The sequence below is a fragment of the Macrobrachium rosenbergii genome, chromosome 48 (genome assembly GCF_040412425.1).
Source record: "Macrobrachium rosenbergii isolate ZJJX-2024 chromosome 48, ASM4041242v1, whole genome shotgun sequence".
NCBI classification, from domain to species: domain Eukaryota; kingdom Metazoa; phylum Arthropoda; class Malacostraca; order Decapoda; family Palaemonidae; genus Macrobrachium; species Macrobrachium rosenbergii.
Genome location: NC_089788.1, coordinates 6,523,002 through 6,658,001, shown reverse-complemented (window position 1 = coordinate 6,658,001; position 135,000 = coordinate 6,523,002). Strand labels below are relative to the sequence as shown.

General features: G+C 38.6%; 3 protein-coding genes across 6 annotated transcripts in view; 2 read left to right on the top strand and 1 right to left on the bottom strand.

The window, feature by feature from the left end:
- The first annotated feature begins 14,447 nt into the window (after positions 1-14,447).
- On the top strand, positions 14,448-15,989 carry LOC136831669 (trichohyalin-like). The gene has a single exon (XM_067092298.1). It carries the CDS (start codon positions 14,448-14,450, stop codon positions 15,987-15,989), a length of 1,542 nt encoding a protein of 513 aa, XP_066948399.1.
- A 37,949-nt stretch (positions 15,990-53,938) lies between these two features.
- On the top strand, positions 53,939-102,691 carry LOC136831214 (ataxin-2 homolog). Of its 2 annotated transcripts, none has more exons than XM_067091229.1 (11): positions 53,939-53,988; positions 80,979-81,084; positions 83,496-83,700; positions 86,920-87,041; positions 88,396-88,619; positions 88,803-89,263; positions 90,376-91,355; positions 91,456-91,651; positions 96,370-96,536; positions 97,438-98,113; positions 98,405-102,691. In XM_067091229.1, exons 2-11 carry the CDS (start codon positions 81,046-81,048, stop codon positions 98,455-98,457), a joined length of 3,123 nt encoding a protein of 1,040 aa, XP_066947330.1. In that variant the 5' UTR covers positions 53,939-53,988; positions 80,979-81,045; the 3' UTR covers positions 98,458-102,691. The 2 variants fall into 2 exon arrangements, with proteins under 2 accessions (XP_066947330.1, XP_066947329.1); XM_067091228.1 differs by lacking the exon at positions 53,939-53,988 and adding an exon at positions 73,371-73,684.
- Positions 102,692-107,423: 4,732 nt separating this feature from the next.
- LOC136831213 (apolipoprotein D-like) overlaps positions 107,424-135,000 on the bottom strand; it is a 51,946-nt gene continuing 24,369 nt past the window's right edge. For 2 of the 3 annotated variants that reach the window (XM_067091226.1, XM_067091225.1), the window contains exons 2-7: positions 119,021-119,154; positions 118,131-118,219; positions 116,806-116,898; positions 116,245-116,453; positions 115,673-115,878; positions 107,424-110,713 (exon numbers count right to left, since the gene is read on the bottom strand). In XM_067091226.1, coding sequence (XP_066947327.1) covers positions 110,599-110,713; positions 115,673-115,878; positions 116,245-116,453; positions 116,806-116,898; positions 118,131-118,219; positions 119,021-119,151 — 843 coding nt within the window. In that variant the 5' untranslated portion in view covers positions 119,152-119,154 and the 3' untranslated portion in view covers positions 107,424-110,598. The remainder of the gene's footprint in view (positions 110,714-115,672; positions 115,879-116,244; positions 116,454-116,805; positions 116,899-118,130; positions 118,220-119,020; positions 119,155-135,000) is intronic. The other variant, XM_067091227.1, reaches the window with a different exon arrangement.

The window sequence follows — 135,000 nt, the reverse complement described above, 5'->3', positions numbered from 1 at the left end:
AAGTGAGATATGAATGGGTTGCAAACGATCAGATTTGGCGTGGTTGGTGTTGGGCATAGTCTAGCTTCAACCCCTTTCGTTCCTTTTACTGTACCTCCTTTCGTATTCTCTTTCTTCCATCTTACTTTCCACTGTCTCCTAACAATTGATTCATAGTTCAACTGCGATGTTTTCCTCCTGTTAAAGCTTTTAAACTTTTACTGTCAACTTCCTTTCCAGCGCTGAATGACCTCCTGGGTCTCAGTGCTTGGCCTTTGGCCTAAACTCTACATTCCGTTCCGTTCAATGCTATAATTATTTGAAGAACTTTATAAAACAGAGTAAAGTGACTTCGTGTTCTCCCAGCTACCGGATCTGAGGAACAGAATAATGTTAGAGTCGTGTTATTTTTTTTATTGTGTTATTATTATACTCCACCTGCAGCTGTTGACTTAAGTAGCCTACCGTACAGCGTGCGTGTATGACTGCAGAGGTATCTGGCTTATGAACGTCTTATCCTGATAATTGTGGTAACCTCTCCCTCCTTCCTACGGAAAGCAAGAAGGGAAAATAAGAATAATATAGAGTATGGGGGAAGAAAACCCTATGCTTCTGACCTTATGGTGACTTCCACACTATACAGTGGCGAGAATGAACACCCAATGCTTCAGACCATATGGTGACTTCCACACTATACAGTGGGGAGAATGAACACCTAATGCTTCAGACCATATGGTGACTTCCACACTGTACAGTGGGGAGAATGAACACCCAATGCTTCAGACCACATGGTGACTTCCACACTATACAGTGGGGAGAATGAACACCTAATGCTTCAGACCATATGGTGACTTCCACAATATTCAGTGGCGAGAATGAACACCCAATGCTTCAGACCATATGGTGACTTCCACACTATACAGTGGCGAGAATGAACACCCAATGCTTCAGACCATATGGTGACTTCCACACTATACAGTGGCGAGAATGAAAACCCAATGCTTCAGACCATATGGTGACTTCCACACTATACAGTGGCGAGAATGAACACCCAATGCTTCAGACCATATGGTGACTTCCACCATACAGTGGCGAGAATGAAACCCAATGCTTCAGACCATATGGTGACTTCCACAGTGGCAGATTGAAATTATTTCATTCTCGCCACTGTATAGTGGCAGAATTGAAGTCACTTCATATGGTCTGAAGCATTGAACACCCCTTCAGACCTTGGTGACTTCCACCCCATACTTTGTATTGTTCTTATCATTATTATTCAGAAGACGAACCTTATTCATATGGAACAAGCCCACAGGGGCCACTGACTTGAAATTCAAGCTTCCAAAGAATATTAAGGTGCTCATTAGGAAGTGAGAGAAAGTAAAGGGAATACAGAAAGAAAAGATCTCACTTATTAAAGTAAAGAATAAATTAATAAATAGAAAAAAATGTATTAAAATGCAAGGCGAATAGCAGTAGGGTAGCAATGCATTGCATCTACTGATATAAAAAAAATAGGAGAAAAATGAAAATACAAATACTAATTCTTGGGGTTTGAATGTACAGAAGAAAGAAAGCCGATTTTTTTCGGCGCCTATCAAGACAAAGGAGAAAGTGCTGTGTCAGAAGGAAAAGATGATTGTCTCTGAGGTAACTAGAAGTATGGAGGTAGCGAAAGGGGAACATTTGTGGTTTACAGGAAGAGTACAAATATGTTAGTTCAGGAATTTGAGTACATATGGGTCAGGATTGGATAAGAATAGGATTGAGACTGTATTGTTGGGAGCCTGAATCTGTGCCCGGCAGCAAATTCCTGAGATGTATGCTAGTATTGCACCAGCCCTGTTTTTTTTTTTTTTTTTTTGCCATGCCCCTAGGTTAGGTTGGGTTAGGCAAGGGTAAATTAGGTCATTAATTCCTGAGTAATTTTGGTGTAAGAAACATAATGAGGTTATTTTCAAGAAAATTCTATGGTTAATTTTTAAGATATGGCATCCCGCTTTTTTCAGGGAAAGGTCCCGTTGCTCGGTTACATCTCGGTAAAATGCTGCCCGGCAAGGTCTGGAGATTATTAAAGGGTGGTTTTGCTAGGTGATTTAAATGAAGATGTAGGCGACTGAGAAAGAGATCACATTGTTTGTAGGTATGGTATTCTTGAGGTAAATAAGAGTGGAGAGTCAATTGCAAATGTGTTTAGAAAAGAGTTTTCATAAGCATCAGTCAAAAAAATGGTGAAGAAACTTTTATTATGCCATGTGTTAGTAAAGTTAATAGAGGAACCTGTTGATGAAGCTAATTGTAACAGGAGTCGCTGAACGCTCATTTGATCATTATTTAGTTGAATGAAGAGTTGATATTAACAAAAGTTCAAATTGAAAAGGAACACGCATAGATGCGGCTGTAATGTAATTAAGACAAATGAATGTGATAAGAAGGAAATGACACGAATATATAAGTAGGAAATGGAAAGAGGAAGTGGACGAAGAATGGGCTAAGGTTAAAGCCACAAAAGTGGAAGAAGTATATGATGGGTGCATAAAATTCTAGAATGGGTCTCAAACTCAGCAGGAAACATTTGTGGTTATAAGAGCGTAGGAAGAGGAAACAAAAGTTGTATGAGGTGTGATGAGGGAATGAGAGGTTTAGTGTAGGAAAAAAAAAAAGATTATTTATGGTGCAATTGCGCAACAAAAACAAGTAAAAAATGCGCCGAAGTTTCTTCGGCGCCAATCGAGTTTTCCGTACAGCCGCTACAGCGTATAATCAGACACCGAAAATAGATCTATCTTTCGGTGGTCTAGGTATAATGCTGTATGAGCCGCGGCACATGAGTCTTTAACCACGGCCCGGTGGTAGCCTATCCTATATCGTTGCCAGAAGGACGATTATGGCTAACTTAAACCTTAAATAAAATAAGAACTACTGAGGCTAGAGGGCTGCAATTTGGTATGTTTGATGATTGGAGGGTTGATGATCAACATACCAATTTGCTGCCCTCTAGCCTCAGTAGTTTTTAGATCTGAGGGCAGATAGAAAAAGTGCGGACGGACAGACAAAGCCGGCACAATAGTTTTCTTTTACAGAAAACTAAAATAAGATCATGTATAGAGAAGGATGGTTAGGATAGTCGAGAAGGAAACAAGGAAGGAAAAGAAGGAGGTAATGAAAATCAAAGGAGAAGATAAGTGAGAAGTTTGGGAAGACTAAAAAGTAGTTTAACAAGGAAAGTTGAAAAGCAAAGATCTCAGAATAAAACATGCGAATGGCGAAATGCTTCTCAAAGTTAATGCAAGAGTAGAAGAATTGATATGAATTAGAGAACGCTGGTGGAAGTGAATGTTGAAGATGTAAGTAGAGAAACCAAGAGGTTGAAGAATGTAAACGAATTTATACACACCAAAAGTTAATGGGATCGCAAGTGAGACGCTGCTGTGTAGAACTGAAAGTGCAATTGTGTTAGCCAGGATGCGTAAGGTATATGTGGGTGAGGGAAAGGCTCCAGGGGAATAGGTAAGAGAAAATATTGTTCTTTTGAATAAGGATGGATAGAGGAGACTGCAAGAATTATAAGGGCATAACATTACTTCGTATGCCAGGGAATGTATATGGTAAAACATGAACTGAGAAAGTAAAACTGAAGATAGGAGAATAAATAGGGAAAGAACGGCGTCGGCTTAGACAAGGAAGAGGGAATGTGAATCAAACGCTTGCTATAAAACAATAATGTGAGAAGTTTGAAAGTAAAGGAATAACAATATACATGATGTACGTTTAATTGATCAGCATTGTGGAGCGTGTGTAGACGTTTGGTACAGAAGTGGAGCTGATGGGACAAAAAAGTATTCATGATGGATGCAGTGTCTGTGTGTGCACGTTAAGTTATGTAGATGGGGAAGCGACTGGTTTGGTGTAAAAAGGGGGATGAGATGAGGTGATAACGTCTCCTCGGCACTTTAATATCTTTATGGGAAGAAAGGCGGAAAAGTAAGAGAAAGGACAGTAAGTGCAGGTGCTTAATTGTGGGATAGGAAAGAAGATATCAGTGCTATAATTCCCCCCTTTGAGGCCTTTTTACTGCTAGTGCCATCACACCCTCTCAACGATTAAGTATACCTTAGTTTAACCTGACCACTGAGCTGATTAACAGCTCTCCTAGGGCTGGCCCCAAGGAATAGGCTTATTTTACGTGGCTAAGAACTAACTGGTTACCTAGCAACGGGACCTACAGCTTATTGTGGAATCCGAACCACATTATACCGAGAAATGAATTTCTATCACCAGAAATAAATTCCTCTAATTCTTCACTGAAAAGGAAGGCCGGAGAATCGAACGCAGGCCTAAAGCAAAGTGCTAGCCGAGAACGATATCGACCCATCCAACAAGGAACTACCTCACGGGGTACACTGTAGGCATTACTAAAGGTTCTTTGCAGCGTCCTTTTGGCCCCCTAGCTGCAACCCCTTTCGTTCCTTTTACTGTACCTCCATTCATATTATCTCCTCCATCTTGCTATCCATCCTCTTTAACGATTATTTCATAGTGCAACTGCTTTGAGGTTTTCCTCCTGTTACACCTTTCAAACCTTTTACTCTCAATTTTCCGTTCAGCGCTGAATGACCTCATAGGTCCCAGCGCTTGGCCCTTGACCTAAACTCTACATTCTATTCCATTCCAATGAAAAGGATTCTTCTTGTAATTTGTGTATTCCTGTTCCTATTCATTTGTTTGTTGTTTTTTCTTTTCTTTCTAGTGCATATTTTATCTTTCATTACGCGTAAGGTTGAATGAATGGAATATAAAATTTAGGCCAGAGGCCAAGGTCTGGGACCTAAGAGATCATTCAAGCGCTGAAAAGGAAATTGAGAGTAGAAAGGCTTGAAAGGTGTAACAGGAGGAAAACCTCAATTGTTAGGAGAGGGTGGAAAGTAAGATGGCAGAAAGAGAATATGAACGGAGGTACAGCAAAAGGAACGAAAGCGGTTGCAGTCAGCGGCTGAGAGACGCCGTAAAGAACCTTAAGTGATGCTTACAGTGCACCGCGTGAGGTGCACTGACGGCACTATCCTCCTACGGGGTACTCCGAAGCTTGAAAACTAGCTAAGGGGCCGTTTAGGCTTATCTATCATAGATGTGATATCAGTTAGAAAAATAACAATAATATAGGCATTATTTAAGGTTCTTTGCAGCGTGTCTTCGGCTCGTAGCTGCAACCCCTTTCGTTCTTTTTACTGTACCCCCTTCCATATTCTCTTTCTTCCATCTAACTTTCCAGCCTCTCCTAACAATTGATTCAAAGTGCAACTGCTTTGAGGTTTTCTTCCTGTTACACCTTTCAAACCTTTTACTGAATATTTCCGTTTCTACGCTGAATGACCCCTTAGGTCCCAGTGCTTGGCCTTTGGCCTAAATTCTATATTCAGTTCAGTTCATTTCAACAATAATATTTACTTTCTTAATTGCGTGATTTGTGACATGGCAGGTATTTCAGTTACATTGCTAGTAGCCTTTACAACTACTAGTGACAATATTCCGCTTCTTTATTTTTGATGATACCACTTGGATGTTAGGAGTGAAGTTGCTAGCCCCATCTCCTATTCCAAACTTATTCCATTTCGCTAAGTACCAGTTACCTAATTATTATTGTGAATGTTAAGAATGTCATCGATGAATATTTTAATGACGAATTGCATTCAGATATATTTGAAATTAGCTTTATTTTGTAGTTTTTAAAAATTTCTTGATATATTAATGACTGCATCTAGGGGTTTTATGATGGTTTGAAATATAAAATCTTAAGTGGTTTTTTAGTTTTCTAAAAAGAAAACTATTGTGCCGGCTTCACTATTACCAGAGTATCTTTTGTCTATCCATCCGCACTTTATTGTGTCCAAACTTTTTCTGTCCACACTTTTTCTGTCCGCCTTCAGATCTTAAAAACTACTTGGGCTAGAGGGCTGCAAATTAGTATGTTGATCACCCACCCTCCAATCATCAAACATACCAGATTGCGGCCCTCTAGCCTCAGTAATTTTTATTTGATTTAAGGTTAAAGTCAGCCATAATCGGGCTTCTGGCAACGATATAGGATAGGCTACCACCGGGCGGTGGTTAAAGTTTCATTCTAAACTAAATTCCTCCCTTACCCACAGACCATTCCTTAAGGCCTCATTATTATCAATATAATGAATGATTTTTAAATCCTCATAACCGCTGTCATCTGTGAACTGCAATTTCAGTATTATTCAGAAAAAATAAAGTATTATGAAATAAGTACCTTGGGAAAGAATAATTTGCAATGTCACATTAGTATCACGTCAGTTTTGCCTTCTTTCCAGAGAGGTATCTTACGGATGAATGCTCCTTCTCTCCTTTTGTTGCTCTAAGCTCTGCGTTAGATGCTGCCTCTCTTTTTAAAAACATCAGTGCCGTGTCACTCTTCTCTCAGTGGCAGCATCTCTGTTACAGGGGAAAACTTCGTACGTCTTTCTTTAATCAGTACCCTTTTACCCTCTTCTGGACAAACGGTGTGCAGTTGCAGTTTTTGGCTAATAAACAGAACGACGAGACTACCTTGTATTGTTTGTACCTCCAGGTCACCCTGGGTCAGTGGCGTACCATCTGTAAGCCACTTGCTAGGGTGCAACTCCTCTGCCTTGTGGGAGACTATTAAGTCAAAGGCCAAGAGGCCTCCCTGTGTTGTGGGTCAATCTGTGCAGATGATCATTTTGTTTACCTTTCTTCAATACCAATTATCCACTTTCAGGAACATCATTGTAAATTCACTTGTTTCTTTCACTGAAGGCATTTCTGTTACGGTTGAATATTTCTCCCCGTTTTGCCCGCCAGAACGAGCAAGACTGGAAGAAAACCAGTGGAAAAGGCAACAAAACATCAGTAATATTTTCTTTCTTTGATTAGAGGCACATCCGTTGTACATGAATGCATGGCCTCTTTCTTCATTGGGTGTTCCTCCACTCTTGTTGCCCTGAGCTCTGCAACAGAGTCTGCCTTACTATTGCTATTGAAGGCATCGGATACAATGTAACATCTGCCATCTTCTGGTGTAGACAGCACTGTTAGAGATGATTATTTTTCTGATTTTTTGAGTACCCTTTCTCCCCTTTGTGGCTCATCTCTGTAGCAGAGGTTGTCTCGCTTCCAAAGGAATCAGTGCCATTATGTTGTTTTACTTTTGCCATATTTTGATGGATACAACTGTGCTGAAGATGGGGGTTTTGTCTTAAGTTTTGAACTATAGAAACATCATATTTTGCATACTACATACACTCTACTAAAGAACCCCGTTCAGATTACACCAAAGTTAATGACCTTGTGACCTTGTGACCATGACTTTCATTCATGAAATACCTGCCACCTAGGACATTCTGTGCTCCACAAACTCATCTGTTGGAAAAATTGTCGTCTTATCTACCATGCAAGAACCATAACGGTTTCTTGTTAACATTTATCAGTCTGAATGCGCCTAGGGAGGAGAAATTGGTCAGAGGTTGGTATATAACACATATCACTTTGCCAATGTGCTCAGAATGCTAGTTTCATCAGTTAAGTAAATGCAAGTTTTGGAATTCTCGTCCTTCTTCCAAATCATCTTTCTTGTTATCATCGTGTCCAAGCTATACTGCCCTAAAGTGGAAAACTGCAGTATCTGCAAAATTTTCGAAATTGAGACATGCCACCTATTGGGTTCGTGAAACACTAATACATAAGTTACTGCAGTTTCAGAATGATTCTTCAATGCTTTATATAGGGGGTCCCATTTGCAGTATCTGCAAAATCAGTAGTAAGGCAAGGGAGTATCTAACATTTTTCTCAGCTTTGTATTTTTGCAGATACTGCAGTCTTCCATTTTAGGGCAGTATAGGAGGTCCATAGGTATTTCTGGTTGCTCCATAAATGTGTTCACGTTATGAATGATTTTGGAAGAAAACTCTTGTCAGTAGAGATCTTGATACTCATGTTTATAGTTGCAGTTGATTTTATTTTAGTTAACATTTTGGCCATGAAACTCATACATTGTTGGCACATTAGCTCCTGTGGCAATTATACAGTCATTGGTTTCGGGCCAGCCACCTCATCAAAAATCAGTAATCAGAAACTTGGAGAGATAATATTAGGATTAGGGGTATTTTTGCATGTTTGTTGGTCGTTAGTATGCTAACGCAAAAATTATGTATTGAATTTTGTTCAAATTTCTCCAAAGGTCGACCTTGCGACTGGCAATGACTGACAACAGTCCCCTAGATTTTGAGAGAGAGAGAGAGAGAGAGAGAGAGAGAGAGAGAGAGAGAGAGAGAGAGAGAGAGAGAGAGAGAGAGAGAGAGAGTTTTGCAGATTTCCGGACGCTCCTGTTGTTAATCTTTTTTATGTAATAATATCTCATTATCCTCAACGATCAGACTTCAGTATATTTCTGCTTTTGTTTTTCCACAGTTCGTATAACCCTCCATATTTTAAGCTATGGAATTGAAGATGTGTAATCAGGAAGCTTTCGCTTGAAAAAGCAAAAATTTGGTTTACACTTACTGTTAAAATCAACTTAGATGTATGAAGAAAATTTTTTAGGCTTCTTTGCGAGCCAGAGCTTAAATGAGTCCAGTATGCCATTTGTCCTAATTAATATGTAAAGTTATTTCTTGAAGAGTAGAATTTTCTAGCATATTAAAATGTGATTTTTCTGAATATTGAATCCCAGAAATAAACATTGACCTTTTAACTTCATGCACTTTAATATTAAATGATTACATATTGACCCAAAGATCAATATATTAATTATAATACTGACGAATGAAATAAAATTTTAAGAAATTAACAGCTCCATACAGACCCAAAGATAAATATATTAATTTTAATAGTGACGACTAAAAGGAAATAAAAAACTAACAGACTCCGTACAGACCCAAAGATCAATATATCAATTTTAATATTTACGACTAAAATAAAACAAAAATTAACAGACTCCGTACAGACCCAAAGATCAATATATTAATTTTAATATTTACGACTAAAATAAAAAAAAAAAATTAACAGACTCCGTACAGACCCAAAGACCAATATATTAACTTTAATATTTACGACTAAAATTAAAAAAAAATTAACAGACTCCGTATACAGACCCAAAGACCAATATATTAATTTCTATATCTACGACTAAAATAAAATAAAAATAACAGACTCCGTACAGACCCAAAGATCAGTATATTAATTTTAATAGTTGCGAATGAAAGATAAAAAAAAAAAACTTAACAGACCCAATACTCATCATCATCGCTTGACATTTTGCCATAGAAAAAAACATCGTTATAAGCACTTGGATCAAGGATTAGCAGTAATCCTCTCAACTTGTATCTTATGCCTTTTATGTTATTTAAATCATTCAGCTCATGATGGGAGACGTCAAGTATTTTATCTCCCGTTGATTTCCGTTGATTTATGGTGCTCGGTAGACAGAAGTTTGTTTCGTGTGTTCACGTTTGTTTCTTGTTTGTTCAGATGTTTGTGATGTTGTTCTGCCGTGGTTTTGGGTCGTTTGACTGGTTGGAATGAAATTAATTTGGTAAATAGCATAATAACAATAATTGTGGTTATTATGGTCATGTGATTATTCCCTTGTACTTTACTGTGGTACGTTGACGATTATATTTGGAATTATAAACCAGGAAAGAGGTTTATTGTTTTCCTCTGAAAGTTATGATGGAATTCGTTAAGTCTTGGTAAATGAAGAATGCAATATTGTGAGGAATTTCTACTTGAACTAAACTATTACGTCAACTAGTTTCAATCTTTCGTGATAATCAAAATTCAATGTGATTTTCCTTTTTTCATTGTCACCATTACCCCTCCCAGTCGCCCCCCCCACCACCACCGGAAATTCCAAGCCATGCAAATCTTGTCAGCCTTCACAAAGATATTCTTTTCATTGCATAGTTACTTAGAGTCTTCTAAAGTACCCCTTAGATATGAATAATACTTTACTGAGCGAACACCAGATGTCGTTTGCACGCAAGCTCCTGCGGCCATCTGCCTGGGCATGGGGCTAGCAACCTCATCCCAGGAAACAGTGCTTACAAAACATGCAATAAACCATAGGCGTCTGATGTGAGAGGCCACTGGTCGCAGTGAAGACTAAGAAACCAACAAACTGAGTGAATATTGAGCCGGTCCGCTGGTATAGTGGTTAGTGTCGTGGCGCGCCACTCAGATGTGGCGGGTTCGCGTCTCCCCCAGGGCGATGAAAAATCAATGGCTCTGCATCATGATCAGTCACTGATGCAGTGTGGGGCCTGCGGTGGGAGGCTGAAACCGACATTCTTTGGAAGTTTGAATTTTAAGTCGATGGCCCCTGTAGTGGGCTTGTTCCATGTGAATAGGTTTCATCTACTGAAATAATAATAATAATAATAATAATAATAATAATAATAATAATAATAATAATAATAATAATAATAATAATAATAATGATAATAGATTCACAATTTCGTGAAAAACAATCTGTGTACTAAAAATCCACAATTATATAGTAATTATATTACATATTACATAAATATATTTACATATTTTACATAGTAATATATTTACTATATAATTGTGGATTTTTATTACACAAATAATAATAATAATAATAATAATAATAATAATAATAATAATAATAATAATAATAATAATAATAATAACAATAACAACACATCCTGGCTTAACCTTATCAGCAATCAATGAAATTTAAATTTTTTGCTTTGTTTTGTGAAGATTGAGGAATGATAAGGTATAGTGATTGATTCAGTCATTCGGTTTCCTGACATTTAAGTGTCCAGATGAACCTCTTTCCTCAGAGGAGAAAAGCATACTCTTTAACAGATGACCCAATTTTCTTGCTCAGTAAATTAGGTTTATCAAGTTGTATAGGCATAGAGGTTGTAAATATATATTAAGAGATTATTTTTAGTCATTAATGACTACAAATTAATGACTGCTTAGTTCGAGCATTGCGTCATACCTGGGTCTGTGTCTCTTCTTCGTAATATACTGATATATATATATATATATATATATATATATATATATATATATATATATATATATATATATATATATATATATATATATATATATATATATATATACTCTCAGCGACTTTCAGTCAATTCGTCCCTATGCCGAGAGGTTCCTCCATGAATTTCGCCCAAGACATGTGATGAAAATATGGATACGAACTTCCCAGAATACACACTGTGTGTGTGTGTGAGAGAGAGAGAGAGAGAGAGAGAGAGAGAGAGAGAGGGGGGAGGGGAATCTAAAATATCATTTCATTCTGCCTGATGTTCTGCATAGTATTATATTTAACACTATATATATATATATATATATATATATATATATATATATATATATATATATATATATATATATATATATATATATATAATAGCAATAGTTGGTTACTTCTATATTCCAAATTCAATCGCACCTTTAAATCCATCAAACATTACTTAGGGGGCGATTTCTTTATATATTCTAGCCTCTCTTTCTCTCGTGATTCATCTTTTTCTTGTATGAATGTTGTGTATATACACATGCAAACACATGTTTATATATACATATATATATATATATGTGTGTGTGTGTGTGTGTGTGTGTAGGTTTACATGTTCTCATATTCGTATACTGTATATTTGCTTTCAAGTCAAGCATGAATTCATGAGGTATTTTTAGACATACAAATAGAGACTCACAGTATAAAACAAGTTTTCCCGTGATATATATGAATTTTAATATATCTGGCAATTGAATGAACGAATAAAGTAAAAAATGCGCAGGAGTTTCTTCGGCGCAATCGAGTTTTCTGTACAGCCGCTACAACGGATAATCAAGGCCACCGAAAATATGTCTATCTCTCGGTGCTCTCGGTATAATGCTGTATGAGCCGAGGCCCATGAAGCTTTAACTACAGCCCGGTGGTGGCCTATCCTATATCGTTGCCAGAAACGATTATGGCTAAATTTAACCTTAAATGAATTAAAAACTACTGAGGCTAGAGGGCTGCAATTTGGCATATTTGATGAGTGGAGGGTGGATGCCCTCCTGTGTTCTTGGATTCTAGTCCTTATTCCCCTACCTGTTTCACCCACATATTTGTCTCCACAATTGTTGCAATTAATTATGTATACTCCCCCTATATCATCTGCATTACTGTCTTCTCCTTCAATTTATTTTTACATACTTTGTTTTTTACGGTGCTGTCAAAGGTATACACAAATTACATAAAAAATGAAAGAAATTAAATAAAAATTTGTGTATACCTTTGACAACACCGTAAAAAACAAAGTATGTAAAAATAAATTGGAAGGAGAAGACAGTAATGCAGATGATATAGGGGGAGTATACATAATTAATTGCAACAATTGTGGAGACAAATATGTGGGTGAAACAGGTAGGGGAATAAGGACTAGAATGCAAGAACACAGGAGGGCAGTACAGCCCAACTCACGGGGGAGTGCTATAGCCAGGCATTGTTGGGAAAAGGACCATAGGATGGATTTTAAAAACAGTAGGCATATATACAAAAGCAATAACATCAGTCATAGGAGGGTAGTGGAAGGGGCACTCATCAGACAGATTAAAGTGATTGAAGGAAACAAAGGATTTACCTCAGAAGATCCCATAAGCCGATCTTTAAGATCGACCCTTCTGACCTGGAGGTTAGGTCTCCTGCCCAACAGACCGATGGTGACTACTCACATACCACAAGGGTTAATACCACTGACCATCAGATCAGGATATCAGACCGACAGGAGGAGATTAACAACTCTCAAGAGAATGGAAACCAGGACAGCCATCATATAAATAACAGCACAGGGAGAATAAGTTCCAGAAGATTGCTGGGCCTTGAACCAGTCTGACTACCTCATCTCTTGAAAAAGGGTCACAGTTAGGACCTGAAAGTACTCGAGTTTAAAAGTAACGTAAATATTTACAAGTAAACAAGTTATACACAGGAATCTTGTGGGTTTCTCTTTACATCTTCAGAAGAAAACTGAAAGAAGTTTTTGTTTGGTTAATAATAATAATAATATGTTTTGTTGAATATTCGTTCAACTCTTCTAATTATTCTTTTTTCTTCTTCAGTACCAGAACTGAGTAAAATGCCAAAGTTCATTGTAGGGGTTTTTTATTTATAAAAATGTCAAAAGTCGCAGGTAATGGAAATTCCGAAGGCGGGGTCCAGGACCTACGATCCCAGAAGCACTGACGACCCCTGCACTCGTTTTTAGACCCCGCCCTCGGAATTTCCATTACCTGCGACTTTTGATATTTGTATAAATAAAAAAACCCTACGTGTTACTGCAGAAGAAAAAGGGATTATGGAAGAGTTGAACGAATAATCTACTAGATTAATGCTACCAAGGCTGCCATCATATTCAACAAAACATGTTTGAAAGAGGGCCTATACCCGAAATAATAATAATAATAATAATAATAATAATAATAATAATAATTATTATTATTATAATAATAATAATAATAATAATAATAATAATAATAATAATAATAATAATAATAATAATAATAATAATAATAATAATAATAATAATAGCAAATGGAAAAGACGAATATCTAGGCATCCTTTCATGAAAGATAAAACAGAACCAACAAAGCGAAATATGGCATCAGTAAACTTGAGAAATATGAAAAAAAGAGAAACAGAGAAACTGACGTCAGTAGACAGATAGAGGAGAATATTAGACAGGGAAAATTAGTCTTATGATTTCAGCTGAGGTGAGGGTTGGGGATTACGATTTCTGAGGATTCCTTGGGATTCCTTGGACGAGGCTTGGATTCTTCGAGGAACTTCTTTAGAAGCGGCGCCTCCAGGAGCACCTGGAGACTGACTGTCTTCAGAACTCCTCAACGAAGGAGGCGAAGAAGAAAAAAAGAAGGAGGAAGACGGAGAAAGCCAGGGAGAAGAAGAATTCTCTGGAGACGAGCCAAGAATGATGAGGAGTCCTCATCATTCTTCTGGAAGCAAAGAAGAAGAAGAAAAATCCGTTCCGAGGAAGACTCCAGCGCCCAGCGGGATTCCTTAGGAGTCCTCATTGAGGACTCTGAAGGAATCCCGCTCGCTCCTTCGGACACGTATCAAGGCCGTGGCAGATTCTAAAACTAGCCTTAGTGACAGCCAGAGTAAACGGTTAACATTTTGCATAATGTTTGCCTTTCAAGTATTTGCATGGAATGTGCTCGTACTCGTACTCATTGCTTGTGAATTATACGTTTCAATCGAGGAAGACTTATTCAACCTACTTCGCGCTCGAGGAATTACTGGACGCTTACGGGAAAGTCTTCATCATGCCGTCGTCGCCGAGTCTTGTAGCCCAGAGGTCGTGGAAACTCGACCAAACAGCGGAGCCATTGAGACGTCAGCCTTTGCCGGTGCCGTCCCTTGGATGGCCTTGATGGCAGGGGCCTTGGCGGTGGTCTTGGCTGTTTACTGGAAGTTTAAACTCACTGGATGCGACGACCTTGATCATGAAGAAGACGACCTGGAGGTGCCCACTTTGGACGCAATTCTGGAAACCGAAGATATGGAAAACTCGGATGAGGAGGAGGAGGAGGAGGAGGAAATTTTCGGAACTGAAGAACTCTACAGCGTTGAGGAAGAGGAGGAGGAGGAGGAGGAAGAAATTTTTGAATCTGAAATACTCGACAGCTCTGATGAGGAGGAAGAAATAGAACTGGAAGACAACAACCAAGAACCCCAGTTGCTGAGACAACATCCAGAACAACTGGATGAGGAAAAACAGATGTCAGCGAAGGAACTGGAAATCAGTCAAGTTCACAGAGGACTACAACTGGAACACCTGTTGGACGAGGCTAAGAAAGAAATTGTGTGGCTTCAAAACCAAATTTTGGACAAGGATCTTCTGCTAGAAAAGAAAGGAGCTGAGGGAACAGAACTGAGAAGAGAAATCGAACATCTGAACATTGAAAAGGAACAATTGCAAGCTGAAAAACGAAAGTTGGAAGATGATTATGAACTGGCTGTAGTCCGAGGTGATGGCATGGAAACCTTACAAAAGGAACTTATGAATAACATAGCATCTCTAGAGAACCAACTGAAGGAGAAAGATCACTTGTTAAGGAAGAGAGACGATGACGAAAGAAAATTACAAAGTGTCTTCCAGCAAACGATGGTTGAGAAAGATAGAGAACTGGAGAGCGCTTTTGAGAAGGCCAATGAACTGAACCTCAGACTGAATGAAATCGCAGCAAACAATCAAGCGCTTGCTACAGAGAGGGACTCTTTTAAGAGGACAAATGAAGAGAAGGAGAGGAAAGTAAACCATCAGCAGGAATTACTGGTACGTAGAGCTATAGAAGCTGAGAAGGACCAATTGCACCTGGGAGTACTAGAAAATCAGATTTTGGACATGAAAGAGGACCACATGGCTCTCCAACGACAACTGGAGCTCACTGAAGGAGAAAACTCGAGGCTTGAAGACAGAAATTGTGAGCTCAAGAAAAACCTCGCCAATGAGACCCAGAGGAACATCAGCCTTCAGAAAGAATGCGAAAGATTGAGAGAAAAGTGTAGAATGGAGGAGGAGAAAACAATTAAAGAACAAAACCGTGTCAGGGACCACCTAAGGATGCAGGAAGAAGAACTGAGGAACCATGATAAGTATATGTTAATGGCACTCCTCCATGGGACTGCTCAGAGAAACTTCCTTCTGGAACACATCGCACTGGACTGTAGAAACAAAAGCCTGGACAACAACAGCAAAGAAGAGAAGCCACACAATTGTGTTGAAACAGCTGAGGGAAAAGACCAAGGCCAGGAAGAGGACCGATATGAACAAGTGCGAAAGGTAGAAGAGGAACAGTACAGAATGTACCACAATGCCCAGCAAGAGAAGGATGACTACGGGAAGCAGTGGGAGGACCTGACTCAGATGGTGGAGGATGTAATTCAGGGAGACGAACGAAAGGATTGCTGAGGAAGTCCAATCTGAGGCAGCAATCCAGGAGGGACAGACAGCAGAGGTGATCACAATGCCAGCCACCAGTAGCTGATGGAGGAATTCTGGCTGGCAGTGCAGCAAGAAGGACACAAGATTTGAGAAATCCGAGGGGCAATATGGATGAGTCACGGGTTGACTTGATGACTGCAGGGTCGAAGACGCACCTCTGGCGGCATGGGAGGAACTCCAAGATCCTTCCTAGGTTCCTTTGAAGGCGTGCCCCCACGCCTTCCCAGGTTCCTCTGAAGGAGTTTCCCCCAACAACTTCCGAGGTTCCTCTGAAGGTGTTCCCCCACACCCTCCGAGGTTCCTCTGAAGGTGTTCCCCCACATCTTCTGGGATTCCTCTGAGGGTGTTCCCCCACACCCTCTGAGGTTCCTCGGAAGGTGTGTCTGGGGTTCCTCCCTAGAAGCCTTTGGTGTGCGTTCGACAACACAGTCATCAGGCCAGTCTGTGACCCATTCATTTGTCTCATAGAGTTCTCTGGATGTCATTGGTCAAGCTCATTAAGCTCATCTGCTAAAAGAAATCAGTAGCTGTCAGGCCCACTTAAGTTAGGGTATACCAGTTCGAGACATATCCTCTGTCATTGAAACTGGATTTCTGCCCACCTTTTGGATGGTTGCCTGTCTCCTTAAGGAAATCAGTGGCTGTCAGGGCCTATTAAGGTTAGGTATACAAGTTCGAGACATAGGCAACTTTACCTCTGCCATCGAAACTGGATTTCTGCCCACCTTTTGGATGGTGGCCTGTCTCCTTAAGAAAATCAGTGGCTATCAGGTCCACTTAAGGTTGGGTATACCAGTTCGAGACATAGGCAACTTAGCCTCCATCATCGAAACTGGATTTCTGCCCACCTGTTGAATCGTGGCCTGTCTCCTTAAGAAAATCAGTGGCTATCACTACCAATTCAGGTTGGGTATACCAGTTTGAGACAAATGCAACTTAGTCTCTGTCATCAAAACTGGATTTCTGCCCACCTTTTGGATGGTGGCCTGTCTCCTTAAGGAAATAAATGGCTGTCAGGTCCACTTCAGGTTGGGTATACCAGTTCGAGACAGAGGCAACTTTGCCTCTGTCATCGAGACTGGATTTCTACCCATTGTTTGGATGGTGGCCTGTCTTCTTAAGGAAATAAATGGCTGTCAGGTCCACTTGAGGTTGGGTATACCAGTTCGAGACATAGGCAACTTTGCCTCTGTCATTGAAACTGGATTTCTGCCCATCTTTTGGATGGTGGCCTGTCTCCTTAAGGAAATCAGTGGCTATCAGGTCCACTAAGGTTGGGTATACCAGTTCAAGACATAGGCAATTTTGCCTCTGTCATCAAAACTGGATTTCTGCCTACCTTATGGATGGTGGCCTGTCTCCTTAAGGAAATAAATGGCTGTCAGGTCCACTTAATGTTGGGTATACCAGTTCGAGACATAGGCAACTTTGCCTCTGTCATCAAAACTGGATTTCTGCCCACCTTTTGGATGGTGGCCTGTCTCCTTAAGGAAATCAGTGGATGTCAGGTCCACTTAAGTTTGGGTATACCAGTTTGAGACATAGGCAACTTAGTCTCTGTCATCGAAACTGGATTTCTGCCCACCTTTTGGATGGTGGCCTGTCTCCTTAAGGAAATCAGTGGCTATCAGGTCCACTTAAGGTTGGGTATACCAGTTCGAGACATAGGCAATTTTGCCTCTGTCATCAAAACTGGTTTCTGCCCACCTTTTGGATGGTGGCCTGTCTCCTTAAGGAAATCAGTGGCTATCAGGTCCACTTAAGGTTGGGTATACCAGTTCGAGACATAGGCAACTTTGCCTCTGTCATCAAAACTGGATTTCTGCCCACCTTTGGATGGTGGCCTGTCTCCTTAAGGAAATAAATGGCTGTCAGGTCCACTTCAGGTTGGGTATACCAGTTCGAGACATAGGCAATTTTGCCTCTGTCATCAAAACTGGATTTCTGCCCACCTTTTGGATGGTGGCCTGTCTCCTTAAGGAAATCAGTGGCTATCAGGTCCACTTAAGGTTGGGTATACCAGTTCGAGACATAGGCAACTTTGCCTCTGTCATCAAAACTGGATTTCTGCCCATCTTTGGATGGTGGCCTGTCTCCTTAAGGAAATAAATGGCTGTCAGGTCCACTTCAGGTTGGGTATACCAGTTTGAGACAGAGGCAACTTTGCCTCTGTCATCAAAACTGGATTTCTACCCAATGTTTGGATGGTGGCCTGTCTTCTTAAGGAAATAAATGGCTGTCAGGTCCACTTGAGGTTGGGTATACCAGTTCGAGACATAGGCAACTTTGCCTCTGTCATCAAAACTGGATTTCTGCCCATCTTTTGGATGGTGGCCTGTCTCCTTAAGGAAATCAGTGGCTATCAGGTCCACTTAAGGTTGGGTATACCAGTTCGAGACATAGGCAACTTTGCCTCTGTCATCAAAACTGGATTTCTGCCCACCCTTTGGATGGTGGCCTGTCTCCTTAAGGAAATCAGAAGGCTGTCAGGTCCACTTAAGGTTGGGTATACCAGTTCGAGACATAGGCAACTTTGCCTCTGTCATCAAAAACTGGATTTCTGCCCACCTTTTGGATGGTGGCCTGTCTCCTTAAGGAAATCAGTGGATGTCAGGTCCACTTAAGGTTGGGTATACCAGTTTGAGACATAGGCAACTTTGCCTCTGTCATCAAACTGGATTTCTGCCCACCTTTTGGATGGTGGCCTGTTTCCTTAAGGAAATCAATGGCTATGAGGCCCACTTAAGGTAGGGTATACCAGTTCGAGACATAGGCAACTTTGCCTCTGTCATCAAAACTGGATTTCTGCCCACCTTTTGGATGGTGGCCTGTCTCCTTAAGGAAATCAGTGGTAGCTATCAGGTCCACTTAAGGTTGGGTATACCAGTTCGAGACATAGGCAACTTTGCCTCTGTCATCAAACTGGATTTCTGCCCACCTTTTGGATGGTGGCCTGTCTCCTTAAGGAAATCAGTGGCTATCAGGTCCACTTAAGGTTGGGTATACCAGTTCGAGACATAGGCAACTTAGCCTCTGTCATCAAAACTGGATTTCTGCCCATCTTTTGGAAGGTGGCCTGTCTCCATAAGGAAGTCACTGGCTGTCAGGCCCACTTAAGGTTGGGTATACCAGTTCGAGACATAGGCAACTTTGCCTCTGTCATCAAAACTGGATTTCTGCCCATCTTTTGGATGGTGGCCTGTCTCCTTAAGGAAATCAGTGGCTATCAGGTCCACTTAAGGTTGGGTATACCAGTTCGAGACATAGGCAACTTAGCCTCTGTCATCAAAACTGGATTTCTGCCCACCTTTTGGATGGTGGCCTGTCTCCTTAAGGAAATCAGTGGCTATCAGGTCCACTTAAGGTTGGGTATACCAGTTCGAGACATAGGCAACTTTGCCTCTGTCATCAAAACTGGATTTCTGCCCACCTTTTGGATGGTGGCCTGTCTCCTTAAGGAAATCAGTGGCTATCAGGTCCACTTAAGGTTGGGTATACCAGTTCGAGACATAGGCAACTTTGGGTATGTTTGGATGGTGCCTCTGTCATCAAAACTGGATTTCTGCCCACCTTTTGGATGGTGGTCTGTCTCCTTAAGGAAGTCAGTGGCTGTCAGGTCCACTTAAGGTTGGGTATACCAATTCGAGACATAGGCGACTTTGCCTCTGTCATCGAAACTGGATTTTTGCCCATCTTTTGGATGGTGGCCTGTCTCCTTAAGGAAATCAATGGCTATCAGGTCCACTTGGTTGGGTATACCAGTTTGAGACATAGGCAACTTTGCCTCTGTCATCAAAACTGGATTTCTGCCCACCTTTTGGATGGTGGCCTGTCTCCTTAAGGAAATCAGTGGCAGCTGTCAGGTCCACTTAAGGTTGGGTATACCAGTTTGAGACATAGGCAACTTAGCCTCTGTCATCAAAACTGGATTTCTGCCCATCTTTTGGAAGGTGGCCTGTCTCCTTAAAGAAATCAGTGGCTATCAGGTCCACTTAAGGTTGGGTATACCAGTTCGAGACATAGGCAACTTTGCCTCTGTCATCAAAACTGGATTTCTGCCCATTTTTGGATGGTGGCCTGTCTCCTAAGAAATCAGCAGCTGTCAAAGGCCACTTAAGGTTGGGTATACCAGTTCGAGACATAGGCAACTTTGCCTCTGTCATCAAAACTGGATTTCTGCCCACCTTTTGGATGGTGGCCTGTCTCCTTAAGGAAATCAGTGGCTGTCAGGTCCACTTAAGGTTGGGTATACCAGTTCGAGACATAGGCAACTTTGCCTCTGTCATCAAAACTGGATTTCTGCCCACCTTTTGGATGGTGGCCTGTCTCCTTAAGGAAATCAGTTGGCTGTCAGGCCACTTAAGGTTGGGTATACCAGTTCGAGACATAGCAACTTTGCCTCTGTCATCAAAACTGGATTTCTGCCCACCTTTTGGATGGTGGCCTGTCTCCTTAAAAAATCAGCAGCTGTCAGGTCCACTTAAGGTTGGGTATACCAGTTTGAGACATAGGCAACTTTGCCTCTGTCATCAAAACTGGATTTCTGCCCATCTTTTGGATGGTGGCCTGTCTCCTTAAGGAAATCAGTGGCTGTCAGGCCCACTTAAGGTTGGGTATACCAGTTCGAGACAGGCAACTTTGCCTCTGTCATCGAAACTGGATTTCTGCCCACCTTTTGGATGGTGGCCTGTCTCCTTAAGGAAATCAGTGGCTGTCAGGTCCACTTAAGGTTGGGTATACCAGTTCGAGACATAGGCAACTTTGCCTCTGTCATCAAAACTGGATTTCCCACCTTTTGGATGGTGGCAACTCCTTAAGCCTCTGTCATCAAAACTGGATTTAGGCAACTGCCCACCTTTTGGGATGGTGGCCTGTCTCCTTAAGGAAATCAGCAATGGCTATCAGGGCCACTTAAGGTTGGGTATACCAGTTCGAGACATAGGCAACTTTGCCTCTGTCATCAAAACTGGATTTCTGCCCATCTTTTGGATGGTGGCCTGTCTCCTTAAGGAAATCAGCAGCTGTCAGGGCCACTTAAGGTTGGGTATACCAGTTCGAGACATAGGCAACTTTGCCTCTGTCATCAAAACTGGATTTCTGCCCACCTTTTGGATGGTGGCCTGTCTCCTTAAGGAAATCAGAAGCTATCAGGTCCACTTAAGGGTGGGTATACCAGTTCGAGACTTAGGCAACTTTGCCTCTGTCATCAAAACTGGATTTCTGCCCACCTTTTGGATGGTGGCCTGTCTCCTTAAGGAAATCAGAAGCTATCAGGTCCACTTAAGGGTGGGTATACCAGTTCGAGACTTAGGCAACTTTGCCTCTGTCATCAAAACTGGATTTCTGCCCACCTTTTGGATGGTGGCCTGTCTCCTTAAGGAAATCAGTGGCTATCAGGTCCACTTAAGGTTGGGTATACCAGTTCGAGACATAGGCAACTTTGCCTCTGTCATCGAAACTGGATTTCTGCCCACCTTTTGCATGGTGGCCTGTCTCCTTAAGGAAATCAGTGGCTGTCAGGTCCACTTAAGGTTGGGTATACCAGTTCGAGACATAGGCAACTTTGCCTCTGTCATCGAAACTGGATTTCTGCCCACCTTTTGCATGGTGGCCTGTCTCCTTAAGGAAATGAGTGGCTGTCAGGTCCACTTAAGGTTGGGTATACCAGTTCGAGACATAGGCAACTTTGCCTCTGTCATCGAAACTGGATTTCTTCCCACCTTTTGCATGGTGGCCTGTCTCCTTAAGGAAATTAGTGGCTGTCAGGTCCACTTAAGGTTGGGTATACCAGTTCGAGACATAGGCAACTTTGCCTCTGTCATCGAAACTGGATTTCTGCCCACCTTTTGGATGGTGGCCTGTCTCCTTAAGGAAATCAGTGGCTGTCAGGTCCACTTAAGGTTGGGTATACCAGTTCGAGACATAGGCAACTTTGCCTCTGTCATCAAAACTGGATTTCTGCCCACCTTTTGGATGGTGGCCTGTCTCCTTAAGGAAATCAGCAGCTGTCAGGTCCACTTAAGGTTGGGTATACCAGTTCATCAAACTGAGACATCAGTGGCTATCAGGTCCACTTGGCAACTTTGCATAGGCTCTGTCATCAAAACTGGATTTCTGCCCACCTTTGGATGGTGGCCTGTCTCCTTAAGGAAATCAGCAAGCTGTCAGGTCCACTTAAGGTTGGGTATACCAGTTCGAGACATAGGCAACTTTGCCTCTGTCATGGAAACTGGATTTCTGCCCACCTTTTGGATGGTGGCCTGTCTCCTTAAGGAAATCAGCAGCTGTCAGGGCCACTTGAGGTTGGGTATACCAGTTCGAGACATAGGCAACTTTGCCTCTGTCATCAAAACTGGATTTCTGCCCACCTTTTGGATGGTGGCCTGTCTCCTTAAGGAAATCAGTGGCTGTCAGGTCCACTTAAGGTTGGGTATACCAGTTCGAGACATAGGCAACTTTGCCTCTGTCATCGAAACTGGATTTCTGCCCACCTTTTGGATGGTGGCCTGTCTCCTTAAGGAAATCAGCAGCTGTCAGGTCCACTTAAGGTTGGGTATACCAGTTTGAGACATAGGCAACTTTGCCTCTGTCATCGAAACTGGATTTCTGCCCACCTTTTTGATGGTGGTGGCCTGTCTCCTTAAGGAAATCAGCAGCTGTGGGGCCCACTTAAGGTTGGGTATACCAGTTCCAGACATAGGCAACTTTGCCTCTGTCATCAAAACTGGATTTCTGCCCACCTTTTCGATGTTGGCCTGTTTCCTTAAGCAAATCAGCAGCTGTCAGGGCCACATGAGGTTGGGTATACCAGTTCGAGACATAGGCAACTTTGCCTCTCTCATCGAAACTGGATTCCTGCACCTTTTGGATGGTGGCCTGTCTCCTTAAGGAAATCAGCAGCTGTCAGGGCCACTTGAGGTTGGGTATACCAGTTCGAGACATAGGCAACTTTGCCTCTGTCATCAAAACTGGATTTCTGCCCACCTTTTGGATGGTGGCCTGTCTCCTTAAGGAAATCAGCAGTTGCTGTCAGGTCCACTTAAGGTTGGGTATACCAGTTCGAGACATAGGCAACTTTGCCTCTGTCATCAAAACTGGATTTCTGCCCACCTTTTGGATGGTGGCCTGTTTCTCCTTAAGGAAATCAGCAGCTGTCAGGTCCACTTAAGGTTGGGTATACCAGTTCGAGACATAGGCAACTTTGCCTCTGTCATCGAAAACTGGATTTCTGCCCACCTTTTGGATGGTGGCCTGTCTCCTTAAGAAATCAGCAGCTGTCAGGGCCACTTAAGGTTGGGTATACCAGTTCGAGACATAGGCAACTTTGCCTCTGTCATCAAAACTGGATTTCTGCCCACCTTTGGATGGTGGCCTGTCTCCTTAAGGAAATCAGCAGCTTGTCAGGGCCACTTAAGGTTGGGTATACCAGTTCGAGACATAGGCAACTTTGCCTCTGTCATCAAAACTGGATTTCTGCCCACCTTTTGGATGGTGGCCTGTCTCCTTAAGGAAATCAGCAGCTGTCAGGGCCACTTAAGGTTGGGTATACCAGTTCGAGACATAGGCAACTTTGCCTCTGTCATCAAAACTGGATTTCTGCCCACCTTTTGGATGGTGGCCTGTCTCCTTAAGGAAATCAGTGGCTGTCAGGTCCACTTAAGGTTGGGTATACCAGTTCGAGACATAGGCAACTTTGCCTCTGTCATCAAACTGGATTTCTGCCCACCTTTTGTATGGTGGCCTGTCTCCTTAAGGAAATCAGCAGCTGTCAGGGCCACTTAAGGTTGGGTATACCAGTTCGAGACATAGGCAACTTTGCCTCTGTCATCAAAACTGGATTTCTGCCCACCTTTTGGATGGTGGCCTATCTCCTTAAGGAAATCAGCAGCTGTCAGGTCCACTTAAGGTTGGGTATACCAGTTCGAGACATAGGCAACTTTGCCTCTGTCATCAAAACTGGATTTCTGCCCACCTTTTGGATGGTGGCCTGTCTCCTTAAGGAAATCAGTGCTGTCAGGGCCACTTAAGGTTGGGTATACCAGTTCGAGACATAGGCAACTTTGCCTCTGTCATCGAAACTGGATTTCTGCCCACCTTTTGGATGGTGGCCTGTCTCCTTAAGGAAATCAGTGGCTGTCAGGTCCACTTAAGGTTGGGTATACCAGTTCGAGACATAGGCAACTTTGCCTCTGTCATCGAAACTGGATTTCTGCCCACCTTTTGGATGGTGGCCTGTCTCCATAAGGAAATCAGCAGCTTTTAGGGCCACGTAGGGTTGGGTATACCAGGTCGAGACATAGCAACTTTGCCTCTGTCATCAAAACTGGGTTTCTGCCCACCTTTTGTATGGTGGCCTGTCTCCATAATGAAATCAGCAGCTGTCAGGGCCACGTAATGTTGGGTATACCAGGTCGAGACATAGGCAACTTTACATCTGTCTTTGAAACTGGATTTCTGCCCACCTTTTGGATGGTGGCCTGTCTCCTTAAGGAAATCAGTGGCTGTCAGGTCCACTTAAGGTTGGGTATACCAGTTCGAGACATAGGTAACTTTGCCTCTGTCATCAAAACTGGATTTTTGCCCACCTTTTGGATGGTGGCCTGTCTCCTTAAGGAAATCAGTAGCTGTCAGGTCCACTTAAGGTTGGGTATACCAGTTCGAGACATAGGCAACTTTGCCTCTGTCATCAAAACTGGATTTCTGCCCACCTTTTGGATGGTGGCCTGTCTCCTTAAGGAAATCAGTGGCTATCAGGTCCACTTAAGGTTGGGTATACCAGTTCGAGACATAGGCAACTTGCCTCTGTCATCAAAACTGGATTTCTGCCCACCTTTTGGATGGTGGCCTGTCTCCTTAAGGAAATCAGCAGCTGTCAGGTCCACTTAAGGTTGGGTATACCAGTTCGAGACATAGGCAACTTTGCCTCTGTCATCAAAACTGGATTTCTGCCCACCTTTTGGATGGTGGCCTGTCTCCTTAAGGAAATCAGCAGCTGTCAGGTCCACTTAAGGTTGGGTATACCAGTTCGAGACATAGGCAACTTTGCCTCTGTCATCGAAACTGGATTTCTGCCCACCTTTTTGGATGGTGGCCTGTCTCCTTAAGGAAATCAGCAGGCTGTCAGGTCCACTTAAGGTTGGGTATACCAGTTCGAGACATAGGCAACTTTGCCTCTGTCATCAAAACTGGATTTCTGCCCACCTTTTGGATGGTGGCCTGTCTCCTTAAGGAAATCAGTGGCTATCAGGTCCACTTGAGGTTGGGTATACCAGTATGAGACATAGGCAACTTTGCCTCTGTCATCAAAACCGGATTTCTGCCCACCTTTTGGATGGTGGCCTGTCTCCTTAAGGAAATCAGTGGCTGTCAGGTCCACTTAAGGTTGGGTATACCAGTTCGAGACATAGGCAACTTTGCCTCTGTCATCAAAACTGGATTTCTGCCCACCTTTTGGATGGTGGCCTGTCTCCTTAAGGAAATCAGTGGCTATCAGGTCCACTTAAGGTTGGGTATACCAGTTCGAGACATAGGCAACTTTAAAATCTGTCATCAAAACTGGATTTCTGCCCACCTTTTGGATGGTGGCCTGTCTCCTTAAGGAAATCAGCAGCTATCAGGTCCACTTAAGGTTGGGTATACCAGTTCGAGACATAGGCAACTTTGCCTCTGTCATCGAAACTGGATTTCTGCCCACCTTTTGGATGGTGGCCTGTCTCCTTAAGGAAATCAGTGGCTGTCAGGTCCACTTAAGGTTGGGTATACCAGTTCGAGACATAGGCAACTTTGCCTCTGTCATCAAAACTGGATTTCTGCCCACCTTTTGGATGGTGGCCTGTCTCCTTAAAGGAAATCAGCAGCTGTCAGGGCCACTTAAGGTTGGGTATACCAGTTCGAGACATAGGCAACTTTGCCTCTGTCATCAAAACTGGATTTCTGCCCACCTTTTGGATGGTGGCCTGTCTCCTTAAGGAAATCAGCAGCTGTCAGGTCCACTTAAGGTTGGGTATACCAGTTCGAGACATAGGCAACTTTGCCTCTGTCATCAAAACTGGATTTCTGCCCACCTTTTGGATGGTGGCCTGTCTCCTTCAATTGAAATCAGCAGCTATCAGGTCCACTTAAGGTTGGGTATACCAGTTCGAGACATAGGCAACTTTGCCTCTGTCATCAAAACTGGATTTCTGCCCACCTTTTGGATGGTGGCCTGTCTCCTTAAGGAAATCAGAAGCTATCAGGTCCACTTAAGGGTGGGTATACCAGTTCGAGACATAGGCAACTTTGCCTCTGTCATCAAAACTGGATTTCTGCCCACCTTTTGGATGGTGGCCTGTCTCCTTAAGGAAAAGCAGCTGTCAGGTCCACTTAAGGTTGGGTATACCAGTTCGAGAACATCTGTTAAAAACTGATTTCTAACTTTGCCTCTGTCATCAAAACTGGAACTTTCTGCCCACCTTTTGGATGGTGGCCTGTCTCCTTAAGGAAATCAGCAGCTGTCAGGTCCACTTAAGGTTGGGTATACCAGTTCGAGACATAGTTTAACTTTGCCTCTGTCATCAAAAACTGGATTTCTGCCCACCTTTTGGATGGTGGCCTGTCTCCTTAAGGAAATCAGTGGCTATCAGGTCCACTTAAGGTTGGGTATACCATTTCGAGACATAGGCAACTTTGCCTCTGTCATCGAAACTGGATTTCTGCCCACCTTTTGGATGGTGGCCTGTCTCCTTAAGGAAATCAGTGGCTATCAGGTCCACTTAAGGTTGGGTATACCAGTTCGAGACATAGGCAACTTAGCCTCTGTCATCAAAACTGGATTTCTGCCCACCTTTTGGGTGGTGGCCCGTCTCCTTAAGGAAATCAGAAGCTTTCAGGTCCACTTAAGGTTGGGTATACCAGTTCGAGACATAGGCAACTTAGCCTCTGTCATCAAAACTGGATTTCTGCCCATCTTTTGGATGGTGGCCTGTCTCCTTAAGGAAATCAGCAGCTGCTCATCAGGCCACTTTAAGGTTGGGTATACCAGTTCGAGACATAGGCCTCTGTCACAAAACTGGATTGCCTCTGTCATCAAAACTGGATTTCTGCCCATCTTTTGGATGGTGGCCTGTCTCCTTAAGGAAATCAGCTGCTTATCAGGTCCACTTAAGGTTGGGTATACCAGTTTTCGAGACATAGGCAACTTTGCCTCTGTCATCAAAACTGGATTTCTGCCCACCTTTTGGATGGTGGCCTGTCTCCTTAAGGAAATCAGTGGCTGTCAGGTCCACTTAAGGTTGGGTATACCAGTTCGAGACATAGGCAACTTTGCCTCTGTCATCAAAACTGGATTTCTGCCCACCTTTTGGATGGTGGCCTGTCTCCTTAAGGAAATCAGTGGCTGTCAGGTCCACTTAAGGTTGGGTATACCAGTTCGAGACATAGGCAACTTTGCCTCTGTCATCAAAACTGGATTTCTGCCCACCTTTTGGATGGTGGCCTGTCTCCTAAGGAAATCAGTGGCTGTCAGGTCCACTTAAGGTTGGGTATACCAGTTCGAGACATAGGCAACTTTGCCTCTGTCATCAAAACTGGATTTCTGCCCACCTTTTGGATGGTGGCCTGTCTCCAGTTAAGGAAATCAGTGGCTGTCAGGGGTCCACTTAAGGTTGGGTATACCAGTTCGAGACATAGGCAACTTTGCCTCTGTCATCAAAACTGGATTTCTGCCCATCTTTTGGATGGTGGCCTGTCTCCTTAAGGAAATCAGTGGCTATCAGGTCCACTTTTGGAAGGTTGGGTATACCAGTTCGAGACATAGGCAACTTTACCTCTGTCATCAAAACTGGATTTCTGCCCATCTTTTGGATGGTGGCCTGTCTCCTTAAGGAAATCAGCAGGCTGTCAGGTCCACTTAAGGTTGGGTATACCAGTTCGAGACATAGGCAACTTTGCCTCTGTCATCAAAACTGGATTTCTGCCCACCTTTTGGATGGTGGCCTGTCTCCTTAAGGAAATCAGCAGCTATCAGGTCCACTTAAGGTTGGGTTCGATACCAGTTGTCGATTTCTGACATAGGCAAAATCTTTGCCTCTGTCATCAAAACTGGATTTCTGCCCACCTTTTGGATGGTGGCCTGTCTCCTTAAGGAAATCAGTGGCTATCAGGTCCACTTAAGGTTGGGTATAGAGACATTGGCAACTTAGCCTCTGTCATCACCAGTTTTAGCCCACATGGCCTGCAACTTCAGCCTCTGTCATTAAAAACTGGATTTCTGCCCACCTTTTGGATGGTGGCCTGTCTCCTTAAGGAAATCAGTTCATATCAGGTCCACTTAAGGTTGGGTATACCAGTTCGAGACATAGGCAACTTTGCCTCTGTCATCAAAACTGGATTTCTGCCCACCTTTTGGATGGTGGCCTGTCTCCTTAAGGAAATCAGTGGCTATCAGGTCCACTTAAGGTTGGGTATACCAGTTCGAGACATAGGCAACTTTGCCTCTGTCATCAAAACTGGATTTCTGCCCACCTTTTGGATGGTGGCCTGTCTCCTTAAGGAAATCAGTGGCTATCAGGTCCACTTAAGGTTGGGTATACCAGTTCGAGACATAGGCAACTTTGCCTCTGTCATCAAAACTGGATTTCTGCCCACCTTTGGATGGTGGCCTGTCTCCTTAAGAAATCAGAAGGCTATCAGGTCCACTTAAGGTTGGGTATACCAGTTCGAGACATAGGCAACTTTGCCTCTGTCATCAAAACTGGATTTCTGCCCACCTTTTGGATGGTGGCCTGTCTCCTTAAGGAAATCAGTGGCTATCAGGTCCACTTAAGGTTGGGTATACCAGTTCGAGACATAGGCAACCTCTGTTGCTGGATTTCTGCCCACCTTTTGCTCCTCTGTCATCAAAAGTTCGAGACATAGGCAACTTTGCCTGGATTTGGATTTCTGCCCATCTTTTGGATGGTGGCCTGTCTCCTTAAGGAAATCAGTGGCTATCAGGTCCACTTAAGGTTGGGTATACCAGTTCGAGACATAGGCAACTTTGCCTCTGTCATCAAAACTGGATTTCTGCCCACCTTTTGGATGGTGGCCTGTCTCCTTAAGGAAATCAGTGGCTATCAGGTCCACTTAAGGTTGGGTATACCAGTTCGAGACATAGGCAACTTTGCCTCTGTCATCAAAACTGGATTTCTGCCCACCTTTTGGATGGTGGCCTGTCTCCAGGTCCACTTAAGAAATCAGTGGCTATCAGGTCCACTTAAGGTTGGGTATACCAGTTCGAGACATAGACTGTGCAACTTTGCCTCTGTCATCAAAACTGGATTTCTGCCCACCTTTTGGATGGTGGCCTGTCTCCTTAAGGAAATCAGTGGCTATCAGGTCCACTTAAGGTTGGGTATACCAGTTCGAGACATAGGCAACTTTGCCTCTGTCATCAAAACTGGATTTCTGCCCACCTTTTGGATGGTGGCCTGTCTCCTTAAGGAAATCAGTGGCTATCAGGTCCACTTAAGGTTGGGTATACCAGTTCGAGACATAGGCAACTTAGCCTCTGTCATCAAAACTGGATTTCTGCCCACCTTTTGGATGGTGGCCTGTCTCCTTAAGGAAATCAGTGGCTATCAGGTCCATTTAAGGTTGGGTATACCAGTTCGAGACATAGGCAACTTGGCCTCTGTCATCAAAACTGGATTTCTGCCCACCTTTTGGATGGTGGCCTGTCTCCTTAAGGAAATCAGAAGCTATCAGGACCACTTAAGGTTGGGTATACCAGTTCGAGACATAGGCAACTTTGCCTCTGTCATCAAAACTGGATTTCTGCCCACCCTTTGGATGGTGGCCTGTCTCCTTAAGGAAATCAGAAGCTATCAGGTCCACTTAAGGTTGGGTATACCAGTTCGAGACATAGGCAACTTTGCCTCTGTCATCGAAACTGGATTTCTGCCCACCTTTTGGATGGTGGCCTGTCTCCTTAGGGAAATCAGTGGCTGTCAGGTCCACTTAAGGTTGGGTATACCAGTTCGAGACATAGGCAACTTTGCCTCTGTCATCGAAACTGGATTTCTGCCCACCTTTTGGATGGTGGCCTGTCTCCTTAAGGAAATCAGTGGCTGTCAGGTCCACTTAAGGTTGGGTATACCAGTTCGAGACATAGGCAACTTAGCCTCTGTCATCGAAACTGGATTTCTGCCCACCTTTTGGATGGTGGCCTGTCTCCTTAAGGAAATCAGTGGCTATCAGGTCCACTTAAGGTTGGGTATACCAGTTCGAGACATAGGCAACTTTGCCTCTGTCATCAAAACCGGATTTCTGCCCACCTTTTGGATGGTGGCCTGTCTCCTTAAGGAAATCAGTGGCTGTCAGGTCCACTTAAGGTTGGGTATACCAGTTCGAGACATAGGCAACTTTGCCTCTGTCATCAAAACTGGATTTCTGCCCACCTTTTGGATGGTGGCCTGTCTCCTTAAGGAAATCAGTGGCTATCAGGTCCACTTAAGGTTGGGTATACCAGTTCGAGACATAGGCAACTTTGCCTCTGTCATCAAAACTGGATTTCTGCCCACCTTTTGGATGGTGGCCTGTCTCCTTAAGGAAATCAGTGGCTGTCAGGTCCACTTAAGGTTGGGTATACCAGTTCGAGACATAGGCAACTTAGCCTCTGTCATCAAAACTGGATTTCTGCCCACCTTTTGGATGGTGGCCTGTCTCCTTAAGGAAATCAGTGGCTATCAGGTCCACTTAAGGTTGGGTATACCAGTTCGAGACATAGGCAACTTTGCCTCTGTCATCAAAACTGGATTTCTGCCCACCTTTTGGATGGTGGCCTGTCTCCTTAAGGAAATCAGTGGCTATCAGGTCCACTTAAGGTTGGGTATACCAGTTCGAGACATAGGCAACTTTGCCTCTGTCATCAAAACTGGATTTCTGCCCACCTTTTGGATGGTGGCCTGTCTCCTTAAGGAAATCAGTGGCTTTCAGGTCCACTTAAGGTTGGGTATACCAGTTCGAGACATAGGCAACTTAGCCTCTGTCATCAAAACTGGATTTCTGCCCACCTTTTGGATGATGGCCTGTCTCCTTAAGGAAATGAGTGGCAGTCAGGTCCACTTAAGGTTGGGTATACCAGTTCGAGACATAGGCAACTTTAGCCTCTGTCATCAAAACTGGATTTCTGCCCACCTTTTGGATGGTGGCCTGTCTCCTTAAGGAAATCAGTGGCTTCAGGTCCACTTAAGGTTGGGTATACCAGTTCGAGACATAGGCAACTTTGCCTCTGTCATCAAAACTGGATTTCTGCCCACCTTTTGGATGGTGGCCTGTCTCCTTAAGGAAATCAGTGGCTATCAGGTCCACTTAAGGTTGGGTATACCAGTTCGAGACATAGGCAACTTAGCCTCTGTCATCAAAACTGGATTTCTGCCCACCTTTTGGATGGTGGCCTGTCTCCTTAAGGAAATCAGTGGCTATCAGGTCCACTTAAGGTTGGGTATACCAGTTCGAGACATAGGCAACTTAGCCTCTGTCATCAAAACTGGATTTCTGCCCACCTTTTGGATGGTGGCCTGTCTCCTTAAGGAAATCAGTGGCTATCAGGTCCACTTAAGGTTGGGTATACCAGTTCGAGACATAGGCAACTTTGCCTGTCATCATCAAAACTGGATTTCTGCCCACCTTTTGGATGGTGGCCTGTCTCCTTAAGGAAATCAGCAGGCTATCAGGTCCACTTAAGGTTGGGTATACCAGTTCGAGACATAGGCAACTTTGCCTCTGTCATCAAAACTGGATTTCTGCCCACCTTTTGGATGGTGGCCTGTCTCCTTAAGGAAATCAGTGGCTATCAGGTCCACTTAAGTTGGGTATACCACTTAATCAAAACTGGTTGGGTATACCAGTTCGAGACATAGGCATCTTTTGGAACTTTGCCTCTGTCATCATCAAAACTGGATTTCTGCCCACCTTTTGGATGGTGGCCTGTCTCCTTAAGGAAATCAGTGGCTATCAGGTCCACTTAAGGTTGGGTATACCAGTTCGAGACATAGGCAACTTAGCCTCTGTCATCGAAACTGGATTTCTGCCCATCTTTTGGATGGTGGCCTGTCTCCGTAAGGAAGTCACTGGCTGTCAGGCCCACTTAAGGTTGGGTATACCAGTTCGAGACATAGGCAACTTAGCCTCTGTCATCAAAACTGGATTTCTGCCCACCTTTTGGATGGTGGCCTGTCTCCCTTAAGGAAATCAGCAATGGCTGTCAGGTCCACTTAAGGTTGGGTATACCAGTTCGAGACATAGGCAACTTTGCCTCTGTCATCAAAACTGGATTTCTGCCCACCTTTTGGATGGTGGCCTGTCTCCTTAAGGAAATCAGCAGGCTGTCAGGTCCACTTAAGGTTGGGTATACCAGTTCGAGACATAGGCAACTTTGCCTCTGTCATCAAACTGGATTTCTGCCCACCTTTTGGATGGTGGCCTGTCTCCTTAAGGAAATCAGCAGGCTGTCAGGTCCACTTAAGGTTGGGTATACCAGTTCGAGACATAGGCAACTTAGCCTCTGTCATCAAAACTGGATTTCTGCCCACCTTTTGGATGGTGGCCTGTCTCCTTGCCTGTTATCAGGTCCACTAAGGTTGGGTATACCAGTTCGAGACAGACATAGGCAACTTAGCCTCTGTCATCAAAACTGGATTTCTGCCCACCTTTTGGATGGTGGCCTGTCTCCTTAAGGAAATCAGAACAGGTCCACTTAAGGTTGGGTATACCAGTTCGAGACATAGGCAGCCTCTGTCATCGAAACTGGATTTCTGCCCACCTTTTGGATGGTGGCCTGTCTCCTTAAGGAAATCAGTGGCTATCAGGTCCACTTAAGGTTGGGTAACCAGTTCGAGACATAGGCAACTTTGCCTCTGTCATCAAAACTGGATTTCTGCCCACCTTTTGGATGGTGGCCTGTCTCCTTAAGGAAATCAGTGGCTATCAGGTCCACTTAAGGTTGGGTATACCAGTTCGAGACATAGGCAACTTTGCCTCTGTCATCAAAACTGGATTTCTGCCCACCTTTTGGATGGTGGCCTGTTTCCTTAAGGAAATCAGTGGCTATCAGGCCCACTTAAGGTTGGGTATACCAGTTCGAGACATAGGCAACTTTGCCTCTGTCATCAAAACTGGATTTCTGCCCACCTTTTGGATGGTGGCCTGTCTCCTTAAGAAATCAGATCCATTCGAGACATAGGCAACTTAGCCTCTGTCATCAAAACTGGATTTCTCAGTTTTGAAGCCTGTCAGGTCCACTTAAGGTTGGGTATACCAGTTCGAGAGACATAGGCAACTTTTCTGCCTCTGTCATCGAAACTGGATTTCTGCCCACCTTTTGGATGGTGGCCTGTCTCCTTAAGGAAATCAGCAGCTGTCAGGTCCACTTAAGGTTGGGTATACCAGTTCGAGACATAGGCAACTTTGCCTCTGTCATCAAAACTGGATTTCTGCCCACCTTTTGGATGGTGGCCTGTCTCCTTTAGAAAATAAATCAGCTGCTGTCAGGTCCACTTAAGGTTGGGTATACCAGTTCGAGACATAGGCAACTTTGCCTCTGTCATCAAAACTGGATTTCTGCCCACCTTTTGGATGGTGGCCTGTCTCCTTTAGGAAATCAAATGGCTGTCAGGTCCACTTAAGGTTGGGTATACCAGTTCGAGACATAGGCAACTTAGCCTCTGTCATCAAAACTGGATTTCTGCCCACCTTTTGGATGGTGGCCTGTCTCCTTTAGAAAATCTGAAGCTATCAGGTCCACTTAAGGTTGGGTATACCAGTTCGAGACATAGGCAACTTAGCCTCTGTCATCAAAACTGGATTTCTGCCCACCTTTTGGATGGTGGCCTGTCTCCTTTAGAAAATAAACCAGTGGCTCATCAAAACTGGTCAGAATGGTGGCACTTCTCCTTAAGGAAATCAAGGTTGGGTATACCAGTTTGAGACATAGGCAACTTAGCCTCTGTCATCAAAACTGGATTTCTGCCCACCTTTTGGATGGTGGCCTGTCTCCTTAAGAAAATCAAAGGCTGTCAGGTCCACTTAAGGTTGGGTATACCAGTTCGAGACATAGGCAACTTAGCCTCTGTCATCAAAACTGGATTTCTGCCCACCTTTTGGATGGTGGCCTGGCCTGTCTCCTTTAGAAAATAAAACTTAGCTCTGTCAGGTTCCACTTTTGAATGGTTGGGTGGCTGTCAGGTCCACTTAGTTCCAGTTCGAGACATAGGCAACTTTGCCTCTGTCATCGAAACTGGATTTCTGCCCACCTTTTGGATGGTGGCCTGTCTCCTTAAGGAAATCAGTGGCTGTCAGGTCCACTTAAGGTTGGGTATACCAGTTCGAGACATAGGCAACTTTGCCTCTGTCATCAAAACTGGATTTCTGCCCACCTTTTGGATGGTGGCCTGTCTCCTTAAGAAAATCAGCAGGCTGTCAGGTCCACTTAAGGTTGGGTATACCAGTTCGAGACATAGGCAACTTTGCCTCTGTCATCAAAACTGGATTTCTGCCCACCTTTTGATGGTGGCCTGTCTCCTTAAGGAAATCAGTGGCTGTCAGGTCCACTTAAGGTTGGGTATACCAGTTCGAGACATAGGCAACTTTGCCTCTGTCATCAAAACTGGATTTCTGCCCACCTTTTGGATGGTGGCCTGTCTCCGTAAGGAAGTCACTGGCTGTCAGGTCCACTTAAGGTTGGGTATACCAGTTCGAGACATAGGCAACTTAGCCTCTGTCATCAAAACTGGATTTCTGCCCACCTTTTGAATGGTGGCCTGTCTCCTTTAGAAAATAAATGGCTGTCAGGTCCACTTAAGGTTGGGTATACCAGTTCGAGACATAGCAACTTTGCCTCTGTCATCAAAACTGGATTTCTGCCCACCTTTTGGATGGTGGCCTGTCTCCTTTAGAAATCAGTGGCTATCAGGTCCACTTGGTTGGGTAAATAGGCAACTTTGCCTCTGTCATCGAAACTGGATTTCTGCCCACCTTTTGTGGTGGCCTGTCTCCTTAAGGAAATCAGTGGCTATCAGGTCCACTTAAGGTTGGGTATACCATTTCGAGACTTAGGCAACTTTGCCTCTGTCATCGAAACTGGATTTCTGCCCACCTTTTGGATGGTGGCCTGTCTCCTTAAGGAGATCAGTGGCTACTTAAGGTTGGGTATACCATTTCGAGACTTAGGCAACTTTGCCTCTGTCATCGAAACTGGATTTCTGCCCACCTTTTGGATGGTGGCCTGTCTCCTTAAAGGAAATCAGTTGTCAGGTCCACTTAAGGTTGGGTATACCAGTTCGAGACATAGGCAACTTTGCCTCTGTCATCAAACTGGATTTCTGCCCACCTTTTGGATGGTGGCCTGTCTCCTTTAAGGAAAATAAATGGCTGTCAGGTCCACTTAAGGTTGGGTATACCAGTTCGAGACATAGGCAACTTTGCCTCTGTCATCAAAACTGGATTTCTGCCCACCTTTTGGATGGTGGCCTGTCTCCTTTAGAAAAATAAATGGCTGTCAGGTCCACTTAAGGTTGGGTATACCAGTTCGAGACATAGGCAACTTTGCCTCTGTCATCAAAACTGGATTTCTAACCACCTTTTGGATGGTGGCCTGTCTCACCTTCAGTGGCTGTCAGGTCCACTTAAGGTTGGGTATACCAGTTCTAGGTAATCTTGGCCTCTGTCATCGAAACTGGATTTTTTTTGGATGGTGGCCTGTCTCCTTTAAAAATCAATGGCTGTCAGGTCCACTTAATACCAGTTCGAGACATAGGCAACTTGCTCTGTCATCAAAACTGGATTTCTGCCCACCTTTGAATGGTGGCCTGTCTCCTTTAGAAAATAAATGCTGTCAGGTCCACTTGGTTGGGTATACCAGTTCGAGACATAGGCAACTTAGCCTCTGTCATCAAAACTGGATTTCTGCCCACCTTTTGAATGGTGGCCTGTCTCCTTTAGAAAATAAATGGCTGTCAGGTCCACTTAAGGTTGGGTATACCAGTTCGAGACATAGGCAACTTAGCCTCTGTCATCAAAACTGGATTTTTGCCCACCTTTTGGATGGTGGCCTGTCTCCTTTAGAAAATAAATGGCTGTCAGGTCCACTTAAGGTTGGGTATACCAGTTCGAGACATAGGCAACTTAGCCTCTGTCATCAAAACTGGATTTCTGCCCATCTTTTGGATGGTGGCCTGTCTCCTTAAGGAAGTCACTGGCTGTCAGGCCCACTTAAGGTTAGGTATACCAGTTCGAGACAGAGGCAACTTTGCCTCTGTCATGGAAACTGGATTTCTGCCCACCTTTTGATGGTGGCCTGTCTCCTTAAGGAAATCAGTGGCTATCAGGTCCACTTAAGGTTGGGTATACCAGTTCGAGACATAGGTAACTTGGCCTCTGTCATCGAAACTGGATTTCTGCCCACCTTTTGGATGGTGGCCTGTCTCCTTAAGGAAATCACTAATTGTCAGTCCCACTTAAGGGTGGGTATACCAGTTCGAGACATAGGTAACTTGGCCTCTGTCATCGAAACTGGATTTCTGCCCACCTTTTGATGGTGGCCTGTCTCCTTAAGGAAATCAGTGGCTATCAGGTCCATTTAAGGTTGGGTATACCAGTTCGAGACATAGGCAACTTAGCCTCTGTCATCGAAACTGGATTTCTGCCCACCTTTTGGATGGTGGCCTGTCTCCTTAAGGAAATCACTAATTGTCAGTCCCACTTAAGGGTGGGTATACCAGTTCGAGACATAGGCAACTTAGCCTCTGTCATCGAAACTGGATTTCTGCCCACCTTTTGGATGGTGGCCTGTCTCCTTAAGGAAATCAGTTGCTGTCAGTCCTACTTTAGGGTGGGTATACCAGTTTGAGACATAGGCAACTTTGCCTCTGTCATCGAAACCGGATTTCTGCCCACCTTTTGGATGGTGGCCTGTCTCCTTAAGGAAAGATTTCTTAAATGTAATCGAATGGACTTGTTCACACCAACACGTCACTTCACCACCAAGCACAAGGCATCCACCGTCATCACATCACGACACGTTTTCTTAGAAAGAATATTTTGACGTGACGTGACGTGACGATGCTTATGCAAGTTTGGCACGAACTGAACGGAATTGTGATGTATAGTGTGAATACAAGGCACGGCTGATGGGACGGTGATGTGACGTGGTGTGTCGATTACGTGATGGTATAAATCGAAAGGAAGACTAGAATCGTGTTTCAGATTTAATAAAACGTTGTAATGAAGAACAGAAACTGGTGTATCTCAGTTTTCTGTTAATTTGTACAAATTTTTACTTTAATTCACAGTATAAATTTGGTCTATTTCTGTGCTTTTCAGCAATTCTTTTTACTTTTGCAGCATTAACTATTGTATATCTGTATTTTTGTGCATTTTTTTAAATTTTACAGTACTTCTTCTCCTTCTTCTTCTTTTAACGTGCTTTTCCCATTTTTTGTATGGGGTAAGCACGATGCCTCAGTAGTGTATTGTTGTGTTTTTATGCATATCTGTTACTTTTACAGCATCAACATGTGTATTTATGTGTGTTTATGCTTTTTTGTTACTTATACAGTAAGAAATAGTGTACTTGTGTGTCTGTGTGAACAATTTGTTACTTTTACGGTACAATCTAGTGTATTTTATTGACTATTTGCATTTTTGTTACTTTTACACTAAAAGCTAGTGCATTTCTGTGCTTTTAAGCAATTGCTGTTGTTGCTTTTGCAGTACAAGTGAACAAATCAAAATTTCTTGGCACAACAGGGTACCGCTAAAGACATTTCCCCTGAAAAGTGTCATGGTAATCTGAGATTTGACGCCAGCAGGTCCTCTAGTGACTTGAAAATTAAATTACTGTATGGTTTGGACAGTGCGTTATACCACGAAAAATAATTTGGTCAGAGGATGTCGTGGTGGACCGGGCTTCGAGGAAGTAATGCCTCCTGGTGGCCGAAAACGGAATTACTGATTTAAATCCACAAATTGATCGAAGCCTCAAGATGAAGGATTGTATAAATATTCTTGTTTAAGATCGAAATGGAATTGTCTGTTCCGAATAAAATCGTGGAATTGAACGTCTAACATTTGGCCTTTTAGAGTTATAATAATAATAATAATAATAATAATAATAATAATAATAATAATAATAATAATAATAATAATAATAATAATAATATTCTTTGGAAGCTGGAATTTCAAGTCATTGGCCCCTGTGGTCGGTTTGTTCCATATGAATAGGGTTCATCTTCTGAATAATAATAATAATAATAATAATAATAATAATAATAATAATAATAATAATAATAATAATAATAATACTCTTTGGAAGCTTGAATTTCAAGTCAATGGCCCCAGTGGTGGGCTTGTTCCATATGAATAGGGTTCATCTTCTGGATAATAATAATAATAATAAAAATAATAATAATAATAATAATATCATCATCATCATCATCATCATTCATCATCTTCATCATAATAATAATAAATAATAATAATAAATAATAATAATAATAATGTTTTTTAAAAGGATGTTCAAACAGTGGAGGATATTAAGTTGATCCAAAAATTATTATTATTATTATATTATTATTATTATTATTATTATTATTATTATTATTATTATTATTATTATTATTATTATATTATTATTATTATTAAATTGGCTGTAAGATCTACTTACGATTAGTCTTCAGGACTCCAGTACGTTCTGATTAATGCAAATGTGGACAAGTATTGCGAAATGTTAAAAGATTTTAGCACGAACCTCGTAAAAGGCCTCAGAACATGACGATGTTCGCTGCAATAACTATAAGTCATATTGGTCACTTATGTTATTTGCAGTTGTTTAGATTAAGCCAGCCTTCTGCTGGCACGGGCTCTTGCTCCTAGAACGGCTCCCAGAGTTATTTGTAAGGCGAAGAAAGTAGCATAAAGCGAATAACATGAAATTTTTTATAAGGAAACAAACAGAATGTAATATCGACAAAATTAAAAGCATGTGCAAGAATAGGCCTCTATCCCGTATTTATTTGTAGATATAATTTTTATTTGCTTATTTGACTATTAACTGGAAAATATATTTTTTAAATATTATGTATTGACGAATTTTTTAGCACCAGGGTATTTTCTTCTTCCCTCCAATCCATCCCCTATCAAAGGACATAAATCTATTCTAATATAACGTCGAGTTACGAAGAGGTTCATTTACCATTGTCACCCATTAAATATTTTACGATTTTCTATGATTCTTATCCGTTTTCTTTAGATTCTAGAAATGCCCGGTCCATTCAAAAGAATGCTTTTAAAACTATAATCAATGCATGCCTGGTAGATTATGTTCCCTTTTCAAAGATTTTTTTAATGTTTGTGTAACAAATGAAGATTAATTAAGTACTGAAGCCGTCAGTTGTACTCTTGTCACAGTTGGTCTGGTTAGACTCAGCCGGCTGCCATATTTCAGAATTGAACACTTACCCGAAGGTAAGTGCGGTGAGTTGTTAAAAAGGAATAAAATAAATAAAGCTTTAATGTACCTTCCAAACCATTGCGTAAACGACCAGAATTCCTCATACAAAAACAAAAATTACTCATAAAAATAAAGCAAAACAAAATCAATTCTGGATATATTTCGAACATTGTAACTGTCTATTCCTTTCCAACCAATAAAACATTGAAATTTTATTTATGCAGAAAGGTCATTCTAAAAGATACGAGGTACATTAAGTTACTTCTAATGCTCCCAGGGTAAGAAATGTTAGTCTTCTTGAAAATAAGATCCAGAACTTTATCGTCAGTCTAAATCTGGCCTCCAAAACCCTTGGGATAGATTGATTTCATTATTAAAATTAACTAAGAGTAGGTTTCTCAGTGTAGAGGTGAGATAGTGGAGTCTCATAGGCCTACGGTGAGCGAGTGTCGGCTGATTCCAGTAAAATTTGACAGTACAAACCTGTTACGCGTCCCTCTTCATATGAGTCTAATACTGAAAAGATTTCATGATAAGACGCGATAGAGTTTTGTTATTGCAACTTTCATTCTTTTAGTTTTTTGAAGAGAGCTTTGTGGGTTGTTTGCTTGTCTGAAGAATGATGTAAACGTTGTTTCGTTTCTAGAGGGTGGTAAATATGTCAGTCACTGAGGTTATTTGTCGGCCTCGAAAAACTATGGAGGATGTTTTATAAGAACTTTATTAAGAACTATGGAGGATGTTTGTCACTTTATTAAGAACTGGGGTATTTTGAAGAGTGTATATTAGGTTCTAAAGAGGGATGAAGGGTAAATGTCTGCTTGTAATGTACTTTGAAATCTGTTTGCTAGTTTCTGTTGTGTCATAAAAGCTGTTTTTGTGCTTCCAAAACGTTTTAAAATCTGTTAGTTGTTTTCTGAAGTGTCCAAAAAACTATTTTTGGTTAGATTCTAAGGCATTTTTGATGTTAGTTTTTTGTTAAAGTTTTACAAAAGCTATTTATGGGATTCTGAGACATTTTAAAATCTGTTCAGTGGTAAGTGTTTGTTTGCAGGGTACTGAAGGTTTCAAAATCTGTTTGTTGGTTTGCTAAAGTTTTAAAAAGGCTGTACGTAGACTTGTAAAGGGTTTTAAAATGTGTTTGATGGTTTTCTAAATTGATAGGCATGTAAAACGTTTTGAAATTCATTTTTTGGTTTTACACTTTCCCAAACCAATTCTTGGCCATTTTTGAGCTTCTGAAGCATTGCAAAACTTGTTTTTTGCTTCAGCAAATTGTCCCAAAAGTTATTTGTGAGGTTCTAAAGCGTTTTAAAATTTGCTTGTTGGTTTCTGAACTGAATCAAATGCTATTTGAGGGCTTCAGTAACACTTCTAAATCTGTTTGTTGGTTTGTTAAAGTGTCATAAGATCTATTTTTGGGCTTCTCAATTGGTTTTAAATCTGTCTGTTGGTTTAAAAACTCACAAAAGCTATTTTTTTTTTACTTCTAATAAACATTTTAAAATCTGTTTGTTGTTGCTGTTGATTTCAACTTCCTACAGTACAAAAAAAAAGATGCTTGTTGAATTTTTAAATGTATATGATCAGTTACTGCTGCAGTATGGGGTCTGCGGTGGGAGGGTGAAACCAACATTCATTGGAAGCTTAAATTTCAAGTCAGTGGCCCCTATGGTGTGCTTGCTCCGTGTGAATAGGATTCATCTACTGAAACAATAAAAATAATAATTGTGAAGAACTAAGGATACCATGTGTACTGTAGGTTTCCAAATGGCGGTGAAGGCTATTTTTAGGTTTCTCAGTTGTTGTGAAGTCTCCTTATTGGTTCTCAAAATTTTAGGTTTTCAGACTCAAAAAATGTCATTATATCTGGTTTTGAAGTGTTGAGGGCCCTTCACCGGGTTCTTTAATACAAAGTTCAAAGTACTATTCTATTTCTCCTTTTATATAAAGTTTACAGTATTCTATATTTCACCTCATATATAAAATTCACAATACTACTATATTTCTCCTTTTATATAAAATGTACAATATCGTTATATTTCTTCTTTTACATAAAGTTCACAGTACTTATGTATTTCTCCTTACGTATAAAATTCACAATGCTATTATATTTCTCCTTATCTATAACGTTCACAGTACTACTATATTTATCCTTCATGTAAGTTTACAATACTTCTATATTTCTCATTTTCTATAAAGTTCACAGTACTGCCATGTTTCTACTTTTATATAAAGTTCACAATATTATTGTATTTCTCCTTTTATATAAAGCTCACAATACCACTATATTTCTCCTTTTATATAAAGTTCACAATACCACTATATTTCTCCTTATATATAAAGTTCACAATACTACGATATTTCTCCTTATATATAAAGCGTACAAATTTTCTTCTTTTATGTAAAGTTCACAATGTTTAGGAAGTTCTAATACACTGTCATTGCTCACTCAAGCGTTTGGATGTTTGTGGGAAATATTAATTCAAAAATATTACTTATATCTCTTCCTTTCCTCACGTTTGGTTGTGATTTTCCAAAGGCACCAAAGTGCGTTTAACATTTCCTCCTTTCAATGACCTTCTTATTATATAAAAGCATGTCTGTTTTATAGCAACTGGGTCGGCTTGGGCGCCATAAATAGTTCCTTCCGCAGGATGGTGACCATATAACCCTTGTTCATAAAACCTTGCGTTCCATGGCCTCTGTGTGAAAGTGGCCCAGTCTTCACTTGAGGACACTTACGTATGCCATTGTCATGTTTTAAGACTACGTAAAATTTTCACGTTCTTTATAGATATGGATATAATGAGACCCTTTTTTTAGTTTTCTAAAAAGAAAATATTGTGCCGGCTTTGTCTGTCCGTCCGCACATTTTTCTGTCCGCCCTCAGATCTTAAAAACTGCTAAGGCTAGAGGGCTGCAAATTGGTATGTTGATCATCCACCCTCCAATCATCAAACATACCAAATTGCAGCCCTCTAGCCTGGGTTGGCTTTATTTTATTTAAGGTTAAATTTATCCAAAATCGTTCGTCTGGCAACGATATAGGCCAGGCCACCACCGGGCCATGGTTAAAGTTTCATGGGCCGCTACTCAAACAGCATTATACCGAGACCACAGAAAGATAGATCTATTTTCGGTGGTCTTGATTATACGCTGTACAGAAAACTCGATTGCCCTGAAGAAGCTTCGGCGCATATTTTACTTGTTTTGTCTGTGTACTTACTCTTGATATATTGTTAGAAATACACTCGAAATCTTTAAGCTTTATGAGGACTTCAGTCTATCGTCAGAGGTAATGAAACTAAAATAGGTCTCATTTCATTTCTTGCGAAGAGGAAAGTAGGCCTATAGTCTTCGTGAGCTAAAGGAGCTTCAAGCGTATTTGAAACTTGAAACTATACCAAGATTTGATACAAAAGAGAGGGAACTTATTTTAAACTTAACGTTGGGAATTTTATCTTTTATCGCGTATTTGTTTTAACACATTGGAGCTTGAGAAGTTCAAGCAAAGATGAATGCAGTTACTACTTCAATACAATTCTCCTTGTATTTTTTAATAATTTACTTACATTTTTTTTTATTTATTTATTTGTTAATTTATCTTTTTCGTAATAACTAATCTCATCTTTCTGTATTTCCCATTACCTTCTGTTGCTTCTTTTGAATGAACACCGTGTTCTTTGGGAGCTTGAACTTCAAGTCAGTGGCCCCTGGGGCTTGTTCCATATGAATATGGTTCATCTTCTGAATAATAATAATAATAATAATAATAATAATAATAATAATAATAATAATAATAATAATAGATATTCTTTAGTTTGTTATCAGGGTTATACGTATCTGATTTTACTTATCCCCATGCACTCACCTTTACTGTTATTCTTCCATTCTCATTTATTATTCTTATTATTGCATGGCTGTTGTAGTAGGCCATTTGGAGGTTTAGCAGTCCGGAAAACAATTCTTTGGTTTGTTCATTGCAAAAAATAGTAAAAAAAAATTGCGCCGAAGTTTTCTGTACATCGTATAATCAAGGCCACCGAAAATAGAAATATCTTTTGGTGGTCTCGGTATAATGCTTTATGAGCCGCGGCCCATGAAACTTTAACGACGGTCCGGTGGTGGCCTGTCCTATATCGTTGCCAGACTCACGGTTATGGCTACATTTAACCTTAAATGAAATAAAAACTACTGAGGCTAGAGGGCTGCAATTTGGTATGTTTGATGATTGGAGGGTGGATGATCAACATACCAATTTGCAGCCCTCTAACCTCAGTAGTTTTTAAGATCTGAGGGCGGACAGAAAACTAATACACAAGACCCATAATAATAATAGCATAATGTTAACTAGTCGAAGCTTCGTTTTTGTAGTATCGGCCTCGTAAAAGGTACCAGTTACTTATCACTCTTTTGTCCAGATCATAAGCTAATACATAGTTCAGTCTTTATAAAAGGTGTAAGGTATATATTAATTTGACTCAAGGCTATAACGCACCCACCCCCCTCTGTCCCTACCCCTAGATACCCACACTATTCATCACTGGGCATTACCAGGGAACTAGAGATGAGGTCACAAGACCTCCTCTTCTGGCATCGTTTAGATTTTAAATTTTTTTGACAAAAGGATGCTGCTATTGTACCAGCAATGTCCTTTATCAAGAGTGACCTGTATTTTATAACATTGCTACTGCTGGTGTACCAGCAACGGCCTATATTTTTTCATGAATACTACTTTTAGTGTAATAGCAATGACCTGCATTTTTTCAGTAATGCTGCTAATGGTGTCCCAGCAATTTCTTATATATACATATATACATATATATATATATATATATATATATATATATATATATATATATATATATATATATATATATATATATATATATATATTTATTTGTACTGGATGGCCAAGGGGTAGCTTATCTCTTAAGGTAGCTTGTTTAATTTTTTTTTAGGAAGCTGGTCTTCTTCAGACGTAATCTATTTCCAATTTGTAGAATTTTTTATTTCTTTTTATGAATTTGAATTATGAAGTTGCTTGTAAAGTATGACTGAATTCGTTAAATATTCCCTAATAAAAATTTTATCACGATTATTTTTTTTAATCACAAACAATTTGGCCTTCGGCCAAGAACTTAAATCCTGTGACGGTTAGGACGTTTGCGCCTTTTACAGTTTATACATATATTTATGTATAAATATATGTATAAACTGTATTTATATATTTGACATATATATTTATATATTTGAGAAATATTTATACATATATTTATGTATAAATATGTGTCAAAATTTATGTTGTTAGTTTGGTTTTTTTATCGTTGTGCTTTCTTGCCACAAGAATTCATTTGTATTTAGCCATTTTTACATTTACGAACAGAATAGTGTAATTTGCATTTGTGTTCTTGTTTCCGTATTTTTATGCTGTAATTGCCTCTTAATTTTTATCAGGCATAATATTAATCCAGTCATACCTTCTTGGGTTATGGACATGTAACAACCCTTGTTGACTCTGTAAAATAAAAATTTTGCGATCCCATGTTGAATTACAGTAGTACAAAACCCACCGGTGAAGTATTTATGATATAGTTACCCATTATTTTCCTCATCCGTTTTCTCAAATCGAAATTAACCATTTTCTTTGGATGAATTTCCTTTTCTTTCATTTTTGCGATGGTAAGGAGTTTCTAAATATAAAATAAACATAATTGAAGCGATTTTCGTTTACTATTTTAATATTTATTATCTATGCGTAAGTAAACTGAGGGAGTTGTGTATCAAGGACATCCCCCCAGAGGTCCTGCCTCTGTTTCGGCAGCGGGGGAACGATCGATTAGTTTGCGAACGGAAAACTTTTTTTCTTTCTTTTATCGACAATCGTCGTTTTCGCTTCGATTAATTAAATATTTGTGAGTACCTCCCTCAAAGTGAATCTAAATTAATTTCATACAATAAACATTCTTGTCCAGTACTTTAGTAAAGATTTTTGAAAAAAGAAATAGTTTAGTTATTACGTGTCGTGATGAGTGAGGTGACAGAACTTTGTAACGGCACCTCCCATTGCATTGATGCCCGTCACTGGTGGTTAGTTTGAGTTCAAAGGTCCACACTAAGCTTCTTGGTTACTTCGACAGCTTACCATCACCCACTGGCCGCTGTTGTGCAAAGGCTCGTGAAGGGTTGCTCAGTCTCAGGACCCAACCACAAACAAACAAATTGATGTTCGTAAATGGCCTTCTCTTTTGTTGGTTCTTACTGCTAGCTGTGTTTTAACAGTTATCCTCTTTTATAAGCTTTTATGTTTTTGTTCTTTTTATTATTCCCTTTATATTATTCACAACTTTGGTAATATTTTCTTTAAAATTCACACATACCTTTGAGCGAAACCCTACCAACAAACACAGACGCACAAAACCCCAGAATTTAGTCTCTTTTGACCTTACATTGTTTACTTGTGTTTGCTTTTACCTGTTGATGCCCCAGAACCGTGGAATGGCCCTCCTGCCTGGGTTTGATCACGGTGCTTTTAATAACGGAAGTGCATAGCTGCCTTAGCATGCCATGCATAATGTCTTTACTTGTCTTGACTTATATTTCTGTTTGTGTATGCGTGCACAGACTATATATATAAGATACCCCCGTCACATTATCATAGGAATGGTATAATACTTTTCAGGTAAACTTTTAATCTGGCGACAAATGAGAAGAGAACGAGCAACAATGAATTCAAAGGTATGGTAGGCCAGAACCACCTTACTTGTCAGCGAACATACCCCAAAATTTTACGTTTTCACATAACGTCTGTTCTGAAAATCATTATTTTCGTGATAGTGTACTAGTCTTGACTCAAGTTTCTCCCAACAAAATGAATCATTATTCATTTCAAACGCTGCAGTTCTTTGTATGGCCGCTGACCTTGAAGTTTTATCCTTTGATAGTTTAAATAGAATTGTTCCATTCGTTGTGACGTTATTTTGTGCAGTTTGGGAAGTGGCACAGATCGGCTAATGAGCAGGGCTGAACTGTTTTCATTACCTGACGTTCGCTCGCGAGAAATACATGTTAAAAGTATACAAGATGTCATGTGATTCGACCAAAAATGGTACACTTTGGTCATCATAGAGAGAGAGAGAGAGAGACTACACATCCGCTTGAACAAGAACCTGTCCTTGTAGAAGTGAAAGAAAACGGAGTTTGTCTTGTGAGAAAATTAATTAAATGAGGGACTAGTCTAAATTGCTGAAGTTTTTTTTACTCTGCGTTTTTCATTTCCCAATGTTTTTCACGTCAGTACAACAACGAAACGAACATTATAGAATAACTGCCAGGTTAAAACTGACTCCTTTATTATGAAACAATTTTAGAATAAATGAGAAAATTCCTAATTTTATCATGAATTCCTGTTGTCCTCGCTGTTATCAATCTTCCACGTAATCATTGTCATTGTATCCTGTGGAATTTTGCCTTGCGAGTTGATGGTCTAATAGTTTTGATTCAAGTGAGTGGTTGCTTATTTTAAGCGTAGTGATACTAATAATATGATATATATATATATATATATATATATATATATATATATATATATATATATATATATATATATATATATATGTTAGTTTTACTAAGAGGTTTCATTACAGGAAACGATTATGGAAGCTTGAGAATAAATAAAAAATATTCTGAAAGAGAAAAAGTTCTTGTGCGGATCCCAACCTTGAACGAAGCCCTCGAGGAGAAAAAACAAATGAAGCTAGCAACATTCCGAGCGAAATATGCTGAAACATGAATGCGGAATGGTATCCTCAAAATTAGTTATGTGAATTCACTCGTTTCTTCCTTCACATAGTCGATCAGGGTACTGATTGAGTGAGAACTTGTAATTCTAAAGAAAGGAAAATACTTGGGTAACTGATTGAATTAGTGTTAGTAATAGTAGTAGTAGTTAATGAAAGGCTGAGAGCTATTCGTCGAATCCTAGATTCAGGAAACCCTTCATTGGCGCCGCCGGAACTTGTTTAAATAACGAGCGTTGGATCTAAAGTAGAAGTAAATATCAGAGGGATATCTTCTTTAATATTTGTTATGAAACGGTAGCTTGTAAATAGAGCTGATAATGGGAAGACAAAGAAACAGTCTTATAAAAGAAAAGGTGGGGTAGTAACGAGTGAACCATCCATCTTGTAAATGTTGAGTCCGAAAATAAATTGCGTTTGTATGAAGATTCCTCGGCATCGAAGCCACTTCTGACACCTACTCAGAATGCTAATCAACTGTACGTCGAACTCTTTGACTTATCAGGTGCCATCCACCATTGCCTTGTCCGTGCTTCTTAACCTTTGCACTTTCATTTACCATCAACATTCACACTTCACTTGCAGATAAGAGTTGCGTTAACAGTACCGTCGTGTTATCCCAAATCCACTTATCTACATATTCTCAATTCCACAACTTCTTCAGACCTCTCTCTACTCTTCCTCATCACTTTCTGCAAGATTCAACCCTTCTCTGATTCAACCGTCATCCCAAGTATTTATTTCAAAATCTGTATGTGAATTAACCGTTTTCTTCTACTATCGTTACTGAACACAACCGTCCTTATAGTATGACTGACTAACGGTAACATTCACGAGCAACTTTTTACTCTTACAGACACAAACCATTTCGCCTATCTTTGAAACTTCTTTATCACTGTAACGTCCTCAAATATCAGCCATTTCATATTCCATTCCCCCAACTCTTTCACCTCACGAATTTTTACTTACACACCTAATTTCTCTCGTCACTTGAGCCGTATAAATATTAAATAGCCTGGAAGCATAATGCACAGTTGTCTGATGCGTAACTTTGTACCAAACTAGGCACTCATCTGTCGACAACTTCTTTCACAAATATCATTTCATCATGACGTTGCCGAATTGCCATTGTCAAAATATGCCACCAACATTTTCCGCATCATATTTTTATTAATTTGGCCGTGACTATTTTATGGGTAAACATATGCCATTTCTATATCAATCTTTTTAATACCAGAGTTCTGGCACACGTATTTCTTAAACAAGCTCTTGATCAACTTACAATCTTTCTTACCATACACACACACTGAGCTTCCCTTTGCATAACCTCTGTCATTTTCTTATCACTGTTTTTTACCCTATATTTATTTCAACTAAGTATGTCACTTTTTTCCTATTTACAAAAGGACCATCATCCCTCCTGCTTTTCTATCAAACCTTATCTCAGTCAGTCACTCGGTCATAATATTATCACAAGGACATTGCATCACCTCAATGGTAATCTCATCAGTTCTTGGAATCCGTTCAAAATACCCTTATCAGATGCCTCAATGCAAGGCTGCGTTCTATCATGACAGTTCCTCGCCGTTTAGTGCATCCTGTATTCCAAGACATATATCCTTTATTAACCTTTATATTCACACGTGGCCTTCCTCCAGAATAATAACTTTTCATCTTCTAAATCTTGTTCAGAGTCTTCCCAACATTCGTTTGTCTTCATTTGCTTTCACGTTCTTCTTACTTTTCTTTTTAACCTTTCTCGTGTACCTTTGCAAGCTTTGTCTCGGCTGTTCTGGAATTGTACTTCAAACAGACTTTTCTTCTTCCCCCCTTTACTAGATTCTTATTCCACTTTTCTCCCTCAACCCTCAAATCTGCCTTCATTCGTCGACCCACCGCTGCAACTTCCATAATTATAGAGTTAATAATTCACTTGTAATTCCAAGCATTGTTGAACAGAGTTTGCATTGTTTACATTATTGCTACTACAACTGCTGTTATTATTATTATTATTATTATTATTATTATTATTATTATTATTATTATTATTATTATTATTATTAGGACAAGTTAACAGACATTTCCAGTGAACGATATTGTAATATATATATATATATATATATATATATATATATATATATATATATATATATATATATATATATATATATATATATATATATATATATATATATATATATATATATATATATATATATATATATATATATATATATATATTATGTATGTATGTGTACATCCACAAAATCGTTGAACATTTTTATTCAGGCTTTCATAAAACAAAATTTTCCTTCTGAAAGGTTAGTACATTTTTCCAGTGATTTTGTTTTATATATATACTATTGGTTTTGTTACACATCACTTTTGTTACAATTATAACATCAACAGCAATTTACATTAACCAGATCCCTCATGCCGTCCGGAAAAATTCTCGGTGACGTAGAGCGGATCAAATCATTCAGAAGGCAGCAAATTCCATTACTTAAACGATGAACTGACGCTTATCGCGATGTCAGACGCAAGATAGATGACCCTCTTTCGTGTCTTGATATCGTAATCAGGGGGAAAATAATATTGTGCCCAGTCTGTTCAGACACGGACTGGACAGCGAGATACGATGTATACATACAAGCAGATAGTTTGGGTAAATAACCATTCAGGATAGCAGACTATAGATGTCTGTGTACAGACGCGGTGGCGAAGAGAGAACGCTAACAGAGAAGTGGGTGGTAAAAGGGTTATAAATTACTCGTATGGGGAGAAGAAACAGTTGCACTGACTGAAGATATAACGATTTTAACAGTGTTATAGAGAGGTTATAATAGAGAATCAAAAAGAGTTAGTCGTACAAACGGTCAAGAAGATAGAAATTAGAATAATAATTTAAGAGGTAAGTTAGACAGAAAGGGATCTAAAAGTAATTAATACAGAGACAAGGCTGAAACATACATAAGACTTTACAGACATGAAATAGCAGACTTACAAATTATTATTATTATTATTATTATTATTATTATTATTATTATTATTATTATTATTATTATTCAAAAGATGAAGAGGCCTATCCATATGGAACAAGCCCACCACAGGGCCATCGACTTGACATTCAAGCTTCCAGAGAATATGGTGTTCGTTAGACACAAGAACAGACGGTAATGGGTAATAAAGAAAGAAGAGATCACCTATTTAAAAAAAGAAAAAGTTAATTAACAAATTAATAAGTAAATAACAGAAGGTAACAAAAGCTTAAAACAAGAGCAAGTGATATACATGGAATCGGTGATGTACATGAGACGCAAACAGGCAAACACAGCAATGCAGGTTACAGGCAGTCTGAAGTAAGGGGTACAGGCGCACTAACACACAAGATCAAAAGCTACAGGTTAAGTTAGAGATGTAATAACAAGAGCGTTACAGACAGACACAAATGAGATGTACGGACAAGACTAACATGTAAAAAAGGTTCAATATTAGACTAAAGAAGCAGGTGATAGGCAAGGTAGTACTAGACAGGCATTGACGAGGCAATAATTAGACAAAAATAAGAAATGCAATCTCGCACATCAAAACAGAATGGCACCCAGAAGAGATACTGGTTCTAAACAAATCGGGGAACAATGCACGAAATAAAAAGAGGGCGAGAGAAGGGTACACGAATAACAAACAAACAAGCAACGTTCCCAGTGTCACATACAAAGGAACCGTGTACTGTTGACAGCGGAGAACATGTTAATCCGCTCTCTTCTTCTTCTTTGAATCTCGCACTTCCGCATTTCCTCTCCATGAAAATGAATAATTCATCGACGAAAGCTTCCTTGCGAGTTGCTCTGAAGAAGCTTAACAACACGGCAGCCCCTTGAAATAGGGAGCTCCCTTTCTCGTCTATGGATTTATTGTCATTTCTCCTAACCCTAAACTTATAGGGAACACCGCCTCTATCCCCCCCCACCCCTCCCTCCCTATCGATTTCCGCTGTCTTAAACTGTTATTTCCTTCAAAAGACTATGAGGTAATATTCATCTATCTGCATCCAGGAAATGAGGTGTTTTAATGTGCGTTTTTGTTATACATTGCGTAGTCTTTCATTCGGAATAAAGTATAACGTCTTTTCGCTTTTTGATTTCCGTTAGTTTCATGCGGTACAGCTGTAATTCCAGCAAACATTTTGTGTCTTTGATTACAAAGCCTTTTGTTTAGAAAGAGGTAATGACGCATTCCCTCTTGTATTTCCTTCGAAGAAGAAGTCACTGACTTCGTTGTATCTTGTGGGTCAGCCATTTCTACAGATTTGTTTGTTGTTCGGTGGGTACATCAGATAATTAGATAGAGACTGTACGTTGTGACGTCACGGACAACGACTCCATGAAGTCAGGTGGCCCCTGGGATGATGTCATAGCCTCGACAAGCTGGGAATTTGAGATTTCATTTTGATACAGAATCTTGTCGATTAGATTAAAGGAATCTTCTTTCTTTTCACTGCTGTGCGATGCTATGTTTCTGCTTGTTTCATCCCCCGAGGAAACAAAATGCTGAAAATGACGTGGTGCATTCTTTGTTTACTTTCTTATCAAAAACAGATCGTTTTCTCCCTGCGATAAGGGGTGGCTCCAAATAGAGAGGGAGAGAGCGGTCATTGCCACGCTCGGTGCTTCGTAAAACTGCTGAGTCACGGTGATCGTAAGATCGATTGCAAGAAAACAAAGTGCATATCGAAGTAACTACATTTAAATCTCTGCATTCTGGGTTTGTTTGTACTTTTGATTTGTTTGTTTATTTTGTGTAAATATTAAAAAAGGAAAAACAATTATGCTGCCTCGCCGTTCGCCACAGCGTCCCGTGCTAGTATTGACCTAATTCTGTATCTTGAGTTTTGTATCCGTTTTAGGTACGAGGAAAGGCTTTCTAATATTACCTTGCATTTCTCTCTGTCTCCCTCTCTCTCTCTCGCTCTCTCTCTCTCTCTCTCGCATTTTCTCAAGCCATACTCGTGCGGTGTTTAAGTTATTGCCTTACACAGGGTTCAAATCGATATATCTGCAGATCCAAAGTCTGCAGCACTCGCCGGCCGTGGTGGTGCTACTCTCCTCTCTCTCTCTCTCTCTCTCTCTCTCTCTCTCTCTCTCTCTCTCTCTCTCTCTCTGTCATGTGCGTGTGTGTCCACACATGTGCTGTAGCCTGGCGAATACAAGACCACAGAAGTTACATGTGTTAGAAGTCTTTTTTTTTTTTTAGTTCACGATTTTTAGACCTAGTGTGATTTTTTTACATGTTTTTCCATTGGTACTGATCAAATGTTGCTTTTTTTTTCGTCGAGGATAAAGTAACATCACGTGTACTTTACCCAGTTTTTCCGGTGGTTGAACAAACACAGTAGCTGCTAGGCAGTGAGAGATACAGTTAGTTTATGCGTATTTTACCTCTTTACCATTTTATTTGTTTATTTATATACCGTTCATGTTGTGAGCTTTTTTGTAGAAGCAGGTCAGACACTTATGAGTTTTCAGTAATTATTATTATTATAAGTGTAACTCTACATTTATTTACCAAATACATTTTGGAATTTTTCTTCTGTAGTTCGTATATTACCATGGCCTAAAATAAATTAATTATTATTATTATTATTATTATTATTATTATTATTATTATTATTATTATTATTATATACCTCTCAGTAACTGTTCATTTTTAACCAGGCATTTTGAGTCGTTATAGCCCATTCTTACGTTAATAACAATAATAATAATAAGGCACCTTGAACGCCTATACGCACACCCCTTATTCAAGCTGCAACGTACCATAGTAAAACAAAGTAATGTTTGTTTGTTATTTCGTCTGTTTGTTTTGTCGTCTGAATTTGACCTGTTAAGGAAAACTGGTGATGAATGAGGGAGGAAGGGTTGCGAGATGCCAGATGCGCGATGCTCTCTTGTTATTTCTGACGCAGCTGCTTGAGCAGAAGTACCTGGTAAAATTTTCGTCAGGGAAATTTGATTTTCCTTTACTGTTTGGAAATGGTTGAGAGTTTTGTTGGAGTTTTTGTTTTATTATTATTATTAATTGTTTTCTTAATAATTATCTAGCGTAAATGTATGATGAATGAAGCAATATTGTTCTTTCTCGATATGGTTCTAGGCTTTGTGGTGACAGGCGTTTCCAAAATGGGAAGATATCGTGAAGTTAAAGATGGCATTTTGGTTAATAAACATTATGTATGTAATACGTGTATATATATATATATATATATATATATATATATATATATATAGAGAGAGAGAGAGAGAGAGAGAGAGAGAGAGAGAGAGAGAGAGAGAGAGAGAGAGAGAGGTTTGTCACTGGTTTCAGTTTGAGTAACATGCAATTATATCAGCTATCCTATCAGTTTATTTTGGCAGTGAAATTATTATTATTATTATTATTATTATTATTATTATTATTATTATTATTATTATTAATTATTATTAATGAAAGAATAAAGGTAGAATTTATGTTTGCAATGGAGAGATGCTTAGTCAGCAGCAGAGCAAACCTTAGGAACATTCTGTAGCCCAGCTGCGATGCCGTATAACTGTGCGATCAGTCTAGTAATGTGTTTGAGACTTCCTTTTTGCAGAATATTCAAACGTTACTCTGGTGTTAGCCGTTACGAAGTGACGTCATTGCGAGGATATTCATTGTAAAGGTACATTGTAATTAAGCTAACTATTGTCAAGTTTCATTTCTCTTTGTAAAGTTGCACCGCATTTTGGTTAGTCATTGTAAAGTGTTGTTACTCTTATAAAGTTGCAGCACTTTTGAAGATGAACTCTATAAACCTTGCAACACTTTCGAAGATGAACTGTATAAACTTTTATTACGCCCAGGTAGCTCATTATAAAGTTCTACCAAACTAAAGTCAGTTATTGATTAATGGAATAATTAAAGTTAGTTATTGGTTAATGGAATACAGTCTAGGTCAGTCATTGTAAAGTTACGTTATGCTGATGACAGTGATCATAAAGTAATACAGTTCTGTGGGTGTTCACTGTAAAGTTTAGTTTTTCTGAAATTAGTCATTGTAAATGTAAATTCCTCAACGTTGGTCCAATGTAAAGTTGCATTACAATTAAACTAGCCATAATGACAGTGGCGTTACGCATATAGGTTAATCATAATAGATTGGAATTGGGGCTAGGCTAGTCTTAATAAAAGTGGAATTACGTATAGGTTACCGTCAATAAAAATGGAACTAGTCCTAGATGACCCCAGAAAAATGGAACTAGGCCTAGGTTATTTTAGAAAAAACGGGATTGGGCATAGGCTACCCTGAAAATGGAATTAGGCTTAGGTTACCCTAAAAATGGAATTAGGCCTAGGTTACCCCCAGAAATGGAATTAGCCCTAGGTTACCCTAATAATGGAATTAGCCCTAGTTACCCTAAAATTGGAATTGGGCCTAGGTTACCATAGAAAAAATGGAATTAGGCTAAGGTTACCTTAGAAATAATGGAAGTAGGCCTAGGTTACCATAGAAAATTGGAATTAGACCTAGGTTACCTTAGAAAATATGGAATTACGTCTAAGTTACCATAAAAAATGAAATTAGGCATAGGGTACCATAAAGATGGAATTAGGCTTAGGTGACCGTTAGCGAAAATGGGACCTAAAGTAAACCGAATCCATTGAGTTTACGCGATTTTGTATGGTATAAAGAGTTTGGCTTCCTGGAAATGTGCTCAAAGGAGTTTAACTTCTTTGGCTTCACACTATCATATCTGAATTATTAAGCATTTTCATAGTACATCACTTCAATTATCAGTTTTATTTAGGTTTTATTTGAACTTTTCGTTTGTCTGCAGTTTGCCCTGATAATTGTTTCTGGTGTGAGGTTGTGACTTATGCCAATTTATGCCTGGAGGAATACTTACACACTCCTTTTGCTCAAGTTTTTTTGGCTTCCAGGCTGCAAATGGAATACTTACATACTTTTACTTACATAAATCTCGCGGTTCTTTGGTTTCAGATGGAATACTTACATAGCCTTATTTACTTAAATCTCATGGTTTTCAGGTTTCTAATGGAATGCTTGCATATATGTACTTTTATCTCTTGGTTTTTAGTCTCCAAGTAGAGAACTTATTTACTTTTACTTAGATACTTCGGTTCTCGGGCTTCCGAGCGACCCACTGCCTCTTGCGCCAGAACACTAAGGTTCGTTGCAAGTGCCACTAGGCTTATATGTACTGTATATGTATGTGTGTGTGCACCAGTCTATATACATATAGTAGGACTTGGGACAGTCCCAAATGGGATACGGCTTAGTAACCATCCAAAAGGTCATCCAACTCGATTGGCTGAGCCAAGGTGAATATTAAACGACCTTGAATACCGTATCATTGCTGGCCTACCTCAATGAATCCAGTTATTTCTTCTAGCAGGAAGCTGAGTCATTCGATTTTATATATTTGGGGAATTTTTCCTTGAATAAGTTTGATATTTATGTATATATATATATATATATATATATATATAGAAAATTGAATTCAGAGATTAGCTCTTTAATTATGTATAGGTTTAATTGTTACTGTTTGTCTCATAAAAGTAATGGAGAAATAAGTAATCACTGCAATACTGGTTTGTCTTGAATCAGTTCGAACATAAATCAGCGACCATAACTATTGATTAAGAGGAGAAGAAGAGAAACCAGTAAACAAGATGATGAGACTAAATTCTACACCAGAATATGCGTTTGCACAAGAGCTTATCTGTTGCAGTAAATTTGCTCTTAAACCATTTAATCTTGTTACTTTTTCGTTGATATGTGTTATCTCGATCCTTATCATGTTCTGCACATTCATTCCATTCTTCGCTTAAGGCTTTGTTCAAGGGGAAGTGCGGACTTACAGTCTAAGATTCTTCTTCTTGCAACTGTTCATTTGATTTTAGTCTCATCTTCCTACTAGGGTCGGTTGCTAGAGTTTTGTGTCGCTCACTTCGGTTAACTTTATTTTAGGTAACCAAAACTAGAGTACGCGATATTGATATCATTTAACTGTACGTTTTGAGATTTATTAATTTTACCTGTGATGGCAAATGAAGACTTCTTAGAAACTAACCACGTGCCACTTTCTCTCCCTTCTTGGTACTGCTTGTCAGACCTTCTTCTAAAAATGGACATTTTTTTGTATCTTCCCTCCTTCTCATCTTGTAACTCCTGTAACGTGAAAAAAAAACACGATTTGAAGAAAAAATATGTTTAAGAAATGTGGATATCTTAAGTATATTTCTTCTCCAATCTGTGATTTTTTCCAAGTTTCAAAGTTCGGTATTGATCTGTTATCTTGATTCCTGTAATTCCTGTCTTTGTTCTTTGTGTTCTAAGGCGTTTTTAATGACAGGAGTTATTTTTAGAGGAAAAATATCTTGATTTAACATTATATTTGATGAAGTCTTCAAATTTACAGTTATTGTAATCAGTCACTTACCAGAAGTGTAATCAAAGATTTTCAAGTATATATTTTAGGTTAAGTTCTTATATATATATATATATATTATATATATATATATATATATATATATATATATATATTATATATATATATATGTGTGTGTGTGTGTGTGTGTGTGTGTGTGTGTGTGTGTGTGTGTGTGTGTGTGTGTGTGTGTGTGTGTGTGTATCGTTTCCATAAGCTGGAACATGACTGGACGAATTACCTGGAATCTCCGCTCTTCGGAGAAATGCTCAGGAATGCCCTATTGATCGCGGGTGATCAATGAGTAGATGCGATAATAAAAAAAAAAATCTTATCTGGATTGACCAGTTTGCTCGAGATGGTCGGTTGGGTTATCCCGTTACAGTTAATAAACTTATTATTATTATTATTATTATTATTATTATTATTATTATTATTATTATTATTATTATTATTATTATTATTCATGAAAATCTCATTATACTATAAATCACTAAAATGGTGAAAAATCCACAATGGTGTAGGTGTGAATATATATTAAAAATATATACAGAACGACAGAAAAACGTTTTGTATATATATTTTAATATATACACCTACACCATTGTGGATTTCTTCACCATTATTATTATTATTATTATTATTATTATTATTATTATTATTATTATTATTATTATTATTATTCATTTTGACGTATCATTAGTACCTTCACAGCCATGCTAATTTTTTTCCTTTAATATTCAGCTATCTACATCAATTTCAATAAAATTATGTATGCTATATATGGCCTTCTCTTGGATGGGTGACCAGCAGCAAATTCCAGAAGCCACGGACAAGTATCCTCCCCTAACCAGTAGTTAAGTATATAAGTAAGCCTGCTTAAGACCTTAGGAGTCTGGTCTAGGCGGCACTGGGTTACAGTGAGATCCGAGACACGGAGATGGGTCCTTTTAGAAGTAAGGTAACTGGTAGATATTGGACACAGGAGACGATAGAGATTTCCGGAGTTTTAAATGATGACGAAAAAGGGCCAGGGCGACTCGGTTGTGCATTCATCTCTCTCTCTCTCTCTCTCTCTCTCTCTCTCTCTCTCTCTCTCTCTCTCTCTCAATCTCTCCCTCTCTCATGACAGATTTCTTTCCATTTCTACTTCAATCTTTCTCCTCTCTCATGACTCTTTCTTTCCATTCTCTCTCTCTCTCTCTCTCTCTCTCTCTCTCTCTCTCTCTCTCTCTCTCCTTCTTCATTCCCCTTCTAACCTAACCATCTCTCTCTCTCTCTCTCTCTCTCTCTCTCTCTCTCTCTCTCTCTCTCTCTCTCTCTCGTTAAATTTTGATCGCATCGATTCCATCTTTCTCGTCCAAGGACATTTCAATTAATTGATTTTCATTTCATTTGCTTCTTCCATCCATCTTCTTACCCACTCTTTCGTCCTTCGGGCCTCACATAGCCCATAACTACCAGCCCCAGCCTACCCAAATTCAACCCCACTCTCTTATCAGGGCTTGGCGAGAAGTGTAAATGTTAAAGGAAAACATTAGCAAGGGTATGCAGGTACTAATTGTGCATCAGAATTAATAATAATAATAATAATAATAATAATAATAATAATAATAATAATAATAATAATAATAATAATCACATGACGTCATCAAAGGCAGGGACACCTAACTTCAGTCGCCTATGCAATAATTGTCTTATATCTTAGAGCCTTACTTATTCTATCATTTTAGTGAAGGTCATTGTTATGAGGGAGGCTGAAGGCTGAATCATGTGTCCTTCACGGCGTGTTTTTTTTTATTTTTATTTTTTGTGTTGCTTTTTTTTCATTTATCGCATTTTGTAGGTATGTTTTCCTCGTTTTATTCGTGTTCCTCATTCTATTCTTTTTCCTTTATTTTTCTTCCTTCTATTGACTTATCTCCTAGTTCATTCATTTTCTGTATTCTTTTATTTTCCACATTTTTTAGTCTTCTGTAAAAGAAAACTGTTGTGCCGGCTTTGTCTGTCCGTCCGCACTTTTTCTGTCCGCACTCATATCTTAAAAACTATTGAGACTAGAGGGCTGCAAATTGGTATACTGATCACCCACCCTCCAGTCATCAAACATACCAAATTGCAGCCCTCTAGCCTCAGTAGTTTTTGTTTTATTTGAGGCTAAAGTTAGCCATACTCGTGCTTCTGGCAACTATATAGGATAGGCCACCACCGGGCCGTGGTTAAAGTTTCATGGGCCGCGTCTCATACAGCATTATACGGAGACCACCAAAAGATAGATCTATTTTCAGTGGCCTTGATTATACGATGTACAGAAAACTCGATTACGCCGAAGAAACTTCGGCGCATTTTTTACTTCTCATTTATTGTCATCGCTGACATTCATTTAATTCCTTTCATCACTTTTACCCTTTTTTCCTTCTTTATTTTCTTCATTACCATTTATTCGCGTCCGTCCCACCTCATTCCTTTCCTCGACGCATTTTCACAATTACCTCCTTTCCTCTTGTTCATATTCTCTCTGCGTTTACTCATGTCCCTCATCTCCGCAGAGTTCGTACTCGTGTTATACTCATTTCCCTCATTTCATTTCATTCATGTCTTTCTGTATGAATACAACTTCCTCATTTTCATACGCATTTCTATTATTTTATATTTTTGCAGTTTCATGTTAATTATATATATACATGTATATATTCATATATGTGTGTATATATTTATTATATATATATATATATATATATATATATATATATATATATATATATATATATATATATATATATATATATATATATATATTATATATATATATTTATTTATATGTGTATATATATATATATATATATATATATATATATATATATATATATATATATATATATATATATATATAATAAGAGGACCTTAATTTAAACAGGATGGTGAAGGAAGTCGTGTTATTATTTGTGTTAATTCAGGAACAATTGGGCTAATGATCAAGTTTAATATATATATATATATATATATATATATATATATATATATATATATATATATATATATGCGTACACATACATGACCCCATTTCTACATACGATCATACATTTGTTTTCCGATATATCAGATATGGATTTAAACTGATAAAAGATACGGGTATCCACGCAAGTATCTGTTACTGATAGCACCCTCTGTATCAGCAAATGTCCTGTCACCAACTTCAGATAAGGTGATGATACGTCAGAAAAAATCACCTGTTCATCATTTGTTTCACGTGGGTAAGTTGGGAGCCATTTTTAGATGTGGGAGTTTTATCAAGTCACGCCATCATGTATAGGTCGATATTCATGCGAGTGTTGCAACGGTTCATTCTTTTCGAAATACCCAAATTGATTTATATATATATATATATATATATATATATATATATATATATATATATATATATATATATATATATATATATATATACATACATATATATATATGTATGTATATATATATATATATATATATATATATATATAGAGAGAGAGAGAGAGAGAGAGAGAGAGAGAGAAACAAAACATGTTTCGTTCGTCTGTTTATTAGCCAACATTATGGGATGAGGTTGCTCCCCCCCCCCCATGCTCTGCCTTCGCAGATGATCTGTGGGATTATGTGCCCATGGATGGTCACCCATCCGGTGGCTGGTTTCCTTAGATTAATCTGGAATCGCGTGATCACTGGTCCTGGCCTAAAGATTCCCAAAGGGTGAAAGTGAATAAGGCTTGGTGTGGACATCTGGACTCTGCTCTTAATGACAGAGATGGTCACCCATCCAAGTACTGGCGTTTCACAACCTTGCTAAGATCGACAGGTGAATGAATGGATTCAAATGATATTTTTTTTGTAAAGTGATTCTCAACTGTTCTTCTACAGTGCTTTGTTAAACTAATTCTGACTTGAGGAGAACAAGCATCCATTTTCATGCTTTAATGAGGAACAATTTCTATCCATTTGAAAAGCTATTCCACTCCCAAGGGATCCACAACCATGGTTTTTTTTCGTCATTCTGATTAAGTCGCTTTAGAAAGCACTTTTGCTGTAGTGATTGCATTTCCTACATTCTACCATACCAGAATTTTGACTAAGCATCCCACGTAGATTCTCTTTCATTTTATCTGTGGAATCATTGAAACTACGGATTCAAATCAACAGTAAGCAATATTAAATGGAAATTAACGCTAGTATCGTATTAAACCACGGGTATAACAAGGAGGCCTTGTGAATATGACCTTAAGAGCTGTGTTACGTCACTTTGCGGCATTTATAAATCAGTCAGTCTACCTTCTAGAGGAAGCCAGTTACAGTCAGTCTGTCCCACGTATTTTATTTATGTTATGAATGATGCTACAGCTATTCTCTCTCTCTCTCTCTCTCTCTCTCTCTCTCTCTCTCTGTAGGTGTGAATGTGTTTTCTTCTTAAATCCCTTATGGATGAAGTTGCAAGCCCTAAGCCTGGTTACACTGATGTTCTAAGGGGCTTAATGTGCCTCCGTCACGTTCAGGCTGATCACCCAACCAGGTACTGACCAGACTCAGCGTTTCGTGACGCCCTGATCTGGTAGACGATATCATCATTTTGAATAATACTCTGCAATCAAGGTCGTCTCTCTCTCTCTCTCTCTCTCTCTCTCTCTCTCTCTCTCTCTCTCTCTCTCTCTCTCAGTAACAAAATACCCAGTTAATTTGTTTTGGCTAAAAGGTTCAATCTCTCTCTCTCTCTCTCTCTCTCTCTCTCTCTCTCTCTCTCTCTCTCTCTCTCTCTCTCTCTCTCAGTAACAAGATATCGAGTATATTTTGGTTTGTCTCAAAGGTTAAATTCATGTCTCTCTCTCTCTCTCTCTCTCTCTCTCTCTCTCTCTTCTCTCTCTCTCTCTCAGTAACAAAATATCCCGTTTATTTTGTTCTCGCTTAAAGGTCAAATTTAAGTCTCTCTCTCTCTCTCTCTCTCTCTCTCTCTCTCTCTCTCTCTCTCTCTCTCTCTCTCTCTCTCTCTCTCAGTAGCAAAATATCCAATTTGTTATGGCTAAAAGGTTAAATCCAAGTCTCTCTCTCTCTCTCTCTCTCTCTCTCTCTCTCTCTCTCTCTCTCTCTCTCTCTCTCTCTCTCTCTCAGTAACAAAGTATCGTCCATATTATATTTTGTTCTTGCTCTTAAGATTAAATCCAAGTCAGTTCGTTTTGTTTTGGCTAAAAGATTACATCCAACTCACTCTCTCTCTCTCTCTCTCTCTCTCTCTCTCTCTCTCTCTCTCTCTCTCTCTCTCTCTCTCTCTCACGTAAGTAAGTCGCGGGACACATGATAAAAAGTATAGAACACTTTCAGAGGTCGAGTGAAAGGTACAAACTCCGAGCTAAAAGTGCACGCTGTTAATCAACTAACCAAACACTTAACAGCTTCGATGACGTTTCATGAAAGGCCACGGGATAATAGCTTCATGCGAGAGAGAGAGAGAGAGAGAGAGAGAGAGAGAGAGAGATAGAGAGAAGAGAGAGAGAGAGAAAAAAGGGAAGTGAAATTTTGCGAAATGACATACTGTATACATCCAACTCTGCGCGAAGGCGGAGATCAGATGGCGAGGTTACGTATGTGTGTTTGTGTATGTGTTTGTGTGTGTATGCACACCCATTTTATATATATATATATATATATATATATATATATATATATATATATATATATATATATATATATATATATATAATGGATGTGTATACATAATCATATATAAACATATGCATATATATTGTGTATATATATATATATATATATATATATATGTATGTGTATATATGTATGTGTGTACGTATGTATGTGAGAAGAAAACTTACCGCATTAAAAGGAAATATTCAAATTTATGAACTGCAAATAAATTTGACGACAGTAATCCGCCCAAATCAATAATAACTATTATGTCCATTACTTTTCCTACTACTACTGTTTATATTAACTACCATTAATTATAATAATATTGAATTCTCTACCGCGCTGTACACATCCTTAATCGATTCTGCACAAGGTCAAGAGAATGTCATATTAAAGTTTGAGGATGAAATGAAATGTTTGCAAACTTTTATATAGACGTGGGGTGGCAAAGCAACATATGTAAGCTAAGTTAATTATATAACATCCTTGCATTATTATTATTATTATTATTATTATTGGTAGTGCTGTTTTCTTTTATTATCAGTGTTATAGGTATGCTAAATTATATAAATTCTTTCTTAATCACAAACTTAATGATTAATGTTACAGTTCGAGAATTTCGAAAAAAAAAAATAAAAACGAACAGAAAACGAAAGAAAAAACTAGCTAATACTAGCTATATATATATATATATATATATATATATATATATATATATATATATATATATATATATATTGGAACTTATGCAAAAACAAAATGTATAAATTTAAAAAAAAACACAGTTCCAAATACCAGATCATTCACTTCTGGCGATTTGAAGATTTCCCTACTTCTTCTTCTTCTTCTTCTTCTTCTTCTTCTTCTTCTTCTTCTTCTTCTTCTTCTTCTTATTCGACCGGCCTTATGCCAGTGCAGGCCCTTTTGCTTATACGAGCAGCCCTTAAGGAAACACTATTGTAGTCGTAGCTTCATTCGTTCTGTAGGTGATTGGCTGATTTCCATATGTTGTCGAAATTCGCTTCGAGATGGTTTTAAAAGCGTAGGGCTTGTTCGTCCTAAGAGGTCGTGCCCAAATGCCCAAATGCCCAAAACAAGATGTGGTTGCCATTAGAATTCTCTTATCAATTATTTGTGTGGTTATGCTACAGGCAAGATTTTCCTTGCCTGAAAATTACACACACATATATATATATACATACATATACATACATATACAGTATATATTTATATATGTATATATGCGTTTGTGTAAATTTCTTACTCATATCAAGATCGAACCCAGGTCTTTCAATTGAATGGCAAAGCCGCTGCCAACTAAGCCGCACAAGTCATAAGAGAAATTGGAACCTGAGTACCACTGTGCCTAAGGCTTTACCTGGGCAGGCTATAGCTTTCTTGCATACCAGGGTATTTTTCCCACCTTCCCTACTCAGCAGTGACCCAATTGACAGCATTTCAATCGAATTAACCTTTCTGGGTGAATATGATAGCAATAACCAATATACAATCACATGTTCCAGCATTAAGCCTCGTCTGAATGGAATATATATACATATAGGCTATATGTGTGTGTGTGTGTGTGTGTGTATAGATAGATAGATAGATAGACAGATCGATCATAAACATATACACCCCACGATGGAGCAGATTAGCAATAACAGCGGCAGTTGCGTTTATTACAATCAAAATGTCAACTTATGTAATGTGGGTGTGGAGTGGAGGAAGAGGGGTGGGCGGTGGGCGCTGTCCCCTTGGCAAAGGACGGGGTTGGGGGAGGAAATAGGGATGGAGGTTTAGTTGTGGGGATTGTGACCGTGGGGGGAAGGGGATCGGGGATGGGGGTCAGCTGAGGGAATAACCCCCAGGAAATGAATCCTTAGCGCGCGGTGGATTCTGAGCTCATATGGATTGGAAGTTGTGCGTGAAATGAACAACTTCAGGAAGAAGTTTTAGGAAGTTCGAGGTGACGTTTGTCGGTCTGAACTTCCCTAAAGGAATTGAAATTGAGATCACTGTATATATAAGTGCAATTTAAAGGAATATACACGAAGTTCTACTTAACTGGGACTGATGAAGTTAAAAAGAGGTATAAGAGGAAGTTTGATTAATTTAGAATTGGTGAAGTTTTGAACGTGGTACATGATGAAGTTGTACTTACTTAGTAATGAATTGCTGATAGAGTTGAAAATAGGTATAAGAGGAAATATTATTGATGTAGAACTGGTGAAGTTGAACGGAGTACATGAGGAAGTTCAACTTAATTAGGACTGATAAAGTTTTACAAAGGTTTAAGAGGAAGTTTCGTGTATTTAGAACTGGTTGAGTTGAAAGGAGTAAATGAAGTTTTACTTAATTAGGACAGATAAAGTTAAAAAGAAGGAGAAAGAGGAAGTTGTATTGATGTGGAACCCGTGAAGTTGAACGGAAGTGCATGAGGAAGTTTTACTTCGTTAAGAACTGATAAATATAAAGGAACTTGCGAAGAAGTTTGATGATGTTCTAAATCAATAAAACTTCATCTTTATATACCTCGTGGTAACTTCATCAGACCTAATTAGTAGAACTTCGTGTGCTCCTTTCAACTTCACTGGGTCTAAGTAAATAAAACTTCCCCTTTGAGAGTCAACTTTTATCCTAAACTTCTCTCTCTCTCTCTCTCTCTCTCTCTCTCTCTCTCTCTCTCTCTCTCTCTCAGTAACAAATATCCAGTTCATTTGGTTTTGGCTTAAAGATTAAATCCAAGTCTCTCTCTCTCTCTCTCTCTCTCTCTCTCTCTCTCTCTCTCTCTCTCTCTCTCTCTCTCAGTGACAAAACATCCAATTCATTTTGTTTTAGCTAAAAGGTTACATCCAAGTCTCTCTCTCTCTCTCTCTCTCTCTCTCTCTCTCTCTCTCTCTCTCTCTCTCTCTCTCTCTCTAACAAATATCCAGTTCATTTGGTTTTGGCTTAAAGGTTAAATCCAAGTCTCTCTCTCTCTCTCTCTCTCTCTCTCTCTCTCTCTCTCTCTCTCTCTCTCTCTCTCTCTCTCAGTGACAAAACATCCAATTCATTTTGTTTTAGCTAAAAGGTTACATCAAGTCTCTCTCTCTCTCTCTCTCTCTCTCTCTCTCTCTCTCTCTCTCTCTCTCTCTCTCTCAGTAACAAATATCCAGTTCATTTGGTTTTGGCTTAAAGGTTAAATCCAAGTCTCTCTCTCTCTCTCTCTCTCTCTCTCTCTCTCTCTCTCTCTCTCTCTCTCTCTCTCTCTCTCTCTCTCAGTGACAAAACATCCAATTCATTTTGTTTTAGCTAAAAGGTTACATCCAAGTCTCTCTCTCTCTCTCTCTCTCTCTCTCTCTCTCTCTCTCTCTCTCTCTCTCAGTAACAAAACATCCAGTTCATTTTGTTTTAGCTAAAAGGTTACATCCAAGTCTCTCTCTCTCTCTCTCTCTCTCTCTCTCTCTCTCTCTCTCTCTCTCTCTCTCTCTCTCTCTCTCTCTCTCAGTAACAAATATCCAGTTCATTTGGTTTTGGCTTAAAGGTTAAATCCAGGTCTCTCTCTCTCTCTCTCTCTCTCTCTCTCTCTCTCTCTCTCTCTCTCTCTCTCTCTCTCTCAGTAACAAAACATCCAGTTCATTTTGTTTTAGCTAAAAGGTTACATCCAAGTCTCTCTCTCTCTCTCTCTCTCTCTCTCTCTCTCTCTCTCTCTCTCTCTCTCTCTCTCTCTCTCTCTCTCTCTAACAAAACATCCAGTTCATTTTGTTTTAGCTAAAAGGTTACATCCAAGTCTCTCTCTCTCTCTCTCTCTCTCTCTCTCTCTCTCTCTCTCTCTCTCTCTCTCTCTCTCAGTAACAAAACATCCAGTTCATTTTGTTTTGGCCAAAACGTTAAATCGAAGTCTCTCTCTCTCTCTCTCTCTCTCTCTCTCTCTCTCTCTCTCTCTCTCTCTCTCTCTCTCTCTCGGTCGCCTGCTATTCCATGCGTGGCAGTCTACAGCCCACAAGACAAGGTGTGAGGAAGGACAGGTGTTTGCCGTTAATGGCCAAATTGTAACTTGCACGGCTGTTACGGCACAACGAGTTGCTTTTCACAGCTGCGTGCACAGCAGACAAATTTGAGAGCAAATTTCCTTCATGAAAATAGGTAAATTTGCTCGTGAAATTCATATATGCCTTCATACTTGTGAATTGGAGCCAATTTCCTTCATAAAAATAGATAAATTCCTTCATGAAGCCAGGTGAATTTTCCTTTTGAAATCCATATATGTCATTATACTTGTATTTGGGAGCAAATTTTCTTCATAAAAATAGGTAAATTCCTTCATAAAAATGGGTAAAATTTCCTCTTGAAATCCATATATGGCATTATACTTCTGAATGGGAGCAAATTTCCTTCATAAAAATAGGTAAATTCCTTCATGAAAATAGATAAAATTTCCTCTTGAAATCCATATATGGCATTATACTTCTGAATGGGAGCAAATTTCCTTCATAAAAATAGGTAAATTCCTTCATAAAAATAGGTAAATTTTCCTTTTGAAATCTCGTGAATGCTAAGAATTTATTCTGATTGACTTTCATAAGAATTTAACAAAGCAGTTAGCGTGTAATAAATGTCAAAGAATATTAATAGCTAAGGGAACCAAATCGTACGTAAATTATATTCTTTCCGCAAGATACTCATTCTAACTGTCATTTGTGAAACACGCAACATTATCTTTACTCTGAAAACGTATATCATACCAACACACGCATTAACGAAGACAAAACTTAAACAAAGAACCACTGCTAGTCATCATTTCACAGCAGAGAAAAACACGGAAAAAAGCTTAAAACAAAATATGATTTATGTATCCTTGATCCAAAAAAAAAAATTTTACCAGGAGCTATCTTTACAAGTTCTGTGATTTCCGTGCTCACTTGTTCTCGCTGAACACGAACGAAGCTTTCTCGTTGTCATTTTTATCTATTTATTTATTAATTTGTTAATTTTTTTTGTACTCTTGTAATAAGTGATCTCTTCTTTCTGTATTTCACATTACCTTTCGTTACTTTTAAATGAACGCCATATTCTTTGGAAGCTTGAATTTCAAGTCAGTGGTCCCTATGGGCTTGTTCCTCGTGAATACGGTTCGTGTTCTGTAATAATAATAATAATAATAATAATAATAATAATAATAATAATAATAATAATAATCCCTTGCCATCGACGGATGACTTTAAAAACTATAACTGGAACCCAAAAGCATACAAGAAAGAAAAAAAACTTTAAAAAAGGCAATCGCATTTTAGGGGGAAAAAAAGTCACCCCTGAAATCACCAGGGTCATCCGAGTGACGGCTAGGAGAACTCGCAAGTCACTCTGCTCGTTAACGCGCGATCTGAAGTGCTGGTATGTTCTTGCAAAAGAAAAAATGTAGGAGTGAGACTGAATGAAGCATAGAGCAGTGAAAGAAATGATATTGCGTCTTTTGCACTGAATAAGTGGGGTTCTTATCAGCACCTACAAGACTTAGGCTAGACTCTTGTGAACGCCAAGAGACTCATAAGAGGTAAATATAATGTTTGAAACTACAGAGTAAGGTTCCTTGCGGCGTTCCTTCGGCGCCTAGCCGCAACCCTTTTCATTCGTTTTACTGTACCTACGTTCGTATTCCCTTTCTTATATCTTTCTTTCCACCTTCTCCTATCAATTATCTTACAGTGCATCTGCGAGGTTTTTCTCCAGTTAGACCTTTCAAACCTTTCCTTCTGGGGATAGAAATTCATTTCTCTGTATAATATGGTTCGGATTCCACAATAAGCTGTAGGTCCCGTTGCTAGGTAACCAATTGGTTCTTAGACACGTAAAATAAATCTAATCCTTCGGGCCAGCCCTCTCTAGGAGAGCTGTTAATCAGCTCAGTGGTCTGGTTAAACTAAGGTATACTTAACTTTCTACCCTTATAGGTTTCCCTTTCAGTGCTGAATGATCTCATAGGTCCCAGCGCTTGAATTGAATTGAATTGAATTTAGAATTTAGGCCAAACGCCAAGCACTGGGACCTATGAGGTCATTCAGCACCGAAACGGAAATTAACAGTAAAAAGTTTTTAAAGGTGTAACAGGAGGAAAACCTCGCAGTTGCACTGTGAATCAACTGTTAGGAGAGGGTGGAAAGTAAGATGGAAGAAAGAGAATATGAAAGGAGGTAAAGGAAAAGGAACGAAAGTGGGTTGCAGCTAGCGGTCGATGGCACGCTGCAAAGAACCTTAAGTATAATGCCTACAGTGCACCGCTTTAAGGCGATCTTCTGGTTGTACTCGCTTCTCCGATCATTCAAATCACCAGCATACTTGGCCTATAGCTATCAAAGACACTCTACGTGTCATACATGATTTTCCACGCTTCCACGCTAAACGTGGACCGTACTTGTATATCGACACACTTATTTGCAAGACTCAGTCTCAAACTGCTGGTATCATGCATTGCAAAAATTGGTTTGCTGATTGTTGACAATCAATTGTGCCTTCAACTCTGACGCCTTGGGTTATTCCTTGGAATACTTAAGTTTCTGTCAAGAATAACATTAGTCTATGCATCTAAAATTTAAGGTACTATTTCGAGGGAATTTAAACGTATACCTGTGGCTGAATCTTCTAATGACGTTCCATAACAAATTGTCTTTTTCCTTTAAGCTGTAAATCCTATAACCTTCCTTCTTTATTATTATTATTATTATTATTATTATTATTATTATTATTATTATTATTATTATTATTATTATTATTATTATTATTATTATTATTATTCAGAAGATGAACCCTATTCATATAGAACAAGGCCACAGAGGCCACTGACTTGAAATTCAGGCTTCCAACGAATAAGGTTTTCGTTTGAAAGAAGTAACAGAAGGTAATAGGAAATACAGAAAGAAAATAAAAAAAATTAATATATTAATTAATATACAGATAAAAATGTAAGGATATTACTAAAATAGGAGGAGAATTGTTTCAGGGTAATAATACGTTGCATCTTCGCTTGAACTTTTGAAGCTCCAGTCGAACAACTTCCTCAGGGAGACTGTTCCACATTCCGAAGGTGTCAGGAATCAAGGACCTCTGGAATTGAGAAGTTCGACAGTGAGACACATTTACTTCCTTCCAAGGGGTTAGACTCCTTTCTCTCTGCTGTTAATGATTCCTAGATTACATTATATACATCTAGAGAGATGGTACTCGAGGTACATCTAGGAAAATCAGAAATGATGATAAGAGTATGCACAAAGCGGACAAGTAAAAAATGCACCGAAGTTTCTTCGGCGCGATCGAGTTTTCTATACAGCGTATAATGCTGCATGAAACTTTCAGCCGCGGCCCTTAAAACTCACCCACGGTCCGGTGGCGGCCTGTGTTGTTGGTGCCAATATAGTTGCCAGAAGTACGATTTTGGCTAACTTTAACATTTAATAAAATAAAAACTACTGAAGCTAGAGGGCTGCAATTTGGTATGCCTGATGATTGGGGGGTGGATGATCGACATACCAATTTGCAGCCCTCTAGCCTCAGTAGTTTTTAAGATCTGAGGGCGGACAGAAAAAGTGCGAACGGACAGACAAAGCCGACACAGTAGTTTTCTATTGCAGAAAACTAAAACACAACTGTGTAGATGGAAAGAGATTAATGAGGTAGAGTAGTCTCAATGCTTAAGAACAACAATATCAAGTACAGGTTCTCTTGATTTAGAAATTAGTGAAAGATTAGAAAGGATTAATCAAACATCGGCCAGTTTGCATAAGATTAAGGCAGATAGACTAAAATTGCTCACGAAAGTAGAATTATTATTATTATTATTATTATTATTATTATTATTATTATTATTATTATTATTATTCAGAAGGTGAACATTATTCATAAGGAACAAGCCCACAGGGGCCACTGACTTGGGATTCAAGCTTCCAAAGACTGTGGTGTTTATTATCATGCAAGAATCCAGTACGATCTGCATCGCTGTACAAACGCGAATCATCGTCTGATTAGTGAAGCTGTATCTAAAAGATTTTGTCGATATAGAAATACGGTTTTAAAGTAAGCATTAGCAATCAGAAGATGGGGTAGAATTAGAAAAGATACCCTAAGGGAAATTACGAAATTTCCACATGTTGATGGGGCAATGATTTAGGACAGATTAGATGGTCTGGACATGTCCTTCGCATTACCCCGGGCGAGAATTAGTACGTGATTGTGTCACCTGGGTCCTGGGGACACCAGAAGAGTTGTAAGACCTATATATATATATATATATATATATATATATATATATATATATATATATATATATATATACATACATATACATACATATATATATATATATATATATATACAGTATGTATGTATAGATGTGTGTACACACGTATGTATTATGTACGAATGTATATGCATACAAAAGCACTCTTATGAACTCTTGATCTTTATTATGTGACAGTATCCGAGAGTTCAAGGGAAGAAGGGCATAGGTTGCCGTTATAAGCATTGCGAGGTGACTTGCAATTGGGAAATGAGAATTGTAGTCATGAGTAGGAGTGAGAAGAAGAAGAAGAAGAAGAAGAAGAAGACGAAGAAAATAAGAAGAGAGAGAGAGAGAGAGAGAGAGAGAGAGAGAGAGAGAGAGAGAGAGAGAGAGAGACTTGTACTGATCACGGGAAACTAAGCGCTAGCTTGTGTCTGGCACTAGGCTGATCAGAATCTATAATTTTTTTTTTTTATTCTCATAGAAGCTGAATTTGCAAGATCCAGCAGCAGTCAGCTGCACAAAGCATTTGCACCTTGTTCCTTGACCCTTCATGTGACCTTGTCATAACATCTTGGATTCGTCATCTGCCTCTTTCAAGTTGAAAATCTTAAACTGAACATGTCCTCTGGCAAAACTACCGTCTAATTTCCTTCGTATAAAGAATAGTTCATCTTTATGAAAATTATATAGAGAAAATGCATAATATTTACGACTAATGGTGTATAATTAAGTTTATTTCCATGCTTCTCCTGTGTAACTTTTCCTTCCGGCGACACGGAATAAAAACAATTGTTTGGTCAACTTGGCCATTCCTAACCCGCGTGCAGTACGGGGAGAGAACTAGGCACATACTGCCGCATAGGCGCAGACCGTTATGTCCATGCTTTGTATGTTTATGAACAAGAGAAAATATAATCCTTGAAATTTGGAAAGGGGAAATGCCTTGTATACATTGCACATTATACATTTTATTATCAAGGACACACATATATAAAACATGCATATTCATATATATATATATATATATATATATATATATATATATATATATATATATATACATATATATATGTGTGTGTGTGTGTGTGTGTGTGTGTGTGTTTATGTTAAAGGCCCTTTCGAACCTTGACAAAGGGCCCTTGGCCTTACCAGAGTTATGCTGGAATATACACACATACACATATACATGCATACATCCATTTTTATATATATAGAAGATGTTTATACACACACACACACACACACACACACACATATATATATATATATATATATATATATATATATATATATATAACTTACTATTTAGGCTACTGTGTCGTTTAATTCAGCATAGAATATTTACAGATTTTAGGATCAAGCTTAATGGTTATCCATGGAAGCACGTATCACGCATTATTGGACTAGGTCGGTTTTGTATGTGATGGTCATCCATTTTGAAAGTTTATATATATATATATATATATATATATAAATATATATATATATATATATATATATATATATATATATATATATATATATATATCAAATACCACTGGGAAGAAATTAAAAAGTTGTAAATCCCAGTGGTGTCTGATCTATAAAAATCACGTAATATATATATATATATATATATATATATATATATATATATATATATATATATATATATATATATATATATATTTCTTTTATTATATATATATATATATATATCACCATGCGCATATAATATGTACGTATGCATATACATACATACATATAGATGCATATTCATACGTACATATTATATGCGCATGGTGATGCTTAACAAAGGAAACAAATATAAAGGCATGTCTGCTGCTCACCGAAGGGAAACCTGGTGCGGATTAATCCGGAAGCATGAGTAAACCCACCACGGACGAATTTGAAAGCGACATTGGAATGTCATCTCTGAAACCATATTTAATGCCAGACAATAAAACACTGCACAAGCAAACTCTCGATAGCCCCATGGTTCCCATGTCCCCAGAGGCTATTTCCTGTATTGAAACTGGCAGGCCTCGTAGGCCTAAATGTGCCTTGCCCCAAAACATGTTTGGCGATTTCGTCATAAGTGTTCGTAACCTTGATATTTCAACACAAGGGAAATATTTCCTTCCCATAGAGTTCCATCTGTGTTTTAGTGCCCATTTTAAAAGCACGCAATCTCCCCACGTTTATATTGATTTATTTTAGTGGGGTTGGATGTTAACCTGACAATTTAGAGTGAGAAATGAAGCCGAGTTTAATTAAAGGTAGTTTAAAATCCCGCCAGGAACGGCATTTAACTTTGTACTCAGTGGCAGCCCTTCTCACGTCAAGTGTTGTCTACACAATTCGATATTCATTTTCATGTATCAGATAATCTTAACAAAACATTGTCTATTTGGCTAATAAATTTTAGTGTTGAAATTTATTTATATAATATTTATGTTTTTATAGCGTGTGAGAAATGATGATATTATTTTGTATCTTCTGTGACAATGGTAACAATGGCCGAACTCTCTAAAATACACCCAAAGTGATCAAAAGTCACACGTTTGTCCACAAATTGAAGCAAGTGGCGAACAGTACATGAAATTAAATTATAAAACGTAATTATAATTTACATTTGAATGTAAACGGGTTAATCTAAGGAAGAATTACGAAAATGAAAACAAATTCCCTGAGCAATCGCATTGTTGGAACGTATTTTCCTACATGTTAGTTAGGTGCCATTGGACTCTCAGAGGATCTTGGAAAGGAAAACTCAAAATACCTTGTGTTTTGTCGATATGTCTCGTTCCTAGGTAAGAGAATTACCATATGCAACGGGGGGACACCTGGACATTCGCATCAGGACCCTGATTTGTTGTTATTTTGCGACGTGTGTGAAGAAGGACCATCAAAATTCCGGTCCCGAGCGAATTTCGGCAGGCCCGTGCAGGGAGAGCCGAAGAAGAAGAAGACGACACCATGAACAACGCTGCCAGGCCACGCAAAAACAGAACTAGTTCGGCCAGGTCAGTATTATTTCAGCCTCTATTTTACGCCAAGGGTCCGGGCATCGACGGGGCGGGGTTTCGACGAATTTTAGGGTGGGCAGGAGGCCCTCGAAAATCACCCGTGTGGGGAGGGATTGGGTGAGATGGGGGCGTGCGAACTGAACCTCTGCCTCTTGTGGGTGACGATCATTTTTCGGGAGGTTTTAGCACCTCCGTCGTCTCCTCCTCCTGTGCCCGTCGTTCGTTGCGAATTTCGGGGGTCCTTTTCGAATCGCCTCGACGAAATTAAACGGTTTTTTTGAGACTCCTCGGGTTCCCGGATGTTGTGCATTGAAGGAATGTGTTCGGGAGGTTACGAAAGTAGAAAGTTCGTGTGGGCTGTTCACGGATGCTCCCGAAATTTCGGGTTGGGTTCGATCCTGGGGTAGAGCGTGGCTTTAGCCTTCGACGTCGCTACGAAAGCTAAATATTTAACGAACCGTGGGTCAGACTTAATTAGGTTAGGTCCATGGGCCCTAGGTATGATGCCAAAGTGTCTTGCCAAATTTACCTTAATTTTTTTTCCGACTGCATATTTCATCATGTTTTAGCCCTGTGCATTTCTGACCATTTTTACTGATGTAAGCAACTCATTTTATGTTTCCCATACCCTCTAGGCTATCATATATTCAAGTTATAGGGGGGGACCCCAGTGGGAAACTGGGTTCCGTTCGGCTGGAGAAAATCCCAAACTACCTACTTTATTGTTTGATGTTTAATCCTTTCATTCAAAGAAGGCGCTTTAGGGCAGCGCCTCTAAAATAACCTCTCGTGTCGATGTGGCTCTCTCTGTAAGTACAATCAGGCCTAATCCTGTTTCCGCATTAGCAGTAGTCGCAAAACAGGAATTTTTTATTTCGTCTTCAAACACTTTTGGCAAATTTTTTAAAGGCTGAACAGTGAAGTCTTACTCCCAAAACCTATAGTGAATTGAACATCAATTATATTACCTTGGATGCTGATGATCAAAATGGCCTTCAGCCTCCTTCCTTGTTCCCAACAGTTTAACATTTTCTTCATTTCATTCCATTGCAACATTTACTTCCATCTGCTTAATAGTTTTGAAGCAATATTATATTTGCAACCACATGAAATCAGGGTCCAAGGTCAGTTTTGTTTGTAATGAACTCAATTTCTTCCCATAATGCTTTGCTAAATTTTTTATTCACCTCATGATTTTCATAATAAAATCTCAAGCTGTTTATGCATTTTTATCAGTAGCGTTACAATAGCTAGTTCTACAGTTCACTGACCATATGCCGCACTTTGTTCTTTCTTCAGCACGGCATTTTTGTCCTATGGGACACCTCCATTTTGAGTAGAAATAGCCAGTGACCCGATTTGTCTCTTACTTTATACATACTATTCACAACTCCAGTTTTGTTTATCATAGTTCTTATGAAATAATCCTCACAACTGAATCATTTCAACATGTAATGCATTTATTGTCAGCAGCTGGGTTAACAGAATGACTTAGAATATTGCTTCCAGTATTTTTGACATTGCAAGTACAGTATGCTTTATTTTTTTCAATTTGGTAACTACAAGATCATCCTTTGAATTGACATTCAGTAGCCTACATTTTACATATAATGTGGGTGAAACCCTTCTCATATTTTTTAGTTACCTTGTCAACACTACTAGTCTTGAATGCATGAATGCAGCAGCATCTTCCTCCTGCTCTAGTTCAAAATTTGAAACTATATCCTTCTCTAAATCTACTGTTACTGACTTGCATTTCTCCCAAAGACTCAGATACCATCTTTTGTTTCATCTGTAAATCTCAGTTCGTTGTCTATGGACCCAACAATTTGTGAATTTTTCTTAGCACATTATTTCCTTGACCAAATCAGCTTACAGAGAATTTGATGTGTAAACATGAGTGCCCCTGAGATCTTACGGGTGACCTTAGTTTTCACTTCATCCAACTTTACAGTTATGTAATCCGACATCTGCCACAAAGTCACCCCAAAGTTCCTTTTCAAAGATTGTATACCTCACATTTCAAAGATACTGCTCTTCTCCCTTCCCCATTAGCATGAAGAGCAAACACTCGTTGCAGAATCAAATACTGCATGCCTAACTGCCACCCCTACTGGAAGTGAATTGCACCAACATCAGTCAGAAAAAACAGATGCTTTCACATCTAAGATTAGTAGTATCACTCTCAGACAATAGTTTAAAACATATATATAGAAAGGCTAATTACAGAAAGTTAAGTATATCTTAGTTTAACCAGACCACTGAGCTGGTTAACAGCTCTGATGCATACTAACCTAGCAGGGAGAAGGGGATACCAAACAATCCCCACCCCCAACCTAGGTTGACGAAGGTCATTGTAGAATACAGGTAGCATCCTAACCAAACCTTACCTTAACTAGGGTGCAGGTCCTACCTGACTTAAGTGCAGCAGGCCCAACCCCTGTATCCTCCCAAGCATTGTTTACAGCACGATTGTGAAGATTGGTAGGTATGACTAGAAGGCTCACATTTGTTTTTCGTGTTGCAGCATACGTAATTGCCAGCTGGTAGCAAAAAAGTGAGTTTTGTGGAGGTGGGATTACACCGAGGTGGAGAGTTGTTTTACCAGTTGATTTAACACTAGAAAGATGATAACTTTTGCTTACCATCAGCACTTCTTGCACACAAGGCAGCCATTTTTCAGCTGAAAAGCTCAGATTATGAAACTCAGGAGTCAGGAAACAAGAATTTCACTTGGAATGATAAAGTTTCAGGGTTAGAAAGTTACCAAACTATTACATCAGAACTATTACATCATAAAAATTACCTTGAAAACAGTAAGTACAATACAATACTTACTGTTCATTTACCCTCGTAAAACACGAGGAATAAGCGTGTAAATTACTTCCATTGGTGATGTTGAAGTCTTAATTGGGAGAACATCGCAGTAACATATGATAACCCATAAGGAGGCCAGGCCCATAGGCTACCAGCCTAGCAAGGTCTAGGCTTGTCGTAGAATAGTAGATAGCCAATGCTGTAGGAGGCTAGTTCACCTCTTTACGTTTGAAGATATCTGTACAGGTGAATAAGTTTGAGGTGGGCACGACCAACATGGAGTTTTGTGCATGTTTACCGTGAATTGCTTTGTGACCTTTGCTTAGTTTGGTGTAGCCAAGGCTATATAGAGCCTAAGCAAGGTAAAAATATTGATGCTGCAATATGTGCATAATCCATGTTAATATACCATAATCAGTTATTTTCTGTCTTACTTAGGTTAGCCTGTGTGTGTTTGTGTGTAAAATTAGCTTAGCCTAGATTAGTTAGCCTTTTTTTAACTGCTTATTGTTGAGATTAGCTTGGTAAATGGGTTTTTTTAGAACTCCTGGTATATTTAATGCTAGAAATTGAAATTTTGCTTTTTTTTTTTTTAAGAGAGGAAGCTTGTGTTTGTTTTAGCATTTGCCTTTTGGTTGGAAGGTTGCATTAAATTAGTAACTTTTCATCAAGAGAAAGTAAGGTAACTTAAGGAAAATTTTGTTGGTGTTTGTTTAGTATTTGCCTTATGGGATGGAAGGTTGGAGTAAATTAGGAACTTTTCATCAAGAGAAAGTCAGGTAACTTAAGGAAAATTTTGTTGGTGTTTGTTTAGTATTTGCCTTTTGGGATGGAAGGTTGCATTAAATTAGGAACTTTCATCAAGAGAAAGTAAGGTAACTTAAGGAAAATTTTGTTGGTGTTTGTTTAGTATTTGCCTTTTGGGATGGAAGGTTGGAGTAAATTAGGAACTTTTCATCAAGAGAAAGTAAGATAACTTAAGGAAAATTTTGTTGGTGTTTTAGTATTTGCCTTTTGGGATGGAAGGTTGTGTTAAATTAGGAACTTCTCATCAAGAGAAAGTAAGGTAACTTAAGGAAAATTTTGTTGGTGTTCATTTAGTGTAATAGAAATAGGCTATATGTACTCAAGAAAGATTTGGAAAGCTTGGAGTGAGCAGGGCAGTAATACAAACAATTTATAAATTCTATAACTATACATGTTATAGCCTATCAGAAAGAAGTACGAGGTCGATGATGAAATATTCCATGAATATATGTGGATCTGGTTATTGGACCAGGCCTTCATTTAGCTCACCTTCCTTACCTAACACACACAAATAATAAAAGAACAAAGCAGGCACAATAGTGACTGCAAATGAGCTTGTATGGTTCAGGGCTAATAGGTGATATTTATATAAAAAAAAAATTTGGCATGCGTATCATCGTAAAAGGAAACTGTAAAAAGATTCATTTGGAGTGAAAGTAGAATAATTCTAAGTTGATAAGCGTAAATCCATTTCATAAGAGCAGATTTATTTATATTAGATTTCAATACTTCACTGTATTACAACATGCAGGTCATAGATCCTCCATCCACCTTTACAGCAGAATGAGCAGCTACCTGCCACTTCTTCCCATAATTCCTTTTCAGAGATTCCGCCTTACATTTCAAACTGTTCTTCACCCAGACCTAGTGGTATGAATTGCAAACACTCATTTCAGGAGCAAAAACCACACAAAGGTAAACAGTCAGAAAAAAATAGAAATGTCTACTGAACGTATTATAAAGCACAAAGGTGTGGAAAACGTATTATAAAGCACAAAGGTGTGGAAAGGCCAGTTCCAAGGATGCTGACAGTCTAACCTAGGGTTCTGGACCTTACCTAACCATGGGGACCCAACCCCTACCTAACCTAAATGCTGAAAGTCTTAGTAAAATTCAGGAAAGCATCCTAACCCAACTTAACCTAACCTAACCTTATCTTACCTAGGGTGTCAGTTCCTACTTAATTTGGGTTTTAACATCATAAGACAATACAATAAGATGAGTACTTGCAGAGAGAGAAATGGGGTAAAAAAAAAAGAGTATCTTGTAGCATTGAACCTGACTGAATTATGGATGTCCCATCCGTACATGCACCTGTAATATGATTAGAAAAGAGTAAAGCAGGGTGGAGTTTAAACACCATTAGATGCTTAAGGTAAAAACAGAAGTGTTTGTATTGTGGTCTGATGCAATTACCTACTAAAATCCCAGGTGTGGTTTACAGTCAGTCGTTAGTCACTTACATGTTGCTTGTGTGTATGTTGGTTGGTTTGCTCTTGCAGTGACCTTGTGAATTTCACTGCTCATAAACACCAAGGCAGACTTGGTGTGATTTCCATATGAATATGGTAATAAGTCGAGTATCTTTGCCGCCTTTCATTTTGACTAAAACTCAGACCTTTAGAGAAACTCGGGTAATCTCCAGCATCACCTTTATGAGTGCTTGTCTGCCTCATAGTTTTGGGGGTGTTAGTGCTTTCATTGCACCTCACATGGTGCAACTCAGGTGTTACAGTGCTGAAGGGTGTTTGCTGGGTCCCTTCATCCCCTTAGTTGCCTCTGCTTTGGAACCTATTACTTTACCCCCATTCTGACTTCCTTTCTTCCATCTTGCTCGCCGACTTTTCTAAATGCATTGTTGCTTCTAAGTGCAACTGAGGGTTTTCTCCTGGTTTTTGCTCTTTAGATCTAAACACTTCATCTCATTCAATATCAAGCTGTTTTTTATAGTTACACTGAATAGCTGAAATTATTATTATTCAAAAGGTGAACCTTGTTCATACGGAACATGCCCATGGACCCTTGACTTGAAATTCAACCTTCCAAAGAATGTGGTGTTCATTAGAAAGAACAGAAGGTAATGGGAAATACAGAAAGAAAAAGAAGTGATCACTTAATAAAAAAGAAAAAGGAAATTAAATTAATAGATAAAAATGTAATTAAATTAATAAAATACAGGGAGAATTGTATTAGTGTATTAAAATACACAAGGAGAATTGTATCAAGGTAGTAATGCATTGCATCTTTGCTTGAACTTTTGAAGTTTTAGTTGCACAGTATCCTTTTAGAGATTGTTCCACAGTCCAACAGCAAAAGTGTCCCATTGCTTTGTTTTATACCTGTATTTCATGATTCATTCATTCACTCATTGCTGGTCTGCATTGGAAGATAAATATTTGGAGTACTGTATGAGGGTTTACATGCTTCCATTAGAGTAAATGTTTTGGTAAAGTACTTAATGAAATGTGTGGCATTCCAACAGGATCATCATCTTATGGGTAAATGTACAAAAGGATAAGGTTAGTGTGGACCACGCATCCTTTGGATGAAAGTGTCACAGAACACGATCTTGTTAACCTTGGAATTGAAGGCTGATGATAGTTGAAGACTAAGCACATATAACAGAGGTGTTACATGTAGCATTTGGTTCATAACTGAAGAAATGCTAAAGATGCTCTCAGTTAAATGGGCTTTTGTTTGTGACATCATCGGCCTCATCCATTTCACTCCGAAAAACAAGAATGTGGTATTGGAATCAGCCAGTCAAGGCCATCATTTGAAATTCTCTTCATCCAGAAGTTCACAGTAATACTGGGAATGAATTTGGAAATGCCAATAGTGACTACAGTAGTTTGATATCTTAGGGAACTCGGTTATTGGAGCTGTTGTTCTTTACTTCAAGATTGCAGGTCTTGGTACCAGGATTCAATACTAGACTTGCTGAGTGATAGGAAGTTTTTTCTTTGGATGACCTTTTTCGCAAACATATGACCCAAACTGTGTTGCTTTTGAAACATGACATTCCTTTGATATGTTGTCTGCTTTTCCTTTGTCTTGTTTGATATCCCAAAACTTATCATTCTCCCAGACTCAGTTGGAAAGCCTAATTTATGTCTTCTTTTTTTCAATTTTGAGATCCAAAAAGTAGATCATGCATTTTTTTTTTTTTTTAGTTCAAGCTTTGAAATCATTGTTGCTTTTGCCGTAGCACAGTAGAAGCAACAATGATGGAAGCAACTCGACACTTGACGAACATTGATGCTCTCACTGTAAATACAGTACTGGGAGCATGGTTAGGATGCTTGATACAAAGTTGCAGTCATTAGTGATTCACTGTATGGTACTTGTTCTGTGCAGTGAAGCATATAGTGTAGGTTCAGCAGTTAGAAGCCAATTCACTTCATTGACAGTTGTAAGACCAGAAAGCAGAATAAAAACAAATGAAGATCGGGTGCTGTAAACAAGTCAAGAAAGAATTTCAAGTACAGTACTGTATTGGCCAGCAATGATGAAAATTAACTAACGGAGAACACTGTTGTTTATGGGGAAAACATACAATTTTTTGTGAATAGAAGGACAGTTATTTTAATTCTTTAATGCTGTAAATTTTCTATAATCAATTTGAAGGTGTTGTATTAATTTTCACATTCTGTATGTGCATTTTCAGAGGTGGCCGTGGAAAAGGTGTAGACAGGCAAATACCTACCGATGGCGTTTACACGAATCACCGTTTCATGCAGTCGGTTGGCGCTTTAGTTGGCCTCCCAGTTTTGGTGAGTTAGCAAACAGGAGGTTTTATGTATTGTTAGAAATTTATGATGCCAATGGTTGCCTTGCAGAAGCCCTGCTAACCGTTTGCAATAAATGGAAGCTTCTTGCAAGGCGAGTGTGGCTGATTTAGTACTAAACCATGTCAAGGGCATGGATGATTGTCTTCTGGTTGATTTTTTTGACCAGATATATTTGAAACCTTACTTGATGTGTGTGTGAGTTGAATGCGGAGTCTGCAGGTGTTGAACAGCCAGTATTAAATAATAGAGACATGAAGAGTTTGAAATAAAGATTATCAGCTTACATACTGTACATTTGCAGCTGTGTCTGACAAAGCTTCTAGGAATAACTGTCGCTTGACATGTAAAATGTCGAAGCATGTAAGTAAATTTTATTGATGTAACACAGTTGCTTATGACCAGAGTATCTAAATTCAGTCTTGAATAACCTATTTTAGAATAGGTTAATCTTGGTGAAAGAGTACGTAGGAGTTTTTGGTGTTGCAGATATTTCAAGTGTTCTGACATGATGTGCCACAAATATAAAATTCCACAAAGCTGTGGGAATGTTCCTAGATATGCAGCTGATCTCTCTCTTGATTTTGTGTTATTTGAATTTTTTATGAAACGTTGTAATGTACCATAATAAAATTATTAATATTGTCTTAATTCAGTAAATATAGTACATTAAATATTTACACAAGGTTTCAGCTGCAGTTGCCTTTTACACACGTGTTAGCAAGTTCAAGTAGCTTACGACGTTTGAGGATATTGTAATGACTGCATTGTCTTATGCCATACCAAATAAACAACAGCATTGCATCAATACTGTAATATGAGAGACAAAGAGTGTGTGTGTGTGTGTGTGTGTGTATGAGATGGGCATTAGCAATGCTGTTCAAGAAATCCTGGCCATGGTACAATCCAAATTTTTTGCATATTGATGGTGTACTTCAAAATAAAGAACTCTGAGGTGACGGGCAGAGTAATCCCGTCTGGAAACCTGTTAACGTGTCATCCAGTTTTATATCTGATCGATATTGTCATACATTGCATTATTGCAAAAATTAGTTATGTTCTATATGTACTTTTATAAATAAACTAACATTTACACAGTTTCCACTGAACATTATGATGGGCAGTGTTAAGCATACTTCAAGAGTCAGTTGGGAATTGTAGGATTAAAAATTTATTTTGGCATAATAAGGTACATGTTTTTGTTTGGTCAAGTACTAATCACAATAGGTTGTCTCATCTATTGGGAGCTGAGGGTCTTGTGATGATGAGTTCTATATTACTTTCTAAAAGACCATTTACTGATTGCATACAAGTATGACTTCTCATCTTTTTCACCATCAAAACCCTCATTCATAACCTGTCACAAGCTTTCACACCTTGGAGATATAATGGAGCATTTCCTCACTCCAAAATAACAGTTTAGGTACTATTTAATTGATGGGGTTGTGATGAAGCAAACTGTTTAGGACAATAATGCTTTTCCATTCAAAGCCATCGATCATATAGAGAGTGTCCTTCTTCCATCACCACAAGCCTGCACTTTTTCCCCCCAGAAAAGTGAAGCTTGATCAGAGTCATTACCTTTACGCAGGCAAGGACACATGCAGGGTAGATTCTTGGGTCTTATTTAATTCAAGTCTCATGAAACAGGGATCTTTGTATCCATAGAAGTAGGATATTATTTGTAGGTCATGACAGTTAGGCGGAGGATGCAATGTAAATTAGCAAAGCAAAGTCTTCTAGGTTGCATCCTCAAGGAAGGGGAGTTAGCACAAGGCAGGAAGGTTGCATATAAAGATCTGGTGCAGCCTGTTGTTGTTAGAACATTAGTTGCATTGTGATTCTTGACACAGGAGCCACAAGTACCAAATTTTGTGGGTACTCTTGTGATGTCTGCGCCTGCATGTCATCTGGTATCTCATAAGAAATGTAGCTTGCTTCAACATTAACCACTGATGTTCTAATGCCAGGTAACATTTAACACATACACACATTTCTCTCTCTCTCTCTAAACTTTAAGGTTATTTGTGATTTGTTGTGAATAACACACCTTGGATCCATTATTAATCTTACTGTTTTGTGTATAAAAGATCAGCTGTTTTGGATGGGTTTATTTAACCATTTCTGGAGCAGTCATCCTATCCTAAAATATATTTGCTAAAGAAAAAATTTAGTACAGTGCAGTACCTTGATGGAAACAAAAATGCAAGCAGTAATGCTTGTGATTGATTGATATACTATTAAATATAATGATTTTCCTTTGGGCAGATTGGTGCAGATTATTGAATGAATGTATTTTTTTATGATTATTGTACAGCATATAAAATTAATTTCGAAATTTACTGTTTGTATTACTATTCGTGTCTTTATTTTATTATTTTTTTTTTTTTCAACAGATTCAAACAAAAACCAATGACACTATTGAAGGTGTGTTTACAACATTTAGTCCCAATTTTGACCTGGTGGTAGACATGGCACACCCAGTCACCAGGTCTGATTCCACCATCAACCCTGAGACCATCAAACGGAAGATGATTTTCTCTTCTAGTGATATTGTAACTATAAAAGTCAACAATGTGGATCTAGATTATGCTACGAAAGGTAAGCAGTAAACGTGGATACTTTTGTCTGGGAAGGTAGTGTCGACCTCACATTATGATAGGAGCCATCATTGTATTTGTTGTGCAGGTCAGGGTATGTTCTTCTACTTGCAGTTAGCTCAGTCGATAACCCGAAGAGTGCTGGTGTGATGGACACAGTGGTAATTGCTGTAAGCATCAACATAAAGTCAGAACCTAATCTCCGTCAATACACGAGAGGTTTAATTACTCCGCTTCAATGTCCGAGCATCTTAGTGTTAGCGGACAGTCTTTTTAACTAACTAGGTAGAAAGTTACTTGTTCTGGTTTTGTGATATGTGAATTAAACCGCTTGCGAGAACTTAAGTCCTGAAGGGTGATATAATTACTAGCTCTTTTATGTTATTGCTGTACTATGCCTTTGGGAAGTAGCCATTTTAGAAACTGCTATTTGTTTGTTGGATCTCATTTCTTTTAAATAATCGCCACGTATAACTTTCGGTTCTAGAAATCCCGTTGCAAAAAAGGATTAATATTTGACTGTCATGGCCCTATAGTGAGATGGTATCCTAGCCTGCACAGCATTTTTAATGTAGTGCTACAATAGTGTGTGTTTAGCTTCCTTCCAAGACAAAAAGAAAAAAAAAATTATATTTTGTTCATACAGTATACTTCTCCATGGGTTTTGTTTAGTTGTCCATTTTTCTTTTGTAATTTGGGAGCTTTTTAATACAATTTTTCCTAGGATTTTTTTTTAGGGTTGTTAGCAGTCAGTGGTAGTTGATCATAAGTGTGAGTTACAACATAGTTGATGTGTGTTGTAATGGATTTGTGAAAATGTTTGGTGGATGCATCTGAAGATCTTTTGCATCACCCTTGGAAGGTTCAGATGATGAAGATTATTTTGTATTTAGTTTAAACTTGTCTGGTATTCCATTATTTGTCATGAGTTCTGTCAGGTTGAAGCCAGTATGTTTTAATTTCTTTAATCACTTCAGCACCATCCAGCATAAATAATTCAGTTAGGAGGATGTTTGCTTTTGTCAGGCAGTAAAATATTATAAAAAATAATTTCAACAGAACAGTTTAGTCCATTGATAGCAAAATCTTCCCTTCTGCGTGTACCGCATATTTCCGCGTATAACAGGACCGTTAAATCCTAAAATTCACCCCTAAAAATGGGGGGTCATCTTATACTACCATTCTAAAAATCAAACCTTAAATTCTGAGTTATGTTTATCGGTAGGCTAGCCTCAGCGTGATAACCACCAACATGCATGAATTTACATTATAAAATAAATTGATAATAAAGGTTATGCAATACAGTAAATTGATGATAAAGGTAATAAAACCATTTTTACTTTATATATTATTGGCATATCTTCATCATAGGTAACCTATTCAAGGAATAAATCCAATTTTTATCTATGCTAGCCCAGCTGAGAAAATGTAAACATGGAGTTAGGGTTGCACGCACAGCAACCTTTATCTTTCGGTAAACTTTCAGAAACTTTAATGGTAGTAATAACATTTAGGATAACATAATATTCATTTTTATCAGAAATTCATCGTCATTTTGGTGTTAAATAACAATTTCAGTCATGTGAACAGTAATTATCGTACATTATTGTATTGTTGTTAGGGGCTGTTTGTGATTGGCGATGAAAAGTAAACAAAATAAAGTTTTCCCTTGTATGCGACGTGTAGGAAAAGCATGGTATAGAATCGGCTTTGTTTTTTCGTTCAGTTTAAGTTTCTAAGGATACAGTAAGTAAAACTGCATTTGTAATAACATCATCCTTACATAAATAACCAATATTTCATAAGATACCTGTTGTTGCAAAAGCTAGCTATACACAGATGGTTTTGTAATTTAGCTGTCGTCGCATACTACAGATTTGAGATAAATTCATGAAAATTTGCCATAACTTTTGACTCTGTCTTTTCTAAATGTTGTCTTATACACGGAAATATACGGTAGGTCACTTTTTCTTTGACTGAATTAAGTCCGATGTAAGTAAAATAATATAGGAAGATGCTTTTGAGTGATGCAGAAGGACATTGTAGTTTTTTAATGTGGTGGGTATTTAGTATTTTTAGCTGCGCCAAATTCTGTATCATTTGTAATGGGGTAGTGGCAAATGTTTTTATGTATCAGTTACATTTGTTAGGATGGAGCTAGGGGAAAAATTTGTTTATTTTATGGTCATATGGGCTAGAACTTTGAAATTTGATATAATTTCATACTATTTTTTTATCATGAGAAGTACATCATTATATTTTCTTTACTTGTTTTTTAAACATAATGAATTAGGTTCTAGCATAGATAGCCTTGGTAGAAATGAAGTAATCGTATAGGATAAAGCTCCAGTTTTTTTTTTTTTTTCTTCTTCTTCTCATACTGTATACATGTTCGCACATCCACGTAATCAGCGTTACTAGCTTGACTTCGTAAGTGGGCAAAGAGAAATTTACCCAAAAGCATTAGTCCAGGACTGGTTAACAGTTGATGGAATTGCAAACTTGGAGATGAGATGTCAGTTCAAAACTGATCACCAATTTATAATATTTGTCAAACCCAATCTCTGAGTGGGTGAAAGGCGATGTCATCGGCTCGTATATGATTATTTTGAGAATGGACTACATAAAAAAAAGCTCTTGCCATGTTATGCATTTGCTTGAAGTGTTAGCTTTCAGAACATAATGAAAAGCAGACCGACAGTTTCTGGTACGTAGAAGATTTGTTATTTTCTGTTTGGCGTTTACGTGTCTTGAATTACTTCTAGTGACTCAAGGCACGTAGAATTTAGATCGCATAGAGTTTCCTTTTGTTTATGCATCATCAGTATGACATATAGCACTTGGGTTCAGTATTTTACTCATCTTTTGTACTGAGTAATGTCATAAGTAAATTACAGCTATTGTTATGCTTGAGTTTTCCTTATGTCATATGTAAGTGATCAGCTAGACTAAGTGAGTATAATTATTTTTTTTTCAAAATTCCATTTGTGTGGATTCCTGTGCAAATTGTACATTTATATATGACTACTTCTTTGACATATTTTAAGCTTGCAAATAGTGTGCCATATATTTTATAGCCTTTTGCAAGGATTGTGAACTTTCAAGTGATGTTATTCCAGCAATACCTGTATATACTTTATAAATTATATTGCATATATTGAAATCCAATGGCAAGAGATAATTTAAAATACTGAAAGTTTAATCTTGTCTCTCATTTCAGACGGGTTCGCAGTAGATCAGGTTATTAGTCGTTTTAACGGTCAAGTAACTGAACGACCATTAGAGCCGTGGCAAGGGGATGCCAATGCTGAGGACAATATAGCCCTTGGAGAGGAAAGTTCGGTGAGTGGGGTAGGTGGTTTGGCCCCAGGTGAGGGGTGACTCAGTCCTATTGCAGCACTGCTTTTCAAGATAATTGTCATGCTGATTTGACTGCTCGCCTGCTGTGAATGGCAGTGTGTGGTTTGGTATGATTATCATATCCTAACAAGGTTTGGTAGAGATTTATTTTTAACTTCTGTTGGTTTTTGGACTTAAGTAGACTTGCCACCTTGTCATGTTTCCTAGTTGCACGATGGACTTGAGAATATCTTTGCAGTGTGTATGAAATTGGAGGTAACTGAATTAACTTTTGAGTTTCAACAAAATTATTGATATTGAGTCAGTAATGTTGATCATGCAGGAGGCCTTTTGTAAGACTTTTTTTTTTTATTTTAATCCTGGCTTTTCAGTTAGCGTTGTTCTGTTGTATGTGTGGATTTTAACATTCAAAATTAACTCTTAATAAGGTAGGAGAGAATTTTGTGCAAATAGCACTTTACCCTAGAGCCTTTAGCATAACACTAGCATGTTTTGATGGGAGAGACTTACAGTAGATGTCACATGAGGGATAAATTGCAACTTATGGTTAACCAGTTCTAAAATTCTACAGAGCCTTAGTAATCTGATTGTCCTGAGGTCATATTTTGTCTTTGGGAAGCAGTGGGATTTATTAATCTTCATCCACCTCATTCTAACTTTCAAGTACATGCTACTGGCAAAACCTTTAGACATTCAGGGCACGGGTCTAGTCTAGGCAACTGTTAGGTACCATTCCACTTCTGGCCTAATTTTCACCAAAAACAGATGTAGTTTGCCCCAACCTTAATAGCAACTTGTCACTATGTTAAAGGGCCTTGACTATTGATCATGTCCACTGTCAGACCTGCTTGTGTCTTATGCTCTGCTGTTCACACCTTTAGGGGAACTCAGCAACCCCACCTAACTAGCATTTCAGTCATCTATGCTTAATAGAGTTCTGTGAGAATATGTGTTTATAACACAACTATTTTTTTTATGCAAACCCATAAGTAATATAGGAGTGCTATCAAACCAACCCCTCAGGCTTGCCTCTTCCCCCCCAATGATTTTCATAGGAATAGGAAATTAATAAATACCTTGAGTAAATGTATTATTGCCCTCTCAAGTGATGCAACCTATAGCCAGTTAATTATCTCTTGGTTGCCAATTATGTATTTAGGAGATTCTATCTGTAGTTATGGTAGAATGTGTAAGGGTTATGAAGAGCACACACATTTATACTAATTATTTTGAAGATTATAGGCTATACAGTGAATAGTATTCTAGTAGCTTGAGAAATTATTATTAGAATATCAGCATTAACAATTCTTAAGTTTAATATGCTTTGACATTACAGAATGGGTGGGATGTCGATGATATGTTCCGTAAAAATGAAGAAAAATATGGTGTAACAACTTCTTACACTCCTGAAATGGAAGGATACACTACACCTTTAAATAGGCGTAATACTCGTGAATATAGAGAAAGAGAGGCTAAGGCACAAAGAATTGCAGCGGAGATCATGAGCTCTCCAGCCACACAGGTTCGATCAGAAGCAGAGAATGGAGACGAGGAGGATAGGTAAGTCAGAAACTTTGGTCTCTTAAGGCATCATTTACAATTAAAACCAACACTAGCGATACTAAAATAGCTCTTGCACAGTCATGGAATGTTTATAGTGCTCTCAACAATCTGTGAGTTTTAAAAAGCATCTATTAATGTAGATTTGGACAGTGAGTCATTTGGTACTTATTTTACCCACAGGTATTCAGCTGTTTTAAGGCCTGCTGATCAGGCAACAAGTGGTGGAGGTGGTGGTGGTGGAGGCGGTGGTGGCGGTGGAGGAGGCAGTGGAGGAGGAGGCGGAGGAGGAGGAGGTAGTGCTTCCAAGTACGTTCCCCCAATGCTGAGAAAGAAGAATCAGAACACTGGGAAACTGATGCGTATAACTTCTCCTCCTGGTTCGGGTAGCCGTTACAGTGGCTCTAATCCGACCACACCAACTTCGCCTTCATGCACTGGACCGCCACCAGTGTCCTCAGGTAGTCACAGCCCTATTGGGGGCCCCAATGGCCCAGGGGGAGCCTCTCCTGGATATCCCCCTCAGCAGGGGCCACCACCAACCCACAGCCCCTCTCCAGCTGCTAATCCACCACTCCACCGTCATAATTCCCATTCACATCCTAATGACTCGAAGGTTAATGGGGATGCAAAAGGGTCTTATGGTGAGTAACTAATGTTCTTGTGTAATTTAATTTTGGGAAGATAAGAGGAGAGAAATATTCTGTGTGTATAATGGTTCCACATTACTTGCATGGGATTCAGAAGAGGAATTTAGATACTGAAAGGTTATAATGAATGCAGGCCGGTTGTATAGAATACTGATTCCTCAACGTAACTGACAGTTTATGGTTTGAGCTCCCAGTAAGTAATGAAGACCCAAGGCCTGGCAGTATAGGCTACATATCTAGACCCGATCATTCTGCCTAATTTATTTTTTCCTTATGTAGCATTATATCATTGTAAGTTTTGAGGAGGGTCTTGTAAGCTGTTCATTAATGACTGCAGCAATACAGATTGGAATAATATTGGAAAAAACCACTGGTATGCATTTCATGCCAGTGTGTATTTGCCTTTGCAAGTTTCACTTGTACAGTATGGCACAGAAAAATTGATGAAATCCTTAAAAGTGTCCACATATTGTAAGTTACTTTAGGCTGGCTGCCTGTGTTGTTAGTTGATACTTTGGGAAAATGTGGAGTGCTCTGAATTTACTGATAAACACAATTATAGTAATTATATTGTATCAAGGGATATTATCTACTGTAGCTTTGAGTAAATTAATGAGCCCCAATGCAAGAACAGGAAGTAAAAAAGTGATCATACAATTGTTTACTGAAACTATGAATAACATGTAATGGGCAAATGAACTGAGAGCATATACTACATAAAAATTCAGTAACATTCAATACTGTATTAGTGACAGCTCATATATGTATGTCATTAATATTGTACTGAAAATTATTGAATTTCACTGGTGTGTTATGTAATGTTATTTTACTCATCCCTTAATGTGTTCAGGGTATATGTTAATTTTTTTTATTCTTTGGAGTGTCAGATTTCATACGTTTTGTATGCCATAGCAAAATGTAAAACAATATTTCTGAAATACTATCATTGCAGTAAAATCCATAGCTGTTTCGTATAGGTTTAGGTGTTTATGAATTTTTCAAAAATCTTTCTTTGCCTCTTTCACTATCACTGTAGTATCAGATTTCTGTATGTGATATTTACAGCGACGAGAAAATTTAAAGCTTGATTACTGTCGCTTTTGCAGATCGGCGAAATCATCACGATAATTCACTAAATGACCCAGCTAGAGAAAATCACCACAATGACACTTGTAGCAAGCCAGACCACCACAGCCGCCAGCACCACAGCGAAGCCCCGCCTCAGAAAGGCCAGCAGAAACCCCCTCCAGCTCAGCACCAGCAGCACCAAGGCCACATGCCTCCCATGGGCCAGGGGGATCATCGCAAGCAAGAGCCCCGGGAGCAGCGGGAGCCGAGGAAGCAGCGTACGAACAAAGAGGAGCAGATTGCAGACCTGAAGAAGTTCAGCCAAGATTTCAAGCTTTCAGAGCAGGCTGAGAAAAAAGCACAAAGCCAACAACACCATCCAGCAGCTCCACAGCAGCAGCTGCAGCAGCAAGCTCCAGAACCACAGCAGCCACCTCCTCAACCATCACAACAGCAACCACAGCCTCCACAGCAACAGCAACAACAACCACCACAGCAACAACAGCAGCAGCAGCAGCAGCAGCCATCCCCACCCCAGCATGTCCAGCAACCACCCCCTCAACCCCGACAGCAGGCACCTGCGCAGCCGCAACCACAGTCTCTACCCCAGCCTCAACAGCAACCACCACCACCTTCACAACCACCGCAACAGCCACCACCCCAACAGCAGGCACCTCCCCAACAGCCACCTCCGCCTCAGCAGCCTCTACCTCCTCAGCCCCAACAGCAGCAACCATCTCCTCAGCAACCACAGCAGCAGCAACCACATATGGCCCCACAACCTCCACAGCAAAGACAAACCCCTCCAGTTTCTACACCTGTGCCTCAGGGTCCTCCGCAGAGTGTTGCTCCAACTTCACATCACCCTCAGAACACTCCTGCCATGACTATGAGCCCTGTGCCAGAAGTGAGCAAAGCACACGAGGAACCCGACAAGATGTCTACTGTTACCAATTCGAAGTTGAATCCCAATGCCAAGGAATTTATTTTGAATCCCAATGCCAAACCATTTAGTCCCGTAAGTATGATAATGTTCATTTTGAATGTTTGTTTTGACGCAGTTTGTGTATTATGTATGAATCGTGTATGAACTTTGTCAAATAATGGTTCTTCCACAGAGATCACCAAGCACAACAACACCCCCGAGGCCTCACACACCGCAAACACCCCAAATTCCTACAAACCAACCCCCGCAGATGCCTGGTGGAGCTCCTTCTGTTGGCTTCCAGCAAGCCGCTATGGTGTCAGCTGCTTATGTGATGGCCTCCCAGCCTTACCCTGTACAGCATCAGCCTCCAAGATTTACTAAGCGACGTATGGCATTTTTATTCTGTCTTTATTAATATTGTAAAGCAGTGCGTGGAGTTTTTATTAGTATATTTTTGTTTGTAAATTGTATGCACACATTCTTACAAAAGTACTAGTTCTTATACAAATTGCTATTTGTATATTAAGTAAACAGTTTATTTCATCCAGTAAGATTTTGAATAGATGAGCAATATTTGTAAGAAGATATGGCCACACTTAACAAGAAGTGGAATAGATGAAGACCTGGACTTGGTAATAATCCAGGAAGTGTGTGCATGCAATAGAAGAGGGAACTCAGTACATAAGGGGATTGTAATTTAAAATACATCTCGTTCATGAAAACCCATTAACTGCAGGATTGCCTTTCTGTATGAAACTACCCCAGTTACACAGATTTTAAAGATCTTAAATGATAAGACCCACTGCATATGTCCAATTTGCACTCTGCTGGCTTAAAAAGGAAAGAAGTCATTAATTCTCTGTGACCCCTGTGGCAATGGTTAGGCTGCTCTGCTTCTCAGGATTATCACTGTTTTTCCCAATACTTTAAGCTCTTCGTTGGGCGAGTCGGTAGAGTTGTGGCCTAGCACTCGCTAGGCCCGAGATCGACTCTCCGGCCGGCTAATGAAGAGTTAGAGGAATTTATTTCTGGTGATAGAAATTCATTTCTCGCTATAATGTGGTTCGGATTCCACAATAAGCTGTGGGTACCGTTGTTAAGTAACCAATTGGTTCTTAGCCACGTTAAATAAGTCTAATCCTTCGGGCCAGGCCTAGGAGAGCTGTTAATCAGCTCAGTGGTCTGGTATAACTAAGGTATACTTAATTATTTTCCCAATACAGTATTGTGTTGTGCCATTCATTGTTTCTCATGTGCATAAATTTCTTTAGTCTTCGCTTTACTTTGATGTGTTGTGCTTAGTGTTTGGTACATCTGTTGCTAACTTTCATCTTTTCAGTTGGTGGCTTGTCTTTAGCTGCTCTGTTACCATAAGCACTTGGTTTTTATGAGTTCTTAGTAAATTCATCATTTATTGGATTATCATGGTCATCCTTTTGCTTGGTTTGCTTTGTTTTTGTTTTGGGTTAACATAGAATCTCTGTAGAGTAGGTTATGCCCTTTCCTTATCCTTTATCGTTTACTCTAAATTTGTACCGTTTTTTTATTTAATTCACATTACCAGTTACCATATGTTATATTTCTGTCGTACCTGGTCAGTATAGCATATTATTTGAGCCCACCTTTTTTGCTTTGATTTTTTACTTTTCCTGCTATTTTGCTAATGTTGGTGGATTTATTTTCCATTATTCATGCCTGAGCATGCTTGTGTGGGTAAGGATGTCCCTAGACAAGGACCTTCGTTTGCAGTGCTTTATCTGTAGGGGCCAAATGTCTCCTGTCAGCAGACATCAGGTGTGTGTAGGCACAACTAGGGATTACATGTACTGGTTACTCTACACTCAGCAGCAAATGTTGAAACATTGTTCAGTCAGTGGCACAGCTGGCTTGTGGCAAGTCTTCCAATTTCTCCATCTCACATGACAAGGGTTCTTCATCCTTGATGCCACCTTCTGTCAAGACCTCTGAACTTACAGACTTCTTCCTTCACCTATTGTCTCACTTGATAAACCTCCGCGTAAGTGGAGGTTTTCTCTGCATAATTTCCATGTTATCCGTCCGTGGTCTCTCCGGACTCCTTGTCGACTGCTTGTATTTTTCCTCAGTTCCTTCTACTCGTGTCTGACTCTGCTTACAGTTCTTCCCACCCCTTTATTGGAGATTATTTATTCACCAAATGCTTTCTTCATGGCCTAGCTAAAAGAAGGATATTTCTTTCTCAGGATCAATTTTGATTTGTTCATGAAGAAGTTGATACTGCTTTGCAATCTGTTCTTTCAATGATACTGCTTGCTGTCTTTCTGCTAGTGGCTAGACACTGCTTCTCCAGTGACATCTGTCACTACTGCAGCTCTTGTGATTTCCATTGAGTTTCTGCTATCCCTTCCTCTTGTGGTGGCACATGTGCTCAGCCCAGTCAGTTTCTTAGCCAAGGTTGCCTTATTATCAGAGGACTTCTTGTCAGTTAGTGCCAGAGATCTCTTATGCCACATTGCTCCCAAACTTTGTATTCATCGCAGAGAAGTCATCCATAGTCACCACTTCCACGACAGTTGGCCTGTTAACCACACAGCTCCTAAGTCACCTTTTCTGTCCAGTAGTCATGTTTGATCTTAGTATAAATTGCCAGATAGAGGTCACTAGGAAAGATAAGGCTCTGTTATACCCTCCAGTCTACTTTCTTCCAGTCAAGGACTTCCTTTTTGGGCTGATTGTCATGTTAGGTCATGCATTGCTGGTTGTCAGGGATCCAGTCAATCACCCTGGTCATCATGATCTCATCCTTCATGGTTCTGTCCCGGGAGCTGGTTTAGTGCCGCCAGTGCACCTCATGTTGTGCACTGTAGGTGTTATGTGGGTCTTTGCAGTCCCCATTTAGTCCCTAGCTGCAACCTGTTTCATTAATTTTACTGTACCTCCTTTCATATTTTCTTCATCTGACTTTCAGCCCTCTCTAACCATTGTTTCATAGTGCCACTGCAAGGTTTTCCTCCTATTACACCTTTTAAACCTTTTTACTGTCAGTTTCTGTTTCAGTGCTGAATGACCTCATAGGTTCCAGTGCTTACCTTTGGCCTAAACTTTATATTCCATTCCATTCTTCATGGTTCTGGCACACCTGGAGGGGTGTAGTCCGGGAGTATCCCTACCTTTTTGCTTCATGTTTTTGATTAGTGTACTTCTTTGGGATTTTGCCTGCCTTTGCTTACAAAGCTGATTAGTTCATTATTGCTCCACAGCCCATTACTAGAGGGGATTGGATTTCTTAACCCACATCTATTTTATGATATATGCATTTGTAAGGACCAAGTATGTTTTTTCAGTAAAGCAAATATTTCTACGATGCCAGTGGAGGTTGACATAGAGCGATGAAACTCTTTTTCCTCTCTGGGCCAATGGAATGTGTGCAGTGCATGCGTAGCGGAACTTTTTTGCAAGATTTTTCCAAGTTAATAAGACTGGAACTGACTGTCACTGCATATGTCTATTTTAGGATTGATTGATAGGTAGAGAAGCATATTTTAAGAACATATTGTGAAGAATTATTTCGTGGTAAGGATTAAATGAATGAGATTTGCATGTGTGAACTGTTTACAGTATTTATTTAAATAAGAATTTTGTTTTTGAGTATGTTGTAGGAACTAGTCGTTTGATTAGTTTACGTAGGTTAAGGACTTTAGACCTTACGAATGTTGTAAATTATTGTTTACCAAAATTTATGTTTCAGATTTCTCAAATATTTGCAGTTCAAAGGTGTTATATTAAATTTTACTTAAAGGACACTACAGGAATTTTTAATTTTTTGGAAATGTTAGATTTTTTAAGAAATGCAGCATTTTTCGAAATTATCAGAACCCCAGTCTCGACATAATCGGATTTCGACACGAAACTCGAGTAAATTTTGCATCGGATCTCAAACAACAACAAATCAGGATCCAACCCGATGAATCATATGATGTTTGCAAACATAAGTGTTTCGGTCAGTTGCCGCTAGTTGGTGTTGTTGGTGGCGTTGTTTCCAGCGCCGTTTAAAGCCAGCTCACTCTGCTGCTGCTGTTTTGAAAGATATTTTAAAGTGATTTTGTATACACTATTCCAATAGACTCTGTATGAAATTTACCATAAATTGATACTGAAAGTAAACAACGTTTATGTATTACCGCGACAGGCCACCAGGGTGGCACTTTGGTTTGTTTATGTCCACTCATGCCACAAGCTGCAGATGTAACTGAGGCAATTTTTCTCAAGTTTGTGATAACAGACATAATTTGGCTTATTTGTAATATTTATTTACTGTAATAATTAGGTTTGTTTTTCAGTGTTTTCTTATTAGCAACAGTTTTTGTGTACCCATTACAGTACGTACTGGTACGTAGCCTAGCTTATGGTGCTTGGTCAACCATAGGTAATACGGCCGCAATGGACGTAGGCTGGTTTTTTACAGATACACATTTAAAAATGAAAAAATTGCGTCTAATACAGTAAATTATTTAACTCTGAACTTATTTAATTGTAATTTATGTGTAATGTATATGAAAAGGCAAGGCTAGGGTAATGACTGGTGGTCAAGAAAGGAATATTGCATTTGCAGTTATTTCGTATGGGAAAAATTTACTCGGATCTTGACGGAATGGCATCTCGACTCTTCTTCTGGAACGGATTAGCATTGAGGACCGGGGTTCTACTGTATTTGAAAAACTGACTCTAAGATTGAAGTGTATTTTTAGATATATTGCACTGTTTAGTTGAACAAAAATTCGATTAATGGTTTTCACAAATGAGAGTACTGTAAATATAATTTTTAAAATGTTTATAATTGCAAATTGTGCGTTTACAGGTTTGCAGTATTCTTGCATACATTCAAGTAAAAGTGATAGTGTTAAATTGAACAAACTAGATGCAAGGTAAAGGAATTTACTGAACTAAAACAAGGAAAAAGCAATTTAATTTCCACGTAGAATAATTTGTTTTGATTTTTCCATGTCTCATTTATGCCTAAGAAATACTTTAGTACGAGTGTTATATGAATTTTTTTTTTTTTTTCATTGAATTGGTTACTGTTGTGATTTGTGTATACTTCACATGTTATTTTCTTTCTCATCAGTTCCACTCGGGAGCAATCAGCGTCCAGAGTTCACTTCACAGATGCAAGTTGCTGCTGCAACAGGTCAACCCATATTGGCCCCACCACCCATGAACACGCAACCTCAGGCACTTACGACAGTGCAGATTCCACAAAACATGTTGGCTCAAGCACCTCAGCCTTATCAGGTAAGTAATTGTATGTATTACTGTAATATGTAGCTGTCAGAATTGCCTCTTGTGGAAATTTTCAGGTGACTTAAAAGAGCTTGGAGGTTGTATTGTTTAGTGTCAGATGTCTGGGAACATTAATTGTAATGTTAACAACACAACACCATAAATCATGTATGTCTGTGGTATGAGATTAACTAATCTTGGCTTGGTTGGAGTTCCTTTGTATAATCCACCAACCAAATTTCCTGGTTTGTTAAAACTGGCAACCACTTTTGTTTTTTTTTTTTTGTGCTTTTTTTTTTTCTATGGCACAAAACCATTCTGCCTTGACAGTTACCAAATGTAATAGTATACCAAGTAACTTCATTCTGTAAACCAGAAACGGTATGGTGATAATCTTACTCATACATATGTAAGCAGTAACTTTTATTTTACAGTTTACACATACAGGACAGCCCTTGAGAATATCGTGTTTTTAGTAAATCGACAGATAGACTTGCACTAGGAGCCATAGGTTTATATTATTTATCAGTACATTTTCAAAATTATAAAAACATTTCTGTAGTAGATTTGGTTAACCCCAAAAAATTAATCCAGATGCATCCAGAGGTTGCCTGCTTTGTTGAATATGCCAGTAAATTTTCCTAATTGTAAGAAGTATTTTTCTTCTAGGTGTTAGTTGGTTTTGTGAGTTGCTAAACGAAAAACTAGATCAATCAAGAGCTTGTCAATTGATTTAAAATTTAGCATAAATGAAAGCATTCCCAGTACAGTGTATGAAGAGCAAAAAGTAACAGGCTTATGGCAGATCTGCAGTTCTCTTTTCAGTATTTTCTTACAGGAACTCTACAATGATTTTGCCCAACTGTTTTTATTTGTTCATTTTATTATATATATTTTTTCTTTTCTGTTCCAGCAATACCCAGGTATGCCCATGATGTTAAGATTCCCGCATGCTGGCATGCAGATGGTGACAGCAGTGGTGCCAACATCTATGGGCATTCTAAGCCAAGCAACTGACTCTCAGCAGCAGTCTCAGCAACATAGCCATCAAACAATGTATATGACCCCGAGCAGTATACCACCACACCAGCCACATCCAGCTCATACCCCCGGCCCTGGTCCACAGCCTACACAGCCACCTACCCCACAGAATCCAGGAGGGGGTGGAGGACCTCCAACCATGCCAACACAGCCTCCGACTCCTGGACCCACTCCACCACAGCCACTGTTATATTCTCAAATAGGTGGCCATCCATCTTTGCCTCAACATATACCACAACATTGCCCTCATACAGCCCAGTCTCCCCATGCGCATCAATATCCAGGTCAGAATGCAGCTGCGGCAGCAGCAGCTGCCGCCGCTGCTGCTGGGGGACATCATGGGGCACCAGGCCAACAGATGGCTGCTCAAATTGTGATGCTTCCTCCTAACATTGCGGCTGCAGGGCCACAGATGATGCATCCCTCAGGGCCACCCCCACATTCAGCTACAGCACACATTCCCTCCTCCATGGCGGGGAGTTTCACACCTACGTCGTCAACGGGTGTACAGCACATGGCCTCGGCGCCTCATATACAATATCTACAAGGTAAGCACCCACGGTTTGCACACTGAGGGGCTGCCTGATTTAGGTGGAAATTATAAATGGTTATTCGTGAATATTGCAATTCAATAGTGTATCTAGAATGTATCAGTGCCACAAATGAATAATAAACTGACATTGCTAGAAATTTGGAAGCGAGAGAGGGAGAGAGAGTGTGTGTGTGAGTGAGAGTGAGCAAGCTGAGAGTGAATATGTGTCACAGTTCTGAGCCTTGGGATATCTAACAGTGTGAAGCAAGATGTTGCTCTTGAGTTTAGATGGTGTTTGTGCCCCCAGGTACACCCGGCACCCATGGTCACCATGTGCCCATCGTCCGCCATAGCCAATGAAGCGTGGATTCACTAGGGGTTAATCAGCAACATCCCCAGCCTTCAACCGTGTCTGCCTGAGCGCATGGCCTCCGCTGCCGCTGCGGCCTCCTGATGAGGTGGTGAACTTACTCCATTTGGAGAATTGGGGATATCTTGTTACCATTTTTTGTCATTGGAAAAGATTTGTCATGGGTAACTTGGTACTTGTTAGTATGACACATAAGTTATTTTATGGCTTCAGTATGAAGGCTGAGGCAGTCAGATCAAGCGTAATTTCAGAAATAGAAAAATTGGGAGGTATGCAAGAGTTTTATACGGGTATACTCCCTGTGTTTTATCCGTATTGGTACATATTACTATTTCGAAGATAGGCGCTTCTAATTTTGGTAGTGCCATGCATTGTTAGAAGTGGAGATTGGTATTTATTGTTAAAATTTAGATAAAAGCTTCTTTATAAGGCAATTGGTCTCTGTTTAAGGAGCACCAAGAGTAGGAGTAGACAAGTGTTTTTATTTGAAATGAAAAAAAATGCCTTTGGGCTAAATGTACAGTAGTATGAAACTAAAAAAATAAATGCCAAGGCCAGGTAGGCAGGCTGAAGGACTGGGCAATTTGACATTTGTTATATCAGATGAATTATATGGAATTCATGCTATTTCTTGTGAAGTGAATAATGGCAATATTCTGTGAGAAATGTGCTGTAAAAAAAATGGGGGGGGCTTTTGAGTGGAAAGCCTGAAGTAAAAGGAACTGCCGAAATGGGACATGCCTTATAATTTTTACGCGAAGAGAACTGAAACTTCAATCGTAATTGGTGTTGTGACTAGAGATGATGAACTAGACTGCAACTGTATCACAAGTGGCTCCTGTGTCACATGACTTTTTTTTTTTTTTTTTTATTGTCATGAAAGTTAAATTATTCATTGTAAAGCAACAGTCTCACTTTTCTCTCAACCCTTAATACTTTCTTGTGGATTTACATTTTTTTTTTTTCCCACGTAGTAAAAGGCTGATTTGAGCAAATTATAAAGACTCTCTCTCTCTCTCTCTCTCTCTCTCTCTCTCTCTCTCTCTCTCTCTCTCTCTCTCTCTCTCTCTCTCTCTCTCTCTCTCTCTCTCTCTCTCTCTCTCCTGTAGTGGTGTTTATTGATATGAACACCAATTTTACTCTGGGCAGGAAGCATCCACTGTTCCATATCATTTTCATTGATTGATTGATTAACTTTGTGATGCTCTTGCAGTGATGCTCAGGTCCTTTTAGAAGTTGCGAGATAATAAAAATATAGTAATTTAAAGTGAAAGAAATGACTCCACCTTCTGCAAGCACCTGAGCACAATTATTTCTGGACACAAACAGTGTGGTCCTACTTCTGACCGTAGGTGCATTACCATATTTACAAATTTCAGTATTTATTTTTTCATTTTTTTTTTTTTCAAGTGTACCTTTCGTAATGCAATAAGAGATACACCTGTTCTGCTTCTGAATTGAAAGGGTTTTCCCCACTTGTCATTTTTAGTCGTAAAAATATATAAGGGAGGCCCTAGGGACACAAGAGGCATACTCAGTGGTGTAGATTTTGAGTGCATTATGATAGCGTTCATTCATAACTGAAAATGTGTGTCTGGGAATGCATCCCTTCCGAGTGACAACCTTGGGTCTGGTCAAATTTTAAAACATAAGCATGAAGTTTGAGCCGTAGGAAACATGCAGATAGGCTCGTTTGTTAGTCATGTCTCTGAATGAGCTTCATGAAAATAAATGCTCATTCTCTATTCATATGAATGAAATATATACATATATAAATATATGTAAAAGGACCCTAAATAGTCACTTTGAAATAAATATCCCCCTGTGTATATTTTTTTGTATTGACGTGAAAAAAATCTTGCTGTTAAGAGGATTTGTTGCGTTTTGAAGACATTTTTTTATAAACGTTAATCCGCCTCATCGTCATCTGTGAATGTTCTGCGCCTCGCTGTCTTTTTACGACATTTATGATGTGTCTTGCTATGGCCAACAGAACAAGTTTTGATGCTGGAAAAGAAAAAGTGATAAATTTGGCCTGATTGATATATTAAAGGTCTGAGGAATATTTTTACTGTGATTGAACTTTGAGAAAATATTCTATGTATACCTAGTGGCAGGCTTTTTTTTCCCATGAGTTTCATTTGATGTTGTTGTTTAATTTTTTATGAAGGGGAAAAGAAACTATGACAGCTAATATGTAATAGTTATCCTTTGAAATTTATTTGAGGATATGATTTTATTGTTATATGAAGTACTGTGTAATAGCAAATCCATCATGTCAAGAGACCTTTTATTAAATAATATAAAGAAAAGGTGAGTGATGGATGTTACAAGATCAATCCAATGCCAAAAACCAGTACGATAGGGGATTCGAGAGAGATCTATTGGCTTTTATTGAATGCCTCTCAAGAAATTTTTATGCTTTATGGACAGAATATTATTACTATTTATATGTGAGGTGTGCCTGTGCGATTGACGTGTGAACGAACGTGTGAAAGATGCGTTAGTATGTTGTCCTCCTGTCCTTATAGCATTTTCCTTCTTCCACCACACATTCTCTTTTTATTATTAATCTCTAGTTAAAGAGCTCCCTTTCCTTCAGGAGCTCTGCAAAACGTCGAGTCAATGGTGGCCCTAATTTGCTATAGGAATGAGTGTTGCATGGTTTTGTTACTGTAAGTCACCCTTAAAGTGATTACTGGTTGCGTGCTTGCCTTGTCCCATGTCAAAGCAGCAAGGACTAGCGCTAAAGTGTCTCTTTATTTCATCCAGCGGGGCATACGGCAGCAATAAGGGAATAAGGGGATTTTATTTTGTGAATCGTAAGGGTGAAATTATTTAAGAGGACTTACTTCAGTGTCAAAAATAGGGGGAGAGTTTGTTTGATCATTTTATTTTCCCTAGTGTATGTGCAGATTTCGTTTATTTTCAGCATTTCTCCTGGGTAGCCTCTCTCATACCTTGACCTTAAGTTATTCAAGTGTAATTAAGTTATTGATAGAAATAGTACAGTGCTGTCATGGGGGAAATTTTATATATAAATAGAGAATGAAAAAAGGAAAAACAAGCTACTTTTTCGTAAATATTTTATTCATTTTTTGATTGATTTGTTTACATTAAATGTGGCTTCCCCATCCCCTATCCCCCTAAACAATAAACTATGCAGAATCTCTTTCCTGTTGTGGGTCATCTTTTCACTTTCTGTTAAAACCTTCTCCAATCCTTTTATTTTATTGCATCACACAACATACACACAATGGTTTCACCAATTGGATAGCATAGAGTGCTTTTGTGGAGCATGTAGCAAGAGGAGAACATTGCTGGTGAAGAACAGGAAATGCATTTTTATTTTTTTTTTTCAATTTTTCTTTGTTACTGCACCACTCTATGCTTGAGGGGGGATGGTTATCACTCATCATCATCATCATGCCCTTTTTACCATCTGTACTACCCAACCACCCCCTTCCTTAAATCTCCATGTTGAGGGTAGTTGTCTATTGTTTGTTGTTACAGAAAATCCTGTTTAGAACTTTTTTAAAACATTTCTCTGCTGAAAAGAAGCTCCGTTATCATTTGCCGTAAGTACAGTACTGTACGTCCTCTCTCTACCTCATCCTTTCCTTTGCATTTTATTTATTCTTGTGCTTTATTTTCTGCAAGATTAATTTCCCTTTGTATAATCATCCTCCGGTCTTTTAACATGACTATTCCTCCTTTTTTTCCACACAAATTGTAGTAATTTAAGGTACGTCAGAATTGGTGGGAGGCAGGGCAGTGTTATGCAAGTTGTGAAGAGTAAGTTATTGATTGAATTGATAGTTTATGGAGAAATTGAGATTGTTCTAGCTGGGGAATGCTAAAAGAAAGTTGTTGGTTAAATTTTTTTTTATAAACCTTCATTTGCTCTAGAGTTTTCCATGTTGAAGAAAACCTTCATTGGGACATGATTGTTAAAAAGAGAAAGGAGAAGACAGGGGTGGGGAAAAATATATCATGAACATTAAAATCTTTGGAGATAGCTTTTCTTTTAAATTTGATAGATTCATCTTTCTAAAAGTCCATGGGTAGATTAAAAAATTGATTTGTTTTTGCTGAAAATTTTCCTGTTGAAATATATGATCCCTCTAATGTTCATGCAAGAAAGGTAGTGAGAAAGAAATTCCCAAAATGTAGCAGCTGAAACTCACAGCTAAGGGCTATAAATAATAAAAAAGATACAAGTTGTTTGTTTGTTTCATTTAGCCCTAAAGGTCCACTTTCTAATTTACTAAACCCTTAAAAACACCGAGAAGTTCGAAGCAGTGAAGTCATTTACCTGTATATGTGTATGAAACTTCGGTTTGTTTTTATTGCGACTTCTGGTAACATTATTTTTCAGTTGTATTTAATTTTTTTCAGTTGTGTTTTATTTTTTATTGGCAGTGTTAAGTAATATTTTAGGATTTTTATGACATATTACAAGATTTACTTTGTAATGCGAGATCATTTGTTGCAAAGTCTCCTCTAAAGGCATTGAGCAAAGTGAAAGCCTTCAGAGAAGTACTGCATGTAGTAGTGTTTTTCAGTATCCCTTTGGTTTCCAGTTGCATTGCTTTGTATCTAGTGCATTTCATCCATTCATTTTGCTCTTTTCCCAGCTGGCAATCCAACTTCTTGATAGTTGCCCAACTCTGCTATTTGTTTCTTGAGAAGAAATCTTATGAGAGACCTAAAATGAGAATATTAAAGTATGCAAATTATTCTGCCTCATTGACCACGCTACATTAATATTCCTAGCTGGTAAGTACACTGCATGCTTAATTTTAGTCGAGTAAAGCAAACGTCAAGTTTTGGAAACAGTTAAAGACATTTTGACTGACTCCATCACTTTCATTTAATTCATTTTAGAAAGTTTCTCAAGAGTTTCGTTAATCAAGGCAAATCCTTTAAGTCATCCCTGTGGAAGCTTAGGTAAATTAGCTCAGTGGTCTAGTTAAACTACCAGGTAATAATAATAACGTTAAAGCTTTTTAGATCTTACAGTAACAGATTAGTTACACCACAGTCACATATTATGTATTCATATGTTGGCCTTCAGTATTAAAGTGCTGATCACCAAAACTCTTTATCCTTTTGGCCATGGGTGTTGAGAAGAGGATACAGCATTTAGTCTGGGTAGTTCACCTGTCTCTTTAATTGTGAAGGTGTGTTCTGGATCTAAGCAGCTACTATCATATGGTTTCCTTTGGCTCTTCTTAGATGGAAGGGAAGGTTTATAAAAAAAATCATGGCAGGAAAATGGCTGTTATTTTTTATGGCACCAGGTTATTATTGAAATACAAGATCAGTGACATCAAGCAACAGCGACAGCCACCTGTTACCTTTGGGACATGGCCCACAAATCCTTGGACATCTCTGGAAGATCAGTGTTTGGCGTTCAATATGTGTAGCTGTGTGGCCTCCATCAGACACAAAAGCATCTTGCCCAAGGTTAGTGGTTCACGGAAATGTTGATTGAATGAAGATAAATGGTTCCTCCTCTTTCCTCCTGTCTCTGCCACCCAGGCTAGATGTGGGCAAGTTACACTAGAGAATCCTATCTCTTGATTATGGTAGTGTGTGACTCACTTGATTGCCCTCTATAAGTTGGGGTAGAGGCCAGTAGGTTCCTTTAATTTTGGGCAGGTGGCAGTAGAGAATTATCGTCTTGGGTCTATCGTAATAATATTACTACATTGAGAGCTGATTTGCCCTTTGTGCAAAGGAAACATGGAACTCTTCAAAATTTTCTGTTTTTAGTTTGCAAGGAAGTTAAACTCCTGGCACAGAACCCTGACAGCTATGACATCATGAATGCTGAGCTGTTATGGGATTCGTCCTTCCCACTCTCACACGAGACCTGGGAGTGAGTTCTCCAGGTGTGAAGAACATCACTCTTGTACTTTGGACCATACCTCCCACCTGAGGGGTTTCCTGTTTAAAAGTTAAGTATATCTTAGTTTAACCAGACCACTGAGCTGGTTAACAGCTCTCCTACGGCTGGCCCGAAGGATCAGCTTTATTTTTACGTGGCTAAGAACCATTTGGTTACCTAGCAACAGGACCTACAGCTTATTGTGGAATCTGAACCACATTAAAATTCCTGTTTAAAAGATGGTTTATATCTTTTTGGGAACATATTTCAAATATACACTATTTTCACTTCTAAACAACCCAGCTTTTGTCCTAGGTGCCAGATGAAAAAAGTGATGGACAGTCAAGTAGTTGGATGGGTTCTCCACACTCACTAGCTGCTAGTCAACAAACTTGTTACCAAGCATCTGCAACCAGACCAGGTTTTGCCAAGGTATACAACTTAAAGATTAACAGTTATACGCATCTGTGAAGAATGCAAAGCATCATAAGCCTCTTTGTTTGATCTTGAGGTGACTGGTATTTTTCTTTTATATTGTTTTACTTACCAGATTGATGATGTATACTTCACCGAGCGTTGGTGAAGGGTAGTCCATTTTTGTGCAACTTTGTAGTGTCCTAGCACTACAATTCATTGGCATTATATTTAACTACAGTATTTGGGATGAATCTCACCTACTGTTAAAGATAGCTTATATCTCTCCACCGCCAGTCAAGGAAATATAAGTTATCTTTAACAGTAGGTAAGTATCCAAATAATAAATTGTATTATGAAAATGTATATATGTTATTACCAGTGCATTCCGTAAGTAGCCGTGTTCTTGGTTTCACATTTCATGAAGGTCTCTGCATAACCATGTTCACCAACATTTCCAACATAATTTTTTTCCCCTTTTAGTCTTTTATCTTGTGTTTTTTTTTAAGATGGCTTATATTTGGTGGTGGTACTGAGTACTTTTCCATTTTCCCAAGCCAAAGCAGGAATACTAAGGCAGCAAGACTGGTTAAGAGACCTATAGGTCTTGCTGATGGCTGGTATTGTTAGAAGGTTAAGGATGTTAACAACAGACTCATTATCTGTTGAGTACATTGTAGTGGCAAGAACAATTTGTGTATAAGTATTTGCCAACAGTGTGATGCATGGTCAGAGTGACCAGCAAGAGATTAGTGTGCATGTTACACTCCACAAGACAAAAGACTCATTGTCCCATGTCATGGTGTCTGTTAAAACCCAGCAGGAGACGACTTTCAATTTCATTGCTCTTTATATGGCAACTGGTAAAGCATGTTGCTCCAGTTCCTACCTTTCATTTCAGAACAAAGCCTTTCAGTAATCCCAATTAGAGTCTAGCAGTATGAGCTGCTGGTCTTTTAAAACTAATTTATAGTACTGTAATATTTTGAAGTTTTTCCAGCAACATATATTTGCTATTACAAGATTTTCATCTCCACAGATTATCTGCGAGGCCAGCAATTAGAGGGGAGATGAGTAGTGAAGACACTAAAAGAAATTGTAATAATGCTTGCAGGTCTTCCCTCTCACAAAAGTTTGACAATCCAGTGGAAAAATCCCTGTAGATGGCCTGGATGTTCCACTAAAATGTGACCATTGTTTTTGTGTGTTCTCCAGACAAGAGTTAATGATAGTTTAATGGATGTGGAGATGTCCAACGTACTGAATTAATATAGCAGAAACAATGTGGGAAGAATAACCAGGATATAGATATATGTTGACTGAAGTTTGCTGACTACTTACAAGATTGAAATAAGAGAGTTAGTTGAAGGCTGTAAATTGTTATCAAAGGCAAAGAACTGGTCATTGCCTAAAAACTGAACAAGAGCAGGTGCATGACCAGGCCCCAAATCCATTCTCCACTCAAATGAACCACTTCAAAAGCTCCATCAATCCTTGCAACACAAGTTCATTCACCTACTCTACAAATGATTCCAGGTAGGTACACACTTACCTGACCAAAGGATTTAACCATGGAAAGTTAGAGTCTGAAAGAACATAAAATCTGAGTAATACTACTTCTAGTCACTTAAAAATCTTCCTTTTGGTGTCTTACCTTTGAGAAATTCTGAGATTAAGGACTACTCAAAACAAGTAACCTTCCTAGACTTAATTTACAGTGTTTACCTGGGAGATAAGCATTTTCAGGGTCTTGACTCCAGTTGTATTTAGTTACAGAGGGTCCATAAAGAAATAATGAAACTACCCGGGTAAAATTTCACCTCGTTTGGAGTAGTTTTCCAGCATGGTCTTCCAGTGCTGATTCTTCTTGTTTCACCCTTGGATAGAGTTACGTCATCAGTCAAGCTTACTTTGCCTACTCTTAATGTTGACTTGTATAAAAAATGTACTACAGTGGCAAAAATCCTCTGCACTCTGCTTTGCCTGACCTAGATGATTTAGTTCACAACACTAGGTAGGCTGCTGCTGCTGCAGTGTTTTCTAGCATCAGGTTTAATACTACTGTACCAAATTTGCTAAGGAGTTTTATCTTAGCCGTACTAAAATGCAGAATAGTTTACCTAGTACAGTTGTGGAATCTTCTGATCTCGAAATATTCATGTGAGGAGCAAATACATTTCTGCTGAGATCTTAATTTTAGGTGTACTGGTTTTATTTTCGATTCCCTCATATTTATTTATATTTATCACCTTTTTCTATAGCATTTCTCTCTCTCTAGGTTGACTTCCCTTTGGAGCCTTCTTGGGTTTATAGTCTGTTGACTCTGTCCATAAGGGTTTTCAGCTGAAGAATTAAAAAAGTGTCATGATGTGTTTTCTCTAGATGCAAGGAGGCAACTAATCTGATTAATCAGTAAGAATGACAAGTTCAAGAAAATTTTATGTATTATGTACAAACTCAATACTTTTAAAAAAAATTCCAAGCTACTGACAGACATAATTTAAGTACATTTTTGGGCTGGGGAGGTGGGCAATTAAAACTCATTTTGAAGCTTTGACCAATTGTTAATGTTATTTTTATAAGAACAGCAATTGTCGGAATTTGTACAGCATTTTAATTTAGTATAAGGTCACAAAATGAAACACGGTAAAAGTGCTATGAACATATTTATAGAAATAAATAATTTACAAGAATAGCAAATAAGTCAACAATATGTTTTAAAAGCCTAACCAGCAGGCATGACGATGAAAGTAAAGTTTGAGGATCCTGAAGCAAGTTAATGTATACTAATACAGCATACAAGGAACAACTTGACCATTTATAGCCTTTTTCTGTGCAAACATTTTCCAGCTGCACCAACTCCACTGATCTAGGAAGACGAAAGGCATCTCTACACAAAACAAGACCACACTCCACCATCCCAGAAGCTGTCTACCTCATTCCTTTGTTGTGTTGTTTCACTTTGTGGCAACATCACTGGTTTGCTCTGCCATGATTGGACCAGATTTTGCTATTTGTGATGGGCCAATCACTTCATTATAAATTAATTATATTTGTGTGGGCAGTGGCATCTTGCCTCCAATCTGCTACTGTGAGTACTTTCCTCCAGATGTTAAATTGACTTCTTGTTCACAGAGGTCTCAGAAATTTAAAGAATCTTGGTTTTCTTGTGATAACTGTGGTTCTTTTAATATCGAATTCCAGTATTAATTTTATTTTTTACACAATAATTTTGTCACTACTTGGTAATAGGGGGGCTTTAGTAGTATACTGATTACATAGTTTAACTGTTTACCTTCTGTTCTCAACTGACTAATGTGAATTAATTTGTAAATTTAAATTTTACTTTTCTGGCAATGTAATTTCTCCATCTCCTATTACTTGTTCTTGTGACAGTGGTCAAGTACTCTATAGTTTTTCATAATCTGGTATCACTGAATAAGACTTTACTTAATCAATGCTACCTCGTAATGTCAAGATCTTCACCAGTAGAATATTTAGCCTCCAACAGTCTCTACTACTGTTATTAGCAGTCCCCTTGTGATACCCAGGAGGGCATTTCCCATCTATTTGATGCCTGCATCTCAACCTCGGTATGTGCCTCTTACTTGTGTCCCTTCTACCTTCATTCCCTATACCTTTGTTAAGAGTTTCAGTAATCAGTCAATGCAACTTTTACTGATCTTCTTGAGAAGATGGTGGCCAGGATCACTTCATGGCAATCACTGATTCATCCATGGGGAAAATTATTTATATTGCTCCTTAACCACCTGCTCTCTCGATGTTTTCAAATCCCTTGGCCTGTCTCTTTCACTACTGCAGGCTACAGTGAAGCCAAATGAAGGTTCTCTTCACTTGCTACCCGTGTCCCCTTCACCTGTGCTCTTGCCCATGTCATGTGCTTGATTGCTCCATCAGCTGGTTCCACCACTGTATCTTCATCTTGCTGTCTGTGCAAACACGCATCAGTTTCAGCAGAGATGTCTTTCCTTGTAAGAGTAGTTTGGACCAATGCAGGGAAGTCATTTTCTCCCAAAACTCTGGGTAAAGAGACCAGGGTTGAACCTTTTCATTGTGCCACAGGCCTTTCAGGGACCTGACCACTAGCAGTTTCACATGCAGGAGTGTTCCTGCTCACAAAATCCTGACCCATGTAGTCATTCTCCAGGTCATCAAAAAACCAGTTACAAATCTTCTCAAGCTTCCAGATCCCACCAACAATAATTCTTGCTCCTCTTAATCATGAAATCATTGGCTTCTGAAAGGGTAAGGTTCGACCTACCATCCTCCAAGGAGGCACCTGGTGGTATCCCCTTTACAAGATTTTACCTAAGAGATGTAGCCCATAATTCTTCGGACATTTACAGTATTCACTGGTTCATGTTACACTGACTTCGATGAATATGGGGTCAATTATTTTTAGTATGATCTTCTTTCATGTATCTGGCACACCTGGAGGCTCATGTTTCCTGGAGTACCTGTAATTGTGTCACATGTTCTTGGAGTCTTAGTCTTTGGGACTGCCAACTTCCAGTTAGGTAGCTCCCATTGTAACTATATTGCTCTTGTGAAGAGAGGACAGACTTACTGCATTATGGTCTTCAGTCTGCACACTGCTTTACCATCATTCCTTCTACACTGCAATTCAGCTGTTTTACGTTTGTTTTATGAACAGTGATTTTACAAGAGAATACACTCTCCAGCATGGAGGTTGGCACCGATTAATACATGGGACACCTTAAGGAATTCTGAAAACATAGTCTGGGTTTGTGCACTTAGGTTTTTCATCTTTATGTTTATCAAGCTGGTGCAATTGGGAAATGTCTGCAGATTAATGCTATTTGTGATTATATGTTTGTATAAAAAATTAAAGTACAACTTGTAACATTGCAGTGATACACAAATGAGAACTTGAATATTTTCATTAACAGAGTTACAAAAACAATGTACAGTACATATTACCTGATGTATAATAATACATCCATGAAGAACCCACCAAATTTCATAACTTAATGTATAAGAGTTTAGTTATAAAACAAGAGGTAAATTTATGTATTTGCTTTAGAAAAAATTGAAACTGAATTGGAAGAACAAAACATAATCAGCATACATAAATACTCAAACTTTAATTTCATTTTTGAAATTAAAATATTTGTACTGTTGTAGAATGTCAAAAACACCAAAACAGAAAAAGGCTGAACCCTATTCAGAAACCCTAATGAGATTCAACGGAAACAAAATCCTTTTTCATCTAACATCTAGCCAGGTCTCAGAGGTCAGTCATTGACTGTGAAGTAATTTTACTATTATCTTAAAGTACCTATAACTTGATGTGTTAACCACAAGTAAAGGCTTGTGGGGTGTGTATATCGAAAAGGCTTGTGGGGTGTGTATATCGAAAGTATAAATAAGACAAACACAACCCAGCAGAAGTATCCCAGACCAGCTGGAGAGGAGGTGATAAAACCTAATTCTGACTACAAGATACTGTCTGCTAAAATTTACTTTTAGGGTGGAAATGTATGTAACATAATATTTACCTAAATTTGGGAAGGATTTTGTGGCTCCACCAAAACCACATGAAAGATCATGTTCCAATGAACCCTCTTGTAGCTATAACTCAATCTTGTAAAATGCATGGTGAAAACCCCATTCTTATGGTGAGATTCCATTTTGATAAACTTCAAAATTAGTAACTATGTAAATCTAAATAACTAGTAACAGTAAAAGCATGTAACAACAAAATCATAACAATATGCCTTATACAGTTCCACTGTGGAAATTACTATGGAACTTAATTTTTTGTGTGCATGGCAAAGGATCTTCATTTCTTGACTGGTGTGTGAAGAACATGCCATAATCTTGTGGCCAGTGACTGGCCGAGGGTGATTCTATCATCGTTGGGAACAGATTGCTGTCGTTTCAAGTTTATTTTCTTCCTGGGGAAAAACAGGTTGCATGGGTAAGAAGCACAAAAACAGGTTGCATGGGTAAGAAGCACTTAAGATTATAAGAATAAAAACATATTTTGAACAAATATTTTCGTACAAACCCATTACATAACTTATATTAAGCCCATTTTGTGGTCACACCCCTCATACCCTTAATCTGTTACCGCAGTTGGGGAGTTTAGAGGGATGGCAGATGAGAAGCAGGGTCCCAGTGCTTTAATAACAGACATCAAAGCTGTCAGCTCTGACATAACAGTTGTAAAGAAGCCTCTGTGAAAATAGCAACAATAAAATTTGAAGGACAAGATCCCCCATTAAAGACGAAGGTTTTTTTGTATAGTATTTTGTATTTTTCCTATGTAAATAAACTGAGCCTTTTATATATTAAGAGTCTCCTTTTGCACAAGCTGGATTGGTTGTAGAATCTTTTAACAAGGTAGTTAGATGGTGGAGATGGAGTGGTAAGATGGGGTATCCCTCACATGCCCATCCTCTCAACTAAACTTTTTCCTTTAACTGCAGAGACAGGGTTGGGCGTTGAGGTGGGAGCAACTTATATCAAAGGTTCTGGTTTGTATACCTAGGAAAAATACAAATTGCTTTTAAAAAAAGGTTTGGTAGTTATTCCTACATGGGGTACAACCATCACCTTTTATATTGAGAGACTTAACCCTGCCAGTGTCTGGAGCAGAAGTTCACCAGGAAATGTCACGCTCCCTAAGTTGCACATGCAAGCAGGGGATGTCATGACTTTGTACCCTCCTACTGGCCTGGTGAATAGGTTGACCAGAGCGGTACACCCCAAGGCCAGAGAACCCTGAAACAAGAGGGAACTCTAGTAAGGAACAGTTTTTAGAATCATGATGTCTCCTAAGGAGTTTCAAGATGATGGGCAGTTTAATCTGGCAGTTATCAAGTATAATGGGTTAGAAAAAAGATGTACCATGTCCTCACCTCACCCCTGTTGCTACAGGAAGGACAGTGGGCGACAGAGTCTAAAACCAATTGGAACAGGCACTTGTATCTCATTTGATTCTAGCATGTACTTCGACCTGGATGATGCTCTAGAGGAAACGATGGTTGACCTGGATGCTGCTCTACAGGAAATGATGGAAGGGGAGAGCATTCACACCTCCAGAATCACTCCAAACCAATGTACTCAGTTGAGATGTGAAGTGTCCAATCAGGGACTCACTAAACTGCACTACTTGTTGAGCAGCCCCCACATATCCCACAGATAAGGTATCCAAGGACTTTTAGATGACATCCCTAGGGCAGAATGAATTAAAGGTAATCTGGCTATGCCAGACCCTTGCCCTTATATGAAACACAGAGTTCTTTCAGAAGGCTAGAGATGGTCCCACATCCCTAGCTTCATATGCTCTTGAGTGAGCAGAGAGGCTGGTCTCCTATGGAGAGTTACAAGGCCTTACCTACTGCATCTCATTCGGCATCGAGAAGGTTGGGATTCTCCTTCTCCTTTGTCTCTGAATTTGAAGCAGACTCAGAACACATCAGTTCCAGGTGAGAGGTTTGAGTTTCTCAATCCCCTCCTTCCAATACATGCTGTTGTGCCTAGTCCACAAAGTAAAGTGCTATTTAAAAAGAACCACTCCTTTTAGAGCATGGATTGTATGAGACTTTTTGTTAGTACACATAGGGCAAGAAGGATGTGTCCAGGGACACCCTTCCCTTCTGGCTTTGAGAGGTTGTCAAGTACACCTGTGAATCCTCTGGAGAGGAGTCATAGGCTAGCTTGACAACCTCATGAAAGAAAAGGAGTTCCTGGATACCTCCTGCTTGCACCTACATGCACCAAAGAAAAGTCTTCTACACTGCAGCTTTAAGGAGTAGTTCTTTTCAAATAGCACTTTATTGTGTGGACCGAGCACAGCTATTTCTGCAGTACCTAAGAGGTATGTGTCACAGAAGACGTAGATAAGGAAGTTTATCCACTGAACAGATACCGACTGGAGAGCAACCCCTTCTGTGTTACCAATCACAGAAGACAGCCCACTTCCCTTGATACATGTTAACAGAAGATCAACCAAGGTACCCAGACATCTCTCTAGCTGCCATGCAAGAAAAGACTTGCGGGATATGCTTGATAACCTACACACTTGAAGGCAGAGTCTTAACTGCCTAATGGTACTTGCAAATGTGGGGGTGACCAGTGCCAGCAGATCTGCATAACACCCTCCACATGGCCAACAAGGAGCCACCAGTCATTCGTAGACCTAGGAGGACATGCACTGCTGACCACCCTCATGGAGAGTGAAGGGCAGGAATACCTACATACTGCATGTAGATTGTCCAAAGGATGTTGGAATGCAACCTCCCTTACTGCCAGTAGGTCTGGGTATATCCTTCATCCACACACTTGAAATAAACCGTACGCTCAGGTGTGCACCTCACTCATTCTTTGATGCCTCCATAAAATATAGAAAAAAGTAACAACTGAAACTGAAAACGATGAAAAAGGATGCATGCGAAACTACCATCTAATATAAAACTTGTCATTAAAAAAAAAGATACATGGAAATCAAACAATTTGATATACCGTAACATTTTTTTAAACACCATATAAATTTATAGGTTAAGAAAAAATTATAAACAGACATTAAATTAGTAATGAAACAAATTCAAGAGTACTTTTGCAATTGCAAAAATAAGTCTAAATATCAACAAGAATACATTATAACTCCCTTAAAACTATCACAACTCATACATAAGACAGCAACAACTCAGGAACTGCACTACATACGCACATCAAGGAGGAGATTGCTGTTTAGGAGAGTCACCATGCATAAGCATCAGGTAACCCTCCTTATAGGATTCTCTCTCTTTGTATCTTTCTGCAACACTAAAACCTACCTGAGACTCAAGGACCACATAAAAAACCTGTCTCATATTTCGTTATGAGATCTTTTTTCACCTCTTGTGGTTCTTGCATCTTTTCATACTGGTTGCTGTTATCACTACTTTTCTTTTCGCTCATGTGGCTATTTGAGATTTAAAAAGCAAGAAGTAAAAACAATAACATTTACAGCAAATTTTAGAGGTGGTGTGTACTGAACAAAAGATATGGGAGAACTGCCCCAATCCTCCTGTTTTTCAGCAACCATAACTGAGCAACGTGCATCACCAACAAGTTTCAAGATGCAACATGCATCAACAAACTCCAGTTGATTGAGAACCAAGGATATAATCAGAACCGAGACAGGTTTTCATTGAAGAGTATGTTTGAGAATGAAACTGTTCAAGAGAGTGCCTTTTCAGTACTGAGGTTCCACTGTAGTACTAAAGACCCTCTGTTGTATCCAATATGACCCACAGCTTTTTGTTTCACTTTCCATCAACTCCCTTTGCTCTCTGTTGACCTGGTTGCCCTACTTTTTTTTTATATCTTCCTGCTCTAATCTCCATCTCATTCAAAATTCTGACCAAATAATTTGAATTAGATCAAAGCAAGTCTAGAAATGTGAAGCAGTGATCTACTTATAAAATAATAATTATAATGTGGAAGCAGAAACACATAGATTACCTAATGAAAGGACGACAATAAACCTACTCCTTGAACTGGTGTTAAAGCTATTTCATGTGCAGGAATTGGTGGTGGACTATTCAACAAGTCTGCAGACACTTTTCAAGCAAGGAAAGTTGATGATAAGCAGTTTGTTTTTATTAAGAGCCTTTTCTCTGTGCATGCAAAGGTTTAACTAAAGTTTCAACCAGCCTAAGCCTCCTCTGCTCAAACTGTGAATTGCATTGTAAGCACCAGTATTAGATCCCTTATTTTTAAAAGCAGTCTCTTGAGATAAAGTTCTCATCTTGATAAGTTTATGGGGAAAGATGGAAAATTGTAACAACGAATTTTGTACTGTGGTTCTTGTGTTGACAAGAGTACCCTAATCATAAATATTACTGTAAATGTGGTGTAAAATGTGGTGTAATGTATAAAATAGTTTAATGAAACCATCAAATCATATTTCTACACTGCAAGGAGATTCACCTGAATTATTTGTTTTTAAATGTGAGATGGAATTTGGTGAAAGGTAAAAGTTTGAGGAGTTGGCAAGCCTGGTGAGAATAAACCAAATGAAATGGATAGAAAATAAAATGGAGAAACCAATGAAGCTGAGGCTGTAGAGCCACTGTAAAGAATCTTTAGAAACCAAAAGGCACACTGTCAGCTGTATGTTATTGGGAAATATAGACTGAAAATTTCTTGGTTTAGTTTCTTTGACAGCAACTTACTGTCCATACAGGCTAGTCTTTCAAGACAAAGTTTTGCAGGGCTGTAATTCCAAGGCCTGAGTTTGCAGATGCACAGACTTTATGAAACACTTTAATATAGCCTGAGGTATGTTTACTCAAATGTAGGAGGGTTCCCAGTCCAGATGTAATCAGAGACCCAAAGTGTAAAATAGTACTAATCTCCCCCAAAAATAAAATACAGTAATGTCAGAGAAGTGAAAATCACTGGTAAATGTTTCCAGATTAAGACCACTGGATATGAAAGACAAATTATCCAAGTATTCTAAGACAATGTCAGATTGATATGTTAAACAAAGAGAAACAGAAATTACCTTCAAGTATAGTATATGCTTAACATTTGCTTAGAGAGGTTAAGAATATAACAACATAGTATCTAATGTACCTAGAATATATGTGTAGCCACTGTAACCTAAGGTTACACTGGTCTACACCAACATCCCTGCAAATTTGTTTTTCACAGTTTTCTCAACAGAAAACTTCTCTCTTATTACAGATGTGCTGTAATCATTATTAATCATTTTGCATGCAATTTATTTACTACTACTCTATTATATAACATTCTAATATTACACTACCGCTGCACTGGGTTGCATAGATTTAGAATAAAAATAAGGTGTGTCTGTTATTAAATGAGTCTCCTGAGATGTTAAGCAAGTTCGTAAAGAATACCTTGCCTGACTACGCCTGCGGTATCCTGCCGAGTCAGATGATTGTGGGGGATAAGATACTGGATGGTAATTAGCTGGCGAAGGCTGCTGTTGGGTTGCAACTCCAGAAGAGGCAGCAGACTGCTGATGGGTTGATCCTTCTTGTTGGGCCTCTTGCTGGCCATCCGCTTGATAGTAATAGTCTTGATACTGGTAGTAATCATTATTCTGGAGAAATATACAAGGCATATTCAGTGAGACAGAACGCTGATTAAAAAAAATCATGTCTTTGATGGAAGAGGCTGGGGATAAGTTACCTGGACTTTTGGCAAGTCACTAAAGAATCTGCTCAAGTATTTTGTTCTGATGCCAATTATGATTTGAAACTACTGTAAACCACATCAAGTTCAACAGTAACTGAACAAGAATTTCCAGTATCATTAAGTAATTTGAAACAGACATTTAAAAATATATCACTAAAGATAATAATCCCTGTTGTTAATTGCTTGCTAAATCTGGAATTCATTCAACCTTGCATCATTTGGCTGAAATAAACAAAATGACAAAAGCAAAAACTAAAGAAAAAGTTAATACCTGTTGTTGATAACGCCTGTTATTGTCCACAAACTGAGGGTTGCTATAATAATCATAATCACCGTAGTCAGCTATTTCCAAACCACCACAAGTCTGGTCAACACGCTCCAATTTCCTGATGTCAACCCCTAAACGGTGCATGATAGCATAGGCACGCTGTAGTACCAAGGGGGTTGGATTTTTATCACGTGTCAGAAGCCAGATAGATTCTGTAGTTAAAAACACAATTATCAATGAAATGTACAAACTTGTTCTCAAGAATATATAAATCAGTTAAGTTGGTCTTGTTTTCCTCTTGCATAAAATGTTCACCTTGCTAGAGACATTAACAAGCTTCAGTGTGAATATCTACTGATTATTCAGATATGCCAGTTTCTGAATTTGGACCTTGATACAGGTAAATGACAATCACAAATCTCTTTTCCTTTACAGTGGTTTCAAGACCTTTCTATAAAATGAGCAATTTACTCAAAATGTTAAGAAAACCAACTTTTGTCTTTAAAACCAATAGTATACATTAACATGGATAAATTTCAGCAGTAATCTATGAATTAATCTTACCCAATTTCTCAAGGAGGCCATTCGGATCACACTTGTACTCAATGGCAAAACTTTCGTAGTCTGTTGCTAATACTTGAAACTCATCCTCCATGACTGTGAAAGTAAAGCATGTTGTTACATCTAAGAAATGCTTTTTTTTTTCAATAAAATATATATCTTAAAAAAAAGGGGCCTTAGAGACACACCAATTAAACCCTGCATAAAAAGTTCGACAGTCTTAACAGGCATTTAATACATGTAAAAAGACATACCATTAAAATCATGCACAAATATATTCTTGTCTTGGTTCCTCCCATCAGAATTTGCACCTCTTTCATCAAAATCCCATCCAAAATGTCATGCCAGTACTGTATACATAAAACCAGAATTCATTAAACTTTAAAGTACTGGTAAATTACTAAGGCAGGAATGATGGCAAATATACTTTAGTGAAAAAATTCCACATAATTCTGACTCAGTAACTTATAGAAGTACTTCTTACATGGCTCATGGATGATTAACACTAAAGCAAAAAAGAATACAGTCCTTTGTATTATGTAACCCTTCAGAATTACTACCTGTCACTAAACTCTGAGACATCGAAAAATCAATAACCTCAGGATTTACTGAACCTCTCCCAATAAACGAGAAAGATTCAACAAATCCTAAGCAGCTATCAAAGGGCTTCCACGATTCTCTTTTCTGAAGAATTGGAAACAGTCAACAAAAAGCTGCCAAAAGTGGAGACAAAATGATATAATACTGCACAAGACACAAACCACTGCCAACATAAGTAATAATAACCATATGACCTGAACTGTATATTGAGCTCTTAACCTTCTGGGGCATTTCAGCACACTCGTTTCCCTCTTCTCCGCTGCAAGACAAGTATTTTGAACGATAACAAAATGTCTTGCTTTAAATCTAATTCGGAATGCCAAATGTTTCACAATCTGATAAAAATGGAATTAATAAACCTTTCATTTACTACCTAACAACATGCTGTTCACCCTTAAACTTTTATGCCTCTTTTTGAGGTTATTGTGGAAAATGTCTTTTTCCTCTACTGCAAAACACTAAAACTCTCTCTTTACTTCAGCTTTCTATGTCTCTCATTCCTCCAACTGTCAAGAGGCAAATGTAACACTTCTTTCAAAATGACCCCAAATAATGGTTTTTTTTCTCTCCTTTGTTACCTTATTTTCCCCAAACCTGCCCATTAAGGCATTTGTTTGGTTTCAGAGGTAAAAAATATACAGTACCATCCAAACTTTGTTGACAGAGATTAATACTTGTATAATAAAAATAACTACAGCTGCATACGTTTTGAATGACGTAAAACCTACATGTGAGTGGGATAGTATATTTGATGATGGAAGGTTTTCCAGGGTTCTGCAATGTAAGCTGGGAATCATACTCCTCTACTCGACCAGTTCTGAAAAAAAAATGTTTCAAGTTAGTATGGGAAATTAAGGGAAAATTCAACAATTCCTACATCTTCAATATGATGCTACAAAAGATAAAAATAAGGTTTGAAACAAACTGAAATGCCAATGATGTGATTCACCTTTCTGTCAACGTCATTTACTAAGACTTTTACCTGTAAGTAAAACAATAGCACTCTATCTGTTGTTAAAAATGTGGCACAGTTTACATTCAGCCTAACAGTGAATGGCAAATCTTGAGAGGTGAATGCTTCATAAGTACAGAAATTACAGTGGTAATTTAGTCACATTATTAATGAATAAAACAGAGAAGAAATCATAAGTTATATCTAATTTTTAGGCAAGAATGATTATGTGCATCAAAAATAAAAGCAAGCTTCAACAGAATGCCATGACATCCGTAAAAAATATGAAAAACACAGCAAATGGAACAACAATTAAAAACTAGGTAAATAAAAAAACTGCCATTTAAACACAACTATAGAAAGAGTACTAGGATATAAAAAACTAGGTAAATAAAAAAAACTATCATTTAAACACAACTACAGAAAGAGTACTAGGATATAAAAAACTAGGTAAATAAAAATAAAAAAACAACTTAGTACTAGGATATAAAAATCTAAGTAAATAAAAAACTCTCATTTAAACACAACTATAGAAAGTATAAAAAACCTGTTAAATAAAAAACTATCAAAACACAACTACCTAAGATATAAAATAAACTAGGTAAATAAAAAAAACCATCATTTAAACACAACAAACAGGAGAGTTTAAAATGTGAAAATACCCACATGGTGGAACTGAAAATCATCCTCATCTTGAACTGGCCGTTCTTGCGGTCTCTTGAGTAGAGGGTCTTCCAGCACCTTCCAGGAGCCTCCCATGAGGCTTGCAACTTGTCTTGCTGGAACCAGAGGCCCATATACTGGAAAGAGGACAAATAATAAGGCATTTAAATATAATTAACATTAATGTTGTTATTAAACTTATTTAAATCAATGGCTCACAATTCTAGACTTTTTCACAAATTAAAGGTGAGCAACAGATCAAGAACGTTAAGAGGTTGGACAGCTCAGTAAAATGCGACAAAAAAAATTGGATTTTAAGAAGTTGGACAGCTTAGTAAAATGTGACAAAAAATCGATTATAAGAAGTTGGACAGCTCAGTAAAATGTGACAAAATTGAGTGGAAAATAAAAAAAAATACAACTGGAACTGAAAAATTGTTTGCAATACATAAACACATACAAACATACTGTATATGTATAATTATATACTATATATATATATATATATATATATATATATATATATATATATATATATATTACATATATAATATACAATATACGGTTCGAGGAACATTATGTAGTTGGCTGGTCATCTGGTATCAATCAATCAATAAATCAATCAATCAGTTTGATGATAAAGTGGGAAAGGTTCATTTAAGAATGATTAACCAAACTGTGTTTTGGTTAGAGTATACAGTTGTGGCTTTAGTATTGAAAATACAGTGTATTCCATTAAACACGATCGATGTGCTACCGATGCGTTCTAATGGCGCCACAGCAAGTGTGAATGGGGCGGTTATTGTCATTGCTCTTCCTTCGAGCAACGTCTAAATGGTAACCTACTCTACCATATGAACTCGGTTTACGAGTTATATCAAGGTCATTGACCTTACCCATTCCGACCCAACAAAGACAAGGAAAAGAAGAAAGATAAAGAGAGACATGCCTCTTGAAGATTAGGCCTACGTATCAGAGGGAAAGAAAGACGGTAAAAGAGGCATGCCTCTTGAAGATTAGGCCTACGTATCAAAGAGAAAGAAGGATAAATGAGACATGCCTCTTAAAGATTAAGCTTAAGTATCAGGGAAAGAATGAAGATAAAAGACATGCCTCTTGAAGATTAGTCCTATGTATCAGAGGGAAAGAAGGAAGATGAAGAGACATGCCCTTTGAAGATTAGGCCTATGTATAAGAAAGAAAGAAAAAAGGTAAAAGAGATTTGCCTCTTGAAGATTAGGCCTATGTATCAAATGGAAAGAAGGATAAAAGAGACATGCCTCTTGAAGATTAGGCCTACATATCAGAGGGAAAGAATGAAGATAAAAGACATGCCTCCTGAAGATTAGGCCTACGTATCAGAGGGAAAGAAGGAGCGTTTCTCTCTCTGCAACCTATAATAAATAAAGAAGATACTAGACTGGTATCTGTAACCAAGCAACATCTTAAGTCTTCGAATCTTATTTTAGCAGGATAACTCATAAACTGGCATATTTTAGTGTCTCTCAATCCATTATGAAAAGGTGATACACGATTACCAATAAGCAGGATATCTCTTATCTAGCGATGATTGAGTTACTACTTAAGGAATCAGTCAAGGTGCGAAAAAAAGGGGTTGGTTTTATTCACTCCACTATCAGGCGAGTGCAAAATGTAAAGAGCAGCTTCACAGTAACAGATTTTATTATTAGTGACAAAAATTACCATTACTGACAATCTGGGGTTCATCCACTATAGGTGTCCCAATAGCTCTCTCTCTCTCTCTCTCTCTCTCTCTCTCTCTCTCTCTCTCTCTCTCTCTCCAATCATACGACAAATCTACAACCCCAAAAAGCTATTATTCAGTGAAGTAACCTCAAGAGTATTGATTTACAACAACAGATCACGTCCTTTCTTTAATTCTATCGCAGAATACTAAGACTAAGCCATTTAAAATAATGGCTTTGGAAATCATGAACACAAAGATTGATGGCACGTAACCAATATGAAAGCCAAGCGTCAAAGTCATGTCCAATACGACAACGAGGAGTGCATATATATATATATATATATATATATATATATATATATATATATATATATATATAGAGAGAGAGAGAGAGAGAGAGAGAGAGAGAGAGATACATTAGCATGATATACATTTAATGCGTGTACATGTTACCTAAATACGCGCCATTTTTCGCAAGGGGTGGCTCCAAAAAGTTAGTTAATCTTCCTGCTCTAAGCGAGAAGTCTGGGATGGTTGCTAGCTGACTAACCACTGTACAACTGACAACCAAATCGCGGCTAATCCGGGTTTCTTGCTGGTTAGGCAAATGATCTAACCAGAGACTTATTGAAAAATCTATCATGCTCACTTATAATTGTACCATGGAGTCAGGCATGGTAACCCTCCATAATTCTGCCAAACCAAATTACGAAGTGACCCGTTCGATGTATCAGAAACACATGGAAACTCGTTAAAAACAACAACCCCAACTAGGGATTAAGCTGAGAAGAATGAGAAATACATTAATGACTGCATCACTGGGAAAGCGGTGACAGAAGGGGCAATAGGCCCTTACAAAGGCTCATTGTGACGGAGAATGACTTTCACATTTCTTTGCAACACAAAGCTTCAGGTCATCTTATAATCTGGGATGTGTTAATGTCAATATGACCACTTTTTTTTTCGGCAATGGGAAAGATTCTGCATTCTTGACTCTGTCTTGTCATTCACACCTGTCATCAACGTTTTAGTATACACACATACATACATATATATATACGTTTCTATATACTATACTCTATCGACGCCTTCATGGCGATTTAGGCGTTGTCCCCTTCGTTGCCAAATGTACTTCTCTCGAGTTTTTAAAGGCCTACCCTTCCCATTTACCCCTTTTAATCCATTGCTTCTGTCAAGAAGGTTTAACCTCCTTGGCGTTTGTTAATGTCTCCTGGGAGCAGTATACTTCTGGGTGTTCTCTATTGCCCTGACGGTATTTCATTCTTCCAGGTATAGGCCTAATTGAATCTCTTTGGACCTTCCTTGTGATTATCTCACGCTACTGGACTTGTTTTTGTGTCAATTTATTTCTGTGCATATATATATATATATATATATATATATATATATATATATATATATATATATATATATATATATAAAAGAGAGAGAGAGAGAGAGAGAGAGAGAGAGAGAGAGAGAGAGAGAGAGAGAGAGAGAGAGCAATTGACATTTGAAAGATTGTGTGTAGACATGTAAGAGAGAGCATAAATATACATGGGTTACATAAGATTATCGGCAGCTTTTAATTTATCATCTATTCATAATATGGTCCTTTCGTTTCTTTCCAGTTAGAGTATTCATAACATTTTTCTATTCATATATCTTCTTTTCTTTACAGACTTAGTTCCAGCTTTGCATTTACTGACATTGTTTTTTTCTTTGTTTTGTATCAGTTTTTATCGTTATAACATACAAGATACCTTTTTAATGCCCATACCCGATGAAAAATATCTATTGTGTTTTATAGTCTTCATATTTGTCAAAACAAATAGATGGTTATTTGGGTCATGAATGTCATATTGATAATAATACACAAGAATGCCAGGACTATTTATGATCGATTTCTCGAGCCTGTGGATTAAGATTAATGCGGGAACGAGGACTTCATTCCATGTTGTTTGTAAGGCGACAGACTCCTTAATGAGTCAGTGAATGTTTTGAGTTTTGACTGAGCTTCCCTTGTGGAGGCACGGGCTGTTTGACATCTTCATGCCCTGAGGTCAGCTTAACAGGTAAGAGAAGAACTGGCAGCGCTGGAAATTTTTTTGTCACGTTTAAAAATAAACGTGTTGTTTTATTGTTGTTAAATGCTAGAAAATTACGAGGGCCTTTAATAATTGGCAAAAATTGATTAGCAACCAATTATATTTGTGTTGTATAACTTATGCTGCCTTCATATACCATACAACGTGAGTTATTTGATGTGGCAGCGCCGGTCACCTCCCATGCCCTGCCCTTTTCGCCATGAAGGAGCTGATGGAGTATACATATATAATTATATATATATACATACATAGAGAGAGAGAGAGAGAGAGAGAGAGAGAGAGAGAGAGAGAGAGATACTTTAAACATCAAAGATCAAACATCCAAACTCCTGATTTCCATCAAACGCCAGCAAAGAAAAAAAGTCATGCATTCTTCACATTTTTTGGTCTCTGGCAAAAGACTGTATGAACACATGAGACTGTACATTTTATACCCCGTTAGCATTTTTGTTTTTACTCCTGCCGCTCCACGGGCAAATAGAAAGGTGTTTGGAAGACGAGAAAAGTAAAATAAAAAAAAAAACACACAATTGCGAAAGAAAGGGGTATATTAAAAAGAAAGCTCAAAGCAGGAGAGGAGGAGAAATCTCGTGTGTGTGTGTGTGTTGTGTGTGTGTGTGTACAAGGCCAGTTCGCTGCGTCCAAAAAATCAACTCCGGGTACACGTACACGTGTACACACACACACACACACACACACGGACTCTCGGACCCCAATGAACTGTGCAAACATCGCGGCTATGACTGTCTCTCGCTCTCCTCTCCCGCTAGTTGCGTACCTTCTTAGCACAGTATCAGACTTGAATCTTATCCGTACTTCGAAGTATGTAAGTACGTGCGTGACTGGTAAATATATTAACATATCAGGACACGAATACAATGGTTTTGTATCGTTTTTTTTTTTCTAAGAAAATATGAAAGAAAAATTTGCGTCGCATAAAAAAGAAACCAATTGGTAACTCTTTTTATAGGCTACATGATTTACCTGGCCACTGCTGTCATTTTGAGTCTCACCTGCAATGACATCTGATTGATAATTAACCGTTTCTAATGCTCTTGCTATTTCCAGGACTTTTCGCAAGGTTAGTTTCTTTTCTTGTAGAATTTCTTTTGTAGCTCTTGTGAGTTACTTCCTTTTATACGCTAGCTGTTTCTTAGCCTTCATCAGCCTAGTACTACTCAAGGTCGAGAGAATATTCTCTAGACCTTGGTGCTACTCGTAATACATAAATATTTAAATACACACATGCATTCGACATATGGAATGGAATATGAAGTTTAGGCCAAAGACCAAGCGCTGGGACCTAGGAGATCACTCTGCTCTATAAGGGAAATCGAGTAATATGGTTTGACAGGTGTAACAGGAGGAAAACCTTGCAGTTGCACTATGAATCAATTCTTACGAGAAGGTGGAAAGAAAGACTGAAGACAGAGAATATGAACGGAGGTACAGTAAAAGGAATGAAAGGGGTCGCAGCTAGGGGACGAAGAGACGCAGCAAAGAACCTGTAGTGCCTACAGTGCATTCGACATATCAATCACTGTAAATACATTACTGGTACTTTGTCAAAACACTAACAGTCAAACTGGTTTTTTTTGACAAAATGTAGTTCGAAGCGGGTTCCGTTTAAATGGGTTACAACACTAACCGGCCAGTGAAAACAAGAGGAATTTGTTTCACGTTTTTATTTGACAAATACATCAGCGTGAATTCAATGAAGAGTAAAATTATTTTTTTATCTTTATATAAAGCTGATAGAATCAATAAAAGAAAACGAACTATACTGTAATAAAATGTATAAACTTATCACACTCTGAAGTTTACAAAACATACACACAAATACACACACACATACACACATATACAAACACACATACACACACATATATATATATATATATATACATTATATATATTATATATTATATATATTATATATATATATATATATATATATATATATATATATATATATATATATATATATATATATATATATATATATATATATATATATATATATAAATCCGCTAAACAGAGATAGATCTTAAACCTCTCAGGGGAAACTGCGGTTCATGCCAAATCAATAATTTTAAGATGTCCTGGCGAGGCAAGATCCGCTGTTGCATCGCGTTTAGAGCTTAAATTTATGGTTGTGAAAGCTTGATAACTGAACGCGAATCTTTGTTCAATTTTTTCCTGTACTTTGTATTTTCTAATTTCTCCTCTAATTCTGACATCTTGGCTAGTGCTCTCTCTCTCTCTCTCTCTCTCTCTCTCTCTCTCTCTCTCTCTCTCTCTCTCTCTCTCTCCTGGGATTAATCAAACACTAAGACATGCACAATAGTATGTATGTATGTATATACTGTATATACATAATATATATATGTAATTACATACATGTGCATGCACAAACACACGCATATATATTTATATATATATATATATATATATATATATATATATATATATATATATATATATATATATATATATATATATATATATATATATTATATTTTACATATATATAAATATATATATACATATGTATAATTATTGCATGTATGTATATACACAGGCATGTGTACGTCACCCTCCCTTTTCGACTTTATGGCACCAAGACGAAAAAACTAATGCTCAGTAGTTTCCACGAAGGTCCTAGTCCTACCCTCTTAAGCAATAACAACGCTGTCTCTTGAACACAGCTGAGCAAAAAAAAAACAAAAATTAAAATAAAAACACACACACAGTAAGTAGATGCAACATTAACTTCAGGCAAGGGAAGGACCGACTCTTCAATTCGGTATCTCAAAAATTTCCGATACCCGCCAGCTATCACTGTTACCAACAGCGATATCCCCAGATACGAGAACAAAATTAGGAGCAGAAATTGAGATCGTCGTCCATAAAACACTTTGGAAGGAAATCCAAGAGAAACTAAGAAACAACGGCCTTGCTAAAATATGGGAACAATGATACCAAAATAAAAGAATCTACGAACATAAACAATAACATAAGATTCCACATATAAAGTTTAAAAAATATTTAATAGGTTTCGTCCAATTGAGAAGCCATTTCTACATCACTTGGATAGATATGATAAAGTCAGTTTTAATCATTCAAGGATTATGGAGAGTTTCACGCAAAACCAAAGAAGCGAGTTATATGGTAATAAGCACATTGTACACAAAAAAAAGTATACCTTAGTTTAACCAGACCACTGAGCCGATTAACAGCTCTCCTAGGGCTGGCCCGAAGGATTAGACTTATTTTACGTGGCTAAGAACCAATTGGTTACCTAGCAACGGGACCTCCAGCTTACTGTGGAATCCGAACCACATTATACCGAGAAATGAATTTCTATCACCAGAAATAAATTCCTCTAATTCTTCATTGGCCGGCCGGAGACTCGAACGTGGGCCTAGCAGAGTGCTAGCCGAGAACGGTACCGACCAGTCCAACGAGGAACACACACACACACACACACACAAGCATATGTGAGAACACATATGCTTGCATACAACGCAAGTGAAAGCAATAACACTGTAATCCATTACCAAACTTTCGCTAAAAGCACCTCATTAGTTATAATCCTTCTCTCTCTCTCTCTCTCTCTCTCTCTCTCTCTCTCTCTCTCTCTCTCTCTCTCTCTCTCTCTCTCTTGGAGGAGTGAAAATAGTACACCAGGGTGACATTCAAATTTCACTTAGGTACGGCAAATCAGCATCATCATTAGTCAACATAACTTACAGTGAAAGCCAGTCAGCCCCATTTCAATTGTTGATGCAGCGGGCAGGGGTTGCGTGGCTTCAAATAAAAATCAACATACCAGTCACTGCCAAATTAAAACTTAACACCTTCCGAGTCGTGTATTTATGTATGTTATGTATGTATTATATAAATATAAATATACATAAATATATATATACACACAATATACATACATATATATATACATAATATATATATATATATATATTGTGTGTGCATAAAGCGGTACATATAATAATAAATATAAAAAATATAACATAAAAATACCGTACGCACTTATGAAATATGGAAAATATTGTAAATATGTAAAATATGTCAAAGTCTCCATCATCCATAGCAGTACATTACAAAACAGAAAACACAAAACTATAAGTAATTAAAAAAAACACACGACAAATATCGACAAAGTACACCAATCACGCGTCTAACATAAACGAACGCAACCTAGAGGAAAACAAAATCGCATCGCTAAGCAGAGAGAAATCCCAAAGGCTATATTGTCAAATCAACATCACCACTCTCGCCCATTTTCGTTCCAGGGTTTTCATTACAAAATGAACGACTCCCTGCTAGTCCTGTTACGTGACTATCGCTCTCAGAGAGAGAGAGAGAGAGAGAGAGAGAGAGAGAGAGAGAGAGAGAGAGAGAGAGAGAGAGAGAGAGAATATATTACCCCTACAAAACATCGCAACAGGCGCCACCTGTCGTTTAGCGCAAGAACGAGTAGCCTAATGGAAAGACAATTACAATACAAAATTATTGAAGAGTAGAAAGTTATGCGTGAGGCATCTGTCTTGTTTGATAATAAAGAAGCAGATGTGAAAAAACATCACGAATTTCTCTTCGCATAACAAAATGTCATTCTTGTAACGAGGTGCGGCCAAATCTGATGTGACTGTCACGAGAAATTTAAATTTCTTGAGAATGTAACTGATGACAAGTGGCAATATTGTTCATAGTCAATTTCTTGACAAATTGTCGAATATTAATTTTTAAAATCTTTTTTGAATTATCTGCATCAACTGTGATTTTATCACTCTATTTCAGCTAAGCATCAAGTGTGTCTCTTTCACTATACATCCTGGATGGTGTGAGAGAGAGAGAGAGAGAGAGAGAGAGAGAGAGAGAGAGAGAGAGAGAGAGAGAGAGAGAGAGAGAGAGACTGACTTGATACCTTGCTTGAAAGAAAGAGTCCATGATATTACCGCCAATGCAGATAACTAAAAAAATTGAAAAAATGCGCATTCGACAATTTGCCAAAAAGGGATATATATATATATATATATATATATATATATATATATATATATATATATATATATATATATATATATATATATATATATATGCGATGTGAGATTATTCTCCCATAACTAGTCCAGACATTAAACGTACCTTAATCAGAAGGTAGAAATGAGTCTGTCAATATTCCTGTCGTGTCTAGATGGACTAAGCAATTTGAAACAACAAACGCCATCAGAAAAGAACACCAAGAATAAACAAATGTAAGACGAAGGAAAGAAAGACCATTTGAAGTAGCTAAGGAACCGACATTATCTAATAACATAAAATAAGCAATGTGCATCCACACATTGTGTGTGTAACAGTTTTTACGAGCAATAAACAACATGACATCCAGCCACCCACTCTCTCTCTCTCTCTCTCTCTCTCTCTCAACTGGGCCTTCCTACATAAGTAGGCTATGCAGAGTGAACGTAGTCTGGTCAGAGTTCGAGGGTACGTAATGACTCTGGGGCAGTCCTGAGCCTCTATTATATGACCGTCACTTTTGAAGGCACGGTTTCGCCACTTTCATTTTAAAAGCGAGGCGAAGAGTTTAGCGGTAGGATGACGGTATGAAAATAATGGGAAGAAAATTATGACAAGGTAGGATGATGAAATTGATGATAAGATAGGATGATGATGGTACCTACTAAAACGTCACTGTTTTAGGTCAGTCAAGGAGGATGAGATTCGATGATGATACCTACTAAAACGGTCACTGTTTTAGGTCAAACGAGGTTTTACGTCAGACATGGAGGATGAGATTCGAAGGACAGTTAATAAGGAAAATGAGAATGACGGTTTACAAACGAGGAGCACGAAATGGGAGGAAGGAACCAGTCAATAATCCAAGAACTACCAATGCCTCGTGTCATAAATAAAAAAGTTAAAAGAAGGGGGATTCAGAGAAAGAAGAGAATGTTGAGAATATTAAAATAAAGGAGGGGAAACAGAAAGAAGAGAAAACAGAGGGTAATGTTGAGAATAAAAAAAAAAGGAGGGGGCGCACAAAGAAGAGAGAACAGAAGAGAATGTTGAGAATTAAAAAAAAGGGGGGGCCACAAAGAAGAGAGAATAGAAGAGAATGTTGAGAATAAAAAGGTTGATAAACAAAAAACAGAAGAGAATGTTGAGAATAAAAAGAAGGGGGATGACACGAAGACGAGAACAGAAGAGAATGTTGAGAATTATAAGGGGGGAACAAAGAAGAGAGAACAGAAGAGAATGCTGACAATAAAAAGGGTGATAAACAGAAAGAACAGGAGAGAATGTTGAGAATAAAAAGAAGGGGGCTGACACGAAGAAGAGAACAGAAGAGAATGTCGAAGGGAATGATGATGATGAGGAAGAGGAGTAGTCGAGAGAGAGAGAGAGAGAGAGAGAGAGGACTTGAAGAAGAAGAGCGCCTGCTACCTAACGGTACTACCTGGCATCCCAGCCGGCCGCTGGAAGGGATAGCGAACACACAAAAACTAAAAAAAAAATTAAAAATAAATAAAGAAAAGACTCGTAACCTTCTGTACACTGCTGAAAGTCGTCTTGTTCATTCGAGAGTGATAATAGACATGAATTTGTAAAAGCATTTCCTTGTTTGAGGAGGATTCTCGATTGCATTCTTGAGAGTCCAGCTGCGTCTTTCCGTTTCTTGTAACTTTGAAAACCGGTTGAATTGTGACTCCGATAGAATTCTGAATATCGGGTTCTGTGTGTAATCGATGTACCGTTATGTATGTACATATGTATATATACATACATACTATACACACATATATATATATATATATATATATATATATATATATATATATATATATATATAATGTGTATAAAAAACTGGGTACTCGAGGTCCAAAAATTAGGAAATCCGTCGCCCCAACTTATGTCACAGGCTCGATTCCAGGGTGACCCAAGACGACTTGGGCACATTAAGTGAAATCCCAATGCGTCTGTGGGAAGAAGGGTATGAGGCTCGCTAACTCCACCGCCAAGGTCTTTCTGAGAACCGGAAGTCAATTGCCACCGTATGGAACCACCTGCTTCCCACGAAAAAAAGGATTATGATTATTATATATATATATATATATATATATATATATATATATATATTTATATATATATATATAGGCCTATATATATATATATATATATATATATATATATATATATATATATATATATATATATATATATATAGCCTACATACCATATACATACAGGGGAGAAATTTCTTATATGCAAAATATGAAAATGTGACAATATCTCAAAATGTCTCCTGTCCAGCCCCTTCCCCCACCCATAACAATGACAAAGCAAAGTGACGAGATGACAAATGACAGGACCCTCGATTTCACTGAACTCTCTAAGGTGATTATAAAGGATGCATCCACACTGAAGAAAAACATGTTATAAACATGTCGGCAACTTGTCGCAAACACATCCCAAACAGGCTGAATTCAAGTCGACGACTTGTTGGTAGCTCTGATCAGCATTTGCAAAAGGTTCATTCTCCACCTAAGGTTGCTGACGTGTTTACAACTTGTTTGTGATATGCATACGACAAGTCGCCGTCGTTTGTTTATGGCGTTTTACTGTAGTGTGGATTTACCCATAGAATTTTTTAAATTGTTCAAAAGGTTATGCAAGGGAACAAATAATGACTACTAAATTATATCAATAAAGTCTATCATCACATAAAGAACGAATGCATTAAAAGATTAATATAAACTTCATGAATATGAACAATTTGGTATAAGAAATAAAAGGACAACTTTGTACTTAGAAAATATGTAAAAGAATGATTTAACAACACAAAACTAAACATATGTTATGATTATAACTGAAATCGACAAACACAAATATAACGAGAACGTAACGACATAGGATCGAAATGAGTGAAAATCCCTTCCAATCTACAGAAGCCTAGTCAAGGGAGAGAGAGAGAGAGAGAGAGAGAGAGAGAGAGAGAGAGAGAGAGAGAGAGAGAGAGAGAGAGAGAGCAAACGCAAGTGTTTATATCCTTGGACGGGTTTTCCCTTCCCGAGGTCCCACAGAAAACGAAGTTTCACTCGGCGCCCTCAGCAATTGACACTATTATCAGCGAGCCGTGAAGGGGCTTCCTTCCTAATGGCTGCTTCGCGCCTTCATTTTCAAGACGCTTACTCACTCACTCACTCAGGGATCACTGCGAATCACTGTCGTTCACACCTGGCTAACGAGGTTTGTGGAAAGTGTCTAGGGACTGACCAGACCCAACACTGGATACAACAATGGAGAAAAAAAATATATAATCTAGTTCCAAGAACGCCTGAGTTTTACGCCTTGAGAGAAACCAACACAACACTTAAGGAAAACTTACAAAAAGCGTACTAGTGCACACGAACATAAACATACATACATACATACATACACATATCATATACATATATTATATTAATATTCAGAAGATGAACCCTATTCATAAGGAACAAGCCCACAGGGGCCACTGACTTGAAATTCAAGCTCCCAAAGAATATGGTGTTCATTCGAAAGTAACATGAAGAGGAGGTCGGTCATTAAAAAAAAAGCTAAACTGGCAAATTAATAAGTAAATAAATGAAAATTTTAGTAGATTATTAAAATACAAGGAGACTTGTATTAAGGTAGTAAACGCATTCCATCTTCGCTTGCAATTCCAATCGCACGACATCTTCAGTAGGGAAGCTGTTCCACAATCAAACGGTGTGAGGAATAAAGAAGTTCGACAGTGAGGCACATTTACTGAATATCGGTGCTACTAGTCAGCGAATCTGGTTGCTCTAGGCATGAGACGGGAATCAGGGATAAATGGTGAATGTGAAAAATCTGTTAAAATACAGCTTATGACAAATTGACACACAAGAGACCATCCGTCGATAGTCCAAATCATAACTGCTAATATTAGGAAACAGAAACCTACCACCACGAACCACTTTCCAAAAGATAAATCTCTAGCAGAAGCAGACATCCATACCGGAGAAAATATTCTAGTAACGGAAAAACAAATGACCTAAAACAGGCTGCACTGATTTTAACGCTGTTATAAATATATGGGGCCTTACGAACAATGCTTAACTTTAGCGCAGTATTTGCTGAAACTTTCATTAGATGTTTCTCAAAAGTAAGATGTGAGTCAAAAGTTACACCTAGAATAGTTAAAGCTTCAGACTTTTTCTGCAGAGTCCCATCCACCTGAAGGGGGAGAATGAGGAGGAAAATCTGTACGAGATCTGCTAATCAATAGTGTTTTCGTTTTACTGGAGTTCAGCCTCATACCCCACCGACTACACCATTCCCTGATCCGGTCAATGTCACAACTGAAGCTGAGGGCAGCTTCATTTCTCATAGGTATAGAGACTTTACTACACCCACAAGTGTCGCATTATCGGCATACTGAACAAACCCACAAGTGTTGCATTATCGGCATACTGAACAAACTTGTTTTCCAGGCCAACAACCATATCACCTGGATACACTAAAAATAACAGTGGAAAAAGAACACTACCTTGCGGAACTCCAGACACAACAGATCTTGGTTCCCTCAAGATCCCATTAACAATAACTCGCTGCTGCCTACCTGTAAGGAAATCTTGCACTAATCTTAAAACATATCCACCCACTCCAAGATTTTGAAGTTTATAATAAGTGCCTTGTGATTTACAAAATCGAAAGCAGCATTAAAATCTATTTGAATTACTCTGCACTCAAAACCCTTATCAAGGTTCCTCGCAAATGCCATGTCAAGTCTAAGAGCATCGCAGGTACCTAACTGCTTCCTATATGCATAAATCAGCTGACAATTACTTAGATTCCACATACTTATATAGTGGCTTAAAAGTAAGTTTTTCGGCAACTCTGGAGGGAACAGGAAGAAAAGAAATTGGTCTGTAGTTAATAGTCTGCAGATATGCAATATATATATATATATATATATATATATATATATATATATATATATATATATATATATATATATATATTACAGTAAATGTTTTACACATGTATATGTATATATATATATATAACAATATTACAAATGTTTTATAAACATAAGCTGATTAATCTACTGATTCAACAATCTTACAGAATTAGCTATATATATATATACTGTTAATCTACTGAGGCCTAAAATGATATGGTATATATATATATATATATATATATATATATATATATATATATATATATATATATATATATATATATATATATATAAATAGATATAACGGACTTTATATATTTATCACATGTGATAAATCAGATTTATAACACTTGAGGGTGTTTATCACATGTGAGAGCAGTGTTTACCACATGTGAGGGCGGTATGACATACCTAAAATTCATTTTATTTCTAAATTTGTTGATGGGGAGTCCTTATAGGCAATCATCTGTTCCAAAAGGCAGACCCATTTATGATTTCCTGAAAATTTAATTTGCACTGTTAAAAATATAAATATGTCCATGCCTACATACATAAATTCTGTTTATTTCTTAAATATAAATACGTCAATGTCTACATGCACTCCGCAACTTCCCTTCAAGATAGCTGATAATCCGCATATATCGGGGACAGTCACGCTCCGCCCTCGTCCATCACGCGAGGCGGATATCAGGTTGTCAATCCTCGCATTTTTGCGGGGATCTTCGCACTGTCATCCAACCAGGAACTCGAGATATACGTGTTGAGTGGATGTTAAAAACGTGAACGACTATAGCTAGCTAGCGTGTAAGCATATAGCGTGAGGCCAGGACTAACCTACTAACCTCGGCTGTGTGAGCTCTACGAGCACGCAAGAGGATCTCTCTCTCTCTCTCTCTCTCTCTCTCTCTCTCTCTCTCTCTCTCTCTCTCTCTCTCTCCGTGCGAGGGAACCTAGGCTAATGTATTCACGTCAGCCTATAAGGAATGTTTGTGTGTTATATACGGATTTTCTACTATTACACGCGGGATTTTACTGATATATTTACAAAGGGTGATATGTGGATATCCCAAGGGGGCCATGACGTACGCCTAATCATATGGAGTTTGAATATTTACACCTAAACACTTAATCTACAAGATCAGGAGACGGTTATGGGACTCGGAAATGAAATTCAAACCTAGAACATTTATCTTGGGGCCTGTCATCCTGTTTAGACCTAAAAAATGTTTTCTATGCTGTCATCCTGTTTAGACCTAAAAAATTTTTCTATAAGATTCAAAAGTGCTGCACATATCTAATGTTTATCCCACTGTACCCCAACAAATTGCATAGGCCTACAATTAACTCTACTGGTGCCAACAATAGGATGACTCGATTTTATGAAAGCAAGTAGCCCGGTATAGGTCTAAGATGTCTGTTTCTATACCACAAGTAATGACGATACAAATAACATGCTTTATATAGCACCCAGCGTCAACAACTTTCCAGTAATCCATTACGCACAAGAAAGTTACAGTTCCGCGTAAAAGTTATTTGCATACGCCAGAAAGTCTCTCTCTCTCTCTCTCTCTCTTCATGAGACTACAAAAGGTTTCACTTTGGATTGCGCACAGCGTGTGTCACACGTTCCAATAATTATTGTTGTGGGATTCGGCGTGCGCCTTTTGTTAAGTGTTTGCCCTGACTTCCACAGTACACGGAGCGCTAATTTTGGTTCTTCTCGCCCCGTGGGGTGGACTTTGTTTTCCCATCGAGTTCCGCTTTGCCCGTCATCTGTTTTCCGGTCGGACAAAGAAGAAAGTCTTAGTCTTCTTTTTTAGTGGGGTTTCGCAGAGAGCGAGAGAGAGAGAGAGAGAGATTAATTGCACACTCCGGTCGTTTTTTACCAGTCCGCCAAAATTCATTTTTTCCGTCTACAGATGACGAACTCATTACATGCAGAATGCATCTCAGTTTTCAAAACATCTGGCTCTTAACGGCTTGTCTTCAAAGCTGAAGAAAAACTGAAGTACACGGACTAAGAACAAAAAAAGAAAACCATTCCCATTAGCATACATACAGTGGGTTGTTTTTTTTTTTTTAAGTTGCAAGGAGTTAATTACTGTCACGAGCTCAAATTTCTCTTCACGAATAATATATCAAAATCAATCTCAGGAGATAATGGGAAAAGGTT

Bases quoted from the DNA above. Each gene is read 5' to 3' on its own strand.
- LOC136831669 (XM_067092298.1), top strand. From the start codon at position 14,448: ATGGCAGGGGCCTTGGCGGTGGTCTTGGCTGTTTACTGGAAGTTTAAA.
- LOC136831214 (XM_067091228.1), top strand. From the start codon at position 73,638: ATGAACAACGCTGCCAGGCCACGCAAAAACAGAACTAGTTCGGCCAG. The intron at 91,356-91,455 runs GTAAGTATGATA...GTTCTTCCACAG, and splicing joins ATGCCAAACCATTTAGTCCC to AGATCACCAAGCACAACAAC. The intron at 98,114-98,404 runs GTAAGCACCCAC...TTGTGCCCCCAG, and splicing joins TCATATACAATATCTACAAG to GTACACCCGGCACCCATGGT.